We start from the raw sequence: 111,281 nt of genomic DNA on the forward strand, positions 1-111,281 counted from the left end.
CTCACCCCTGTAATCCCAGCATTTTGGGAGGTCAAGGTGGGCAGGTCACCTGAGGTCAGGAGTTCGAGACCAGCCTGCCAACATGGCGAAACCCCATCTCTACTGAAAAATACAAAAATTAGCTGGGCGTGGTGACGGGCACTTGTAATCTCAGCTGCTCAGGCGGCTGAGGCAGGGAGAATCGCTTGAACCCGGGACTCAGAGGTTGCAGTGAGCTGAGATCGTGCCACTGCACTCCAGCCTGGGCAACAGAGTGAGACTCCGTCTTAAAAAAAAAAAAAAGAAAAGAAAAGAAAAAGAAATAGGACACTGGGACTTTAGCCCGTACATTCCCAGAGAACCATGGTGCCTCCCCCGTTCCTCCTGGGAGGATGCCCCACCCCATCCTGCCTTGTCTTATCCACGGTGCCTCCCCAGATCTGCTCCTGCCATCCAGCCCCCACAGGCACCCCCTGCTTGGCCAGCTTGCTTCACACCTTTTTTTTTTTTTCTGGTAGAGATGGGCTCTTGCTCTGTTGCCCAGGCTGGTCTCAAGCTCCTGGCCTCAAGAGATCCTCCTGCCTCAGCCTCCCAAAGTGCTGGGATTACAGGTGTGAGCTACCACACTGGCCCCTGCCTCATACTTTTAATTAACATAAGTCTCTCTCTCTTCAGACCATTTAGCCCCCATTTTGGTTGGAAAATATCAGTGAGGTGAGGCTTGGGTAACAAAAATGTCAAGCCTCTGAGAGGAGTCCAGGGTATAAAAACAGGCGTGGGCCTGTTTCCAAAACCCTGACCATCCTCATGTCTGTCCCTCTTTCCTGCTGCTGAGGGTGGGAGGAGCCTGGAGCAGAGTGTGACAAGATGTCATCAGGCTCTGGAGTCCAGGAGACTTTCTGAGATTCTCTAGTTTGACTCATCCACAGATGACAAAAGTAAGGCTTAAAGAAAAGAGATTTCATGACCAAAGTCACATGACCAATGTATGTGTGGGTGAGCATGTAGCGGCCAGGGTGGTGGAAGAATAGATAGAAATCCCTGGGCTGGGCGAGGTGGCTCATGCCTGTAATCCCAGCACTTTGGGAGACCGAGGCGGGTGGATCACCTGAGGTCAGGAGTTTGGGAGCAGCCTGGCCAACATGGCAAAACCCCGTCTCTACTAAAAATACAAAAATTAGCCGGGCGTGGTGCCGCACGCCTATGATCCCAACTACTCAGGAGGCTGAGGCAGGAGAATCGCTTGAACCCGGTGCAGTGAGCCAAGATCGTGCCATTCCACTCCAGCCTGGGCAACAGAGCAAGACTCTGTCTCAAAATAAATAAATTAAATAAATAAATGAATGAAAAGACAGTCTCCGTCAGACTGCCCCATCCTGGTGGTTTTGAGCCCTGGTGGAAGGAGCTGGAGATGGAGAGTCCGGGGGAAACCACCTTTGCAAAGAAAGAGATCTAACTTAACTGACTCCACCTTGCTTCTAACCTCCAAGCTGTCTTTGTTTATTCCTGGGCGTAGGCTGAACTAACTTTGGGAGAAACTTAGTTTGTAGTTTATAGTTTAAACAAAGACAGTAACAGCCCTTTCCCAAAGCAGACCTTCTTGCCTGGGGACTAGACTAACACTAGCCATAGGATTAGAAATTATGGTTTAGGAGTCATGCAGCTGGAGGCTACAAGATTCTGACCCTCCCTAAACTGCTCCTAACATCAGTGCTTGAGATATTTTGCAGACCCTGCACTTGATGGATCAGCTGGCACCACCCAGATCAATAAACTGGCTCATCTGATCTTGTGGCCCCCACCCAGAACTGACTCTGCAAGAAGACAGCTCTGACTCCTGATGATTTCATCTCTGACCAATCTGCACTCCCAGATCCCAGCACTTTGGGAGGACCAGACAGGCAGATCACAAGGTCAGGATGAGAGGTGACAGCGTGCTGGCAGCCCTCACTCACTCTGGGCGCCTCCTCGGCTTCCACGCCGACTCTCCCCGCGCTTGAGGAGCCCTTCAGCCCACCGCTGCACTGTGGGAGCCCCTCTCTGGGCTGGCCGAGGCGGGAGCCCGCTCCCTCTGCTTGCCAGAGGTGTGGAGGGAGAGGCGCGGAAGGGAACTGGAGCTGCGGGCCACGCTCGCGGGCCAGCATGAGTTCCGGGTGGGCGTGGGCTCGGTGGGCCCCGCACTCAGAGAGGCCGGCTGGCGCCATTGGCCCCAGGCAGTGAGGGGCTTAGCACCCAGGCCAGCAGCTGCAGAGGGTGTGCCAGGTCCCCCAGCAGTGCCGGCCCACAGGTGCACTTGAATTCTCACAGGCCTCAGCTGCCTCCCCGTGGGGCAGGGCTGGGAACTTGCAGCCCGCCATGCCCCAGCGTCCCCCTGCCTGGGCGTCCCCCTGCCTGGGCTCCTGCGCCGCCCCCTGGTCTGCGGGGCCTGGTCCCATCAACCGCCCAAGGGCTGAGGAGTGCAGGCACAGGACTGGTGGGCAGCTCCACCTGCAGCCCATGTGCGAGGTCCACTAGGTGAAGCCAGCTGGGCTCTTGAGTCTAGTGGGCACTTGGAAAACCTTTATGTCTAGCTAAGGGATTGTAAATACACCAATCAACACTCTGTGTCTAGCTCAAGGTTTGTAAACACACCAATCAGCACCCTGTCAAAACGGACCAATCAGCTCTCTATAAAACAGACCAGTCGGCTCTCTGTAAAATGGGCCAATCAGCAGGATGTGGGTGGGGCCAGATAAGGCAATAAAAGCAGGCTGCCAGCGCCAGCAGTGGCAACTCGAGGTACCCTTCCTTATAGGAAGGTTTGTTCTTTTCATCTTTCCAATACATCTTGCTGCTGCTTATTGTGGGTCTGCACTGCCTTTATGAGCTGTAACACCGTGAAGGTCTGCAGCTTGAGGCCAGAGGCTAGCGAGACCACGAACCCACCAGAAGGAAGAAACTCGGAACACGTCGGAACATCAGAAGGAACAAACTCCAACATGCCACCTTTAAGAACTGAAACACTCACCGTGAGGGTCTGCAGCTTCATTCTTGAAGTCAGTGAGACCAAGAACCCACCAATTCTGGACACAAGGAGATCGAGACCTTCCTGGCTAACACGGTGAAACCCCATCTCTACTAAAAATACAACAAATTTATTAGGCGTGTTGGCGGATGCCTGTAGTCCCAGCTAGTCCCAGCTACTCGGGAGGCTGAGGCAGGAGAATGGCATGAACCTGGGAGGCGGAGCTTGCAGTGAGCCGAGATTGCACCACTGCCCTCAAGCCTGGGCGACAGAGCAAGACTCCATCTCAAAAACAAAACAAAACAAAACAAAAACAAACAAAAAAACCCTCTGTTTCCCGAATGCTCAGGGAGACTGATTTGAGTAATAATAAAACTCCTGGCTGGGCACAGTGGCTCACGCCTGTAATCTCAGCAATTTGGGAGGCCAAGGCGGGTGGATCACCTGAGGTTGGGAGTTTGAGACCAGCCTGACCAACATGGAGAAAACACTATCTCTACTAAAAATACAAAATTAGCCAGGTGTGGTGGCACATGCCTGTAATCCCAGCTACTCAGGATGCTGAGGCAGGAGAATCACTTAAACCCTGGAGGTGGAGGTTGCAGTGAGCCGAGGTGGCACCATTGTACTCCAGCCTGGGCAAAAAGAGCAAAACTGTCAAAAAACAAAAAACAACAAACTCTGGTCTCCTGCACAGCTGGCTCTGTGTGAATTACTCTTTCTCTATTGCAATTCCGCTGTCTTGATGAATCGGCTATGTGTAGGCAGCGGGCAAGGTGAACCCTTTGGCAGTTACACGGGGAAGCTAAGGCTCAGGACACTGGTAGAAACCTGAGGAGGCTAGAGTTTTACCAGATTACAAGCCTTAAAATCAAACCTGAACTTAGTGCCAGCGAACAACACGCTTAAAAATAACTAAGATGCTCTTTCTGGCTGTTCTAGAGGTCAATATAGAAAAATGATAGTAACTTTGATGTTATTTTATGTTATGTATTTCTTTTTTTCTTTTGAGACGGAGTCTGTCTCTGTTGCCCAGGCTGGAGTGCGGTGACGCAATCTTGGCTCACTGCAACCTCCGCCTCCCGGGTTCAAGATATTCTTCTGCTTCAGCCATCCAAGTAGCTGGGATTACAGGTGTGTACCACCGTGCCTGGCAGTTATGTGTATTTCCCTACAATCAAACAACGATTTATTGTAAAAAAAAAAAAATCAAAATAAAACCTGAAAACTTTTAATGTTTTTATGTTCTCTTTTAATCAATCTTTTTAAACAAACTTTTAGAAGAGTTAACATTATTAAAAACTGGAAAGATCAGACATGGTTTTTTCTTACTAAGATATCACTGGCTGTTTTGATTCTTTCATCACGTACAAGTTTAGGCCCTACACAATGGTTCATGCCTGTAATCCCAGCACTTTGGGAGGCCAAGACAGGTGGATCACCTGAGGTCAGGAGTTTGAGGCCAGCCTGACCAACATGGTGAAACCCCGTCTGTACTAAAAATACCAAAAAAGGCCGGGTGAGGTGACTCACCTGTAATTCCAGCACTTTGGGAGGCCAAAGCAGGCGGATCACGAGGTCAGGAGTTCGACACCAACCTGGCCAACATGGTGAAACCCTGTATCTACTAGAAATACAAAAATTAGCCAGGTTTGGTGGCAGGTGCCTGTAGTCCCAGCTACTTGAGAGGCTGAGGCAGGAGAATCGCTTGAACCCAGGAAGTGGAGGTTGTAGTGGGCCGGGATCATGCCACTGCACTCCAGCCTGGGTGACAGGGCAAGACTCTGTCTGGGGAAAAAAAAAAAATTAGCCGGGCATGGTGACACATGCCTGTAATCCCAGCTACTCAGGAGGCTGAGGCAGGAGAATCGCTTGAACCCAGGAGGAAGAGGTTGCAGTAAGCTGTGATCATGCCACTGCACTCCAGCCTGGGCAACAGAGCGAGACTCTGTCTCAAAAAAAAAAAAAAAAAGTTTAAGGCCAGGCAAGGTGGCTCATGTTTGTAATCCCACAATTTTGGGAGGCTGAAGCAGGAGGATTGCTTGAGGGCAAGAGTTTGAGACCAGCCTGGGTAACATAGCAAGACTCCCATTTCTACAAAAAATCAAAAAATTAGCCAGGCATGATGGCATGTGCTTGTAGTCTTAGTTACTTGGGAGGCTGAGAGGGGAGGATCACTTGAGCTCAGGAGTTCAAGGCTGCAGTGAGCTATGAGTGTACAACTACACTCCAGCCTGGGAAACAAAGCAAGACTGTCTCAACAACAAAAAAAGACCAAGTATATTTAGTCATTCTATAAAATTTAAGAAGCCAGCCAAAACCATTTATGTTCAGCAATTTGTTTCAGTTATTTCTTCTTACTTGGAAATAATACACACATCTAATGAATAATAGTTAATTTAATAGAACATAATAGAAGATTTAAAATTACATGAAAAATTTATTTATAATAAATTATCCATTACATACTTTATTTTTAACAGTTTCCCTAGATTATTTATGAAAACCAAGATATTAGGCAAGGATAGTCATTATTTCAAGTTACTTCCCTGTTAATCATTTTTATAGCCTGTGATAATCAGGTATTCACCTAAGTAAGAAGCTTAAACATATGAGTAATTTCTTGATAACTCAGGAGATACAGATTTTTTTTTTTTTTTTTGAGGTGGAATCTCGCTCTGTCTCCTAGGCTGGAGTGCAGTAGTGTAGTCTCGGCTCACTGCAACCTCCGCCTCCAGGTTCAAGCGATTCTCCTGCCTCAGCCCCCCGAGTAGCTGGGAGTACAGGCTCCTGCCACCACACCTGGCTAATTTTTGTATTTTTAGTAGAGACGGGGGTTTCACTATGTTGTCCAGGCTGGTCTCGAACTCCTGACCTCAGGTGATCCACCCACGTCGGCCTCCCAGAGTGCTGCGATTACTAAACCACCATGCCCGGCCGATATAGATGTTTTTACTAAATGAAAAATATTAAATTAGTATTACTTATCAAAAATTACACAGGCTGGGCGTGGTGGCTCAGATCTGTAATCATAATAATCACACTTTTTCTTTTTCTTTTTTCTTTTTTTTTTTGAGACGGAGTCTTGCCCTGTTGCCCAGGCTGGAGGGCAATGGCACAATCTCGGCTCACTGCAACCTCTGCCTCCCAGGTTCAAGTAATTCTCCTGCATCAGCCTCCCAAGTGGCTGGGATTACAGGCATGCACCACCACGCCCGGCTTTTTTTTTTAATCTTTAGACGGAGTTTCACCATGTTGGCTGGGCTGGTCTCAAACTCCTGACCTCATGATCCATCCGCCTCAGCCTCTCAAAGTGCTGATATTACAGGCGTGAGCTACTGTGCCTAGCAACACTTTTTCTTTTTCTTTTTTTTTTTTTTTTTTTTTTTTGAGACGGAGTCTCGCTCTGTCGCCCAGGCTGGAGTGCAGTGGCGCGATCTCAGCTCACTGCAACCTCCGCCTCCCAGGTTCAAGCAATTCTCCTGCCTCAGCCTCCCGAGTAGCTAGGATTACAGGCGTGTGCCACCACGCCTGGCTAATTTTTGTATTTTTAGTAGAGATGGGGTTTCACTCTGTTGGTCTCAAACTCCTGACCTGGTGATCCACCCCCTTCAGCCTCCCAAAGTGCTGGGATTACAGGCATGAGCCACCATGCACTGCATCACTTTTTCTTTTAATTAATTTTAAAAAATTTGTTTTTAGACAGAGTCTCACTCTGTCGCCCAGGCTGGAGGGCAGTGGCTTGATCTCAGTTTACTGCAACCTCCACCTCCTGGGTTCAAATGATTCTCCTGCCTCAGCCTCCTGAGTAGCTGGGATTACAGGTGCGCACCACCATGCCTGGCTATTTTTTTTTTTTTTTTGAGACAGAGTCTTGCTCTGTTGCCCAGGCTGGAGTGCAATGGCATGATCTCAGTTCACTACAACCTCTGCCTTCCAGGTTCAAGCGATTCTCCTGCTTCAGCCTCCCAAGTAGCTGGGATTACAGGTGCCTGCCACCATGCCCAGCTAATTTTTGTATTTTTGGTAGAGATGGGGTTTTGCCATGTTGGTCAGGCTGCTCTCCAACTCCTGACCTCAGGTGATCTGCCCGCCTCGGCCTCCCAAAGTGCTGGGATTACAGGTGTGAGCCACCGCACCCGGCCATTTTAATTTAAATAGAGATGGGGTCTTGCTGTGTTCCCCAGGCTGGTCTCAAACTCCTGGCCTGGAGCAGACCTCCCACCTCGGTGTCCTGAAGTTCTGGGATTATAGGCATAAGCCACCATACCTAGCCTAATCTAAACACTTTGGGAGGCAGGAGGATTGCTTGAAGATAGTAGTTCAAGACCAGCCTGGGCAACCCAGTGAGACTCCATCTCTACCAAAAAATAAAAAAAATTAGCTGGGCATGGTTCCATGTGCCTGTAGTCCTAGCTACTCAAGAGGCTGAGGCAGAGGATCACTTGAGCCCAGGAGTTCGAGGTTACAGTGAGTTATATCATGCTACCTGGACAGCAGAGCAAGACCCTGTCTCTAACAACAACAAAAAATTATACAAACACAGATCATTTTGTTTAAAACTGGATTTATAGTCTTATAACCCTTGTGTCAGACCCTGACACCTTAAAACATCTAGTAGAGATAAATATAAAACTGTCTGGCCAGTAAACCCAAGCAAAAATGTATGCTGATAATTCTGAAGACATTTCTATTTTTATTTTACCAATACTTTTTTTCTTTGTCTTTTTTTTTTTTGAAAGAGAGTTTTCCTTGGTCACGCCGGCTGGAGTGCAGTGGCATGATCTCAGCTCACTGCAACCTCTGCGTCTTGGGTTCAAACAATTCTCCTGCCTCAGCCTCCCAAGTAGCTGGGATTACAGGCACTTGCCTCCACACCCAGCTACCTTTTTTGTATTTTTAGTAGAGACAAGGTTTCCTCATGTTGGCCAGGCTGATCTCAAACTCCTGACCTCAGGTGATCCACCCACCTCACCCTTCCAAAGTGCTGGGATTACAGGTGTGAGCCACCAAGCCTAGCCTATTTTACCAATAGTTTTTAAACCAGCTTATTTATTAAAGATTAAAGATTTACGGCAGGGCGCGGTGGCTCATGCCTGTAATCCCAGCACTTTGGGAGGCCAAGGTGGGCGGATCACGAGGTCAGGAGATCGAGATCATCCTGGATCATAGTGAAACTCCATCTCTACTAAAAAAAATACAAAAAAGTAGCCAAGCGTGGTGGCCCACGTGTGCCTGTAATCCCAGCTACTCGGGAGGCTGAGGCAGAATTGCTTGAGCCTGGGAGACGGAGGTTGCTGTGAGCTGAGATCATGCCACTGCACTTCAGCCTGGCTGACAGAGCGAGACTCTACCTCAAAAAAAAAAAAAAAGAAAGAAAGAAAAAAAATTTTTTTTTCAGTTTCGGCTGATTGAGGTGGCTGGTGCCTGTAACCCCAGCACTTTGGGAGGCCGGTGTGGGAGGATTGCTTAAACCCATGAGCTCAAGACCAGACTGGGCAACAAAGTGAGACCTCATCTGTACAAAAAATGAGAAAATTACCTGGGCATAGTGGTGCATGCCTGTAGTCCCAGCTCAGGATTCAACTGGGGAGGTCGAGGCAGGAAAACTGCTTGAGCTCAGGAGGTTGAGCTGTGTTTGTGCCAGTGCACTCCAGCCTGGGCATGAGAGTGAGACTGTCTCAAAAAACTGTTTTTTATCAGTTTCAAATGAGTTTAGGGTTAAATTTTCAATTGTTTACATTTTAGCCAGGATTGGCTAAATTGTATAAGAAATACAAAATATCTAAGTGCCCTGGAACTAGTAACACATCTATGTTTTGTTTGCTGATCTGGTTTGATTTGCAAATGTGGGCAGGAAAGAACTTTAGCAGGTGTTTTTTTAATTTTGTTTTTGTTTTTGCCTTTTGGCCTCTGTGTGACAGAAAAAGCAACATTTTTATGCTGGACAGAGATACCTTACATTATTGCTCTGAGCTCAAGGTTTCAACTTCTTTGATCTAAGAGAGTCTAACTTTTATAGACCTTTTTTTGGTGTTTTATTTTATTTTATTTTATTTTGAGACGGAGTCTTGCTCTGTTGCACAGGGTGGAGTGCAGTGGCGTGATCTTGGCTCGCTGCAACCTCCACTTCCCAGGTTCAAGAGATTCTCCTGCTTCAGCCTCCCGAGTAATTGGGACAACAGGCACGTGCCACTGCGCCTGGCTAATTTTTTACATTTTTAGTAGAGACGGGGTTTCACCATATTGGCCAGGCTGGTCTCGAACTCTTGACCTCGTGATCCGCCCGCCTCAGCCTCCCAAAGTGCTGGGATTACAGGCGTGAGGCATCGCGCCTGGCCTTATAAACATTTGTCTAGTTATTTTTCTTTCTTCCTTTCTCGCTTTCTTTCTTCTTCTTTTTTTTTTTTTTGAGATGGAGTCTTGCTCTGTCACCCAGGCCAGGGTGCGTTGGCATGATCTTGGCTCACTGCAACCTCCACCTCCTGGGTTCAAGCAATTCTCTCATCTCTGCCTCCTGAGTAGCTGGGACTATAGACATGCACCACCACACCTGGCTAATTTTTGTATTTTTAGTAGAGACGGGGTTTCGCCATGTTGGGCAGGCTGGTCTCCAACTCCTGACCTCAAGTGATCCGCCTGCCTTGGCCTCGCAAAGTGCTGGCATTACAGGCGTGAGCCACCACACCTAGCCTTTTTCTTTAGATTATTACTTTTTCAATTAAGTGTTTCATCACTCTAAGCAATTGTTAGGCAAACCTAATTTTATGTTTTTACAACATGGCTAGCTGTCACGCCCGTAATCCCAGCACTTTGGGAGGTCAAGGTGGGCAGATCATGAGGTCAGGAGATCGAGACCATCCTGGCCAACATGGTGAAACCCCATCTCTACTAAAACTACAAAAATTATCTGGGTGTGGTGGCAGGTGCCTATAATCCCAGCTACTCGAGAAGCTGAGACCTGAGAATCGCTTGAACCAGGGAGGCGGAGGTTGCTGTGAGCCGAGATCACACCACTGCACTACAGCCTGGTGGCAGAACGAGACTCTCTCCCAAAAAAAAAAAAAAAGAAAAGAAAAGAAAAAGAAAAGGGCTAACTGGTCTGAATATTGTGCACCTGTTAGTACTAGCTACTCCAGAGTCTGAGGCAGCAGGATTGCTGTAGCCCAGGAGTTTGAGGTCACAGTGAGCTACAATCATGCCACTGTACTCCAGCCTGTGCAACATAGCAAGATACTGTCTTTAAAAAAAAAGTTGTCTAGGTTGTTGGTTACCATGGAGTTGTAATTTGAAAGCCCTTTAAGACTTTTGTTTAATCTTGACTTGAATGCCATAAGCAGTAAGTGTTATCTCAACACCAGGGGAAAAGTTAGCAGATTCAAAGCAGGCAGAAAAAAAAAAAGGAGAGAAAGAGAACTTAGAAGGCTCTCCATGCTAACTCTATAGTTGTAGGTTTTATGAATAATGACCATTTGAGCTCTGAATTTTCTTTGATGTAATTTTGCTCATCAGTTTTAAAATGTGCACAAGAATGAGCCATAATATGTAGCTGGCTGGAGTCCTAGAAATCCTTGCATTGGCCAGGTGTGGTGGCTTAAGCCTGTAATCCCAGCACTTTGGGAAGCCGAGGCGGGTGGATCACCTGAGGTCAGGAGTTCGAGAGCAGCCTGGCCAACATGGCGAAGCCCTGTCTTTACTAAAAATACAAAATTAGCCGGGTGTGGTGGTGCATGCCTGTTATCCCAGCTACTCTGAAGGCTGAGGCAGGAGAATCACTTGAACCTGGGAGGCGGAGGTTGCGGTGAGCCAAGGTGGCACTATTACACTCCAGCCTGGGCAACAAGAGTGAAACTCTGTCTCAAAAAAAAAACCAAAACAACAACAACAACAACAACAACAAAAACCAGAAATCCTGGTACGCCTTCATGTTTGAGAATCCCATTCCATTTCTTTATCTTTTTTTTTTTTTTTTGAGACAGTGTCTTGCTCTGTCGCCCAGGCTGGAGTGCAGTGGTGCGATCTCGGCCCACTGCAACCTCTGCCTCCAGGGTTCAAGTGATTCTTCTACCTCAGCATCACGAGTAGTTGGGATTACAGGTGCCTGCCACCATGCCCAGCTAAATTATTATTTTTTTTTTTTGGTATTTTTTAGTAGAGATGGGGTTTCACCATGTTGGCCAGGCTGGTCTCGAGCTCCTGGCCTCATATGATCCACCTGCCTTGGCCTCCCAAAGGGCTGGGATCACAAGTGTGAGCCACCACGCCGTCCCCATTCCATTTCTTATTCATCACTTGAGAGCAAAGACAACCCTATACGTGCTGTAATTTATGGGATATTAGGAGTTTAGTCTGGTGTTTTAGACAGCAGGAACCACCCTAGTGGCTTATGTTAGCCATCCTCCACCCACTGGTTGGAATGTTTATTTTTGCTCTTGGGAGATTTTTAGAAATAAGCAAGAGAAAAGAGTCAAACCAAATCCAAAGAAACCAAGATAAGAGTGTTCACAAAAATTTTAATCCAAACTGGCCACGCAGACCAAAGGTTGCAGTGAGCCGAGATTGTGTCATTGCACTCCAGCCTGGGCAAAAAGAGCGAAACTCCATTAAAAAAAAAAAAAAAGAGGGAGGCTCAGCCTGAGAGAAGACTCAGCAGGGCAGAACAGGCCTGTTGTGGAAGCAGAGAGCTCACAGCCTTCAGTGAGTGCTGCATGCCAGTTCTAAGAATCATCGATTCTTGGGAGGCTGAGGCAGGCAGATCACCTGAGGTTAGGAGTTTGAGACCAGCCTGGCCAATGTGGTGAAACCCTGTCTCTACTAAAAACGCAAAAATTAGCTGGACATGGTGGTGGGCGCCTGTAATGCCAGCTACTCAGGAGGCTGAGGTAGGAGAATTGCTTGATCCTGGGAGACGGAGGTTGCAGAGAGCTGAGATCGTACCACTGCACTCCAGCCTGGGTGACAGAGCGAGACTCCATCTCAAAAAAAAAAAAAAAAAATCATCAGTTCCTTCTAATAGTGATTTTTTCAGGTACCATTTCTATATATAGATATACCATGTGTATCTACCTAATAACAGAGGGTCTTTAAAAGAAAATGATGTTTATTTGGGAATAGTGCAATGGGAACACATATGCTATAGCAAACAATGTGTGTATTCAGGGAGGTAAAGGAACAAAGATCAACAACAATGCCAGGCACAGTGGCTCACGCCTGTAATCCCAGCACTTTGGGCGGCTGTGGTGGGAGGATCACTTGAGGCCAGGAGTTTGAGACCAGCCTGGGCAACATAGTGAGACCCCATCTTTAAAAAAAAAAATTTTTTTTTTTAAATTACCCGAGTGTGGTGGTGTGCACCTATGGTCCCAGCTACTCAGGAGGCTGAGCTAGGAGGATCCCTTGAGCCCAGGAGTTTGAGGCTACAGTGAGCTATAATCATGCCATTGTACTCCAGCCTGGGTGACAACATGAGACCCCAAAAGGAGAAAGAGAGTGAGAGAGGAAGGAAGGAAGGAAGGAAGGAAGAAAGAAAGAAGAAAGGCAGAGAAAGAATATTAGCTGGGCATGGTGGCATGTACCTGTAGTCCCACCTACTCAGGAGGCTGAAATGGGAGGATTGCTTGAGCCCAGGAGTTGAAGACCAGCCTGGACAACATAGCAAGACCCTATCTCTACTATATATATATATATATATATTTTTTTTTTTTTTTTTTTCCCGAGATGGAGTCTTGCTTGCCCAGGCTGGAGTGCAGTGGCATGATCTCGGCTCACTGCAACCTCTGCCTCCCGGGTTTAAGCAATTCTCCTGCCTCGGCCTCCTGAGTAGCTGGGATTACAGGTGTGAGCCACCACGCCCAGCTAATGTTTGTATTTTTAGTAGAGACCGGGTTTCACCATGTTGGCCAGGCTGGTCTCGAACTCCTGACCTCATGATCCCCCTGCCTCGGCCTCCCAAAATGCTGGGATTACGGGCGTGAGCCACCTCACCTGGCCTTTTTTTTTGAGATGGAGTCTTGCTCTGTCCCCAGGCTGGAGTACAGTGGTGCGATCTCAGCTCACTGCAACCTCTGCCTCATGGGTTCAAGTGATTCTCCTGCCTCAGCCTCCCAAATAGCTGGGATTATAGGCCCCCCCACCACGCCCAGCTAATTTTTGTATTTTTAGTAGAGACAGGGTTTCACCATGTTGTCCAGGATGGTCCTGATGTCTTGACCTCATGATCCACCTGCCTTGGCCTCCCAAAGTGTGAGATTACAGGAGTGAGCCACTGCGCCCAGCCAAAATATTGTTTTAAATTAGCCAGATGTGGTGGCACACACCTATATTCCCAGCTACTTTGGAGGCTGAGGTGGGAGGATCACTTGAGCCCAGGAGTTTGAGGCTGCAGGGAGCTATGATTGCACCAGTGTATTCCAGCCTGGGCAACAGAGCAAGACCCTGTCTCAAAAAAAAAAAACAAAATAGTTATGCTCCTTGGAGTTGTGTCCTTGGCACGCTTGGTTCCTGAGTCTATATGGCGGGTTTTTGTTTGTTTGTTTGTTTTTGAGATGGAGTCTCACTCTGTTGCTGAGGCTGGAGTGCAGTGGCTCCGTGTTGGCTCACTGAAACCTCCGTCTCCCGGGTTCAAGCAATTCTCCTGCCTCAGCCTCCTGAGTAGCTGGGATTACAGGCGCCTACCAGCACACCCGATTAGTTTTTATATTTTTAGTAGAGATGGGGTTTCACCATGTTAGCCAGGCTGGTCTTGAACTCCTGACCTCAGGTGATCCACCCAACTCAGCCCCCCAAAGTGCTGGGATTACAGGCATGAGCCACCGCGCCAGGCCTACATGGTGGTTTTAAAACATGTTTGCAAAATGTTTAACATTCCTCCTATTGAAAATATTAAGTCTAATTCCCCTCCTCTTGAATATGGGCTGGCCTTAGTGACTGAATCCTCACAAGTAGAATGCATCAGGAGTGTCACACTATGACTTCCAAGGCTAGGTTGAAAATATAAAAGGGGTAAAGCTCTCTTTCCTCTGTCTCTCTATTTCTTTCTCTTTCTCTCTATCCCCACCCTTTTCCCTCTCCTCCCTCTACTCACCTTTGGAACCCAGCCGCTATCGAGCCCAACACACACGCAGGTGCCCTGGTTAAAGTCCTAGCTAGGGTCCCAAGTGACAGCCAGCATCAACTATAACATGTAAAGGAGCCAGTCTTCAGATGATTCCAGCCTCAGCCTTCAGGCCACTCAGCTGGTGCCAAATAGAGTAGGGATGAGCTGTCCCCACGGAGACCTGCCCAGGGCAAATTGTGAGAAAGATAAGTATTGCTATCTGAGGTCATTAAGTTTGGGGGTGGTTTATGGCATAAAAATTGGTAATTGGAGCACTCGACTTCAAGGGTTCTCACCAGGTGTGTGAGGGTGAGGGTGGCCCTGTGGAGTGAGTGGCCTGTGGGGGCTGGTCATATTTCATCCCTAGGCTCTCCCGACCTGGCTCTGCCAGATTCTTACACGGATGAGGGCCTGGACTGGGGAGGAGGAGGGGGAGTGCAGCAGCAGCAAGGGCATGGAATTGGCTGAGAAATTCCACAGGAGGCCAGGTGCAGTGGCTTACACCTGTAATTCTAGCACTTTGGGAGGCTGAGGCAGGTGGATCTGAGGTCAGGAGTTTGAGACCAGCCTGGCCAACATGGCCAAACCCCGTTTCTACTAAAAATACAAAAATAATTAGGCGTGGTGGTGGGTGCCTATAATCCCAGCTACTCGGGAGGCTGAGGCAGGAGAACTGCTTGAACCCGGGGGGCGGAGATTGCAGTAAACCAAGATTGCACCACTGAACTCCAGCCTGGGTGGAAAGAGAAACTCCGTCTCATAAAAAAAAAAAAAAAAAAGAGGCCGGGCATGGTGGCTCATGTCTGTAATCCCAGCACTTTGGGAGGCCAAGTCGGGTAGATCACTTGAGGTCAGGAGTTCAAGACTAGGCTGGCCAACATGGTGAAACCCCCGTCTCTAATAAAAATACAAAAATTACCCGGACGTGGTGGTGCTGGCCTGTAATCCCAGCTGCTCTGTAGACTGAGGCAGGAGAAGCGCTTGAACCCGGGAAGCGGAGGTTGCAGTGAGCCGAGATAGCACCACCGCACTCCAGGCCAGCGGACAGAGCCAGACTCTGTCTCAAAAATTAAAAAAAGAAACTAGGAAACTGGCAGGAGCTGTCTCCAGGTCCCAAAAGGATAAAGTGAAAAACCCGGCAGGCCAGCAGATGGCCAAAAAAGCCATCCCTAGCTGCCCTCATTGCTCATTAGGGTAAGACACTCTCATCAGCACCATGACAGTTTACAAATGCCATGGCAATGACCCAGAGACTATTGCTGTTTCCATACAATGACCCAGAAATTACCACCCCTTTCCTAGAAAGTTCTGAATAACTTGCCTCTTGATTTGCATTAACCCACCCCTTAATTTGCATGTGATTGAAAGTGGATATAAATACAGTTGCCACCAACCCACAAGCCTGGTTCTGGCACCCTGCCTATGAGTTAGCCTTGCTCAGCAAGGAGCAGCTCCAGTTCGATAAAAGATTGCTAAAGATTGGCCAGGCGCGGTGGCTCACGCCTGTAATCCCAGCACTTTGGGAGGCCGAGGCGGGCGAATCACGAGGTCAGGGGATCAAGACCATCCTGGCTAACATGGTGAAACTCCATCTCTACTAAAAATACAAAAAAAAATTAGCCAGGCATGGTGGCCGGCAACTGTAGTCCCAGCTACTCGGGAGGCTGAGGCAGGAGAATGGCGTGAACCCGGGAGGCAGAGCTTGCAGTGAGCCGAGATTGCACCACTGCACTCCAGCCTGGGTGACAGAGCGAGACTCCATCTCAAAAAAAAAAAAAAAAAAAAAACAGATTGCTGAAGATTTCACCCCTGAATTCTTTTCTGGGCAAAGCCAAGGACCCTCTTGGGCTAAGCCCCGGTTTTAGGGCTTGCTTGCCTGTCCCTGCATTTATTCCAGAAAGTTCTGTTGGACATTGTTGATGGGTAGGACCTTGGGCACTATCCAGAGTGTGGTCTTAGAATCAGCATCATCAAGGCCAGGCGCACTGGCTCATGCCTGTAATCACAACACTTTGGGAGGCCGGGTGGATTACCTGAGGTCAGAAGTTCGAGACCAGCCTGGCCAATATGATAAAACCCCGTCTCTATTAAAAATACAAAAAAATTAGCCAGACGTGGTAGCGGGCACCTGTAATCCCAGCCATTTGGGAGGCTAAGGCAGGAGAATCGCTTGAACTTGGGAAACAGAGGTTGCAGTGAGCTGAGATGGCACCATTGCATTCTGGCCTGGGCGGCAAGAGCGAAACTCTGTGTCACACACACGTACACAAAAAAAGGAATCAGCAGCATCAGGATCTCCTACCCCCTGCCCCTGGCAATTACCCATCTGCTTTCTGTCCCTGTGGCTGTATCTATTCTAGACGTTTCACATGAGTGGAATCCTGCCCCGTCATCCTTTGTGCCTGGCTGGGTTCCGGTGGCCTGATGCTTCATGGTTCACCCATGCGACTGCACGGCTCCTTGTCCATGGCATGGATAGACTGCATTTTGTTTATTCATTAGTTGATGGATATGTGGGTTGTTTCCACTTTTTCACTGTTACAAGTAATGCTGCTATGAAAATTGATGTCCCAGTTTTTGTATGGACATATATTTTCAGTTTATCTTGGGTATATACCCAGGAGTAGAATGCTGGGTCATATGGTAAATCTATGTTTAACTTTTTGAGGAACTGTGGGTGGCCCAATTTACAACTGTTAAGTTCATCCACTTCTTACTTTCTCCACGGAACTCACACTTACAGCAGTGATAGCTTTCACACCTCCCTCGTCCGCACTGTTAAACACTACCACAAATCAGGCTACTGGGAAAAGCCTGGAGGCCACCAGCCTCCTGCAAGAAAAGCACCAGCAGGCTGGGCACAGTGGCTCACGCAGTGGCTCATCCCAGCACTTTGGGAGGCGGAGGCACGCGGATCACCTGAGGTCAGGGGTTTGACATCAGCCTGGCCAACATGGCAAAACCCTGTCTCTACTAAAAATACAAAAATTAGCCGGGCGGGTGGTGGGCACCTGTAATCCCAGCTACTCAGGAGGCTGAGGCAGGAGAATCACTTGAACCTGGGAGATGGAGGTTGCAGTGAGCCAAGATCACGTCACTGCACCCCAGCCTGGGTGACAGAGCAAGACTCCCTCTCTCTAAAAAAAAAAGGAAAAAGGAAAAGCACCAACACAGGTGACGCAGGTCCTCCAGGAGACCATATCTGGTTCTCTTCCTGCCACACGCATGCCACTCATGCCGCTGAAGCCAAAACACCTCCTCCTATGTGACCAGAATTCTGGGTCATTTTATGATTTCTTTCTTTTTTTAAATTAAAATTAAAAAATTTTTTTAGACACACGATCTCCCTATGTTGCCCAGGCTGGTCTCAAACTCCTGGGCTCAAGCAATCATCCTGCCTCAGCCTCCCAAAGTGCTGGGATTACAGGCTTAAGCCACCAAACTAGACCTTTTTTTGTTTTTATTTTTTAGGGACAAGGTCTTGCCCTGCTACCCAAACCAGAGTGCAGTGGTACGATCTCGGCTCACTGCAGCCATAACCTCCTAGGCTTAAGTGATCCTTCCACCTCAGCCTCCCAAAGTGCTGGGATTACAGGCGTGAGCCACCACAGTAGACCTCCTTTTTGTTTTATTTTTTAGGGACAAGGTCTTGCTCTGTCACCCAGGCCAGAGTGCAGTGGCATGATCTCAACTCACTGCAGCCTCAACCTCCTAGGCTCAAGTGATCCTCCCACCTCAGCCTCCCAAAGTGCTGGGATTACAGATGTGAGCCACCATGCTTGGCCCCATGAGACATTTAAATCTTCAAGAAGAGGGTCCAGGGCTTCCTGTTGTTCTTCCCATCACCCTCGCCCCTCTGCAGGGGGTCCTAACGCAGCTAAGAGTTCCAGCCTTCTTCAGGGGCTTCTTGATGTCAGCACGGAACAAAGTCAGAGCTGAGCTCAGGAGAGTTCCATCACTCGCCCAGACTGGCCAGGTCTCTTCTGTCCTTGGCTGTCAAGATTCCAAACTTGAGAAGTGAGAAAAACAATGGGAATGAGTTAGAAAGGTCCCAAGTGCCACCTTTCTGAAGGAATTCCAGGGTGGAACAAGCTGGGTTTTGCAGCCAGTTAGCCCTAAGATTAAATCTGAGCTTCTCTGTTTAATAGCTGTGAGACTCTTAGCAACTACTTAATTTGGGTCTGAATTTCTATTTTTCACTAATTCCCAGCGTGAATGGCTGTCAGGGGGATAATAGTTTATTTATTTTTATTTAATTTAATTAATTAATTTATTTTTGAGACAGTCTCCCTTTGTTGCCCAGGCTGGAGTGCAGTAGTGCAATCTCAGCTCACTACAACCTCCGCCTCCTTGGTTCAAGCGATTCTCCTACCTCAGCCTCCCAAGTAGCTGGAATAACAGGTGTGTGCTACCACGCCCGGCTAACTTTTGTATTTTTAGTAGAGATGGGGTTTCACCATGTTGGCCAGGCTGGTCTCAAACTCCTGACCTCAAGTGATCCGACTGCCTTGGCCTCCCAAAGTGCTGGGATTACAGGCGTGAGTCATTGCACCCGGCCTGGATAATACTAGTTTAGATAAACCACTTCATAAAATGGGTATGCAATGCTTTGTTTCCTCTCACCTTGACCCAGCATTGCTTGTCATCTCTGAAAGACCACAAAGAGACCTGCCCCTCCACTTCAGGGACCCACTTGAAACCTGGTCACCATCCAGGCTTGCTCTGCCTTGGCCATCAGGTTCCCTGGGCACCAAGCCTCTCTTTTCTCCCGCTGCACCTGCCAGCCCATCTGACAGCACTGGATCCTGCACCCTGGAGTCCGTTTGGACTCACCTGCCCTGACCTTACTTGGCTTCCTCTGTGATGTTGACTTTATTGACCGCTTTTGCCAGCCTGGTCTGTCGGCCACACCCTACCCATAAATCTTCTACCTTGGATCTATACAACTGCCTCCCTTTTGTCCTGTCCCCAGGGTAGTGAGCCCTCCAGGGCCTGCAGCCCCAGCTGTCCTGATCCTTTTCTCCTGAAGCAAAGGAAGATGTGTTCATAGTCTACCCACTGCTGATCTTTCTCCTCTGTCCAAACATCTCCAGTCCTGTGCTACTGCCCTGGACATAATCGTTTATTTTGTTTTTTTGTTCTTTTTTTTTTTTTTTTTTTTTTTGACACAGAGTCTCACTCAGTAGCTCAGGCTGGAGTGCAGTGGCGTGATCTTGGCTCACTGCAACCTCCACTTCCCGGGTTCATGTGATTCTCTTGCCTCAGCCTCCCGAGTAGCTGGAATTACAGGCACGCACCACCTCACCTGGCTAATTTTTGTATTTTTAGTACAGATGGAGTTTCACCATGTTGGCCAGGCTGGTCTCAAACTCCTGACCTTTGGTGATCCACCCACCTTGGCCTCCCAAAGTGCTGGGATTACAGGCATGAGCCACCGCGCCCGGCCTGCCCCGGCCATATTAGATTCTGAGTCTTCTATGTCCCTGACAACTGGCTAAGCACATTTTAATATGTCTTGTATTTTTTTTTTTTTTGAGCGGAGTCTTGCTCTATTGTCCAGGCTGGAGTGAGTGGTACAGTGGCGGCTCATAGCAACCTCTGCCTCCCGGGTTCAAGCGATTCTCCCTGCCTCAGCCTCCCGAGTAGCTGGGATTACAGGCTCCTGCCACCATGCCCGACTAATTTTTGTATGTTTAGTAGATAAGGGGTTTCACTATGTTGGTCAGGCTAGTCTTGAACTCCTGACCTCAGGTGATTTGCCCGCCTCGGCCTCCCAAAGTGCTGGGATTACAAGTGTGAGCCACCACGCCTGGCCCTAACCTGATGTTTTTATCAGCATCTGTAAGATAAGACTTCAGGAACTGGTAGATTCTGCAGGAGTAACATGGGGTGCCCATAGAGAAGGGGCCCTCTTATGACCACAGCATTTATCATAACCTGTGTAATGGGCATATTCAGTGGGTGAATATTCCTGTCACCACAAAGCCAGTTGCACATGACTTGTATACAAAGCATATCAGCTGCTTCACCAGGGGTGCTCCAATTGGTGTTTATAGGGGAAGTTGGGCAGTTCCCTTCTGAGGGTAAACATATTTTTTTTTGTTTTTTTTTGTTTTTTTTGGAGACAGGGTCTCACATTGTCACCCAGGCTGGAGTACAGTGGTGCGATCACAGCTCACTGCAGCCTCAACCTCCCAGGCTCAAGCGATCTTCCCTCCTCAGCCTCCTAAGTAGCTGGGACTACAGGGGCTCACCACCATGCTCAGCTAATTTTTTTATTTCTTGTTGAGATGGGATTTCACCATGTTGCCCAGGCTGGTCTTGAACTCCTAAGCTCAAGTGATCCACCCATCTCAGCCTCTTAAAATGCTAGGATTACAGGCGTGAGCCACTGTACCTGGCCAACACACTTAGCAGTGGCTTTTATCCACTCCACCAGGCTATGAGCATGCTGGCCCTTCATGAATATTCATAGGTCCTCTTATAACCTGTTGAATACGTACACCTTGTCAACCCATTCAGCATAAATTCCTGTCTCATCTTTCTCTCCCTCAAAATGATCTATGCCAGAGGCTACACTTCCCAGCTTGTCAAGATGGCCACCCTACCACCGCAACCCCTGATAGGAAATAATGTCTCCTCTCCAAATTTGTAGATATCTGTGTTTGTTTGTTTGTTTGTTTTTCCTGAGATGGAGTCTCAACTCTGTCCCCCAGACTAGAGTGCAGTGGCAAAATCTTGGCTCACTGCAACCTCCGCCTCCCAGGTGCAAGCCATTCTCCTGCCTCAGCCTCCCGAGTAGCTGGGACTACAGGCATGCGCCACCATGCGCAGCTAATTTTTGTATTTTTGGTAGAGACAGGGTTTCACCATGTTGGCAGGCTGGTCTCAAATTCCTGACCTCAAGTGATCTGCCTGCCTTGGCCTCCTGAAGTGCTGGGATTACAGGCATGAGCCACCATGCCCTGCCAGATCTCCAGATTTTAAGTTGATGCCTTAGAATATCACATTGTCGTATGTTCTAGACAGTGATCACTCTTCTGAGGAGGAAAACTAATAAAGGGAACAAAGGGCAAATAAATTAAACAAAGGTCAAAACCAAAGCATTGCAGTTGCAAAGCAATTCAGTAGGAGATGTGGAAATTGTGAAGCAGAAACTCCAAAGTTAAACAAAGTTACCATGTAAATTACACCACAATAAAAACAAACAAACAAACAAAAAACAGAAAGTTAAAACCAGGAGCTTCAGTTGTCCAAATCAACGGACACAAAATTCTTCTTCCAGTCTTATGATGCATTTGACAAGATCTCCAGTATCTACTCAAGTTAACCCATGAAATATAGCTAATGGTAGATGAGTAAGATAAAGGCTGTCCAGATCTTTATCTGAAAGAGGCCGAAAAGAAAGACCAGAGTATTTCGTGAAAATCTGAGGGGAGAATAAAAATTTCACTCACTACCTACCACGTGCCAGGCCTGTACCAGGGGGTTGAAAAAAATTGGTGGGTCTTATTATCTCCAATTTACAGATGAAAAAACTGAAGCTCCAGGCCGGGCACGGTGGCTCATGCCCGTAATCCCAGCACTTTGGGAGGCCGAGGCAGGTGGTTCACGAGATTAGGAGTTGGAGACCAGCCTGGCCAATATGGTGAAACCTCGTCTCTACTAAAAATACAAAAATTAGCCAGATGTGGTGGCACTTGCCTGTAGTCCCAGCTACTCGGGAGGCTGAGGCAGAAGAATAGCTTGAACCAGGGAGGCGGGGGTTGCAGTGAGCCGAGATCACGCCACTGCCCTCCAGCCTGGGCAACAGAGTGAGACTCCATCTCAAAAAACAAAAAACAAAAAAAAAAACTGAAGCTCAGTGGGTTACATGGTAGGTAAAGGCTGGAGCCAGGTGTTAAACCCATGTATCTGTTAAAATAAAAACTTAAGACAAATTAAATTTAAGAGAGTTTAATTGAGCAAAGAACAATTCACAAATCAGGCAGCTTCCTGAACCAGCATAGGTTCAGAGAAACTCTGGGGCTGCCATATGGTTGGATAATAATTATAGACGGAAAAAGGAAAGTGACATACAGAAAATGGAGATGAGGTACAGAAATAGCCAGATTGGTTAAGGTGTGGCACTTGCCTTATTTGAACATGGTTTGAACAGTTGGCCACTTGTGATTGGCCAAAACTCTGTGGTTGGTATAAGAGAAGGTTATAGTCTATTTACATGTCCAGTTAGGCCACTAGGTGAGGAGAAACCTTTAGGCCTAAATTAAAATATGTAAGGAGGCAGCTTTAGACTAAACTTAATTTAACAATTCTCTTGGCCATGTGCGGTGGCTCATGCCTGTAATCTCAGCACTTTGGAGGGCCAAGGCAGGCGGATCACCTGAGGTTAGGAGTTCGAGACCAGCCTGGCCAACATGGTGAAACCCCATCTGTACTAAAAATACAAAATTTAGCTGGGTATTGTGGCAGGCGCCTATAATCCCAGCTACTTGGGAGGCTGAGGCACGAGAATGGATTGAACCCAGGAGGTGGAGGTTGCAGTGAGCCAAGATTGTGCCGCTGCACTCCATCCTGGGCGACAGAGCTAAGCTCAGTCTCAAAAACACAAAAGAAAACAAAGAAAACCAATTATCTCTTTTTGGCCAACTTTCAATTTTGAGAGATTGATAAAAAACTTTAGGCATTGATGTCACTCTGTCACCACCGTGAATGGACTTTTTTGGTCTAAAATCCCACTAGGAAACATAGCAGTGGGTTTTGTAAGGTGGGAATAAGGAAATAGAGCAATAGGGAAAAACCTCGTTATTCCAGGTTACTTTTTTGGGATGGCTTGGAGCAGAGGGGAGTTTCTTATTATGCTGGAATTTGTTTTCAGGAGGAAAAACCTGGTCTGTTTTGGGGTCTCTCTGCTTTCTCTGAAGTTTGAGTTTGATTATGTAGCATTTAGCATGGGTGACTCCATTTTGGTTTGGTCTTTTGGGGTCTAGTTCAGGAGCTCAGGCCAGAAAAACAGCCTCCCATAACATTACTTAACATCTCTTTATAACATTCTGTCCACAAATGCTTGGTACGTGGCTATAGGTTTCTGGCTTAAAAAATGATTAACAATGTACCCTTACCTACCCTGAATCTGAGCCCCTGCAGCCTCTCTCATACTACTGTGACCACCCAAGCTGCCCTGAGGTTTCCCAACCAAGATGGCTCACATCCGTATTCCCAGCACTTGGGAGGCTGACGTGGGAGGATCACTTGAGCCCAGGAGTTCAAGACCAGCCTGAGCAACACAGTGAGACTTCATCTCTACAAAAAGTAAAAATGCAAAAATTTGCTGGGGGTGGTCCCAGATACTTGGGAGGCTGAGGTGGAAGGATCAATAGAGCCCAGGAGGTTGAGGCTACAGTGAGCTGTAATAGTGGCACTGCACTCCAGCCTGAGGTACAGAGTGAGACCCTGTCTCAAAAAAGAAAAAAATAAATAAAAGTGAATAAGAAAGCAAAGAAAACCCAATACAAACCCTGTAAGAAGAGAGACAGAGAGAGGTGAGGAAAGACAAAGGAGGAACGGTTCGTAGAAGTCTCGTTGTAGCCTGGGCCCAAGGTGCTGTATTCATTGGATCACCATCCACGGATGCTTACTCTGTACCAGGTGTGATGCCAGATGCTGGGAATTTGGAGATGACTGAATCATGGCCCCTGCCTGAGAATGAGCTCTCAGTTTAGTGGAGAAGGCTTATATGTAAACATATAAATTATAGTGCAGGGTAATTAGAACCATAATAGAGTAATGTAGGAAACACACGGAAGCCAAAGAAAGGAATGATGAATTCTATTTGAAGAGGAGGAGCTGGGAGGAGAAGAGAGCTGAGGCCTTCCTGTGAGAAGGGTGGGTGCTGGTGCAGGCTGGTGGTGGTCCCCTCTGAATAACCTTGAGGTTGCCACGTGGGCAGAAGGAGGAGAGCATTTTAGGCAGCTGGAGTGTGCATGGGCAGAGTTGAAGATTAGCAATTGCAGGCCACTGTGGGCGGAGAGCAGGACTCCCCTTGGCAACCTGGTGAAGTCACTTCTGCCCATTACACTTTATTCATTGGAACAACTAAGAGTGAACAGAAAAGCAGCGCTCATGCCGTCAGACCCTTCTTCCAAATGAAAACATGCACCAAGGCCCAGTGTATAAATAGGAAGCAGATAATGTTTTTTTCTTAACAGGAAACAGATCTCCCACTGTTTGGAAATATATTTTGAAACTTTTTTTTTTTTGAGACGGAGTTTCACTCTTGTCACCCAGGCTGGAGTACGATGGCGCGATCTTAGCTCACTGCAAACTCCACCTTCTGGGTTCAAGCGATTCTCCTGCCTCAGCCTCCCAAGTAGCTGGGATTATAGGTGCCTGCCACCATGTCTGGCTAATTTTTGTATTTTTAGTAGAGACAGGGTTTCACCATGTTTGCCAGGCTGGTCTCAAACTCTTGACCTCAGGTGATCTGCCAGCCTCAGCCTCCCAAAGTGGTGGGATTACAGGCGTGAGCCACTGCAACTGGCCAAAACATTTTTATTATTTTATTTATTTATTTATTTATGTATTTATGTATTTATTTATTTGAGACACTGGTCTTACTCTGTTGCCCAGGCTGGAGTGCAATGGCATGATCATAACTCTCTACAGCCTCAAACTCCTGGGCTCAAGCAATCCTCCGACCTCAGTCCTCCAAGTACTGAGACTTCAGGTGTGCACCACTATGCCCAGCTAATTTTTTTTTTTTGAGATGGAGTCTCGCTCTGTGGCCCAGGCTGGAGTGCAATGGTGTGATCTCTGCTCACTGCAGCCTCTGCCTCCCGGGTTCAAGCCATTCTTCTGCCTCATCCTCCCAAGTAGCTGCAGCAGATTACAGGCGTCCACCACCATGTCCGGATAATTTTTGTATTTTTAGTAGAGACAAGGTTTCACCATGTTGGTCACGCTGGTCTCGAACTTCTGACCTCAATGATCTGCCTGCCTTGGCCTCCCAAAGTGCTGGGATTATAGGTATGAGCCACAGTGCTCAGCCCTCAAATAATTTTTTTAAATTAGTTTTTTAGTTTTTGTGGGGATTGGAGTGGGGGGTCTTGCTATGATGACCAGGCTGGTCTCAAACTCCTGGCCTCAAGCTATCGTCCTGCCTTGGCCTCCCAAATTGCTAGGATTAAAGGCATGAGCCACAGGTGTCGGAAACCTTCTGGATGGGGGTGGAGAGGCAGATCCCCACCATAGGTCTGAAATTGCATCAAAACTTTGAAAAGAGGTCAAAGCTGCTTCACCTGAGAGAGGGAGGAGCTTTCAGGGGAATTCTAGACGGGAGGGGAGAAGGTCACACCACATCTGCCATGCCTGTCTCCACTCTTACCCTGCCCAAGTCCCTCCTCCACTTTATCAAAATCAGGAGAGAGCAATCCTTCTAAAATGCAAATATGAGCATGTACCCCTCTGTTCAAAACCCTTCTATGGCTCCCCTCACTGTGAGAAAAGAAGCCAAACTCCTCCAGGCCGGGCGCGGTGGCTCACACACCTGTAATCCCAGCACTTTGGGAGGCCGAGGCAGGCGGATCACGAGGTCAGGAGTTCAAGACCATCCTGCCAACATGGCGAAACCCCGTCTCTACTAAAAATACAAAAATTAGCTGTGCATGGTGGCGCATGCCTGTAATCTCACCTACTTGGGAGGCTGTGGCAGGAGAATCGCTTGAACCAGGGAGTCAGAGGTTGCAGTGAGCTGAGATTGCATCACTGCACTCCAGCCTGGTGACAGAGTGAGACTCCATCTCCAAAAAAAAAAAAGCCAAACTCCTGACCACACCTCTCAGGCTCTGCACACTCTGCCCACTGGCTGCTGCCCAGGCCTCACAGGTCGGCTTCCCTCATTTCCCTCCAGCCACCCTCCTCTCTTCATTATTTCCAAATTCATCACACTTTCAGCTCGTTATCTATGGCAGATAACCTCATTATGGCAGAAAATAAGACTGAAGCATGTGACCAAACATAGACAGACTTTTTCACAAGATAGTCAGTCTCTTGGGCTTATTCAAATTCCAAAGAGAATCATTTACAAGTTAATTCCTATCTTTCGGGTCCATTCATTTCTCCTTTTAAAATATTTTTTTTGTTGTTGTTGTTTATTTATGTATTTATTTTGAGACGGAGTCTCGCTCTGTCACCCAGGCTGGAGTGCAATGGCATGATCATAACTCTCTGCAGCCTCAAACTCCTGGGCTCAAGCAATCCTCTGACCTCAGTCCTCCAAGCACTGAGACTGCAGGTGTGCACCACTATGCCCAGCTAATTTTTTTTTTTTTTTTTGAGACGGAGTCTCACTCTGTGGCCCAGGCTGGACTGCAATGGTGTGATCTCTGCTCACTGCAGCCTCTGCCTCCCAGGTTCAAGCGATTCTCCTGCCTCAGCCTCCCGAGTAGCTGGGATTACAGGCACCCGCTACCGTGCCCAGCTAATTTTTGTGTGTGTGTTTTTAGTAGAGATGGGGTTTCACCATTAGCCAGGATGGCCTTGATCTCTTGACCTCATGATCCGCCTGCCTCGGCCTCCCAAAGTGTTGGGATTACGGGCGTGAGCCACTGCGCCCGGCTATTTTTTTGAAACGGAGTTCTGCTTTTGTTGCCCAGGCTGGAGTGCAATGGTGCAATCTCGGCTCACCGCAACCTCCACCTCCCTGGTTCAAGCGATTCTCCTGCCTCAGCCTCCCAAGTAGCTGGGATTACATGCATGTGCCACAACACCTGGCTGATTTTTGTATTTTTTAGTAGAGACGGGGTTTCACCATGTTGGTCAGGCTGATCTCAAACTTCTGACCTCAAGTGATCCATCCGCCTCGGGCTCCCAAAGTGCTGGGATTACAGGTGTGTGAGCCACTGCACCTGGCCCCATTCATTTCCCCACAAAATCACATACTACCTCTCAACATTGCTGCACCCCCATTTCCCCTCCCCTGTGAAGAAGGCAGCTACATAAGCATCTGGACCACGTTGGGTTATTAGGTCATCGTTCTCCTGTGGTTTCCTTATGCTTGTATATGTGACATAAATTTTGTACACCTTTTTCTCCTATTAATTTGCCAGCTGTCAGTTCCTTTTTAGGGAGCCTTTATAGGGCTAGAGAGCAGAAAGGAAGCTTTCCCTTGGCCCTACAGCTCCTTGAGGTCGGCTGTTGACTCTTTTCTTCATTGCTGTCTCTTCAGCATCTAGAATGGTGCCTCCAATGTAGAGATGCTTGATAAACGTGTTGAGCCGGGCACAGTGGCTCACGCCTGTAATCCTAGTACTTTGGGAGGCTGAGGGTGGATCAAGAGGTCAGGAGTTAGAAACAAGTCTGGCCAACATGGTGAAACCCTGTCTCTACTAAAAATACAAAAATTAGCAAGGCGTGGTGGTGGATGCCTGTAATCCCAGCTACTTGGGAGGCTGAGGCAGGAGAATCGCCTGAACCTGGGAGGTGGAAGTTGCAGTGAGCCAAGAAAGGGCAGCAGAGCAAGACCCCATCTTGGAAAAAAAAAACAAAAACAAGCAAACAAAAAACAAAGACAAACAAAAAAACATGTGTTGAGTTGCTTTCTGTTGAGTAGCAGAAAGCTCTGGAAGGGCTTTGGACATTCACGCGTGCAGGCCCGGGAACGGGATGAGGTTTAAGGCAACTTCATCTAGAGTTTAAAAGGGGCAGGTAGGCCCACAGCTGGCACGTGGGTTAAATGTAAAGTGGCTCAAACAGGATCTGATAAGGCAGAAGCAGAGATGGGGGCCTGGTGTCTCACTGCCTTCACGTTCTTCCTTCTGCCTCAGTCCCCACATGAGAGTGCACCCTAGAGGTGCCAGCATTAGCGATAGGGCAGCTTTCCTTGTTTCTGGGGTGGACAGAAAATGGGCCTTGAGACCCCTCCCATCATAGGAAAGCATCTCTTGCACTCTGGAGACTGAGGACTTGCTATAGTGGAACAAGAAGTAGTCTTCGGCAATGGAGGAGATGCTGGATCTCCATACAGGCAGGATGGGTGCAACGGAGTGGAGCTGTGGCAAATGTGGGTGCCTCTGTCCTGAGGGTCCTGGATGTGTCATGCCTGGGAACATGAGGGCGTTCTTCCAAGGTGCCCATCTCGAGCTCTCTGAGCTGCCATCTTTGACTGCCTGTGTTTGGTCACAGACTAGGGGTGGTCTGTCCCTAAACAGAAGAAGACAAGCAAGGATTAGAGAGGAGAAAGAGCTAGAGAGAGAGCTTGGGAGAGATGTAGGGACAAGGAAAGAAGAGGCAGAAGGAAAAAGGCATGGAGGGAAGGAATATAAAAAAAAAACCCTTAGGCCAGGCATGGTGGCTCACGCCTGTAATTCCCGCACTTCGGGAGGCCAAGGTGGGTGGATCACCTGAGGTCATTTCAAGACCAGCCTGGCCAACATGGTGAAACCCCATCTTTACTAAAAATACAAAAATTAGCCAGGCATGGTGGTGGGTGCCTGTAATTCTAGCTACTCAGGAGGCTGAAGCAGGAGAATCGCTTGAACCCTGGAGGCAGAGGTTGCAGTAAGCTGAGATCAGGCCACTGCACTCCAGGCTGGGTGACAGAGCGAGAATCTGTCTCAAAAAAAAAAAGAAAAAAGAAAAAAAGGCCGGGTGTGGTGGCTCACGCCTATAATCCTAGCACTTTGGGGGGCTGAGGAAGGTGGATCACAAGGTCAGGAGATTGAGACCATCCTGGCCAACATGGTGAAACCCCATCTCTAGTAAAATAGAAAAAATTATCTGGGTGTGGTGGTGCGCACCTGTAGTCCCAGCTACTCAGGAGGCTGAGGCAGGGGAATTGCTTGAACCCTGGAGGCAGAGGTTGAAGTGAGTCAAGATCGCGCCACTGCACTCCAGCCTGGCAACAGAGCAAGACTCCATCTAAAAAAAAAGAAAGAAAGAAAGAAAGAAAAATCCTCCCCAGAGCAGGGAAAGATGAAGACATAAAGGGAAGGAGAGTCACCAGGAAAGAGAGAGGGAGAGAGACACAAAACAAAATGGCTGGAATGAGGTGAAAGTTATAGTAGCAGGATGTGCTGACACTGACCTTGGAGAAAAAGAGAGGGGAAGGGAGGAGTGAACGTGGAATCTTTGGCTGCTGTTCTGTTTCACTCCCAGAACTCACCACCCTGGATTCCCCCCATTTCCAGATCCTCAGGCGGGACTGCCTTTGCTATCTGGGATGAGTCATTGGCCCCAGATGGTAAACCTGTGAGGGGTGGGGTGCTCTGAATGCCTGACTAGTTATTTATAATTGAGAGCACTTATTCCAGCCCCTTCTGGTCCTCCATCCTTCCCTCTTCTTGGACCTCCTGATTCAGAGAGGTCAGAGGGCCAGTCCAGGAGGGGTCAGGCACTAGGTCCCTGGAGTCAGTCTTAGGGATTTTAGGCAGAGAGGAATCAGTCCTGAAAATGAAGGGCATACAGAGAAAAAAAAAACTATGACATCACCCCTGGGGGTGTTACAGACCTAAGAAAGAAGCAATGGCCCTGGGCGGCCTACAGCCCCAGGAAGATTCAGCCATGGTACCCAGGAGACTTGAGGGCCCAAAGCCCAGAATTACCCCCAGAGGAACACCTGTAGACCTTCGGATCCTTAGCTTTGCACTTCCCATTGGACTGACTCTGTTTCCTGCGGGGCAATAGGCACGTGTTCACTGTGCACCTGCAGCCCCAGTCATCCTTCTCAGAGAGAAATGGTTTGGGAAGTGTTTGGCATATTGAGGATAAATAGATGAGTGGATAGAAAAAAAAATGCAGGCCAGGCGCAGTGGCTCACGCCTGTAATCCCAGCACTTTGGGAGGCCAAGGTGGGCGGATCACGAGGTCAAGAGATCGAGACCATCCTGGCAAACATGGCGAAACCCTGTCTCTACTAAAATTACAAAAATTAGCTGGGCGTGGTGGCGCATGCCTGTAATCCCAGCTACTCGGGAGGCTGAGGCAGGAGAATCGCTTGAACCCGGGAGGCAGAGATTATAGTGAGCCGAGATCGCGCCACTGCCCACCAGCCTGAGGGATAGAGCAAGACTGTGTCTCCAAAAAGAAGAAAGAAAAAAAGCAATTACAGCAAAATATTAACCATAGTAGAATCTATACAGTGGTTATATAAGTGTCCACTATACAATTCTTTTTTTTTTTTTTCCTTTTTTTGAGACGTGATGTTTCGATCATGGCTCACTGCAACTTTGACCTCCTCAGCTCAAGTGATCCTCTTGCCTCAGCCTCCTGACTAGCTGGGATCACAGGTGTGCACCACCATGCCTGGCTAATTGTTTTATTTTTTGTAGAGACGAGATCTCCCTATGTTGCCCATGTTGGTCCTGAACTCCTGAGCTTAAGCAGTCCTCCTGCTTTGACCTCTCAAAGTGTCGGGATTACAGGCATGAGCCACTGCACCCAGTCTTGCTATACGATTCTTTTTTTTTTTTTTTTTTTTTGAGATGGAGTCTCACTCTGTCGCCCAGGCTAGAGTGCAGTGGAGTGATCTCAGCTCACTGCAACCTCTGCCCCTCAGGTTCAAGTGATTCTCCTGCCTCAGTCTCCTGACTAGCTGGGATCACAGGCACCTGCCATCACACCCAGCTACTTTTTGTATTTTTAGTACAGATGGGGTTTCGCCATGTTGGCCAAGCTGGTCTCAAACTCCTGACCTCAGGTGATCCAGCTGCCTCAGCTTCCCAAAGTGTTGGATTATGGGTGTGAGTCACTGCGCCCAGCCACTGTACAATTCTTTAAACTTTTATATGTGTTTGGATTTTTCATAATATTAGAAAAGGGAAAGAAAAAAATGCCTGGCAAATAGTCAGCACTCGTAAGTATAAGATTTTGGGAATATATTCCCTTCTGGGAGAATCCACATTTCGAATGCCTGGGAAGGGCTCTGTTTGTCCTGACAGATGGCAGATTTCAGGTGAGAGCACCTACTAAGCCTAGAGGTGATAAGCTACTTTGCCCACCTAGAGCTGCTGGTGGTGACCTTAAGTTTACTATGTTTCTCCTGGTATACGGCACTTGGCCCAGAGTGGACTCCAGCTTGCCACCTGTCACCCAGGCTGGAGTGCAGTGGCGTGATCTTGTCTCACTGCAGCCTCAACGTCCTGGGCTCAGGCGATCTTCCCTACCTCCCTCCTGATTAGTTGAGGCTACAGGTGCTCGTCACCATGCCCGGCTAATTTTTGTTTTTGTTTTTTGTTTTGGTAGAGATGGGGTCTCACACTCTTGCCCAGGCTGAGCTAGAACTCCTGGCCTCAAGCAATCTGCCTCTGCCTCCCAAAGCATTGTAATGACAGGTGTGAGTCACCATGCCCAGCCAGGAACTCAGAGAATCTTACCCTATGCTGTAGTATCTGTTGACTATGGGGGAGAGGCAGGATAAGGTGTTCCAGACCCTGCCTGACACCTGATCCGAAGAGGTTGCTCATGTTTGCTCAGGAGGTGAGGTTCACACAGTAAAGGGCAGGAGGAGGGCTTGGACCTGGTATAAAACATCTGGAAGTTTCCAGGGGGCTGCTTTGCATCTGAACTGTCAGGTGAGGGGTGACAGAGATGCCTGAATCTGAGTTGGGGGGGAATTCAAATCTGAGCTGGCAAAGAGGATGCCTGGAAGGAATGGCAGGAAAGACTTGAGTTAATTGGCGCTTCTGGGTCTGCAGTAATCTTAGGTGCAAAGCTGTCTAGGTCTCTGCTGAAGGACTGGGGACACCTGGGATGTTCAGGAGAATAGAAATGGCCAGATGTGTGTTAGTGGAGAAAAGAATAGTGACACATAGACCAGGCACCTGAGGTCTAATATCTTGAGCTGGTCCCGACTCCTTCTGCAACTTCTCTGTCTGTCCTAGTTCCACCAGCACTGCTTGGATACTGGTGCTGGCACAGTTCCGTCACCAACTTTGCTCCCCAGGTAACATAGAGGCACCTCTAAAATGCTTCTTTCCTTGAGACCAGGTGGATGCCAGGGATTTAAACCACGCTCCAGGTGCCCCATAAGCCAGGCCAATTCACCACAGATGGTGAGGCTTTCTTTGCTCAGCCTCTGGGCTCAGTAAACTCAGCCATCTCTTTGCTTGGGAGAGGTCCTCTACTCCCTCCCTAGAAAACTCGTTTCCTGGCTATGGCCATACCAACCCAAATGTACCTGGGCTTGGCTGATTTCAGAAAACTTTTCTGCTTTGTGCCAGGATGGAATAAGGCTTAATCCAGATAGTTAGAGTTCATCTTCAGGCCTGAGAGAAAAAGAGGAGGGCTTGGCTACAGCCAGACCAGGGAGAGCTGGAGGGGTCAGGGACATAGAAGGTAGCATCAGGGAGGAACAGGACTACAGGCTATGGACAGCCCTTTCTAAGCTCAAGACTGGGTCTGCTAGGTCTAAGTTGAAGGACGAAGAAGGCTTGGTCTGAGCTGCAGGTCAGGAGTGCCTGGGTCAATCAAGTCAACAAGGAAGAAGGTGAATCTTCATTTGCTCTTTTCTTCCCACTCCAGCCCCAGAATGTTGACAGTCACTCTCCTAGCCCTTCTCTGTGCCTCAGCCTCTGGCAATGCCAGTAAGTGAGATACCAGGAGCCTGGTAATGGGGACTTGGGAAGGCAGCCTTGGGCACTGCTGTTGGCCAAGGCTTTTGGAGGTTGGCTTGGGGTGGGGAGCTGAGTTGTCGGAGGAACAGGGGTGGTGCAGAGAAACTGAACTCCTGGAAGATTTCTCCCTCCAACTCCTGCTTGCCCCTCCAGTTCAGGCCAGGTCTTCCTCCTATAGTGGAGAGTATGGAGGTGGTGGTGGAAAGCGATTCTCTCATTCTGGCAACCAGTTGGACGGCCCCATCACCGCCCTCCGGGTCCGAGTCAACACATACTACATTGTAGGGTAAGATTCTTTGAATTCCTGGCTGGGCGCGGTGGCTCACATCTGTCATTACAATGCTTTGGGAGGCAGAGGCAGATCGCTTGAGGCCAGGAGTTCTAGCTCAGCCTGGGCAAGATGCCAGGGATGCCAGGGATTTAAACCATGCTCCAGGTACCAAGACCCCATCTCTACCGAAGAAAAACAAAAAAATTAGCCAGGCATGGTGGTGAGTACCTGTAGCCTCAACTACTCAGGAGGGAGAGGCGGGAGGATTGCCTGAGCCCAGGATGTTGAGGCTGCAGTGAGCCAAGATCATGCCACTGCACTCCAGCCTGGGTGACAGAGTCTCTTTGTTGGCAAAATGAGTTGAAGTTCCCTGTAGGATCTTCCAGGGTTCACCCAGGCTTCACAGTCTGTAGGACTAGCCAGAGACCTCTCATCCCTATCATCACCTTTCTTTCTCCTTCCTTCCTCCCCTCTTCCTCAGTCTTCAGGTGCGCTATGGCAAGGTGTGGAGCGACTATGTGGGTGGCCGCAACGGAGACCTGGAGGAGATCTTTCTGCACCCTGGGGAATCAGTGATCCAGGTTTCTGGGAAGTACAAGTGGTACCTGAAGAAGCTGGTATTTGTGACAGACAAGGGCCGCTATCTGTCTTTTGGGAAAGATAGTGGCACAAGTTTCAATGCCGTCCCCTTGCACCCCAACACCGTGCTCCGCTTCATCAGTGGCCGGTCTGGTTCTCTCATCGATGCCATTGGCCTGCACTGGGATGTTTACCCCAGTAGCTGCAGCAGATGCTGAGCCTCCTCTCCTTGGCAGGGGCACTGTGATGAGGAGTAAGAACTCCCTTATCACTAACCCCCATCCAAATGGCTCAATAAAAAAATATGGTTAAGGCTAGTCTGTGTGGGGGCATCTGTGGCTGGGATATCTGCCTCCTGACTTAGCCGGGGATGTGCAAATCTCACTTCTGGCTGGCTTTGGACATCTGTCTGGAAGAGTGGGAAGATGAGGGAGAGGTGTGTAAGAATCCTGGGCTTTGTGCTATAATTTATCAAGAGGAGATGAGATTCTGGCTTGCATCAACGCTCTTCAAGGACAGCTCCTTGGAACATTGATCCAAACTGGAGTCATGGGTCTGAGGGGAAGGCCTAGTTGTGGCTTACACCAAAACCCCAGATGTCCCACTCTCCAGCTCTCCTCACCCCTGGTCCTCCCCTTGAGAAAGTGCTGAACTCACTTGCTGTCTGTGGGTGGCCAGGACCATTAGCCTTTGTTCTTTCCCAGAACCCACCTAACTCCTGAAACTTAGCTGAAGTCTGTGCCCGAGGACCCTGCCCTGTTACCAGGCCCAGTTCCTCCTCACCTCTACCCATGAGCCCCGGTGTCCTGCTAAGCCCTCTCAGATCTGGGATTCCTCCTTCCTCAGGAAGCCACCACCTTCTCAGCAGTGGAAACCCTGCCCACACTATGCTCTTAGGCTTTAGCCATCAGAAGGTTACAGTGGACTGCGGGAGGCTGACACTAGGCTGAACTCATTAAGGAATGAATGGGAGGTGAGAAAACACAGGCAGCAAGAATCGAGTGTTTCAAGAAGTTTGGCTCTGGTTTGCCAGAAATAGGCAAGTCAGTTTTCGGGGGTGTAAGGAAAAAGGGTTTTGTGTCTTTTTAAAATCCTAGACAGGAGAGTCACGAGCATGTTCACATGATAGAGGAAGAAAGAGAAAGAGGCTGGAGATTCTGAAAAGAGATCACTGGCGAGGTCTCAAAAGAGATGGAAGAGGATGGTTATGTAGTTGGGGAAAGAAATTTTAAGAAGGGAAGAAAATTAAAATGAGTGAAGGTATACGTTAGTTTTGTGAAAGTTATCAATATCTGGCTGGGCACAGTGGCTCACACCTGTAATCCCAGCACTTTGGGAGGCCAAGGCAGGCAGATCATTTGAGGTCAGGAGTTGGAGACGAGCCTCCAACATGGTAAAACCCTGTCTCAACTAAAAATACAAAAATTAGCCAAGTGTGGTGGCAGGCACCTGTAATCCCAGCTACTTGGGAGGCTGAGGCATGAGAATCACTTGAATGCTGGAGGCAGAGGTTACAATGAGTTGAGACAGCACAACTGCACCCCAGCCTGGATGACAGAGTGAGACTCCATCTAAAAAAAAAAGGAATGTTATCAGTATCAAAATGGAGTAACATATGTCACATCCTAACAAAATGGAACCAACCTGACACCTAAATTAAGCATTGCACCTGATAACACCATGGAGGACTGGGTGGAGAATCAGCAAACAATGGCAGGGAGAGGCAGTCTGTGGACCAAGGTCAGGTGAAAGGATCACCCATCATGTTGGGCATCAGATCAGGCAGGTTCACACACTACCTGAGGAAGCTGGTCTTTGTGACAGACAAGAGCTGCTCTGCCTCTTGGGAAACACAGGCACCAGTTTTAGTGCCATCCTCTTGCACCCAAATGCTGTCCTTTAACTCATCAGTTACAGTGCTGGATCCCTCATCACTGCCAATACGGGGCTAGCAATATGTCTGCCCCAGTGAATGCAGCCGCTGCGGAGCCCCAGCCTCCTCTCTGGCAGGGGCCCTGTGGTGGGGAATGAGGACTTCTCTATCATTAACCTCCATGCAGTTGGCTCAAGAAAAGGATATGGTAGTTGGGCAAGGGGGCTCACACCTGTAATCCCAGCACACTTGTAATCCCAGGAGGGTCGCTTGAGCCCAGGAGTTTAAGGCCAGCCCGGGCAACATAGCAACCTGTTTGTAGGCAAAATGAGGAGTTGAAGTTCCCCGTAGGATCTTCTAGGGCTCAACCAGCCTTCATGTGCAGTGGGACTGGCAAGAAATCTGTCATCCCTGTTACCACTTTGAAGGTCTCAGTGTGTATGCAGGTCCTGAAAAGTTCAAGTCCCACCTGAAACGCAACACAGCATCATGCTCTGATTCATCAGTGATTCCCTAATCAATGCCATTGGCTTGCATTGGGACTATCTATCCCAGCCTATCCAGTGACTTCAGCAGCTGCAGAGCCCCAGCCTCTTCTTTGGCAGGGGCACTGTGGTGAGGAGGGAGGATTCCCTTATCACAAATCTCCATCCAATTGGTTCTATAAACAGATATGGTGGCCCAACTGTTGTGGGAAGTCAGGGAACCCGAACGGAGGGACTGGCTGGAGCCACAGCTGAGGAACATAAATTGTGAAGATTTCATGGACATTTACCAGTTCCCAAAATTAATACTTTTATACTTTCTTATGCCTGTCTTTACTGCAATCACTAAACATAAATTGTGAAGATTTCATGAACATTTATCAGTTCCCAAATAATACTCTTATAATTTCTTATGCCTGTCTTTATTTTAATCTCAATCCTGTTATCTTCATAAGCTGAGAATGTACGTCACCTCAGGACCCTGTGATGATTGCATTAACTAACAAATTGATTGTAAAACATGTGTGTTTGAACAATATGAAATCTGATTGTAAACGTGTGTTTGAACAATATGAAATCAGTGCACCTTAAAAAAGAGCAGAATAACAGTGATTTTAGGGAACAAGTGCAGAGGTTACAATGAGTTGAGATAGTGCGACTGCACTCCAGCCTGGATGACAGAGCGAGATTTCATCTAAAAAAAAAAAAAGAATGTTATCAGTATCAAAATGGAGTCACATATGTCATATCCTAACAAAATGGAACAAAAAGGGAAGATAACCATAAGGTCTGACTGCCTGCGGGGTCAGGCAAAAAGAGCCATATTTTTCTTCTTGCAGAGAGCCTATAAATGGACGTGTGAGTAGGAGAGATATCGCTAAATTCTTTTCCTAGCAAGGAATATTAAATATTAAGACCCTAGGAAAAGAATTGCATTCCTTGGAGGAGGTTTACAAATGGCCACTCTGGGAGTGTCTGTCTTATGCTGTTGAGATAAGGACTGAAATATGCCCCGGTCTCCTGCAGTACCCTCAGGCTTACTAGGATTGGGAAATTCCAACCTGGTAAATTTTGGTCAGACCGGTTCTCTGCTCTCAAACCCTGTCTTCTGTTAAGATGTTTATCAAGACAATACATGCACAGCTGAACATAGGCCCTCATCAGTAATTCTAATTTTGCCCTTTGTCTTGTGATCTTTGCTTTGCCCTTTGCCTTGTGATCTTTACTGGCCTCAGAAGCATGTGATCTCTGTGACCTACTCCCTGTTCGTACACCCCCTCCCCTTTTGAAATCCTTAATAAAAACTTGCTGGTTTTGCGGCTCAGGTGGGGCATTATGGACCTACCGATATGTGATGTCACCCCCACCAGCCCAGCTGTAAAATTCCTATCTTTGTACTCTTTCTTTTTATTTCTCAGACCGGCCAACACGTAGGGAAAATAGAAAGAACCTACGCTGAAATATTGGGGGCTGGTTCTTCTGATACCCAACACCATGGCTCACAGCTGTAATTCCAACACTTCCAGAGGCCAAGGCAGGAGGATCATTTGAACCTTGGAGTTTGAGGTTGCCATGAGCTATGATTGTACCAGTGCACTCCGACCTGGGTGACACAGTGAGACCTTGTCTCTAATAAAAAGAAAAAAATGCCATTTTAAAAGTGTACACTTTCATGGTTTTTAGTATATTCACTGTATTGTACAACCATTACCACTACCTCATTCCAGAACACTTCCACCACCCCCAAAAGAAAGCAGTTACATCTGTTCACTGTAGTGCCAATTACTCAACCCCTTGTCATCCCCTGGCAACCACCACTCAGGTGTACTTCCTATGTCTGTGGGTTTGCTATTGTAATTTGAAAGTTCATTGATGTTACTTTAATTTGGTTTCATTTTGAATACAGTAAATATGGATCAAAACCCATATATACGGAGCATCTTTAGAGGCCTCGTTTTTTTTTTTTTTTTTTTTTTTTTTTTTTTGAGATGGAGTCTTGCACTGTTGCCCAGGCTGGAGTGCAGTGGCGTGATCTCGGCTCACTGCAACATCCACCTCCCAGAATCAAGCGATTCTCCTGCCCCAGCCTCCCGAGTAGCTGGGAATACAGGCGCCTGCCACCACACCCGGCTAATTTTTTTATTTTTAGTAGAGAGGGGTTTTCACTATGTTGGCCAGGCTGGTCTTGAACGCCTGACCTCGTGATGCACCTGCCTCGGCCTCCCAAAGTGCTGGGATTACAGGCGTGAGCCACCACGCCCAGGCTAGAGGCCTCATTTTATAAGACTAACGGGATCCCAAGGTTAAACGTTTGAGAAACACTGATCTAAGATTTGTGTTTTGTTTTGTTTTGTTGTTCAATCAAGTGGAACATAATGTCTAAACCAGGGCCCTACCTACCTGGAACTCAAAGGTGGAATGACCTTCCCTGGCCAAGCTTCCAGAAGGGACAGGGAGCTACTTAACAGACTGCTGGACCCTTAACGACTGGAAACCGGAACCGTGGGTGACAGAACCGACCAGACGTGACAGCCCTTTGGCTGGGGCTGCAGTCCCACGATCCACACAACGACTCTGGCTCCGCAGACGCGCCAACCACCCACGGAGGCAAGAAACTGCCGAGAGTGAAGGGAAAGGGAGCCCAGTGCTGGGCGGCACTCAGCAGCTCCCCCAGCGGCCACTGTCGTCAACGTCTCCGCGTCGGGGTTTGTACCGCAGCTCGCGTCCAGTCGTCAATGGCTGCGAGGCCCATGCGCGCTCCAGCGTCCTGACCAGGGGAACGTTTTCCTTAGGGACCCGGAGGCGAGCGCTGGAGGGAGGGATGGTTGCTAACGCAACTCTCTGCAGGGCAGACCCACCAGCACCCGCACGCAAACTACGGGCTGGAGCAGTCTAACAGAAACTCTCTCAAAGTCGCTCACGGGTTGCCATTCTAGGTAAGATTTGTGAATAAAACTAATTCTTTAAAAGCCTGAGTTTTTCTTTAGTTGACAGTTTTAATTAACATACTCTTTTCTTTCCTCTTCTGCAGACCCAGCCTCACCATTCCAATGAAGACATCAATTAACCCATGCACAGCCGCTACAAACGGGGAGCTCATTGCCTGCAGGGAAGGACCCTCTACAGAGAGCTACCTGGGGGCTGGGAAGCAGGACCCCAGGCTGAGTCCTGCCTTTTGGTAGTGCCCCGCCCCGGCCAATGCGGCTGTTATATCAAAGTACATAAAAGTGAAGGCAAAGGGTGTCCACGTGGGATAGACTGGCATAGCTTCCTGGCCACCCATGGTGCTCCATTATCTCTTCGAGGACCCCTTCTCCACGAGACCCTCCAGGTCTGGTCCTCTATCATCCAGCCCCCATTCTCTTCTCCATCACTGCTGCTGTGTCCCAGATGACCTTAATTTAATCTTCACATATTTGAAGGACAGAATCATCGGCCTCACCCACTAATTATTATTATTATTTTATTTTATTATTATTATTTTTTGAGACGGAGTCTCGTTCTGTCACCCAGGCTGGAGTGCATCACTGCAAGCTCCGCCTCCCAGGTTCACGCCATTCTCCTGTCTCAGCCTCCCGAGTAGCTGGGACTACAGGCGTCCGCCACCACGCCTGGCTAATTTGTTGTATTTTTAGTAGAGACGGGGTTTCACCATGTTAGCCAGGATGGTCTCGATCTCCTGACCTCGTGATCTGCCCGCCTCGGCCTCCCAAAGTGCTGGGATTACAGGCATGAGCCACCGCGCCAGGCCTAGACCCACTAATTATTTTTTATGGCACAAACTCTATGTTTTACTTTTGCCCAGGCTGGAATGCAATAGCGGCATGATCTCCGCTCACCACAACCTAGCCTCCTGGGCTCAAGTGATCCTCCCACCTCAACTTCCCAAGTAGTTGGGAGTACAGGCATGCGCCACCACACTTGGCTAACTTTAAAATGTTTTGTAGAGAAGGGTCTCACTAGGTTGCCCAGACTGGTCTTGGACTCCTAGACCCAAGCTATCCTCCCACCTTAGCCTCCCAAAGTGCTGGGATTACAGGAATGAGCCACTACATCTGACCTCCTTTGCTTCTTTTAAAGACATAGTTTGGAATTTTTTTTTTTTTTTTTTTTTGAGACAGAGTCTCACTCTGTCGCCCAGGCTGGAGTGCAGTGGCGCCATCTCGGCTCACTGCAAGCTCTGCCTCTTGGGTTCACGCCATCCTCCTGCCTCAGCCTCCCGAGTAGCTGGGACTACAGGCGCCCGCCCCACACCTGGCTAATTTTTTGTATTTTTAGTAGAGACGGGGTTTCACCGTGTTAGCCAGGATGGTCTCGATCTCCTGACCTTGTGATCCGCCCATCTCGGCCTCCCAAAGTGCTGGGATTACAGGCGTGAGCCATCGTGAGCAGCCTTTTTTTGAGGAGTCTCCAACTGTCACCCAGGCTGGAGTGCAGTGGTGCCATCTCGGCTCACTGCAAGCTCTGCCTCCCGAGTTAACGCCATTCTCCTGCCTCAGCCTTCCGAGTAGCTGGAACTACAGGCACCCGCCACCACGCCCAGCTAATTTTTTGTATTTTTAGTAGAGACGGGGTTTCACCGTGTTAGTCAGGATGGCCTCGATCTCCTGACCTCATGATCTGCCTGCCTCAGCCTCCCAAAGTGCTGAGATTACAGGCGTGAGCCACTGCACCCGGCCTGGAAGTTATTTTTTAAAAATCAATTGTTTCTTTCTCTGTCACCCCAGCAGGAGTGCACAGGCATGACCTCAGCTCACTGCAACCTCCACTTCCTGGGTTCAAGCGATCCTCCTGCCTCAGTCTCCCAAGTAGCTGGGACTATAGGCACATGCCACCACATCTGGCTAATTTTTTTTCTTTCAGATGGAGTCTTGCTCTGTCCCTCAGGCTGGAGTGCAGTGGTGCAATCTCAGCTCACTGCAACCTCCAACTCCTGTGTTCAAGTGATTCTCCTGCCTCAGCCTCCTGAATAGCTGGGATTACAGGTGTGTGCCACCACGCCGGGGTAATTTTTGTGTTTTTAGTAGAGACAGGGTTTCCCCATGTTGGCCAGGCTAGTGTCAAACTCCTGACTTCAGGTTATCTGCCCGCCTCAGCCTCCCAAAGTGTTGAGATTACAGGCGTGAGCCACCACGCCTGGCCAAACCACCCTAATTTCTACCAGCCAGATGCAGATACTTAACCCTAGGAGGTATTTCAACCATTATTCCCTTTTAATATCTGAGGAAATGGAGGCACAAAGAGGCTAAATCTCTGGTCTGGGCAGCCTGGCACCAAGGCCCTGTACCTAAACGGTTTATTCAAACATAGAAGCCCTATCTCCTTGATCTATGCTCTTTTCACTATTTCTGGCAGGTTTCTTACCAAATATCTGGAGTTGGCAACAAATGTGAAAACTGAACAGCCTTTTCTGACAGGCAAGGAAGACCAAACTGCCAATTGCCAATGTCAGATGTTCTCAAAGTATGGTCCAGAGACTTCTGGGAGTCCCTGAGACACTTTCAGTGGGTCTACAAGTTCAAAACTATTTTCATAATAAAACTAAGATACCAATTGACTTCTCTTGCATTGTTTCTCAAGTATATAGTGGAGTATTCAAAATACTATATTATATGTGACATCACAACAGCATGAATGCAGAAGCAGATATGAGAATCTAGTTTTTTTGTGTGTCTTTGAGACAAGGTCTCCCTCTGTCACTGAGGCCAGAGTGCAGTGGCACCATCACGGCTCACTGCAGCCTCAAACTCCTGGGCTTAAGCAATCCTCCCACCTCAGCCTCCCAAGTAGCTGGGAATATAGGTGTGTGCCACCATGCCTGGCTAATTTTATTTTTTAAGAGATGGAGGTAGGCCGGGCACAGTGGCTCACACCTGTAATCCCAGCACTTTGGGAGGCCGAGGCGGGTGGATCACGAGGTCAGGATATCAAGACCATCCTGGCTAACACAGTGAAACCCCGTTTCTACTAAAAATACAAAAAATTAGCCGGGCTTGGTGGCAGGTGCCTGTAGTCCCAGCTACTCGGGAGGCTGAGGCAGAAGAGTGGCGTGAACCCGGGAGGTGGAGCTTGCAGTGAGCCGAGATGGCGCCACTGCACTCCAGCCTGGGCCACAGAGAGAGACTCCGTTTCAAAAAAAAAAAAAAAGGAGATGGAGGTCTAGGCAGGGCTTGGTAGCTCACGTCTGTAATCCCAGCACTTTGGGAGGCCGACGCGGATGGATCACCTGAGGTCATGAGTTCAAGACCAGCCTGACCAACATGGAGAAACCCCGTCTCTACTAAAAACACAAAATCAGCCATGCACGGTGGTGCATGCCTGTAATCCCAGCTACTCGGGAGGCTGAGGCAGGAGAATTGCTTGAACCCGGGAGGCGGAGGTTATGGTGAGCCGAGATTGTGCCACTGCACTCCAGCCTGAGCAACAGAGAGAGACTGTCTCAAAAAAAAAAAAAAAAAAAAAAGTGCACACCTCTCTGGTTTTTAGTATGTTTATTACGTTACGTAGCCATCATCACTACTTCATTCCAAAATATTTAATATTTCCATCACCCCCAAAAGAAACTCGTTATATCTATTGCTGTAGTGCCAGTTCCTCAGCCCCTCACCATCCCCTGGCAACCACTACTTAGATGTACTTTTTATGTCTACGGGTTTGTTACTGTCATTTTTAAATTCATTAATGTCAACTTTAATTCAGTTTCACTTCATACACAGTATATACGACCAGGCCTGGTGGTTCACACCTGTAATCCCAGCACTTTGGGAGGCCAAGGCGGGTGGATCACTTGAGGTCAGGAGTTTGAGACCAGCCTGGCCAACATGGTGAAACCCTGTCTCCACAAAAATACAAAAATTAGCTGAGCGTGGTGGTGCACACCTGTAATCCCAGCTACTCGGGAGGCTGAGGCAGGAGAATCACTTGAACCCAAGAGGCAGAGGTTGGAGTGAACCGAGATTGAGCCACTGCACTCTAGCCTGGGAGATGGAAGTGAAACCCCGTCTCGAAAACAAAAAAAACAAAAACCCTCATATACACAAAACATCTTTGGAGGCCTCATTTTTAAAAACTGTAGTGGGATCCCAAGGCAAAACGTTTCAGAAACACTGATCTAAGATTCGTGTTTTTTGTTTTCAGACGGAGTCTCACTCTGGCGCCGTGGCTGGAGTGCGGTGGCACCATCTCGGCTCATTGCAACCTACACCTCCCGGATTCAAGCGATTCTCCTGCCTCAGCCTCCCGAGTAGCTGGGACTACAGGCGTGCCACCATCCCCGGCTAATTTTTGTGTTTTTAGTAGAGACGGGGTTTCGCCATGTTGGCCAGGCTGGTCTCGAGCTCCTCACCTCAGGTGAGCCTCCCGCCTCAGCCTCCCAAAGTGCTGGGATTACAGGACTGAGCCACCGCGCCCGGCCTGTGTTTTGTTTTGTTGTTCAACAGGGTGGAACATAATGTCTAAACCTGGGCCCTACCTACCTGGTGCTCAAAAGTGGAATGACCGTCCCTAGCCAACCCTTCAGAAAGGACAGAGAGCTACTCAACGGACCGCTGTACCCTTAAGGACTGGGAACCGGAACCGTGGATGAGTGGGACTGAATCACAGACTAAGCGTTTTCCACGCTTCGCCGACGTGCTGAGTGCCAAGTTATAAAGACAGGAACATCCAAGCTGCTCTCCTGGGCTGACACGGACGCAAGGGGACCTACAGTGGCCTTGGGCCCAGCAGGCAGCGAGTGCAACGTGACTGCCCAGAGTCCAGCCCCTGGGGCCCAGATCTACAGAACCGACCAGACGTGATAGCCTTTTGGCTGGGGCTGCAGTCCCACGATCCACACAACGACCCTGGCTCCGCAGACGCGCCAACCACCCACGGAGGCAAGAAACTGCAGAAAGTAAAGGGAAAGGGAGCCCAGTGCCGGGCGGCGCTGAGCAGCTCCCCCAGCGGCCACCGTCGCCAACATCCCTGCGTAGGGGTTTGTATCTCACCGCGCTTCCAGACATCAACGGCTGCGCGGCCCACGCGCGCGCATGCGTCCTGACCAGGGGAACCTTTTCTTGGGGACCCGGAGGCGAGCGCTGGAAGGCGGGATAGTGGCGACCCACACGCAGGCGCTTCCGGCGGCGCGTAGTCGTGATTGGTGGAACCTGGGAGAGGGGGCGGGGCACCGGGGAATTCGAATGGGAGAGGCGGGCCCAAGGAGGGAGTGGAATGGCCGCGGGCGGCTCGACGCAGCAGAGGCGACGCGAGATGGCGGCAGCTTCAGCGGCGGCGATCTCAGGTACTTGAGCCCGGCCTGGGCAAGGCGGGCACCGACGTCTGGAGCTTAGTGGGAGTCATGTGTCGGAGTGTGGTCCAGGCTCTGCGGGTTGTCGCGGAGAGGCGGCCATGGCGCAGGGGCGGGGAGAGGGGGACGGTGAGTGTGGGGTCGCGAACCGGTCGCCCCGCCTGGCTCCTGCCTTCTCCCTGTTTCCTGCTCTCCCCTTGGGTTAGTAGACTCGGGTCTCCGGTCCAGGCTCTTGGCTTGAACCCCGCGCACTTTTCCTTTGTGAGCTTCGGTTTCTTCGTCTGTGAAACGGGGGTCATGGCCTCATCCCTGGAGATCACCTGAATAAGCAAGAGAAGAGTGGCGGACGCTCTAGCCACGAGGACGAGAAGGGAGCCGGAGGCGTGTTTTGGGAAGGGTTCTGTGTGGGACATGGTGTTTGGGTGCAGAGACATCCCTGAGAGATGCAGGAGGACGGGCTGAGGAACAGACCCGGCTGCTGCTGGGTTTGAGTTGGCAGCGTAAGATGCTCTGCGATTACAGGAAAACGAAATAAAAGACTAAAATTTCCTTTCACTCTAGCATGGAAGTGAATGCTATTTTAGGGTTGGAAAGGCTGTTAGGACACCCAAAATCTTGTATGTGAGTATTTGTTTACATGTGCCTCTCTAACCCGGAGACTTAATCCTGGTTAGTGATGATGGTGGGCGCCATAGTAATTCATTGGAGCCCTCGTTAGCCTCGTGGGGAAACAGACATTTAGGAGAATGCCTAACACATGTAGAGCTCTTGCTATGTGCCAGGCACAGTTGTAGGCATTTTATGGTGGTGAACCATTTATTGTCCACACAATGCTATCAGGTTGTTACTATTACTGTCTTTGTTTTACACAGGAAACTGAGGTTAGTTTGTTCATAGTTAACACAACTAGTAAATATTGGAGCTTGAATTCGCTCTCAAGGAGTCTGAGTGTAGAACCTCTGCTCTTAACCATTATGCCCAAGTACATGTTATCCCTGCTGGCTGAGCACAGTCTCCCCTTACCCTTCGAAGATGCACTGTGTCCGGTGCATGGTAGATATGAAAATGCCTGAATGAATAATGTCCCTTCCTCGAGGAATTTACAGTCTGTTTCAATAGAGTGTCACATACGCAGATGTAATATGAAACACAATGAGAGATGTGTATAAACTGAGTGTGTGGAATCTGAAGTAAGCCCTTGAGTATTCTGGGAGGACTTCATTAAGGGAGTGAATGATACTTGAGATGGGTTTCAAAGGTTGGATAGGAGTTTGCCAGGCCTTGACTAAGAAGACAAGAACAGCAAGTGTTTTCTTATTTATGATGTAAAAGAGGCCAAAGATGCTCTCTTAGCTCAATTTCCTCATCAATAAAAGGGATAAGAGTGAATGAAAGGAATTGTGAAAGAAGGGAAAATTAATAATTGCTAGCCTGGTCCAAGCTCAAGGTTGCTTTTATCATGAAAGGGCTAGACTCTTGTGCAGTAAATAATTGTTTACATGTGGTCCTCCCCTCTTCCCTCCTACCCTGGACTGTGAGCTCTGGGGCAGGAATGGCCGTGAGCCACTTTCATGATGGAAATGAACAAGCCAGTGATTAGTAGTTTATTCACTAAATCTTAATTTTTTTCAGCAAATACTTCTTGAGGGCCTACTCTGCGCCAGGTGTTGGGGTTAGAAAGGTGAGCAGGATAAAACTTGTTCTCACAGTTGGCAGTCAGGTGGAGAAAGTGACAAACATGCAATAGTGAGGTGTGACAAATGCTTATGGAGGGGCTAACAAGAGCTGTGGTTGCACCTGATGAAGCCTTAGTGTCTATCAGGAAAGGGTTTTTGGTTTTGTTTTTTAAGAGGAGTTAAAATGTGTTTACCTCAGTCACTCCAGGGTGGGGTGGGGAGCAATGCAGATATTCTAGGGAAAGAGATTAACGTGGACAAAAATCCAAAGGTGCAAGAGAACTTGGAGTTTTGTAGGAAGTGAAGGAAATTCATCATGACTGGTAACTTACACTGCAAGGAAGGAAACAGAGGGAATGACTAGAGGGCAGGGAGACACCTTGCTACCACCAGCAAGGAAGGCTGTAAAGACCATGACCTTGGGCAGAGGTAGTGCAGTGGGAGTGGAGAGAAGTGGACTTGTTCAAGAGAGATTTAAAGAGATAGACTTGACAGATGTTAATGATGAACTGATGTGGGAGGTAAGAGACGCTGGAGTTAGACTCCCACTTTTGGGGTTGGTGCCATTCATTTACATCAGAGATCAAAGGAGGAGGCTGCAGAGAGATGGGGAAGGAGGGTTCAGTTTAGGACAGGTGGAGTTTAAGAGGAGCCGTCGGCCGGGCTCATGCCTGTAATCCCAGCATTTTGGGAGACCAAGGTGGGTGGATCACGAGGTCAAGAGATCGAGACCATCTTGGCCAACATGGTGAAACCCTGTCTCTAAAATTAATCAAAAATTAGCTGGGCGTGGTGGCGTGCACCTGTAGTCCCAGCTATTCGGGAGGCTGAGGCAGGAGAATCGCTTGAACCTGGGAGGCGGAGATTGCAGTGAGCCAAGAGCGCCACTGCGCTCCAGCCTGGTGACAGAGTGAGATTCTGTCTCAAAAAAAAGGAGCCGTCAGGGCAGCCGTTCAGAACGTGGGTCTGCAGTTGAGAGCTCTTGTGCAGAACGTGCAATAGGACTTATCAGCTGTAAGATGTTACTGAAGCCAAGAGGGCGGGTAACCTGCCTATGAAATGAATCTGAGTGGTCTCAGCTCGGGGCAACTTTGTCCCTCACAGGACATTTGGAGATGTCTGGAGAGATTTTTAGTTGTTACAACTTGAGGGTGAGGGTGGAGAGTGCTACTGGCATCTAGTAAGCATATGCTAACAGTCTAAATGCACAGGACAGCCCCACAACGGAATTAGCGAGCCCGAAATGTCAGTAGTGCTGAAGTTGAGAAATGCTGGTCTAGAGAAAGGATAGACGGATCCTAGGATGAGGAGTGAACAGAAAACTAGGTAAGACAACCAGGAAGGTGGGGGGCATGGAAATGAAGGGAAAAGTGTGTTTCCCAAGAGTGTCGCATACTTCTGGGAGGTCCAACAGGATTGAGGCTGAGTATGCCTACTGGATCTAGCACTAGGGAAGTCATGGGTGACCCTGCTGAATAGTGAGGGCAGAAGCAAGTTGCAGGGATGGAGGAGTGGGTAGCAAGAGAAAGGGTGTAATAATAACAGCTAAGGACTGAGCAGTTGCTGCCAGGCACTGTGCTAAACATTGTATGTACATTATTACTTTGAATCCTCACATTCTTATGAGATGCAAAGATGAAGGGGCTAAGGAGGCTGAGGAGGGTTCATATAAAGCACTTTGGAGTTAGATCTTCATTTGAAGCTGTCACTCACTAGCTGTTGACCCTGGGTCAGTCAGCTAACCCCTCTATACTGAGGTTTCCTCATCTGGAAAATGGGAGACGGACATTAAAAAGCACTTACTGGCCTTTCACCAAATACCAGATAATGTTCTAAGCACTTTTACATGAATCACCTTAATTACTCTCCTAACAACCTAACAAGGAGGTATTTTTATTCCCATATTGCAGGTAAGGAAATTGAGGCACTGGGATGGAAAATAATTTCCCTAGGTTACTTAGCTAGCTATAAATGGCAGAGCTGGGATTTCAACCCAGGCCATTTTACCTTGAATAATGAACCTACCTACTATGTGCTAGTCACTGTGCTGCCACTTTATCTGGCACTTATTTCAATTATCTTTTTTTTTTCTGAGACACAGTCTTGCTCTGTCACCCAGGCTGGAGTGCAGTGGCGCAATCTCTGCTCACTGCAACCTCCACTTCCCGCATTCAAGCAATTCTTGTGCCTCAGCCTCCCAAGTAGCTGGGATTACAGGCGTCCACCACCATACCTGGCTAATTTTTGTATTTTTAGTAGAGGCAGGGTTTCACCACCAGGCTGGTCTCGAACTCCTGACCTCAGGTGATCCGCCCACCTTGGCCTCCCAAAGCGCTGGGATTACAGGCATGAACCACTGCGCCCGGCCAAATTCTCAAAAAGCCCAAGGCCCACCCCCAACCTTATTTTACAGACAAGGAAACCAAGGTCCAAGGTCACAAGCTAATAAATGTCAGAGCTGGAATTGAAGTCCAGTTCTGTCTGACCAGAGTCTACACTCTACCTCATTACTGACTTCCTCTTCCCCTTAGATTGATCACTGCGCTTCCTTAAGTGCTTCTACATCTGCCATCTTTCTGTTCTCCCAAAACATCCTGTGAAAGCAGGCAGAGGAAGGTCCTGCACATATTTTTGACAAGTCAGTGCACCTCAATTTTCTATCTGCACACATGCATCTGCAGGTTTTTACCTGCTTGCTCCTGACTTTCAGAATTGCCATGAGGAACAAATGAGAACAAGATGTCCAAGCGCTTTGCTACCATAACGTGAGAAATGGTATTCGTAGCCCCATTTATCAGATGATGGAATGGAGTTTCAGTTTTTGAAACAGCCCATCTGCTTATGGGTATGCCTTACTTAGGTGTAAGATTCTTTGTAGGGGTCATCTGTCTGCCTTTTTGTCTTGCTGTTTCTGTGTTGGCTACATATACCAGCCAGCCTTTTGCCTTCTGCGAGGCCTATGGCTCCTAGCAACCAGCTGCTACCACCAGCAAGGAAGGGAAAGAGCTGCCAGGAGCTTTCCCAGTTGGTACATAATAAGGAAGCAATACAGCATCCTATTAAAAGCAGATTTTTAGAGGGGAAGAGATCTAGGTTTGAATTCCACTATGAGCTACAGTATGTTATCCTCCAACGTAAAATACAGTAATACTCTCCTTAGATATTTTCAGCTCATTTAACCCCCACAAAAATAGAGGGCTTTTCTTTTTTTAAGTTTTATCTTCATTGTGTTTTCTGATGATAAAAATAATTCAGTTGCCAATTCTAAAACAAAACAAAACAAAAAAAACTTAATCATCTGAAGCAAATTCAGGGTTAAGTTTACATGAGAGAAGAATTGCATGTCGGTGGTTTTTGCAGAACCCACATAATTCCCCATCAAGAGAAGATCATCATTAACAGTTTGCAGGGGTGGGTGGGTCTGTGAGTATACATATGTCTCAATACATATTAGAAACCCCAGTTAAGAAATGGAGGTACAGGCTGGGCGGAGTGGCTCACACCTGTAATCCTAGCACTTTGGGAGGCCAAGGCAGGCAGATCACTTGAGGTCAGGAATTTGAGACCAGCCTGGCCAACATGGTGAAACCCTGTTTCTACTGAAGATACAAAAACTAGCCAGGAGTGGTGTTGGGGACCTGTAATCCCAGCTACTCGAGAGGCTGAGGTGGGAGGATCGCTTGAACCTGGGAGGTGGAGGTTGCAGTGAGCTGAGATCATGCCACTGCACTCCAGCCTGGGTGACAGAGCAAGACTGTCTCAAAACACACACACACACACACACACACACACACACACACACACACACACACAGAGAAAATTCTGGCAGTTCGCTGTCTGGTTTAGGTTTCGGTCAGATGTCAACCCTTTTAATCCTTAGAACAACCCTGTGAGGTGCTGGTCTACTTCACCCTTGGCAATTCAAAACATGTCCTGGGCCAGGCATGGTGGCTTCTGCCTATAATTCCAGCACTTTGGGAGGCTGAGGTAGGAGGATCGCTGGAGCCCAGGAGTTGAAGACAAGCCTGGGTAACCTAGTGAGACTCCATCCCTCTCTCTCTCTTTTTTTTTTTAAGTGCCCAGCATCACCTGGGAGCTTGTTAGAAATGCAAAATCTCGGGCATCACCCCAGGGAGACGGAGACCGAATCCACGTTTTCACAAGATCCTCCAGGTTATTTGTGTATACATTACAGTCTGAGAAGCCTGCTATACACCTGCTGCACTTGCTTGTAGAGCAGGGAAGGCACTGAGGCCAAGCTTAGGGGTGTCCACAACATGACCAGGGCAGAATGAGCTTCTCCAACATGAGCTGTGGCCCCCAGCCCGCCCAGCAAAGTTGGTCCCTGCTTCTTCTGCTACCACCATACTTCATATCTAAAAGTGATCTTCTCTCCTCCAGGAGCTGGTCGCTGTCGGCTAAGCAAGATTGGAGCTACTCGTCGTCCACCTCCAGCTCGCGTAAGGGTGGCTGTGCGACTGCGGCCATTTGTGGATGGAACAGCTGGAGCAAGTGATCCCCCCTGTGTGCGGGGCATGGACAGCTGCTCTCTAGAGATTGCTAACTGGAGGAACCACCAGGAGACTCTCAAATACCAGTAAGGTTCAGGCCACTCCTCTTCCCTCATGCCATCACCTCCCTCTCCTAGGCCTGCCCACGCTCCCCAGAGAGTTTCTCCGACCTGCCTCCCCAGGATCCTTGCTCCCTCCTTACCACCGCTTTGTTCCCTGAGGCTTCACTGTTCACTTAGGAAATGTTGACAGGTGCCCCCATGATGGGCCCTCTCTGCGATACTGTAGGGAGAGATGAGAGGTTGAATCAAACATACATTACTGTGCACAGAGAGGGAGGAGCAATGAGGGTGAGCAGGTGAGCCACAAGTAGAGGCTGGGGGACATATGAGGAGGGTTGGGGGAACACAGACCTGCCAGCCAGCCTACCCAAGCTGCAGCTGGGTAGTGTCAGAGAAGACCACCCAGATTTGGGGACAGAACTCAGAAGGGCAGCTACTTTATAATCCTACTGGGGATTTAAAGTTCAAACTCCTTGGCCTGTTTTTCTAGGCGGGGGCTGGCAAACCATGGCCTGCAGGTCAAATCTGATCAGGAGTAAGATTTTCAGTAAATAAAATTTTATTGTTTATTTACATATTGTCTATAGCTGCTTTCTGACTACAGTGGCAGAGTTGAATAGTTGTAAAAGGAACACATGGCCCACAAAGCCTAAAATATGTACAATCTGCCTTTTTACAGAAGTTTGCTAGCTCCCATACTAGGCCGTTAACAATTTGGGCTTCAGTTTCTTTCCAGCCTCATTTCCTCAATATATATTAAACTCCCTGCTGTGGCCTAAGCTGCAGCTTCTCCACCAGAATGCAGTGGATAGGTGATTGGTATGTGGAGTCTAGTTCAGTCATAAGCAGCATCCTCTATTTTCCCCATTATGGTGTAAAATACAATGTTCTACACATGTAGCCATTTGAAAAAGATTGGGAAGCCTTGCTTTTTTGCTATTCTTGATTCTCAGAATTTCTTTCTTTGGTCAAAACCTTCCTTGAGCAGAATCAGTTACTCCTTTGAGAGTGTGTTCTTATCTTCATTTCCTAAATCACAGCAAAGTGTGGATATCTATCCTACCAGACTGCAAAACTCCAAGAGCAGGGATATCAGATCCATCTCTGTATTCCTAACACCAATAGAGAGATGAGGACGGAGTAGGTGTTAGGTGGATGCTTTTTAAGGTCTTTGTACAAGAAAGGGGATAGAGACGTTCTCTTAAATCCAAGGTCCAGATGAGAGTAGAATCCCTTACCCACCCCCACCCCACTCCACCCCTTACACACACGCTAATTTCTTTCTTTCTTCCTGCAGGTTTGATGCCTTCTATGGGGAGAGGAGTACTCAGCAGGACATCTATGCAGGTTCAGTGCAGCCCATCCTAAGGCACTTGCTGGAAGGGCAGAATGCCAGCGTGCTTGCCTATGGACCCACAGGAGCTGGTGAGGGAGCCAGAAAAGAAACAGCTATGGGTCAGAAAGGGCTGGGGAAACGGAGAGGAAAACCTCACAGTTTTCTCCACTCTCTTCCCAGGGAAGACGCACACAATGCTGGGCAGCCCAGAGCAACCTGGGGTGATCCCGCGGGCTCTCATGGACCTCCTGCAGCTCACAAGGGAGGAGGGTGCCGAGGGCCGGCCATGGGCCCTTTCTGTCACCATGTCTTACCTAGAGATCTACCAGGAGAAGGTGAGGCCCCGTGCTGGTTGGGAGAGGAGCAACAAAGGGTCAAAGTAAGACCTGGTTCTAGAATATGAAGCTCTCCTGTAGCAGGGAGGTAAGGTGAGACCTAGAAAGACAGAGACTGGGGTAGCAGATGGTACAACTCCGAGAATAGAACAGAGAAAGGAAACTGATCCCCAGGAAGAAACAGCCTCTCTATGGAGAATTGCCCTTCCCCTTCACTGCTTACACAGGTATTAGACCTCCTGGACCCTGCTTCGGGAGACCTGGTAATCCGAGAAGACTGCCGGGGGAACATCCTGATTCCGGGTCTCACCCAGAAGCCCATCACTAGCTTTGCTGATTTTGAGCGGCACTTCCTGCCAGCCAGTCGAAATCGGACTGTAGGAGCCACCCGGCTCAACCAGCGCTCCTCCCGCAGTCACGCTGTGCTCCTGGTCAAGGTGAGGCCGCAGACAGGGGCGAGGACCTGGGAAGCCCAGGAGCCTGAGCTAAGCACGAGACCTTTGTTCTTACCCCCAGGTGGACCAGCGGGAACGTTTGGCCCCATTTCGCCAGCGAGAGGGAAAACTCTACCTGATTGACTTGGCTGGGTCAGAGGACAACCGGCGCACAGGCAACAAGGGCCTTCGGCTAAAAGAGAGTGGAGCCATCAACACCTCCCTGTTTGTCCTGGGCAAAGTGGTAGATGCGCTGAATCAGGGCCTCCCTCGTGTACCTTATCGGGACAGCAAGCTCACTCGCCTATTGCAGGTCAGGCCCACCTGTCTCAGGGAAGAAGGGGCTGCAGAAGGAGGTTCTCAGGCCTGCTGTGGGGTGGGGAATAGCAGTTGAGGCATAGGAAGGCTGGGCTTCTGACCCACCCACTGCCTGGTCTCACCCTCAGGACTCTCTGGGTGGCTCAGCCCACAGTATCCTTATTGCCAACATTGCCCCTGAGAGACGCTTCTACCTAGACACAGTCTCCGCACTCAACTTTGCTGCCAGGTCCAAGGAGGTGATCAATCGGCCTTTTACCAATGAGAGCCTGCAGCCTCATGGTGAGAACTGGGGGAGGCAGGAGTGGAAACGCTGGGTCTGGAAATTAGGGAGTTTGTTGAAACCACCAAGCATCAGCACAGAGGCTGACCACCCCCAATCCCTCTCTCCACCCCATCCTCCAATCGTCTAGTCTTGGGACCTGTTAAGCTGTCTCAGAAAGAATTGCTTGGTCCACCAGAGGCAAAGAGAGCCCGAGGCCCTGAGGAAGAGGAGATCGGGAGCCCTGAGCCCATGGCAGCTCCAGCCTCTGCCTCCCAGAAACTCAGGTGAGCAGTGGGGCCTTGGGTGTATCCCCTTCCTGATGTGTGGCTTAGCAGCAGAGCTGCAATGCCCGTCAGATCCTTGAGCAGAGAGCTGTGATCTTGTTCCTCTCCCATTAAATTCACCCTAGGCCGGATGCGGTGGCTCACTCCTGTAACCCCAGCACTTTGGGAGACTGAGGTTGGGTGGATCACCTGAGGTCAGGAGTTCGAGACCAGCCTGGCCAACATGGTGAAACCTCATCTCTACTAAAAAATACAAAAAGTAGCCGGATGTGGTGGCGTGTGCCTGTAATCCCAGCTACTCGGGAGGCTGAGGCAGGAGAATCCCTTGAACCCAGGAAGCAGAGGTTGCAGTGAGCTGAGATTGCGGCCATTGCACTCCAGCCTGGGTGACACAGCAAGACTCCGTCTCAAAGTAAATAAGTGAATTCACCCCCGGCTAGGCACGGTGGCTCACGCCTGTAATCCCAGCACTTTGAGAGGCCAAGGCGGGTGGATCACCTGAGGTCAGGAGTTCAAGACCAGCCTGGCCAACATGGTGAAACCCCATCTCTACTAAAAATACAAAAATTAGCCAGGCATGGTAGTGGGCACCTGTAATCCCAGCTACTCAGGAGGCTGAGGCAGGAAGAATTGCTTGAATCTGGGAGGTGGAGGTTGCAGTGAGCCAAGATCATGCCACTACACTCCAGCCTAGGTGACAGAGCAAGACTGCATCTCAATAAGTAAATAAATAAGTAAATAAATTCCCCCCAAATTCTACTCCATTGAATCACTAAAGTCTAAGATTAATCTCTCCTCAGTGCTGCTGCCTTGGGGACCTAAGGAGGCCTCCTCCTGGGGATCCTTTCCATTTTCCAACCCCTTTAGCCTTCAGCAAAACTTCTCACTTTGGGACAGCTGTTTCAAGGATGAGCATTTTTGCTTCTGGTTCAAGGAGTGATCTGGATCAGATCTTTCAGATCCATGAGAGCAAAGCAAAGGAGACTTGGAAGAGCTGTCCTGCTGAGACCATCTGGTCTGTGTGTCAGTGCCCAGCTTCTCCATGACTCTCCGGGGAGCCAGCTGCTGTCCTAACTGCTTCTACCCTCAATCCAGATAAAGCCTCTAAACTAAGTCCTTTGTGTCACCTCCTGCCCCAACTCCGATCACCCCACCTCATGGCCCAGTATGTACTAATCCTCAGGTCATCTCTGTTCAGGGGTCTTGCTTTCTGTGTCTGGCCACTTAGCCCTTGCACTATTCCCTCCACCCCCCAGGAGCCAGTTGCAGTTTTAACTTTGCCCTGTTTCTACCCCTAGCCCAAATAAAGCCTGTGAACTACTAAACAGAGGTGACCTGAGGTGGCCAAGGGTTAGTGCCCACTCTGTCCCAGGGGGCTACTGTAGTTAAGGAAGATGCCACACACAAGAAGATGCTTGTGCACTCATGACCCCATCTCTCAGTCTTGTTTTTCCCAAACCATCTGTCAGCACTCCCCACTGCTGTGTGCACCCAGAAATGTGCACAGGTAAGCTGTCAGACAGGCACTCTGAGTAAGGGGAAGCTCAGAGTTGGGCACATCAAACCCAGCAGACCCAGAGCTTGGGGGCCTCACAGGAGAGGAAGTCAGATGGGAACATCAGTATGTGATACCAAGTGGAGAATTCAGAATCAGGAAGGAGTAGCTGCTGCTGCTGCTGCTGTGAGAGCCAGGAAGGAAGAGATGACTTCTAGTGTTTGCCCACATATGTTCTGATCCTGTTTTTCCAAGGCACTAGCATGGAAAGCACAGGAGTGTCCCTGTTCTCCAGGAGCCAGTTCACAGCATAGGAAGGGAGCTGCATTGTTAAGCTTGGCGTCATGGGAAAGGTGGCATCAAACTGACCTGGAAAGATTATTGATACAGATGTGAGGAGGTGTGGGGCAAGATTCCAGGCAAAATAAATGAATGTTAGACGTTGCTGACTGGGCGCAGTGGCTCACACCTGTAATCCCAGCACTTTGGGAGGCCAAGGTGGGTGGATCACTTGAGCCCAGGAGTTCAAGACCAGCCTGGGCAACATAGTAAGACCCCATCTCTACAAAAAATAAAAAAATTAGCTGGGCATGGTGGCATGCACCTGTGGACCCAGCTACTCAGGAGGCTGAGGCAGGGGGATTGCTTAAGCCCCAGGAGGCCAAGGCTATAGTGAGCTGTGATCTCAACACTGCACTCCAGCCTGGGTGACAGAGCAAGACCCTGTCTCAAAAAAAAAAAAAAAAAGAATGTTAAGCCTTACCATGCTCAGAGTCAGTCAGGACTCTGCTTGAACAGGCCTTCCCAGCTGCCCACAGCAGGGAAGCTTGGCAGCTGAGGTCTTCGGTGGATTTCAAAGCCCTGCTAAAGATGGCATCCTCTGTGATGTTTTCCGCAACTGCTCCTCCAAATGGACAGGCACTGCCCTGGCTGTCACCTTATTATGGTCTCTTGATTTCCTCAGTAGACAGTGCCTCCAGGGCAGGGCAGTGTCTTAGGTCTCTCATACCTGGCACTCAAGTGTTCGCCTGATTTCCTGGCATCCCTGAGCAGTCACTTCACCTGATGAAGACACTGCACCCAGAGAAACTGGATGCCTAGCAAGTTAACATTAGGTTCTGGAGCTACAGGATATACCAAGTTAAGGTGTGGTGAGGGGAGTCCTGCTGCTGTAGGTGGTGATGAGGGAGGAGGTAGGTGGGGAGCAACTTCTTTTTCTGCTCAGCCCCCTACAGAAGCTAAGCAGCATGGACCCGGCCATGCTGGAGCGCCTCCTGAGCTTGGACCGTCTGCTTGCCTCCCAGGGGAGCCAGGGGGCCCCTCTGTTGAGTACCCCAAAGCGAGAGCGGATGGTGCTAATGAAGACAGTGGAAGAGAAGGACCTAGAGATTGAGGTACGTGTTTTAGGGATGTGGGAGCTGGGATTCCTGTTGGCCTTGACAAGCAATCCTTGGATCTTCAGACAGGGAAGGACACTCAGGCTGGACTAGAGTCCAGTTTTCTCCCAATACCGGAAGTTCTCCAGCTTCTGCTTGAATGTCCTTAACATGGCTGAACTTTGACAGACAATTGAGACCAGATGTGAGGGTGAGAAGAAAAAGTTCAAAGTAAAAGCAACAAATGTTAAACATTACATTTCCTAAAGCCCAGCTCAATTAATTGAGGACTGTGCTTGAAAAGCCTTTCCCTTCAATACTTGCAGAGGCTTGTTCCACCTCTGGGTAGCCCCCTAATCACAGAAAGCCCTTAATTATGTTAGGCTCCACCTGTCTCCTGGTAACCTCCCACTGGTCCTAGCCCTGCCCTCTGGGGGCTCAGAGCCTTGCATACTCACCCTGGTAACCCACTGCCCTTCAGGCTGCCCTGGAGTTGGGTCTGGATCACATCTCCCTGATCCTTTCCAACAGAGGCTTAAGACGAAGCAAAAAGAACTGGAGGCCAAGATGTTGGCCCAGAAGGCTGAGGAAAAGGAGAATCATTGTCCCACAATGCTCCGGCCCCTTTCACATCGCACAGTCACAGGGGCAAAGCCCCTGAAAAAGGCTGTGGTGATGCCCCTACAGCTAAGTAAGTTTGACTCCAGGGGCTAGGGGGGCCAAGGCAGCTGAGATCCTATAAGGGAGGAAGTGTTAGGAGCAGCTGTCTCCATGTCATTCATATTCTCCCACCACATACCAGTCCCAGGGAGGGGTGAGGAGGCTCTGAGGCAGTGCTGGGGGTGCTCTGCCCTTGGGTGTTTAGTACAGTGGGATGGACAAACGAGTAGAGGATTGAAGATAATGCAAGACTGACTGAAATTCCTTTAAATGCGGGTATAAAAAAGGTCATGTGGAAACACAACAGGTTAACTCTGGATGGAGGGGAGCTGGGGAATCAGAAATGGAAGAACCGAAGGGCTACCAGGGAGGGTGAAAAGTACCCTTTGCCCTGACTCCAATTCTCAATTCCTACTTTCAGTTCAGGAGCAGGCAGCATCCCCAAATGCTGAGATCCACATCCTGAAGAATAAAGGCCGGAAGAGAAAGGTGAAAGTAGCTGGGGGCTTAGGCTACACCTGGAGCCCAGAAGTAAGGGGGAGTAGGCTCTAGGGGGAGGAGCGTTGGCCTTGGGGTAAAACGAACTGGATGATGGCCGCCAGCTAGTAACAGACCTCAACTTGCTTACCCCTGGAATGTGGTGATGGTTGGTTCCTTGCAGGGCATTTAGGGTGGAAGGCAGTGATGTGGATGTACCTCGCAGAGCGGATGTTCCACTGTGTAGCCTGGCTTCTACCCTCTACAAGCTTAAGAGGGAAAACTTAGGGAACTATGACCTAAGCAGTCAAGCATGAAACCACACATATGCACATACCCAGAATCGAACACCACTAGAACTACCCAAAAACTGAGATGGTTGGGGGAGGTATGATTTATTCATATTACTTTCTCCCATGTACTTTTTGAAAGACAGCTTATTCTTTCCCTTTTAGAGATGAGGGACCAGATTTAAGAGCTCATTTTGTGCTTTACATTCATTAACTCACTTGATCTCCACAGCAACTCCATGAGAAGGGTGCTAATATTACCACTGGGTACTGAGCAGTACCTCTCTTTCACTAGTTGCATAATGAGAATTAACCCAGAGAGTGACCTGAGGGCGGGATTTTGGACACACTTGACAAGAGAGGAAGAGGCTGGAGCGCAGGAGGTAGCTGGTGCTGGGCTCCTAGTTTTGGCAGAGGAGCCCAAAGCACTTGGCTGCCCTGCGTGTCACTCATCTCCCTTTGCCTCCCAGCTGGAGTCCCTGGATGCCCTAGAGCCTGAGGAGAAGGCTGAGGACTGCTGGGAGCTACAGATCAGCCCGGAGCTACTGGCTCATGGGCGCCAAAAAATACTGGATCTGCTGAACGAAGGCTCAGCCCGAGATCTCCGCAGTCTTCAGCGCATTGGCCCGAAGAAGGCCCAGCTAATCGTGGGCTGGCGGGAGCTCCACGGCCCCTTCAGCCAGGTAGCAGCCCACTGGACTGGGGGAGGGCGGGGGCAGGGGAGACCGGGTACCCCCGAGACTGTCCCCTATCGATCCTGTCCCGCCAGGTGGAGGACCTGGAACGCGTGGAGGGCATAACGGGAAAACAGATGGAGTCCTTCCTGAAGGTGAAGTCACGGCCCTGCCCCTCCTCTGCCTGTCCTGCGCCCCGCACCCCTCTCTAACGTCGCTGTCTCCCTCCCTCCTGTGTTGCAGGCAAACATCCTGGGTCTCGCCGCCGGCCAGCGCTGTGGCGCCTCCTGACCGTCGTCTCCTCACTCCGCCTTTTCAAAGTTTTGTATAACCCCGTGTTGTGTAAATACAGTTTTTGTTCCGGTGCTTCCGCCTGATTTTTGGGGCTGCGGGGGCGGGACCGGGGTGTGACCGCCTCGGGGTGGGCCGCGAGCAAGGCAGGCGACTCCACTGGGCGCCATCTTCGGGGAACGACTCAGCGCAGGATTGTAAATAAACCGCTGGAGTGGGGCGGGGAGGACGGTGGCCTGCAGGACGCAAAAAGCGGAAGCCGAAGCATGAGGCCTGCGACCGTTAGGCGGGCGCGCGCTCAGGGATTAGCCCCGCCCCGTCCGTGCCCCCGGCGCGCGCTCCCCCATTCTCCCGCTCAGCAACGACGGCGGCCTTGTGCGCGTGCGCGCGAAATAACGGCCGCTGGCGGAGGGAGGGGGGGTGGAATCGTTGGCGGGGGAAAGAGGAGAGAAGCCGCCCTGTCTCCCGCGCGCCCACCACCTGCGCCATCGTCAGCCAATCAGCAGCCGTCTCAGGGGTCTCGCGCTCGGGGCGACTCGGGCTGCTGGGTGGCTCCCCCGTCCCTCCTCCTGCCAGAGTCCCTCTCGCGCCTGCCCCTCCCGCTGGCCACGCGCGCGCTCGCGCTAGCGCTCGCGCCCGCTCCAGCCTCTTGTGTGTCCTCGCGCCCCCCGCCCGCCCTCCCCGCGCGTAGTGTGCTCCGCTTCCCCCACCCTCCACCTCCCCCCTCCTGCCCGCCCCGCGCGCCTCCTCCCCGGGTTCCCCCTCCCCCACCGCCGCCTCCTCCTCCTCCCGCCCCAGGGTGAGCGCGAGCCACCTCCCTCCCTCCCTCCGCCATGGATCCCAGCAACTGGAGCAGCTTCATCTTCCAGGTAACAACCCCCTCCCCCCGTCCCCACCCCCCTGCCCACACCCCCTCCTGCCCGCCCTCCCTCCCGTCCCACCCCCCCTCCGCGCGCCCGGTGCGCGCGCAGCTGTCCCCCTCCCTCCCTCGCGCCCTCCCCCGCCCTCCCCGAGGCGCCGGCTGGGCGCGCGCGCGGCGGGGGCCGAGGCTGCTCCCTCGCTCCCCCCACCCCGCCCCGCCAGGCTCCAACAGCCGCCGCCGCCGCCGCCGCCGCCGCCGCCGCCCGGGCCCCCGCCCCCGGCCCCGGCCCCGCGGGGCCTCCCGCCCCCACCCAGGGGGCGTCGCCGCCGCCGTCGCCGCGGCGCTCCGCGGCCCGCGAGGCGCCCTCCTTCCCTCCCGCCGGCCGGGGTGCGCGGGCGGCGGGGCGGCCCGCGGGCCATGCGTTCGGCGCGGCCCAGCCCGGCCGGCCGGGGGCGGCGCCCCGAGCCCGGGCCCCGCGCGGCCCGCGCCCCCGGCCCCCGCTGAGCCCCGGGGGCCCCGCTGCGGCCGAGGCCATGTTCCCGGTGTTTCCTTGCACGCTGCTGGCCCCCCCCTTCCCCGTGCTGGGCCTGGATTCCCGGGGGGTGGGCGGCCTCATGAACTCCTTCCCGCCACCTCAGGGTCACGCCCAGAACCCCCTGCAGGTCGGGGCTGAGCTCCAGTCCCGCTTCTTTGCCTCCCAGGGCTGCGCCCAGAGTCCATTCCAGGTGAGTAGGGCCGGCCGCGGCGGCCCGGGCTTGGGGGGGACGCCCGCCCGCACCCGCGGCCCACTCGGCGCCTTGTCTCCGCAGGCCGCGCCGGCGCCCCCGCCCACGCCCCAGGCCCCGGCGGCCGAGCCCCTCCAGGTGGACTTGCTCCCGGTGCTCGCCGCCGCCCAGGAGTCCGCCGCGGCTGCTGCGGCCGCTGCCGCCGCTGCTGCCGCCGTCGCTGCCGCGCCCCCGGCCCCTGCCGCCGCCTCCACGGTGGACACAGCGGCCCTGAAGCAGCCTCCGGCGCCCCCTCCGCCACCCCCGCCAGTGTCGGCGCCCGCGGCCGAGGCCGCGCCCCCCGCCTCCGCCGCCACTATCGCCGCGGCGGCGGCCACCGCCGTCGTAGCCCCAACCTCGACGGTCGCCGTGGCCCCGGTCGCGTCTGCCTTGGAGAAGAAGACAAAGAGCAAGGGGCCCTATATCTGCGCTCTGTGCGCCAAGGAGTTCAAGAACGGCTACAATCTCCGGAGGCACGAAGCCATCCACACGGGAGCCAAGGCCGGCCGGGTCCCCTCGGGTGCTATGAAGATGCCCACCATGGTGCCCCTGAGCCTCCTGAGCGTGCCCCAGCTGAGCGGAGCCGGCGGGGGAGGGGGAGAGGCGGGTGCCGGCGGCGGCGCTGCCGCAGTGGCCGCCGGTGGCGTGGTGACCACGACCGCCTCGGGGAAGCGCATCCGGAAGAACCACGCCTGCGAGATGTGTGGCAAGGCCTTCCGCGACGTCTACCACCTGAACCGACACAAGCTGTCGCACTCGGACGAGAAGCCCTACCAGTGCCCGGTGTGCCAGCAGCGCTTCAAGCGCAAGGACCGCATGAGCTACCACGTGCGCTCACATGACGGCGCTGTGCACAAGCCCTACAACTGCTCCCACTGTGGCAAGAGCTTCTCCCGGTGTGCACGGGGCCTCGGCCGCCCGCTAGGCCGTGGGGAGGGAGGGACGCGACGGAGGTGGCCTGGCCGTGGCTGGCGGGGAGGGAGGCGGCTGCTGAGGCTGGGGAAGGGGAGCCACTCCCAGGGCGGAGGGAGGAAGCCTCTCCTGGTTACCAGGGAGCAAGGGGTGGTCCTTTGTCGAGGAGGTGGGCCTTGGGGTTGACGGAAGCTTCGCGTGGGAGGAGGCGGCGGCGGCGGCAGCGGCTGCTGGGCTCCAGGGGAGGGATTTCCTGCTGAAGTGGCGCTGTGACGGCCTGGGCTCCGGGAGGAGGCGCAGGGATCCTCGGAAAGGCCCGTGGTGCAGTTTGGTGGATTTGGGGCGCACCACCTCCGCCCTAACCCCAACCCCAACGTGTCCCCAGGCCGGATCACCTCAACAGTCACGTCAGACAAGTGCACTCAACAGAACGGCCCTTCAAATGTGAGGTAGGAAGCCCGCCTCCTCCTGTCCTGGTTTTCATGATTTTGATCCTCATGGTAGCTGTCTGAGTCAGTCTCTCAGACTCCCTTTTTCTCTCTCTTCTTTTTGCCTTTTTGCTCCATTTTCTCATCCCTTCTTCAAGGCCTCATCATGTCACTCCCATTTCCTACAGATCAAAGATCCCCAAGGCTCTGATTCCTTTAATCTCTTGCTCCCCCCTCCCCAGCCCACCAAGCTTTAACTCTCCTGTGACACCCCCCCACGCCCCTCCCCCCTCCTCAGAAATGTGAGGCAGCTTTCGCCACGAAGGATCGGCTGCGGGCGCACACAGTACGACACGAGGAGAAAGTGCCATGTCACGTGTGTGGCAAGATGCTGAGCTCGGCTTATATTTCGGACCACATGAAGGTGCACAGCCAGGGTCCTCACCATGTCTGTGAGCTCTGCAACAAAGGTACATGCCGAGGGCTGCCGGGAGGGCCAGGGGCAGAGGGTGGGCGCCTGGCCAGACGCCTTGCCACGGATACGGGTTAAGGGTGCTGTAGCCAAGAGCTCGTGGCGTCTAGATTCCTACAAGAGGTCAAGGGAGCAGCGGGGGGACACCTGAATGAGCATCATTAGACTCTAAGAAGTCCTGGTTGGAAGAGATGATCTGCCAGAGAGGTTGAACCTCCTGGTCATGTGTGGGGAAAGCAGGAGTGGAACTTGGCTGCTCTGGGGAAGGAGTAGTCAAGAAAGCCAGTTCCAGGGGTCACAAGGCAAGGTTTCCGCTGCGCAGCCACAAGGTCTTGTCTCCAGCTCCTGGGGCAGGTGGAGTACACGGGCCGGGCTTTACCAGCACGCACCCTGCACGGGTAGCAGAGAAAGCTGCCTTCAGTCAGACTCACCGGTTAACTGGGTTGAGACCGCGGGGCACTGGAGGGAAGGGGACACAGCCGTCTCTGCTGAGGGTCAACCCTGCAAGTGGCTAGGAGTCAGTGTCTCGTCATCCTGGGAGAGGTCTCCCGGCCATGGAGAGTGAGTTCTGTAGGTACCAAGGCACCACACAAGCCAGGCCCCAGGCTCAGGGAGGGGCTGTGTCTACCAGCCCCAGCAGAGCAGTTGGCCCCAGGCTACCAAGGATACCGTGGGAGGAGGACAGGGCCATCTGAGGAGGGCATCCCCTGCCTAGGAGATCAGCCCCGTCTCTGGGGTCTCCGCCTGGCTGACCCCCGCCCCATCCCAATCCACCCCCCAATAGGCTTCACCACGGCAGCATACCTGCGCATCCACGCGGTGAAGGACCACGGGCTCCAGGCCCCGCGGGCTGACCGCATCCTGTGCAAGCTGTGCAGCGTGCACTGCAAGACCCCTGCCCAGCTGGCCGGCCACATGCAGACCCATCTGGGGGGGGCCGCCCCCCCTGTCCCGGGAGACGCCCCCCAGCCACAGCCCACCTGCTGAGGGGGACCCCCGCACCCACCAGGCAAGGCGTGGGGCATGGCTGGGGGGCGGGATGGGGGGTGTGGGGGACAACGGGGCTCAAAGGGCCCAATAGGGGATCTCAGGAAGGCGAGGGATGCCCATGTACCACTCAGGCTAGGGAGACTTCTGGGCACAGGGAAGATTCTTGAGAACTGCTCTGTCTGGGTGAGGATGCAGGCTGAGGCCTCTGGGGACCAGATAGGAAGTGAGCAACGGCTGTGTCCCAGGGGAAGCAGGCTGGGAAGGTGCGGGGTGAGGGCAAGGCTCTTGCCATTCAGATCGCGCTGTGATCCGTGGTGTTTCTCCTGTGCAGGTACTGGTGAGGTTTGTCCAATGGCGGCGGCGGCGGCAGCGGCGGCGGCAGCAGCAGTAGCAGCCCCTCCCACAGCTGTGGGCTCCCTCTCGGGGGCGGAGGGGGTGCCTGTGAGCTCTCAGCCACTTCCCTCCCAACCCTGGTGAGCTCCAAGTTGGTTGCGGGGGAGAGGGGAGAATGGAGTAGAGTCCCTTGGTACAAGCTCCTCTCCCCCCTCTTTTCCCACCAACTCCTATTTCCCCACCAACCAAGGAGCCTCCAGAAGGAAAGGAGGAAGAAATGTTTTCTTAGGGGAATTCGCTAGGTTTTAACGATTTGTTTCTCCTGCTCCTCTCTTCTATCAGACCTGACCCCAAACAAACCTGTCCCCTCGGTTGTGTTGAAGTCCCCTGGACAGTGGGCAGGGGTGGCAGAGGACATGAGCAGCCACTGCCCGTACCCCCTCTCCTCTCTGTAAGCCCATGCCCTGTCTTCCCAGGGATTTGTGAGCCTCTTCCCTCGACGGTCCTCTTCTCTCCTTCCAGTCCTCTCCCCCTGCTGTCTGCAGCCCCTCCCCGGGGAGTTGGTGCTTTCTTTTCCTTTTTTTTTTTTTTCCAGGGGGAGGGAGGAGAGGAAGGAGGGGGATCAGAGCTGTCCCAAAGAGGGAAAGCGGTGAGGTTTGAGGAGGGGCAGAAGCAGGGCCAGCAAAGGTTGTACCTTCATAAGGTGGTATGGGGGTTTGGGGTCAGGCCCTGAACATCGTCCTACTTGAGAATCTGTCAGGGGAAAAAGTCAAGGGGAGCAGGAGGAAGAGCCAGGAGGGCCAGAGGCAGAGAAGAGATGGAGTCTTAGGGGCCAGGGTGAGCGAGGGGTCCAGGGCCTAGAGGTGCTTCCTGGGGGCGGGGGAATGCAGCCAGTGTCCCCCTCCCCTCTTCCACCCCAGCTCCAGCCCTGGTCTTGTCTTTTCATCCCTCTTCCCCACGACAGAAGAAGTTGTGGCCCTGGCCATGTCATCGTGTTCCTGTGTCCCCTGCATGTACCCCACCCTCCACCCCTTCCTTTTGCGCGGACCCCATTACAATAAATTTTAAATAAAATCCTGTTTCTGGCTCTGGATTGAATGAATTGCCCTCACTAATAACTGCCCCCAACCCCAAGGGTTTCTTCTCGGCCTGGTGTCCGTCAATCCAGCCTTGCTCTGCCCTGTGAGGCTGTGAGGTTCTGGCTCCGCCCTCCCCAGGGGCAGCCTTACTGGCGGCAGCACAGATACAGGGCGGGGCCAAGGCTGTGGCTGTGGAGAGCAAGTTTCAGGTCTCCGGGGAATTCCCAACCCGGACAGGCCCAGAATAGCCCCTGGAGGTTTGAAGAGGCCCCGTCAGAAACCCAAACAGAGCTGCCAGACGGGAATGCCGCCCTCCCCCGTCCACACTCATGGCCGCTGCTCAGCCCCCAGCCGCATCCCTCCCCACGCGCGTCACGGTCCTGAGGCCATGGTGGGTGGATGCGGCTGCGGAAAGGCTGGGGAGTCCGAGCCCTAGGACTGGGAGCAGCGAGGTAGAGAATGAAAGCTGCACCTGTCCCTCATCCTGGGCATGGGCCACTCCGTGTTTACATGGGCTCCTCTGCCCAGCTCCTCCTGCCCCTTGGAATTCCCTTTCCTGTCCCCGCTCCGTCCTTTCCAGGGCCCCTTTTTTGAGCCTTCCAGCGCCAGTTTCTGCCGCTCCTTTCTGCAGGCTCCATTCTCTCCAAACCCCACCCTGCTCCTCCTCTGCAGCCTCCCCGCGTCTTGCCCCGTCTTCCTTGCCCTCCTCCTGCTCGTAGGGACGCCTCCACCCGGTCCTGCCTGTCTCACTGGTCCCGTCTCCTCGCAGAACCCTCTCCGTTTTCCCCAAATCCCCGTCTCTTCCAGGAATCCCGGTGACCGTTGGCGGGAGGGGCCGGGGACTTAAGAAGAAGGCGTCCCTCCTGGAGGCGCGCGTGGGAAGGGGCAGGGAGGGGGCGCGAGTGGTCCCCGGGCCGGTTGCCTGGGTAACGCGTGGCTCCCTTGGGCTGGCGGGAGGGGCTGGAGGCTCGCGAGGGGCGGGGGCGGCGACGGCGGCGGAGCGTAGGGGAGGGGACCGGAGAGGAGGGGATGAGCACACGGGAGGGGAGAGGAGGGAGACCCGCCGCCTCCCTCCCTCCCTCCCTAGCTGACTTGCTCCCTCCCGGGCTGCGGCTGCTGCAAAAGCCAGCAGCGGCAGCGGGAGCTGTCCGGAGGCCGGCGTCGAGGTGAGACCCGGGCAGACTGAGGCTGCGGGTAGGAGTGGACCGACCGACGGCTGACGCCGGGCGGACTGCACGGGAATGCGGGTGTCTGGAGGGCTGGTGGTGGTGCTGGGCGGGCTGAACCATCGGGAGGAGGCGCCAGCCCACCGAAGGCGAGGGAAGCCCCGGGAAAGGGGCTGACAGGGGATCGAAGGAGATAACCAGGTCCCCCAGAAAGGGGCGGGAGCGTCCTCGCCCTAAACGCGCAGCAAGAAAACCCGCACCGCCTGGGAGCCCAGGGAGGAGGGGAGGATGCAGAGGGAGTGGAATGCGAATGTCGGGTCCTCTGCCCAGTCGGCCTGTCGGAGTGCTATTTGCACAGCTCGTTGGTTTTGGGGTGCTGAGATCTGAGAGTCTGGATCTTGTTGGATGGACCCAGGGAGAGACCCTGGAGAAGGTCCTGTTTACAAAAGGGTTAATCTTCCCCAGGGCTCTCCAAGCAGAAGACTTTGAGTAGAGCACTCCTCCCCCAGGGATGTCCCACCCTAAGGCAAAGGAAACCCCAACTTTTTTTTCTCTCCCTAGAGGCAGTGCAAGGCTGGCCCTGAGACAGGAATGTGGCCCAATTGGGCCTGCAGTGCTGAGCGCCCTCTTCCCTCCTCACCCCAAGCCTATCTCCTCCTCTTCCAGGGTTTGCCGCTGTCTCTGCTATTCCATCCTCCCCATAGGGGCTCTCTCCCCTCTCCCATCTCAAGATGGCAGCCAGCAGCTCTGAGATCTCTGAGATGAAGGGGGTTGAGGAGAGTCCCGAGGTTCCAGGCGAAGGGCCTGGCCATTCTGAAGCTGAAACTGGCCCTCCCCACGTCCTAGCAGGGGTACCAGACCAGCCAGAGGCCCCGCAGCCAGGCCCAAACACCACTGCGGCCCCTGTGGACTCAGGGCCCAAGGCTGGGCTGGCTCCAGAAACCACAGAGACCCCGGCTGGGACCTCAGAAACAGCCCAGGCCACAGACCTCAGCTTAAGCCCAGGAGGGGAATCAAAGGCCAACTGCAGCCCCGAAGACCCATGCCAAGAAACAGTGTCCAAACCAGAAGTGAGCAAAGAGGCCACTGCAGACCAGGGGTCCAGGCTGGAGTCTGCAGCCCCACCTGAACCAGCCCCAGAGCCTGCTCCCCAACCAGACCCCCGGCCAGATCCCCAGCCTACCCCCAAGCCAGCCCTTCAACCAGAGCTCCCTACCCAGGAGGACCCCACCCCTGAGATTCTGTCTGAGAGTGTAGGGGAAAAGCAAGAGAATGGGGCAGTGGTGCCCCTGCAGGCTGGCGATGGGGAAGAGGGCCCAGCCCCTGAGCCTCACTCACCACCCTCAAAAAAATCCCCCCCAGCCAATGGGGCCCCCCCCCGAGTGCTGCAGCAGCTGGTTGAGGAGGATCGAATGAGAAGGGCACACAGTGGGCATCCAGGATCTCCCCGAGGTAGCCTGAGCCGCCACCCCAGCTCCCAGCTGGCAGGTCCTGGGGTGGAGGGGGGTGAAGGCACCCAGAAACCTCGGGACTACATCATCCTTGCCATCCTGTCCTGCTTCTGCCCCATGTGGCCTGTCAACATCGTGGCCTTCGCTTATGCTGTCATGGTGAGCCCCATGGGACCCTAGCCCAGGCCTGCTGTGGCTCCCAGCTTCCCGCCAGCGCTGCAATAGAGCCCCTGGAGTAATCATGCCTTCCTTCCCCTCTCCTCTCTGCATGGATCCCACCTCCCCAATTCCAGGGCCTTTGTTCGCCTCTCCCTAGGACCTAACCCTCTGAGCCACCATTGCCCTGCCCCTTTGGGTGGGAGGGATATGGAAACACGTGTCACACAGCCTCGCTGACCTGTGCCCTCCTCCCCCTGCCCCTCCACTCCTCCTTCCTCCCTTACCCGCCATCTATGGGGCTGGCCTCTCTCTCTTCTGGATGACTTTTCCACCTGATCCCTTCTGGGCTGGCTTCTCCTGACCCCGGCCATGTGCCTCCACCCCTCGCCCTAACCCCAGTCCCGGAACAGCCTGCAGCAGGGGGACGTGGACGGGGCCCAGCGTCTGGGCCGGGTAGCCAAGCTCTTAAGCATCGTGGCGCTGGTGGGGGGAGTCCTCATCATCATCGCCTCCTGCGTCATCAACTTAGGCGGTGAGTGGGGGCTTGGGACAGGCAGGGGAGGAATGGAAGGGTTGGCAAGGGCAGCTTTACTAACCCCTGCCCCTGCTCTCTCCTGTCTGTCCTCCTTACCTCTCCTTTGTCTCTCCTTGTCTCCCCCTCCCCCCGTCTGTCCTTCCCTCTCCTCTCCCACAGTGTATAAGTGAGGGGCTCTGCCCCGCATCCCAAGACTTTTCTTCCTGTTGGGAGCTGCCTTGGGCCCATCCCTCCCCTGGGGGGAGCCCAACTGATGGCCCTGGCCCCCACCCCTAAGGACCAAGGGAGCCTGAGCGGCCTTGTTTACAGCTTCTGTCCTGCTCCTGCATCTTGCCAGGCTCCTCTGCCAACTGTAGGCCTGCCTCATCCCTGCACTGGTTCCAACCTCCCTGCACTAATGCCTGCATCCCCTCCGGCCTCTTGGCCCCCTATCCCTGCACTTCTGGAAACCTCCCTGCACTCTGGAAACCTCCCTGAACACCTCCCCAACTCTGCGCTCTCAGCCTCCCTGCATCTCTCCTGGCCTCCCTGCACTTCTTCCAGCCCCCCAAATTCTCTGGACCTCCACCCTGGCCTCCTCCTCCCAACTTTCATTGTCTTGGCATCTCTCAACCCTCAGTCCTCTCTTCCTTCCCTTCTTTATCATCTCCCCTTTCCTCTCCACGTCCCGCCCCCTTCCTCTTCCTGCCTCCTCATCTCCCTTAAGCATCCTCTTCTCCAACCTCCCGTCACCGTTTACTCTGCAAAATTGACAGCACTTAGACGAGGCTTGGGGGCGGGGAGCAGTGTTGGGAGAGGGCTCCCCAACCCCGGGCTCGGACTGTTCTCTGCTGGGACCACCCAGGGTCGGACACCCAAGGGTGCCTGGCAGGTCGCAGAGTTGGCAAGCCGGGCCTCGTATGGGGACTCGGGTGAGGGCGGCGAGTACTGGTTCCGAACGCACGCAGGGGAGAAGGGAGGGACGCGGCGCTGACCCTTCCAGGTCAGCTGGAGTTGACCCGCCCACCTGGGCTTTTCAACCCCAGTCCGCGAGTTTCTTTCTTGAAGGTGTGGGGGCTAGATTCATTCACGTGCTTCGTAACGAAATAATCCAAAAAATAGGACCAAAGCGCCCACTGGCAGGAGCGAGGGCGGGGCGGCGCGCTCTATAATTATTTTCTAAGATGATGGGGGAGGTCTGTTGCACGCGACAGCCCGCTGAGGAGGCGGGGACCGAGCTACAACGCGGTTCGGATTTGGCGGGGGTTTTTTTCCTAAAAAAAAAAAAAAAAAAAAAAAAGTCTGGGGGAAGAAAAAAACTAAAATTCTTAAAAAAAAAAAAAAGGCTATTATCAAACTGATTTCTCCCTTTTTGTATGCCGGATGCTGCATGAGTCTGAAACACCAATAAACGGAGACTGCATGAGACTCGCCTCCAATCTCGGTTGGTTCCTGCGTTCGTCCCGCCGGCCCGGCGGTGCTGCCTTTCTGGCAGAACCTTACTGGGTGGTATACGCATGCGACTTCCCGGTGGCCATCTTTACTGTGGGGTGAAGCCTGTGCGCTTACTCGCGCATGTGCAAGCCTTCCCTCGCTTTCCTCTTCCAAGTAGCCTTGCCTAGAGCGGAGCCTCCCGCGCCATTTCTGTGCGCCTGCGTAGCGTGACCCTGCGCAGCCTGGGAGGCGGGTCTTAGCTCCAGGTGCGTACGGCATCTGACTTGACGTGGCCCACAGCTGAAAGGTCTAGGGAGAGGGCGCCGCGTCCAGGTGTGGAGAGGGGCGGCGTGGAAGCGAGAAGAGTGGCCCGTCCCTCTCTTCCCCCTTTCCCTCTTTCGGAAAGTGGTTTCTGCGGGGCCCGGGAGCCTCGGAGTACCGAACCTCGATCTCCGGGGCGGGGTCCTTGGTGGGGACTGAGCGCCCCCTCCCGAGGACGGGCGGTCTGGCCGCGGAGTCTCCTGCGGGAGCGTGATTGGCTGGAAACGGTCCCGAACCCCCAGGGGAGCCCGAACCCTGGGGGACCCTGGCTTCGGACTCCAGCATCTGTCGTCACAGGGTCCCTGCCCTAGTGGCCTATGTCCCTTGCTCGGGGCCATGGAGACACTGCGGCCAGTACGGCGGCGCCTCTGTCTGAAGAAGGGGAAGTGACCTCCGGCCTCCAGGCTCTGGCCGTGGAGGATACCGGAGGCCCCTCTGCCTCGGCCGGTAAGGCCGAGGACGAGGGGGAAGGAGGCCGAGAGGAGACCGAGCGTGAGGGGTCCGGGGGCGAGGAGGCGCAGGGAGAAGTCCCCAGCGCGGGGGGAGAAGAGCCTGCCGAGGAGGACTCCGAGGACTGGTGCGTGCCCTGCAGCGACGAGGAGGTGGAGCTGCCTGTGGATGGGCAGCCCTGGATGCCCCCGCCCTCCGAAATCCAGCGGCTCTATGAACTGCTGGCTGCCCACGGTACTCTGGAGCTGCAAGCCGAGATCCTGCCCCGCCGGCCTCCCACGCCGGAGGCCCAGAGCGAAGAGGAGAGATCCGATGAGGAGCCGGAGGCCAAAGAAGAGGAAGAGGAAAAGTAAAGGCACACCCTTACACCTTGTCCCGGGGCTGCTCCCCTGATGGCGGGAGGAAATAGAGAGGGGAAAATGTGGGACCCTGGAACCTTTGAAAGTGGAGGGAGGGAAGCCAGCGGGGGAGGAGGAACGGGCAGGGGAGAAGCACACGTGTGGGTGGGAGGGAGGACCGCCCTCACCCTTAACTATGTTCACCTGTCCCAGACCACACATGCCCACGGAATTTGATTTTGATGATGAGCCAGTGACACCAAAGGACTCCCTGATTGACCGGAGACGCACCCCAGGTACAAACGAAGAGGAAACAGTTGGGGGAGGTGAAGGGCCTCGGCTCAGTTACCCAAGATCGGCTCCCCTAGAGGTCTTTGCTTGCTGCCTCAGCTGCCACACAACTTATAGCTGCAGGAGAGAGTATTCACCCAGTAGCACCATCTTTATGACTTAGATTACTACCTTGTCTTCCTTTTTTTTTTTTTTTTTTTTTTTTGAGATGGAGTCTTGCCCTTGTCCCCCAGGCTGGAGTGCAATGGCACAATCTCGACTCACTGCAACCTCCGCCTCCTGGGTTCAAGCAATTCTCCTGCCTCAGCCTCCCAAGTAGCTGGGATTACAGACGCATGCCACCACTCCGGGCCAATTTTTGTATTTTTAGTAGAGACAGGCTTTCACCATGTTGGCCAGGCTGGTCTTGAATTCCTGACCTTGTGATCCGCCCACCTCAGCCTCCCAAAGTGCTAGGATTACAGGCATGAGCCAATGCGCCTGGCCCCTTGTCTTCCTTTAAGAGACAATTATAATACAAAAAATTAGCCGGGCATAGTGGCGGGCACCTGTAGTCCCAGCTACTCAGGAGGCTGAGGCAGGAGAATCGCTTGAGCCTGGGAGGTGGAGGTTGCAGTGACCTGAGATCACACCACTGCACTCCAGCCTGGGCGAGAGAGTGAGACTCCGTCTCAAAAAACACAATTACAGATAATTCTTTTTTTAAAAAAACAACTAGTCATTGATTCTGGAAAATTACAGATAATTCTATCATGTTTCCCATTCCCAGAAGTCCAAGTCCTGGCCTTTCAATATTATCTAGATCTGCATCCCTCTACTACCATGTACATTCTCTAATCACACCACTGGCCCCATTTCCCAACCCACATGCCTTCCTAGAATTTACTCTCAGAGTCATGCCTTTCCTTTTTTCTTTTTTTTGAGGGGTGGAGAGACAGAGTCTTGCTGTGTTGCCCAGACTGGTTGGTCTTGAACTCTTGAGCTCAAGTGATCCACCCGCCTCGGTTCCCAAAGTGCTGAGATTACAGGCATGAGCCACTGCACCCAACCTAGAGCCATTCTTGATTTCTCTCTCTTTTACCTGAACATTCACACCAGCAGCAAGTCTTGGTAGCTATAAGATGTACATTTCCAAGTACCTCTGCTAGTCTCCACTTTCAATACCACATCCCCATCCAAGCCACTGTCTTTCTTGCCTGGATAGTTGTAGTAGCTCCTAACTGGGCTCTCTGCTTCCAGTTTCTGCAATTCAGATGAACCTTTTAAAATATAAATCATATCACTTTTTTTTTCTTTGAGACGAAGTCTTTCTCTTGCTCAGGCTGGAGTGCAGTGGCATGATCTTGGCTCACTGCAATCTCCACCTCCTGGGTTGAAGCGATTCTCCTACCTCAGTCTCCTGAGTAGCTGGGATTACAAGGACACGTCACCACGCCTAGCTAATTTTTGTATTTTCTAGTAGAGAGGGGGTTTCGCCATGTTGGCCAGGCTGGTCTTGAACTCCTGACCTAAAGCTTCCCAAAGTGCCTGCCTCAGCTTCCCAAAGTGCTGGAATTACAGGCGTGAGCTGCTGCGCCCAGCCATAAATCGTGTCACTTTTCCACTTAAAATTTTCCAAGGGATTCCATCTTGCCAGGGAAGAGCATGTCAAAGGAGAATCCAAGCGCTTTTCCCGCCACCTCCAGTTCTCTGCACTCTTTTTTTTGTTTTTGTTTTTGTTTTTGGCAAGTAGGGGAGACAGAGTGTAGCTGTGTCACCGAGGCTGGAGTGCAGTAGCGCTATCTTGGCTCATTGCAACCTCCACCTCCCGGGTTCAAGCGATTCTCCTGCCTCAGCCTCCCAAGTAGCTGGGATTACAGGCGCCCGCCACCACGCCCAGCTAATTTTTTGTGTTGGCCAGGCTGGTCTCAAACTCCTGACCTCGTGATTTGCCCACCTCAGCCTCCCAAAGTGCTGGCATTACAAGCGTGAACCACCATGCCCGTCCTGCACTCTTCTTTGAACAGAACTCTGTTCTTGTCCTGGGGCCTCTACCCTTGCCATTCCCCTGCCCAGTATGTTCCTCCCTGTTCTTCACATTACCTGTGCCTTCCTGTCAATCAAGATCTTTGCTTCTCACCCTCTCTGAGGTCCAACCCTGAACCTCAGGTCCTCCAAGACAGAGGCCTGGGGACCTGCATGTTTAACCAGCTCCCCAAGTGATGAGTGAGGTCCAGGCAGGTATGATGCACACCACCTCCATCCCTTCCATGTATCTTACCTTCCTCTTCTCCAGGAAGCTCAGCCCGGAGCCAGAAACGGGAGGCCCGCCTGGACAAGGTGCTGTCGGACATGAAGAGACACAAGAAGCTGGAGGAGCAGATCCTTCGTACCGGGAGGGACCTCTTCAGCCTGGACTCGGAGGACCCCAGCCCCGCCAGCCCCCCACTCCGATCCTCCGGGAGTAGTCTCTTCCCTCGGCAGCGGAAATACTGACTCCCACTGCTCCTGCCTCTAGGGTGCAGTGTCTGTACCTGCTGGAGCCTGGGCCCTCCTTTCCCAGCCCAGACACTGAGAAACTTGGGAAGAAGAGAGAAACCTCAAGCTCCTAAACAGCACGTTGCGGGAAAGAGGAAGAGAGAGTGTGAGTGTGTGTGTGTGTTTTTTCTATTGAACACCTGTAGAGTGTGTGTATGTGTTTTCTATTGAACACCTATAGAGAGAGTGTGTGTGTGTTTTCTATTGAACATCTATATAGAGAGAGTGTGTGAGTGTGTGTTTTCTATTGAACACCTATTCAGAGACCTGGACTGAATTTTCTGAGTCTGAAATAAAAGATGCAGAGCTATCATCTCTTAAAAGGAGGGGCTGTAGCTGTAGCTCAACAGTTAGGCCCCACTTGAAGGGAGAGGCAGAATTGTACTCACCCAGATTGGAAAATGAAAGCCAGATGGGTAGAGGTGCCCTCAGTTAGCACCTGTCCCATCTTGGGCCCTCCAACCCCTCCCAGTCCCACTCCAGTGCAGCCAGCTGGCTCCAAGGTAGAAACCCATGAGCACTCAGGGAGCAGTGTGCCTTCAGCTGCAGCAGAAGCAGCCCGGAGGATAAAATGAGAACCAGCTGCACGGGCCCTTTAACTCCCAAGCCCCACCCCTGGGCTTGGCCTGCCTTGCCCTGCCGGGAAGTGATCCCCAAGGCAGGGTGAGAGTTCCCCATCTGAGGCGTTTGTTGCAGCTACCTGCACTTCTAGATGTGAGTACATTGTACTGGCCCCCCAAACCCCAAATCAGGGGCAGATCTTTGTATCCCTTGAGGCTCTCTTTAGTCCTGTCTTTGCTTTGAAGGGCCTTGCTTCTGCTGGGGCAGGGAAAACATGTCTGAATCAGAGTGGGGAAGGAGGATGGGTGGTGGCTTTGCTTTTGGAGGTTTCACTTTCCAATAGTTGGAGTCTTCTGGGTTTTGAAGTAAAGGCAGATTAACACCAACACCGGTCCCCCACCCCCCTGCAACTCTTAGGCCTCTCTCTGACTTCAGGGTCCCACCTGGGAAATCAGGTGGGGAATCTTAACAGGGTCATTCAGACCCCATCTTAGCCCTAGATCGGTGCTTGCTCTACTCACCTGCACTGTCCTGGGGATCTGGGCTCTGGCCTGTCACCTTGAGCTCCAAGAATGTGACCTGTACCCATTCAGGCCCCTTAACTCTGACAGATGAGGGTTTCTTACTGCTCCATGCAGGGCTGGGCCAGCTGTTGGTCTCAGTCGATCATTCAGGAAGTCATTAGAGTGATTTCCAGAAGGCGTAGAATTTAGTGACCAAGGTTCTTTCCTTTTTGGGAGGAGAAAGTGAAAACTAGGATGCTCAGCTGGACCCACCAGCCTGAGATTCTGGGGATTTTAGAGCTGTCCTTTGGGAGCCAGGCACTTGGGGGTGGAGGTGATAGCGAGGCTGATGGCCACTGTGTTCTCAGCTCTCTGCCTGGGTAGCCCCTGGGTGATGGGGGAGAGGCCAGCTGTCACGTGGGGTATCAGGTGGCTCTGCCAGAAACTCCCTTGGCACACAGAGCACTGGGTCGGCCCTCGGGTGTGGCTGTTTGGGCAGGACAGCCCTCTGTATGTAGCCTTGAGCAGGTAGGGGGGCCACCTTGAGTGGGTGGCCCAGAGACAGCCTCAGGGCTCCAAGGTAACGGGGTGCTCAGGTTATCTTGGGTGCTGCCCTCCCAGGTTCTGGGGGAGCAGAGGCTGGGCGCTGGCCCAACTTACAGGAAACACCTTTGAACTGCCATTGGCACCATCTGGGCAGTACACAGCCCCACCCAGGTCCTCTAGTTCTTGTTCTCGGCTTAGAATCTTTGTGTTTCTGCCTGAGAAGCCACTGCCTCCTAGTTTGTGGTCTCTACAGTTATAGCCAGGTTGGACTTCCGGCTCCGTCCTTTGATAACTGTGTGCTCTTGGGCAAATTTCTTAACTTGCAGGTTCTTGTGAGGATAACATGAGTTAATTGAGGGCACTTAACACTACCTGGCACAGATTAAGCTCATCTGAAGTGGGAGCTGTTACTTAGGGGCGTTTGCCTAGAACACAGGGTCCAGAGGCTCTCTCCCGGAAACTTAGACCCAGTGAGTCAGAAGTGAGGCCTGCAAAAAGCAGCAGGAGTGGGGTTAAGAATTCCAGCCTAGGGCTGGATGCGGTGGCTCAGGCCTGTAATCCCAGTACTTTGGGAGGCCCGAGTGGGAGGATGGCTTGAGGCCAGGAGTTCCAGACCAGCCTGAGCAACATAGCGAGACCCTGTCTCTGTTTGTGTGTGTGTGGTTGGGGTTTTTTTTTTTTTTTTTTTTTTTTAAAGAATTATAGCTCAGTCCTATGATTAGGCAAGTTGAGAAAATATTGATGAAGATCAGGGGTTCTGAAGCCTGGTTCCTGGGGTCGCTTCTGATCTAGGCGGTTCTTGCCTCTGGTGACTGGTGTTAATTGGCAGGAGTAGGGAGGACAAGTGGAAGTCTAGGCTGGCTGAGCTGTTCTGTCTCCCCCTCACCTCCCAAAGGCCACCAGGCTGCTCCCCTTCCCACAAAGTGGCCCAGTTAGACTGGAGCTCAGTTACAATTTCCTTGGGAAGAAAAGTTCCTAAAACTGTGCTGCTTTAAAAAAAAAAAAAAAGTAATTTATGAGACACATTCTCAATTTCCATTAATCATCTCCTAAAGGGGGTAAACCAGGAAGCCGCTGGGTGAAAACAGGCTGTTGGCAATTCCTGAGTCATGTGACCCATTCTCTAAAGACTAGAATATTTAACTTAAATCAGTGAGAAACTCTGTGAAGTTGTGTCCTTGTTTATACCAAACTTCATGTGCCTTTTCCTGAACCTGAAGCTGTGGGAAGGTCTGGGGGCAGGGCCGCGTCGCCGACCTTACGTCCAACCTCAGGACTGCCTGGAGCAAGAGCCCTGGGGTTGGGGACAAAGGAGGCTGCCTGGACCTGGGTAAGGGAAGGGGCTGGAGGAGAATGAGTGCAATTCCCTGCCCTTCACAGCCTGCAATCGGAGCTGTGTTTTTGTTTTTGAGACAGAGTCTCGCTCTGTCCCCCAGGCCAGAGTACAATGGCGCAATCTCGACTCACTGCAACCTCTGCATCCCTGGTTCAAGCAATTCTCCTGCCTCAGCCTCCCGAGTAGCTGAGACTACAGTTGCCTGCCACCATGTACGGCTAATTTTTGTATTTTTAGTAGAGACGAAGTTTCACCATGTTGGCCAGGCTGGTCTCGAACTCCTGAGCTCAGGCAGTCCGCCTGCCTTGGCCTCCCAAAGTGCTGGGATTACAGCCACTGCGCCCGGCCTGAAACTGATCTTTATCCTCCTCCCAGTTCCTACTGTGCACCAGAGACCCTCCAGTCTCTAATACCTTTGACTTGAAGAGCACTCCTTTTTTTTTTCCTTTTCTTTTCTTTTTTTTTTTTTTTGAGATGGCCTCACTCTTGCCCAGGCTAGAGCGCACTCGTGTGCTCCATTTACGGCTCACTGCAGCCTTGACCTCCCAGGCACAGGCGATCCTCCCACCTCAGCCTCCAAAGTAGCAGGGACCACAGGTGTGAACCACCACACCTAGCTAATATTTTTTATGGTTTTTATAGAGACAGGGTCTCCCTATGTTGCCCAGGCTGGTCTTGAACTCCTGGCCTCAAGTGATCCTCCCATCTTGGTCTCCCAAAGTGCTGGGATTACAGGTGGGAGCCACCAAGCCTAGTTAACAGTCACTTTTATTCTCACTTCACTGGAGAGGAAGGCTCAGAGGCTAGTAAGTGGCCCAGGAGCATGCTGGCAGTGATAAAACCTGCTGGAGTGACATTTTCCCACTGGCTCTCAATCCTGGATATATATTAAGAGTCAGAGGCCAGGTGCGGTGGCTCACGCCTGTAATCCCAGCACTTTGGGAGGCCGAGGCAGGCGGATCACGAGGTTAGGAGATCGAGACCATCCTGGCTAACACAGTGAAACCGCATCTCTACTAAAAATACAAAAAAATTAGCTAGGCGTGGTGGCGGGTGCCTGTAATCCCAGCTGAGGCAGGAGAATGGCATGAACCCGGGAGGCGGAGCTGCAGTGAGCCGAGATCGCGCCACTGCACTCCAGCCTGGGTGACAGAGCGAGACTCGTCTCAAAAAAAAAAAAAAAAAAATGAGGGAGAACTTTTTACAATAGCAATGGGTGAACCTCACCCAGACCAATTAAATAGAATCACCGGAGATGGGTGGCTTTTAAAAAAGGTCTCCAGAAGGCCTGGTGCGGCAGATCACACCTGTTATCCTAGCCCTTTGGGAGGCCGAGGTGGGTGGATCACTTGAGGTCGGGAGTTCGAGACCAGCCTGACCAACATGGCGAAACCCTGTCTACTAAAAACAAAATTATCTGGGTGTGGTGGCGGACATCTGTAATCCCAGCTACTTGGGAGGCTGAGGCAGGAGAATTGCTTGAACTCGGGAGGCAGAGGTTGCAGTGAGCCGAGATGGCTACACTCCAGTCTGGGCAACAAGCGCGAAACTCCATCTCAAAAAAAAAAAAACAGATTTCCAGATGACCAGTGTGCAGCCCGAGCCGAGAGTCTGCTTTAGACCAGAGCTGCTCAGACTGTAATGTGCATGCAAGTCATTGAGGGTCGAGTTAAAATGCCAGTAGATTCAGTGGCTCTGGGGTGGGGCCCCAGGCTGTGTTGCTATCAAGCCTCCAGGTGGTACCACTCTACTCACTGCAGACCCCGTAGGCAGTGTGGTCACTTGGTCAATTGCCATTTAAGACTCACTAGGGGCCAGGTGTGGTGGTTCACGCCTGTAATCCTAGCACTTTGGGAGGCTGAGGCAGGCAGATTGCCTGAGCTCAGGAGTTTGAGACCACCCTGGGGTGAAACCCCATCTCTACTAAAATACAAAAAATTAGCCAGGCTTGGTGGCATGTGCCTGTAATTCCAGCTACTCGGGAGGCTGAGGCACGAGAATTGCTTGAACCTGGGAGGTAGGTGGACGTTGCAGTGAGCTGAGATTGTGCCACTTCACTCCAGCCTGGGCTACAGTCTCCAAAAAAAAAAAAAAAAAAAAAAGAGAGATTCAGTATATCAGCTACTCACAGTTGACCCTGAAGATCTCTGGGAAGTAGTGACTCATGACTCGTTAAGTTTTGCTGTAGCAGAAGTTTACTTTTGAGCCAAGAGTCTGATCCGGTCTCCCTCTTTTTTTTTTTTTTCTTTCTTTAAAGAGATGGGGCCTTGCTATGTTGCCCAAGCTGGTCTTGAACTCCTGGCCTCAGGCCATCCTCCCACCTTCGGCCTCCCAAAGTGTTGGGATTACAGGTGTGAGCCACCTCTCTCAGGCAAGAGCCCCTCTTTTAACTAGACAATGAACCTGGTTTCTGCTTTGGACAGGCTATTTAGTTCCTGCTTATTTACCCTCATGGTGGGAGAGACCCTGGTGGGATTTGGGGTGAAAGCTGGCTGTGGTTCTTGCAGGAGCCTCATGACACCTGAGGGAGGTGTGATCAGGCAAGACTGGGCTTCTACACTGAGAGCCGACTAGGGCAGGTCTCAGAAGCAGAGACTGAAGGAAGTTGGGTGGATGAGTGGATCTGGGGAGCAGGGGCCAAGCCTGAGGGCTGGGCAGAGCCTTCCAAAGGTCAACACAATCCTTGCTATTGTCTTTTGAGGGCCCTGATCTATTTTAAGTAAAATGCTCTAACTGCGCATGTCATCTGGAAGGAAACCACAAAAAACTCAATCTGAGACTTGTCACCAATGTGCTGCCTGAGTCAAAGGGTTTCCCTGGCTCACCTCCATAGATGGCGAGGGTAGAAGGCAAGACCTGTCGTGGGTGGTCTAGGCAGAAGGCCCAGGTTTAGGGCATGGCAGGTGGGTGGTCAGGGAGGTGAGGTGGGGTCCTGGTGCTGATGCAGGGGCAGTTGCCGAGGGCTTGGCCTCAGAACAAGGCAGGAGTCCAGCCATGAGGATGACTCTTGCTGAGTCACTGAGCTGGGCGAGGCATTCAGACCCCCTGACTGGGCCCAGCTGGGGCGGCAGATGGTGGAGAGGCCTCAGCTGTGGGGGGTGTTGGGGAGATTATCCATTGATGAACCAAATGGAGGCTGTTCCCAGAGCCTGCTTCCAACCTTGCACGGCCTTCTAGAGTTCAAATCTTTCCTGGGGGGGCCTCAGAGCCCTGTCCATACCTCCGCTCACAGCCCCAGCCCTTCCTCTTCTCCCATCTGGTTTCCTGGCCAGGTTTCGGCCCTGCGGAGAACCCTCCAAGGGAGCAGTGGAAAAAGCTTCACTTGGCAGTAAAGCCCCTACTTGCTGTTCCATCCCTGCAGCTGGGGTGAAATAAGCCACTGACCAGTAAACAACTGAGGCTTAAACCAGCATGCCAGGTCAGGTGGGGAGCCCCCAGCACTGGTTATATTCCCTAGATTCCTCACTGGATAGGAAAGTTGGGCCTCAGGCACTCTTCCCTCCTCTGCAGTCAAACAGTGCAGATGAAGAGCCAGGCTCTGTTCCCAGTGCTTTATGTGCTAACTCGGTTGATGATGTTATCCATTCTCATTTTGTAGATGAGGAAACAGGCACGGGGTGGTCAAGGGACTTGTTCAAATCACTGATCCCATAACGGTGAGAGCCAAGATCCAGGCATCCTGGCTGGGTGCGGTGGCTCCACCTGTAGTCCCAGTGCTTTGGGAAGCTGAGGCTGGATGACTACTTAAGACCAGGATTTTGAGACCAGCCTGGACAACAAAGACCTTATGCCTACAAAAAATTAAAAATTAGCTAGGTGTGGCGGTACGTATCTACAGTCCCAGCTACTCGGGAGGCTGAGATGGGAGGATCCCTTGAGCTGAGGAGTTCAAGGCTACAGTGAGCTGTGATCATTGCACTCCAGCCTGGGCAACAAAGTAAGACCTTATCTCAAAAAAAAAAAAAAAAAAAGACCGGGCGTGGTGGCTCACGCCTGTAATCCCAGCACTTTGGGAGGCCGAGGCGGGTGGATCACAAGGTCAAGAGATCAAGACCATCCTGGTCAACATGGTGAAACCCCGTCTCTACTAAAAAAAAAATACAAAAAGTTAGCTGGGCATGGTGGCAGGCGCTCGTAGTCCCAGCTACTTGGGAGGCTGAGGCAGGAGAATCATTTGAACTGGGGAGGCGGAGGTTGCGGTGAGCCAAGATTGCACCACTGCACTCCAGCCTGGCGACAGAGTGAGAGTCCGTCTAAAAAAAAAAAAAAAAAAATCCAGATCTAGGCAGTCCCAGCCCTCTGGACTCTAGGAAGTCGTCTTTCCAGAACAGAGCCCCGTATTGTGGAGCAACTGGGGGGTGGAATCAAAGGTGAGCAGGACAGGGCTATAGGAAGAAAAGACAAGGTCCCCATAAGAGTGGCGAGAGGAACAGAGCCAGGACATCGGAAAGCAAGCCCCTGTGTTCCCAAACCGCAGAAGAGGGAGCTCTGATGTTAGACAAGCCACCCTCCTACAAGCGAAGGGAAAGTAACTTTGAGCAAAAATGAGCAACAGAAAATGAGATCAAGGTCAGATCTCATACAAAGTTGCAAGATGAAAGAATGAGCAGCAGAATAACCTCCCTGTGATGTGGAAAGTGTGCCAGGAAAACAGACCCAAATTGTAACCTCTTTCAGAATGAGGCAAGGCAGTGAGGAAACTATGTGAAAACACGAAAGCAGCCGATCAGAGTTGTAAGCCCAGGCAGTCTGGGTTGGAATGGGTGCCCCGAGCCACAGGACCATGATGCCTCTCTAGAAAGACAGGACCAGGCATTCCACCAGGGTTCTAGTCCCAACAGCACCACTAACTTGCTTGTGGCCCTAAAGGATTCATTGTCCCTCTCTGGGTCTCAACTATTTAGAGCTCTACTGTCCAGTATGGGATCAACCAGCCATATTTGGCAATTTAAATTAAAATTAGCTGGGTACGGTAGCGCACACCTGTAATCTCAGCACTTTAGGAGGCTGAAGCGGGAGGATTGCTTGAGCCCAGGAGTTCGAGACCAGCCTAGGCAACATAGCAGGACCTTGTCTCTGCAAAAAAAATGAAAAAATTAGCTAGGCGTGGTGGCACATGCCTGTAATCCCAGCTACTCGGGAGGCTGAGGTGGGAGGATCACTTGAGCCTGGAGGTTGAGGCTACAGTGAGTCATGATTGTGCCACTGCATTCCTGCCTGGGCAACAGAACAAGACCTTGTCTCAAAAAATAATTTAAAAATTTAGTTCCTCAGATGCATTAGCCACATTTTATTTTATTTTTTTCCAAGACAGAGTCTTGCTCTGTCGCCCAGGGCTGTAGTGCAATGGCGAGATCTTGGCTCACTGCAACCTCTGCCTCCCAGGTTCAGGCAATTCTCCTGCCTCAGCCTCCCAAATAGCTGGGATTACAGGCACGTGCCACCATGCCCAGCTAATTTTTGTATTTTTAGTAGAGACAGGGTTTCTGCATGTTGGCCAGGCTGGTCTCAAACTCCTGACCTTGTGATCTGCCGACCTCAGCCTCCCAAAGTGCTGAGATTACAGGTGTGAGCCAGCATGACCGGCCATTAGCCACATTTTAAGTGTTCAGGAGCCACATGTGGATGCGGCTAGTCCAAAGACAGCACAGATTTAGAATATTCTCATCATTGTAGAAAGCTCTATTGGACGCTGCTGAGTAAAAGGATTGTTTTGGTTTGGTTTGGTTTTGAGATTGGAGTCTCACTCTGTTGCCCAGGCTGGAGTGCAATGGCACGGTCTCTGCTCACTGCAACCTCTGCCTCCCAGGTTCAAGCAATCCTCCTGTCTCAGCCCCCCTAGTAGCTGGGATTATAGGTACCCGCCACCACAACTGGCTAATTTTTGTATTTTTAGTAGAGACGGGGTTTCGCCATGTTGGCCAGGCTGGTCTCAAACTCCTGACCTCAGATGATCCACCTGCCTCGGCCTCCCAAAGTGCTGGGATTACAGGCGTGAGCCACCACGCCTGGCCAAGTTAAAGGGTTTTTAAACAAGAGCCGGGCAGTGCAATGGCATAGCTGTAAGGCAGCAGGGGGTGGTGGGGACTGTGGTAGGTGGGAAAGCTTGTGTTCCATCTAAATGGGGCAGCTGCTGCTTGACTGTAGGCTGTATTGCTGGTCTTCTAATTCTTCAAGTGAAGCAGGAATTGGGATTTTGTGAAGACTCACAATTTCTAAACAAAAAGTTGAAGTTTTACAGATCGTGGGGCTCAAGTATAACTCCTCTTGGGCTGTATCCAGCCTTGATTCTGTAATCTGTGGCTCCTGCCTGTTTTTCCTCGGCCAGGCCACTCCCTTCTTCCCCTCACTTATATTTTTCACCTGGGGTTGGAGGCTGGGTAGATGGTGGAATTGATGAGGAACCACTTTTTTTTTTTTTTTTTTTTTTTGAGATGGAGTCTCACTCTGCCTCTCATAATGCTGGGATTACAGGCATGAGCCACTGCACCTGTCCTGGCCAGACATTTTTGAGGCCACCACCAGACAAAAGAGGCTCCTCATCGGCCAGGTGTGATGGCTCACCTATAATCTCAGCACTTTGGGAGGCAGAGGCAAGAGGATTGCTTGAGGCCAGGAATTCGAGACCAGCCTAGGCAACATAAAGAGACCTCATCTCTCCAAAAAAAAAAAAAAAAAAAAAAAAAAATTAGCTAGACGTGGTGGCATGCACCTGTAGTCTCAGCTACCCAGGAGGCTGAGGCATGGCTTTTGTGAGCTATGATTGCACCACTGCACTCCAGCCTGGGTGACAGAGTAAGACTCCGTCTCAAAAAAAAAAAAAAAAAAAAAAAAGTCTGACCTGAGTCTCTTAAGGATGAGGCTCTGGAGCACCTAATAAACTTGGTCCCATTTGTGTGACTCAAAGGGACATGTCCAAAGTCCAAAGTGCTGGGGGCAGGGGTGGGGCTTAGGTAGGGCATGTGACATTCCTGAACAGGCCAAGCACTGGGTGAAACTACTCAGGATTCAGAAGCAGGTGGGATGGGTGGGTGGAACATGATAATCATCCCCCTTCTCCTTCCTTTCCACCCTACCCTTGCTCACAACTGCAGGAGCTGAGGATGGGAGAGAACTGGGGAGGAGGGGGCCAGAGTGATTTGCAGTGTTACTAATGCAGCTGATTCTATGGAAGGCTCAGTTCCATCTGGGATCCCTTTATGAGCAGTGGACTAGGTCTTCACATTCAGCCCAGGATTACTAAAGCATAGGAAAGAGGGGGGGAACATAGACACAGCTCATGTAAACATTCCTTTTGTTTGTTTATGGCCGAATCCTAGCGACTGGATTACCTGAGGCATACAGATATTCTTTGGCTCTGGGCTGACATTTGAATACAGCTGGGGCCTCAGGATTCTCTGAAATAAAGGGCTTCCTCCCTCTGGAGGAGCCAGGCAGCTCCTCAGAGCAGCTGCCCATTGCATGCTGGACAAGGCCATGTCACCACCTCCATGGCTCCCCAGTTTCCCAGCTTGCTGTATCTCTCCACCTTAAGAGACTGGGAGCACCTTGATCTGAAGCTCTTTGCAGTGCTGGTGGCAGTGTAGGGGGAAGTAGTTGATGGGAGTGAGGGAAAGGAATTGGCAAGGAACCCTGGGCCTGTGTGGCTCACTGCATCAAGCAGTTCTTGGCAAAGGTAAGGTCAGGATGGGCTGTGTCGTCTTGGGTGGGGTGAGGACAGGGAGCAGTGGGCATGCAGATGCAGACAGGGAAGGGTGCAGTGGCCTGGCTGGAGGAGGTAGGGCCGTATCCCACCCAGAGTCTGTCTCCAGATTCATGCCTGCCCCACCCCAGGCTCCCCAGGTTCATCCTGTGTCCTCTCCCCCACCTACCAGTCATCTTCTTGTGAGCCCTGGGCTTAGGAGTCACCATGGCAACTGAAGAGTTCATCATCCGCATCCCCCCATACCACTATATCCATGTGCTGGACCAGAACAGCAACGTGTCCCGTGTGGAGGTCGGGCCAAAGACCTACATCCGGCAGGACAATGAGAGGTGGGTGTGGGGGCTGGGCTGTGGGAGATCCTTGGGGATGTGGGGGCCTGTTTGGCTGGCATGATGGTCCTTATCCTCCTCCCTGTTCCCAAGCAGGAGTGGCCCTCGCTTGGGCGATAGAGAGGTTTCTCTCTCATTTGGTGTCCTCTTTGGTAGTGGAGACCTGGTCCCAGGTCCTCACACCTCTTCTCATCTTCCTGCAGGGTACTGTTTGCCCCCATGCGCATGGTGACCGTCCCCCCACGTCACTACTGCACAGTGGCCAACCCTGTGTCTCGGGATGCCCAGGGCTTGGTGCTGTTTGATGTCACAGGGCAAGTTCGGCTTCGCCACGCTGACCTCGAGATCCGGCTGGCCCAGGACCCCTTCCCCCTGTACCCAGGGGAGGTGCTGGAAAAGGTACCTGGTTTCCTCACTCCCTATGCCCCACCCTACCTGTCCTCCACCTGCCTTGGGCTCTATACTGCTGCCTTCTTCTTCTTTTTTTCTTTTCTTTTTTGAGGCAGAGTTTCACTCTTGTCGCCCAGGCTGGAGTGCAGTGGCATAATCTCGGCTCACTGGAAGCTCCACCCGGGTTCAAGTGATTCTCCTGCCTCAGCTTCCTCAGTAGCTGGGATTACAGGCACCCGCCACCACACCCAGCTAATTTTTGTATTTTTAGTAGTGACAGGGTTTCACCATGTTGGCCAGTCTGATCTCAAACTCCCGACCCCAGGTGATCCACCTGCCTCGGCCTCCCAAAGTGCTGGGATTACAGGCATGAGCCACTGTTCCCGGCCTGTACCGAGTTCTAAAGGGAAAACAAACAAGGGCAGTGGGAGGGGTGGGGAGGGACACTTGCTGGCTCTCACCAAGGGTGGAATTGACTCACTGTACCTCCACTCACCTCCAGCCACCCCCATCCTCCACACTTGCCCCAAACACACCTGCCTCTTTTCTGAGAACTGTTGGCCCATCTCACCTTCCCAGGCTCCAGAGCCTACCAGAAGTGCCCAGCCAGTCTGGCATTAAATGACATGTGCCAAGGTTAAGCAGTTCATTCACCCAGTGCCAGACACTGGTGGGCAGTGCCAAAGCAGCAGTAACAAGCCCAGGCCCCAGGCTGTGCCTGTTCTAGGAGAAGCCATCACAGGCCTGAACCTATAGCCAGGCTCTTGTCCCCGTTGGCATCAGGCCTGGGCCTGAGCAGGTGGGTGTCCCACCTTCATTCCTTTACCTGTTCTTCCACCTTTACCTTCTGGCCATTTAATGGTTTTGGGTTTTTTGTTTGTTTGTTTGTTTGTTTTTAATAGAGACGGGGTTTCACCGTGTTAGCCAGGATGGTCTTGATCTCCTGACCTCATGATCCGCCTGCCTCGGCCTCCCAAAGTGCTGGGATTACAGGCATGAGCCACCGTGTCCAGCGCCATTTAATGGTTTTCTTACTGACTTTACTAACCAGTGCTGCTTGATCCTGAAAGCATAATAGCAGGACATGGGGAACTTTTAGAGACATTCATGTCCACTTAGGTGCAGACAGTTTGGGGGAAGAAGTGTGTGTGTAGAGAGAAAATGAAGAATGATTAAGACAATAACCCTTAAGGAATCCAAGTGAAAAGTATATAGGGATTCTTGTACCTTTTTTTTTTTTTTTTTTTTTTTTTTGAGATGGAGTCTCACTCTGTTGCTCAGGCTGGAGTACAGTGGCATAATCTCGGCTAACTGGAAGCTCTGCCTCCCAGGTTCACGCAATTCTCCTGCCTCAGCCTCCCGAGTAGCTGGGACTACAGGTGCCCACCACCACACCCGGCTAATTTTTTGTGTTTTTAGTAGAGATGGGGTTTCACCGTGTTAGCCAGGGTGGTCTCGATCTCCTGGCCTCATGATCCACCTGCCTTGGTCTCCCAAAGTGCTGGGATTACAGGCGTGAGCCACCGCGCCTGGCCTTTTTTTTTTTTTTTCTGGATCTCCCCCTGTTGCCTAGACGAGAGTGCAGTGGGGTGATCATAGCTCACTGCAGCCTCAACCTCCTGGGCTCAAACGATCCTTCCACCTCATTCTCCCAAAATGCTGGGATTGCAGGTGTGAGCCACCAAGCCCTGCCTAAGCTTTCATTTTAAATATGTTCAGCCAGGCACAGTGGCTCACGCCTGTAATCCCAGCACTTTGGGAGGCCAAGGTCGGCAGATCACTTGAGGTCAGGAGTTTGAGACCAGGCTGGCCAACATGGCGAAAACCCATCTCTACTAAACATACAACAATTAGCCAGGCGTGGTGGCATGCGCCTGTAATCCCAGCTACTTGGGAGGCTGAGGCATGAGAATCACTTGAACCTGGGAGGCGGAGGTTGCAGTGAGCTGAGATTGCGCCACTGCACTCCAGCCTGGGTGACAGAGCAAGACTCTGTCTCAAAAAAAAAAAAAAAAAAAATTAGCTGGGGGTGGTGACACACCTGTAATCCCAGCCACTCAGGAGGCTGAGACAGAAGGATCACATGAGCCTGGGAGATTGAGGCTGTTGTGAGCCATGGTTGTACCACTGCAGTCCAGCCTGGATGACATAGGAAGACCCCATCTCCAAAAATAAAAAAAAGCCAGCTCTTCCTTTGAGCCCCAGTTTCAGTTCAAAGGGCCTTCTCTAACTTCTCCTTCATCTGAACTCCTGAGACAGGGTCTTGCTCTGCTGCCCAGGCTGAAGTGCAGTGGTGCAGTCATAGCTCACTGAAGCCTTAACCTCCTGGGCTCAAGTGATCCTCCCACCTCAGCCTCCCGAGTAGCTGGGACTACAGGTGTGCGCCGCCACCATGCCTGGCTACACTTTTTTTTTTTTTTTTTAGAGATGGGGTCTTGCTATGTTGCCCAGGCTGGTTCTTGAATGTCTGAGGTCAAGCAATCCTCCTACCTCAGTCTCCCAAAGTTCTGGGATGACAGATGTGAGCCACTGTGCCTGGCCTCCACCCCAGTCTTATTTCAGGACATACAGAGATGGATGTTGTGGACCCGCCTCCAGAGCATCAGGCTTGGCCCTGGGGTCACAGCACTGATGGTTCTGTGTCCCCACCTTCTTCCCCACTAGGACATCACACCCCTGCAGGTGGTTCTGCCCAACACTGCCCTCCATCTAAAGGCGCTGCTTGATTTTGAGGATAAAGATGGAGACAAGGTGGTGGCAGGAGATGAGTGGCTTTTCGAGGGACCTGGTGAGTTCTGTCTCCATAGGGCTCCCTGCCTTCCTGTCATAGCCCTGATACCTTCTGACCATCACCTTCCCTCCCCAGGCACGTACATCCCCCGGAAGGAAGTGGAGGTCGTGGAGATCATTCAGGCCACCATCATCAGGCAGAACCAGGCTCTGCGGCTCAGGGCCCGCAAGGAGTGCTGGGACCGGGACGGCAAGGAGAGGGTGACAGGTGGGGTTACCAAGGGGCGATGATGGTGGGTGGGCAGGAGGGGTCCCCACTGCAGGGGAAGCAGGGGAAGGTTGAGGAAAGCCTCCTGTAGCCCCAGAGAGGCGCTTTCCTGGTATCTTTTGAAAGCTGTTGAGGGCCACCCGCTGCTCTTCCTTCCCCACCCCCGCTTCATGCTGTTTCCACTTGGGCTGGAAAATGTGACCATGACCAGGCGGATGTGGCTTTTCCTTCCCCCACCTTCACCATGAGCGGTGGGCAGTGGCCATGACTTACCTGATTCTGGATCAACAAAGAAGATGTTCAAATACAATTGACAAATGTAGGCCAGTAGGTACAGTGGCTCACACCTGTCATCCCAGCACTTTGCCAAGGTGGGTGAATCGTCTGAGCCCAGGAGCTTAAGACCAGCCTGAGCAACACAGTGAGACCCCATCTCTACAGAGAATTTAAAAATTAGCCTGGCCTTGGACACACACCTGTGGTCCCAGCTACTCAGAAGGCTGAAGGGGGAGAATTTCTTGAGCCCAGGGAGGTGGAGGCTGCAGTGAGCTGTGATTGCACCACTGCACTCCATCCTGGGCAACAGAGGTACTACCCCGAGGTGCTGCCATTCCCACTTTTTTTTTTTTTTTTGAGACGGAGTCTTGCTCTCTTGCTGTTGCCCAGGTTGGAGTGCAGTGGCGCGATCTCGGCTCACTGCAAGCTCCGCCTCCTGGGTTCACACCATTCTTCTGCCTCAGCCTCCTGAGTAGCTGGGACTACAGGCGCCCACCACCACGCCCAGCTAATTTTTTTTTTTTTGTATTTTTTTTTTTTTTTTTAGTAGAGACAGGGTTTCACTGTGTTAGCCAGGGTGGTCTTGATCTCCTGACCTCGTGATCCACCAGGTTCGGCCTCCCAAAGTGCTGGGATTACAGGCATGAACCACCGCACCCGGCCATTCCCACTTTCTATATATCAAAACTGGGATGCAGAATGCAGGTTGCTTGCCCTGGGGTGTGGCCAGGCAGGGCGAGGCTGGGACCTGCATCCAGGCACTCTGGCTTCTCCAATAAACCAAAGGACATCCACAACTCTAACAGAGGCAGTTCTGCTGCCTGTTTTAGCAGAAGGACAAAAGTTGGTCTTTGGAGCTTAGAGAAGGCAGAACAGGCTGTTGGCATAGCAGCAACTTGGGCATCTTAGGAGGCCAAGGTGGGCGGATCACTTGAGGCCAGGAGTTCCAGACTAGCTTGGGCAACATGATGAAACACCATCTCTACAAAAAATACAAATATTAGCCGGGTGTGGTGGCACGTGCCTGTAATCCCAGCTACTCGGGAGGCTGAGGCATGAGAATCACTTGAATCCAGGAGGCTGAGGTTGCAGTGAGCTGAGATCACAGCCTGGGCAACAGAGGGAGACTCCGTCTCAAAAAAAAAGAAAAAAAAAAGAAAAAGCTTTTAAAATTCAACTGGGGTGGGGGTTTGGCCTCAAAAGAATGAATAAGAGGACCGCAGTCAGGACCTTGAGCCTGGGGTCAGTGCCATCTTTTTGCCTATGAAATCTGTCAATCCCCTGTGTCTAAGCTGTGGGGAGGGGTAGGTGGGGAGCAGGCTGGGGGGCCCGTGTCCCTTACCCTCCACTCTTGGCCCAGGGGAAGAATGGCTGGTCACCACAGTAGGGGCGTACCTCCCAGCGGTGTTTGAGGAGGTTCTGGATTTGGTGGACGCCGTCATCCTTACGGAAAAGGTTGGTGCTCTGGGGGCTGTGGTTTAAGGGACCTGGGGCTAGGGAACCCTCCAAGTGGCAGAGAATGGTGGTAGAATGGCATGAGAGTAAAAGAGAAGCAATAATTTTAGGGTCACTTAAAAAAATTCAGAGATCAGATTGCCTGAGTATTCTGGATCATCTGAAGGGTTAAATAGTCTTTCTGGGGCTGGGCGCAATGACTCACATCTGTAATCTCAGCAATTTGGAAGGCTGAGGCAGGAGGATCACTTGAGGCCAGGAGTCTGAGACCAGCCTGGGCAACACAGTGAGAACTCATCGCTACAAAAAATTTAAAAATTAGCTGGGTGTAGTGGAGCATGCCTGTAATTCCAGTTACTCCAGAGGCGCTGAGGCAGGAGAATCGCTTGAACCCCAGAGGTAGAGGTTACAGTGAGCCATGATCATGCCACTGTGCTCCAGCCTGGGCAACAGAGCGAAACCCTGTCTCAAAAAAAAAAAAAAAAAAACAAAGCCGGCTGGGTGCAGTGGCTCATGCCTGTAATCCTAGCATTTTGGGAGGCTGAGGCAGGAGGATCACCTGAGATCAGGAGTTCAAGACAAACCTGGCCAACATGGCGAAACCCCATCTCTACTAAAAATACAAAAATTAGCTGGGCATGGTGTCACCCACCTGTAATCCCAGGTGTGCTCAGGAGGCTGAGGCAGGAGAATCGCTTGAACCTAGGAGGCGGAAGTTGCAGTGAGCTGAGATCGCACCTTTGTACTCTAGCCTGGGCAACAAGAGTGAGACTCCGATTAAAAAAAAAAAAAAAATCCCTGGATTGGTAGAAATTGTCTCTGAGATCTGGGAGCATTGGGAGCATTTGGTGGCCAATGGGGCTCGCAGATCCCCTGAAGTTGGAGGCAGGTCACTCAAATACCCAACACGTTGCTCTGCAGACAGCCCTGCACCTCCGGGCTCGGCGGAACTTCCGGGACTTCAGGGGAGTGTCCCGCCGCACTGGGGAGGAGTGGCTGGTGACAGTGCAGGACACAGAGGCCCACGTGCCAGATGTCCACGAGGAGGTGCTGGGGGTTGTGCCCATCACCACCCTGGGCCCCCACAACTACTGCGTGATTCTCGACCCTGTCGGACCGGATGGCAAGAATCAGCTGGGGCAGAAGCGCGTGGTCAAGGTGAGGTCCCTACACCCCCACAGGACTGCCCTGGGAGATGTATGCCTTCTTGTGGCATGAGGCCCTCTGCCTTCTCTCCTCCAGATGCACGTTCTAGGAACACCTTCTGTGCCTTTGCATGCTTAGTTCTTACACGCCTGAGACACTGGCCCATTTGATTCCTGGCAGCCTCTGACTTACCCCTCAGACCTGAAGTTAATTCCCCTTCTGGGAAGGCCTCCTGGCTACCCGCTGCCTGAGACTCTGAAACTCTCTCTGATACAGTCATGCGCCACTTAACGATGGGGATACATTCTGAGAAATAGTCCTTAGATGATTTTGTCTTTGTGCAAAAGAGTGCACTTATGCAAACCTAGATGGCACCTAGTCTAGATGGCGTAGCCTGCCCCTAGGCTGCCAACCTGTGCAGCATGTGACTGTCCTGAATACTGCAGGCAGCTGAACACAATGGCAAGTACTTGTGTATCTAGCCATAGAAAAGGTAAGGTAAAAATACAATATAAAAGCTTCGTTATAGGCCAGCACAGTGGCTCATACGTGTAATCCCAGCACTTTGGGAGGCCGAGGCAGGTGGATCACTTGAGGTCAGGAGTTCGAGACTAGCCTGGCCAACATGGGGAAACCCTGTCTCTACTAAAAATACAAAAATTAGCCGGGTGTGGTGGCACGCACCTGTAATTCCAGTTACTCGGGAGGCTGAGGCACGAGAATCACTTGAACCCTGGAGATCAAGCCTGCGGTGAGCCGAGATCGTGCCACTGCACTCTAGCCTGGGCGACAGAGTGAGACTATCTCAAAAAAAAAAAAAAAAATCTCCATTATAATCTTACGGGACCACCATGTGCAGTCTGTAATGGACTGAACTATCATGCAGTGACTATATTTCACATCCTTAATATCCTGGTGTTCACTTTGCTTTGTCATCTTTTGTAAAATAAACCTCTTGGTTTACCCTCTCCCACCCCCTACCTCATCCCCTCTCTGAACTATATGTGGGAATACCAGCAGTTGCCAAACTCATTCTGTAAAGGGGGCTGGATGGTAGATACTCCAGGCTCCGTGAGTCATTGTTTCTGTGGAAGTTCTTCAACTCTGCTGTTATGTCAGGAAAGCAGCTTGGGCACTACGTAAACAAGTGAGTACTGCCATGCTCCTGGAATAGTTTATCTGCAAAAACAGGAGGCAGAAAAAGTAGAAATAGGGCCAGGCATGGTGGCTTACACCTGTAATCCCAGCACTTTACGAGTCCAAAGCGGGTGGATCGCTTGAGGTCAGGAGTTGGAAACCATCCTGGCCAACATGGCAAAACCCTTTCTCTACTAAAAATACAAAAAAATTAGCTGGGCATGGTGTCAGGCACCTGTAATCCCAGCTTCTCTGGAGGCTGAGGCAGGAGAATTGCTTGAACCCGGGAGGCGGAGGTTGCAGTGAGCCGAGATCACACCACTGCACTCCAGCCTGGGTGACAGAGCAAGACTGTCTCAAAAAAAAAAAAAAAAAAAAAAGAGTAGAAATAACCCAAATGTACATATATAATGAATGGATAAAAAATTGTAGCATATCCATACAATGGAATATCATTCAGCCATAAGAAAGAAATGGCAGCCCTGGCGCAACAGCTCATGACTATAATCCCAGTGCTTTGGGAGGCCGAGGCAGGAGGATTGCTTGAAGCCAGGAGTTTGAGACCAGCCTGGGTAACATAGTGAGACCCCATTTTTACAAAAACTTTTAAAAATTGACCAGGCATGGTGGCACACCTGTAGTCCCAGCTATTTGGGAGGCTAAAGTGGGAAAATCGCTTGATCCCAGGAAGTGGAGTGTATAGTGAGCTATGATTGTGCCACTGTACTCCAGCCTGAGGCAGTAGAGTGAGATCCTGTCTCTAGGAAAAACAAAAAATAATGACATACGTGCTACAACATGGATAAAATTGAAAATGTTATGCTAAGTGAAAGAAGCCAGCTGGACGCAGTGGCTCACGCCTGTAATCCTAACACTTTAGGAGGCTGAGGCGGGCACATCACCTGAGGTCAGGAGTTCAAGACCAGCCTGGCCAACATGGTGAAACCCCGTCTCTGTTAAAATACAAAAATTAGCTAGCATGATGGCAGGTGCCTGTAATCCCAGCTACTGCTCGGGAGGCTGAGACAGGAGAATCTCTTGAACCTGGAAGACAGTAGTTGCAGTGAGCTGAGATCCCACCACTGCACTCCAGCCTGGGCTGCTGAGCCGAGACTCCATCTCAAAAAAAAAAAAAAAAAGAAAAAGAAAAAAGCCAGACATCAAAGACCACGTATTGCATGATTCCATTTATGTGAAATGTCCAGAATAGGTAAACACATAAAGAAAATAGACTAGTGGTGGGTGGGGTAGGTGGGGAGTGGCAGTAACTTCTAGGTACAGGGTTTCTTTTCAGGGTGATGACGAAAATACTCTAGACTTAACATAGTAGTGATGGTTGGACAACTTTGAGTATACTAAAACAACTGAATTGTGAATTGTATACTCTAGATGGGAAAATTTCATATGTGGATTATATCTCAAAATTTTTTTAAGAAACGGGTGCTGGGCGTGGTGGCTCACATCTATAATCCCAGCACTTTGGAAAGCTGAGGTGGGTAGATCGCTTGAGTCTAGGACTTTGAGACCAGCTTAGGCAGCATGGCAACACCCCATCATCTACGAAGCACACAAAAATTAGCCGGGTGTGGTGATGCGCATCTGTAGTCCCAGCTCCTTGGGAGGCTGAGGTGGGAGGATTGCTTGAGCCTGGAAGGTTGAGGCTGCAGAGAGCTGAGATCATGCCACTGCACTATCCAGCCTGGGCAAGAGAGGAAGACTGTCTCAAAAAAAAAAAAAAAAAAAAGGCAGAATCCAGATTTGGCCTGAAAACCAGAGTTTGTCAAGCCCTAGGTTACACCATCTCTAGAAAACAAAGCCTGGGAGAAAGAAGAAAAAACAGGTTGATTTTTAATGGTTTAGCTTGCATGGATCCAGGTCCTGACAGTTATGGAATCTTTCAAGGACACATTTGACCAGATGAGATTTGGCAGGCGTTTGTGTAGAGCCTCACAGTCCAGACAGTGCCTCACCGTATTATGATGTGGGGGTGGGGGCGGGCTTCTGGTGCTCTTGTCCTCCACACAGGCCTGAGACAGCACAGCACTGGGGAGGTACCATTGGAAGCACCCGCAACCCTAAAGGCACTGACCCTAACCTCACATCTCCCCACTAGGGAGAGAAGTCTTTTTTCCTCCAGCCAGGAGAGCAGCTGGAACAAGGCATCCAGGATGTGTATGTGCTGTCGGAGCAGCAGGGGCTGCTGCTGAGGGCCCTGCAGCCCCTGGAGGAGGGGGAGGATGAGGAGAAGGTCTCACACCAGGCTGGGGACCACTGGCTCATCCGCGGACCCCTGGAGTATGTGCCATCTGCCAAAGTGGAGGTGGTGGAGGAGCGTCAGGCCATCCCTCTGGACGAGAACGAGGGCATCTATGTGCAGGATGTCAAGACCGGAAAGGTAATGGCTGGGAGTGAGTGGCAGTGCTGCCACGTGGCCTTGGCCTTGGTGGCGGCTTCCTCTGGGTGTGTGGAAGAGGTGGGCAGGGACTTCAGCAGCATGGAGAGCCATATCAGGTGGGCTGTCTGGTTGGGGGAGGGCACTACGTGGAGTGTTTGCCATCCTTCTGCCTTAAATATCTCATTTGAAATGTTAGAACCAACCGGGTGCGGTAGCTCACATCTGTAATCTCAGCACTTTGGGAGGCCGAGGCGGGCGGATCACCTGAGGTCAGGAGTTCGAGACTAGCCTGGCCAACATGGGAAACCCTGTCTCTACTAAAAGTACAAACATTAGTCAGGCGTGGTGGTGGTCTGAGTAGTCCCAGATACTTGGGAGGCTGAGACAGGAGAATTGCTTGAACTGAGAAGCGGAGGTTGCAGTGAGCCGAGATCACACCACTGCACTTCAGCCAGGGTGACAGAGTGAGACTCCATGTCAAAAAAAAATATTAGCATGTCCACTGAGAGGACAAGTGGGGGTTTAGGACAGGGACCCTTTCCCACAGCAGACCTGGTTCCCAGCATAAAGGTCTGATGGGGTGGCCAGGGAACAGGAAGGACCTCCTCCCTCATGCCCATATCCCGGTGGAATCTTTCATTTTTTTCTGCTTCACCTAAAACCTCGACCTTGATTTGACCTCGGGCCACATCTCCAACCTTCTCTAAGAATCCAAGCTGGAAGTCCAGCTTGGAATCCGAGGGAGCATCCGTGTACACAGCCTACTTCACCATCCCCGAGGTGCCCTCCAAACTGCCCCATGAAGGAAGATTCTAGAAATAACATTGAGCACCTTCTCTATGCCAAGAGCTGTTTGAGCTAGACATGTGAAGATGTCATTCACCCCAGACCCTGCAAGGTAGCCACCGTCAAGTCCACTTGACACATGAGGAAACTGAAGCCCAAGGGGTGAGGTAGTTAGCCCACGATGACAGGGCCAGCAGATGGCAAACCCGGGGTGGAGCCTGGCCTCCCCGTAGAGAAGGTGTTTAACCTCGTGGCGCGCCTTCCCTGGATGGGCTCTGCTTCGGGACAGCTGGGCGGATCTTCCTCCCTTCCACCCTTACGGGCAGCTTCCCTCCCTGTCCTCGTCCCAAGGTGCGCGCTGTGATTGGAAGCACCTACATGCTGACCCAGGACGAAGTCCTGTGGGAGAAGGAGCTGCCTCCCGGGGTGGAGGAGCTGCTGAACAAGGGGCAGGACCCTCTGGCAGACAGGGGTGAGAAGGACACAGCTAAGAGCCTCCAGCCCTTGGCGCCCCGGAACAAGACCCGTGTGGTCAGCTACCGCGTGCCCCACAACGCTGCGGTGCAGGTGTACGACTACCGAGAGAAGCGAGCCCGGTGAGTGCTGGCAGCGCAGGGTGTAGGGGGTGGCTCTCCATGGGTCTGGCTCTGACCCTCGGCTGTCTCTGCAGCGTGGTCTTCGGGCCTGAGCTGGTGTCGCTGGGTCCTGAGGAGCAGTTCACAGTGTTGTCCCTCTCAGCTGGGCGGCCCAAGCGTCCCCATGCCCGCCGTGCGCTCTGCCTGCTGCTGGGGCCTGACTTCTTCACAGACGTCATCACCATCGAAACGGCGGATCATGCCAGGCTGCAACTGCAGCTGGCCTACAACTGGTAAAAACGGGGACAGGGATGGGGGTGCATTCCTGGAATCCCAGCACTTTGGGAGGCTGAGGTGGGAGGATCACTTGAGCCTAGGAGGTCCAGGCTGCAGTGAGCCATGATGGCCCCACTATACTCCAGCCTGGGTGACAGAGCAAGACCCTGTTTCTTTGTTTTTTGTTTTTTTAGTTTTTTGGTTTTTTGGGTTTTTTTGAGACCGATTTTCACTCTTGTTGCCCAGGCTGGAGTGCAATGGCGCGATCTTGGCTCACTGCAACCCCCACCTCCCGGATTCAAGCGATTCTCCTGCCTCAACCTCCCAAGTGGCTAGGATTACAGGCATGTGCCACCATGCCCAGCTAGTTTTGTATTTTTAGTAGAGATGGGGTTTCTCCATGTTGGTCAGGCTGGTCTCGAACTCCTGACCTCAGGTGATCCGCCTGCCTCGGCTTCCCAAAGTGCTGGGATTACAGGCATGAGCCACTGCACCCGGTCAACCCTGTTTCAAAACAAAAAAAACAAACTGGGTGGCAAGCAGTGGGTGAGGGTTCCTGCTGGGTGCAGCCTAGGAACCCCAAGAAAAGGAGGGTCCTGCTCAAGTGCTGATGCTGGGCTCCTCATGAAGGCAGGACACCTCATTCAGTGCTGAGGTCAAGAGGGAACCCAGGAGTTCACGCAAATCCAGGGAAGGCATGGGCTCACCTCCTGGGGTCAGGACTCAGGGATCCAGTAGCAGGACACTACCCCAACTAAGCTCCCAGTGCGCGTGCAGCCAAATGCGTAACTGTCGGGCTGTTAAAAGATGCATGGGACACAGCTGGCGGGAGTGGGCAGTGCGAGGGGGCGGTGAGAACTCAAGCTCGGAAACTGACTGCCCTGGCCTGCGCCCCCGCCCTGCTGTTTGCAGCCTGTGGACCTGGGCAAGGGACAGGGTGCTTTCCTCAGTTTCCCCATCTGTAACATGAGGAAGACAGCATTTTCTCCTTCACAAGGCCATTGAAAAGATGCAATGAGTGTTAGAACAGTGCCTCTATTGGTCAGAGCTCAATAGCAGCTATTAGGATTGGGTGAGATAAGTCATGTACAGAAACAGTGTTCATGACTGGGTACTGTGGCTCACACCTGTGATCCCAGCACTTTGGGAGGCTGTGGCAGGAGGATTGCTTGAGGCCAGGAGTTTGAGACCAGGCTGGGTAACATAACAAGACTCTGTTTCAAAAAAAAAAAAATTTATAAACTAGCTGGGCATGGTGGTACATGTCTATAGACCCAACTACTTGGAAGGCTGAGGTGGGAAAATTGCCTGAGCCCAGGAATTTGAGGCTGCAGCGAGCTATGATTGTGCCACCGCACTCCAGCCTGGACAACAGAGACCCACAGAGACCCTGTCTCGGAGGAAGGGAGGAAGGGAGGAAGGGAGGAAGGGAGGAAGGGAGGAAGGGAGGAAGGGAGGAAGGGAGGAAGGGAGGAAGGGAGGAAGGGAGGAAGGGAGGGAGGGAGGGAGGGAGGGAGGGAGGGTCAGGTGTGGTGGCTCATGCCTGTAATCACGGCACTTTGGGAGACTGAGGCAGGCAGATCACTTGAGGTCAGGAGTTTGAGACCAGCCTGGCCAACATGGTGAATCCCTGCCTCTACTAAAAATACAAAAATTAGCCAGGCCTGGTTGTGGGCACCTGTAGTCCCAGCTTGTAGTCCCAGCTACTCAAGAGGCTGAGGCAGGAGAATCTCTTGAATCCGGGAGGCGGAGGTTGCAGTGAACCCAGATTGCGCCACTGCACTCCAGCCTGGGCGACGGAGCAAGACTGTCTCCAAAAAGAATATTCAATACTCCCAAGCATGTCCCTCACCTCTTAGCTGAGAGCAGCCAGTGCCCTGATGGCGGCAGACAGCTGCCGACATATTCCCAGGGCTGCCGACATATTCCCAGGCACTACAACATCATAGTTAAGAGCACAGGCCCCAGAAGCAGCTGCCTGGTTCAGCTTTCTGGCTTGTCACATGTTATATGGCAAGTCTTGGGCCAGCCACTTGACTTCCCTGGACCTCTACTTCCTCATCTGTAAAATGGGGGTGGTGATCATTGCCATCTCATAGGGTGGCTGAGTGGGATTAAAGGAGAACATGTGTTAAGTTTTTAGGACCTTACCAGGCATACATTAGCATTCTCTATTGTGAGAGACCCTGCCTGGCCACACAGGATGGGTGTTGAAGTTCTTCTCGGAGAGAGTTGCTGGCTGGGCGTGATCACACATGTAGTCCCAGCACTTTGGGAGGCTGAGGTTGGGGGGTTGCCTGAGCCCAGGAGTTCAAGACCAGCCTGGGCAACATGGCAAGACCTTGTCTCTTCTAAAGAGAGATTCCTGGGTGAAAGCAGCTTCCCCATTCTGGGCCTGTTTGTTCACAGGCACTTTGAGGTGAATGACCGGAAGGACCCCCAAGAGACGGCCAAGCTCTTTTCAGTGCCAGACTTTGTAGGTGATGCCTGCAAAGCCATCGCATCCCGGGTGCGGGGGGCCGTGGCCTCTGTCACTTTCGATGACTTCCATAAGAACTCAGCCCGCATCATTCGCACTGCTGTCTTTGGCTTTGAGACCTCGGAAGCGAAGGGCCCCGATGGCATGGCCCTGCCCAGGCCCCGGGACCAGGCTGTCTTCCCCCAAAACGGGCTGGTGGTCAGCAGTGTGGACGTGCAGTCGGTGGAGCCTGTGGATCAGAGGACCCGGGACGCCCTGCAACGCAGCGTCCAGCTGGCCATCGAGATCACCACCAACTCCCAGGAAGCGGCGGCCAAGTAAGTGAGGCTGGGAGCTCGGCTGCCTATAATGCCCATGGCAGGCCACTGCCGGGAACTGGATAACCTGGCATCCCTTGTGGACTGCCTGCTGCCATCCCTACCCTCAAAGATCTATTCCCTACCCAATAGATCAGGTGACCCACTTAAAATGTGAATCAGGCTGGGCGCGGTGGCTCATGCCCGTAATCCCAGCACTGTGAGAGGCTGAGGCAGGAAGATCACTTGAAGCCAGGAGTTTGAGGCTGCAGTGAGCCATGATTGCGCCACTGCACTCCAGCCTGGGCAACAGGCCTGGGAGACTGACCCTGTCTCAAAAGAAAAAAAAAAAAAAAGCACGTATCAGATGCGGTTCCTGCAGCCTCCCACCTTGCATGTGATAAAACCTAAACTCCTTCCTGCAGCTCCAGCCGGCCTCCCCCGATTTGCCTTCTAGCCTCCCCCTTCCATGCTCCTCGTCCCTGGAACATGTTCCAGCTGACATGTTCCAGCCCCACTGGCTTCCTCTGCTCCTTCAATGCACAGCTTGGACCCACCTGAAGGCCTTTTGCAATGGCTGTTCCTGCTGCCCAGAAAGCTTTCCCCCCGCCCCTGAGCTCCCTTCCAGGCAGGCTTCTCCTTCTGGCTTCAGCCCAAAGATCCCCTCCTTGGGGAACACTTTTCTTTCTCTCACAGCTGAATAGCACCCTCTTTGCCTGGTCTCTCCCACACTTGTCACTGTCTGAAATCCTCCTTGTATACTTGTTCTTTTCCCACTCAAGTGGCGTGAAAGTAGGGGGCCGCAGTCACGCCTGCATTTGTCCGGCCTAGAGTGACACTGGCTTGTGGCGCGTATACCATTCTGGGTTGAGTTGCGTATTGGGTGCCTTCTAGGGGCTGGGGTCTGTCCTGGGCACCGGTTTGGTTGGTGGTCGCTGCCCTTGGCGCTCCTGTTCCTGCTCTGGCCCCATGCCAGCCTCTCACCTGCGCTCCGTCTCCTCCAGGCATGAGGCTCAGAGACTGGAGCAGGAAGCCCGCGGCCGGCTTGAGCGGCAGAAGATCCTGGACCAGTCAGAAGCCGAGAAAGCTCGCAAGGAACTCTTGGAGCTGGAAGCTCTGAGGTGGGTTGAGAACTAGAGGAGGAGACTGGCAGGGGCCAAGGGTCTTAGGACAGCAGCTGGTGTGGGCAGCAGGCCTGGGTGGGGTGTCGATGAGACAGTGCACGGCTACATCATAAGTCAAGGCCGTGGGGGGACTGGGCTGTCTCCCGGGTCTTACCTGACTCTGCCTTCTCCCCAGCATGGCCGTGGAGAGCACCGGGACTGCCAAGGCGGAGGCCGAGTCCCGTGCAGAGGCAGCCCGGATTGAGGGAGAAGGGTCCGTGCTGCAGGCCAAGCTAAAGGCACAGGCCTTGGCCATCGAAACGGTGAGTGGGGGGAGGCATTAAGAAGAGGGTGGCCTTGAGTCCTGGAAAAGGCCCATTCCCTACAGTCCCTGAGACTGTATAGGACACCAGGTCCCCCAACATAAAGCCCTATCCAAGTACTTTGCATTTGCAAAGTCCTTTGCCTTGTAGGATTCATTGACTCCATTGCTGGAAGGTAAGGATTAGAACACCCATTTTGCAGCTGGGCGCTCATGCACTGGCCACCTTGGCACAAGTGCTGTGTATGCTTCACAGGCATGATCTTATTTAATGCTTGAAATCCCATTAAGAGGCCGGGTGCAGTGGCTCCCGCCTGTAATCCTAGCACTTTGGGAGGCTGAGGCGGGTGGATCACCTGAGGTCAGGAGTTCAAGACCAGCTTGGCCAACAGGGTGAAACCCCATCTCTACTGAAAATACAAAAAATTAGCTGGGTGTGGTGGCATGTGTCTGTAACCCCAACTACTTGGTAGGCTGAGGCAGGAGAATTGCTTGAACCCAGGAGGTGTGGAGGCTGCGGTGAGCTGAGGTTGTGCCACTACACTCCAGCCTGGGCAACAAGAGTGAAACTCCATCTCAAAAATAAAGTAAATAAAAATAAATGTAAAAAGAGGCCTAGTGTGGTGCCTCAGGTCTCTAACCCCAGCACTTTGGAAAGCTGAGATGGGAGGATCATTTGAGGTCAGTTCGAGACCAGTTCAAGACCAGCCTGGGCAACATAGCAAGACCTCATCTCTACAAAAACAAAATTTTTTAATTGACTGGGTGTGGTGGCACATGCCTGTAGTCCCAGCTACCCAGGAGGCTGAGGCAGGAGGATCCTTTGAGCCAGGAGTTCAAGGCTGCAGTGAGTCCTGATCTGCATTCCAGCCTGGGTCAAAAAATAAAGAATGATTGATTTTTCCCCTTCCAGGAGGCTGAGCTCCAGAGGGTCCAGAAGGTCCGAGAGCTGGAACTGGTCTATGCCCGGGCCCAGCTGGAGCTGGAGGTGAGCAAGGCTCAGCAGCTGGCTGAGGTGGAGGTGAAGAAGTTCAAGCAGATGACAGAGGCCATAGGCCCCAGCACCATCAGGGACCTTGCTGTGGCTGGGCCTGAGATGCAGGTGAGAGTTGGGGAAGGTGTGTTGGTTTCAGGACCAACCTTGAAACCAGGAAGGCAGAGCCAAGGTGGAAAACACAACATCTGGAAAGATTGTGGGGAAGGGAGGGGTGAGTGACCTGTCCCTGCATCGTGGGTCATTCACACAGTGTCATGCTGCATCAACGTCAGGCACTGTACTAGACCCAGCAGTGAGCCAGAGCTCCGGAGGAGACAGGAAATGGATGGGACGCCAGTCTGACAGGCATTTCCAAGGCAGTCAAGCAGGGTGGTCAGATGCAGGGGAGGTGACCCTTCAAACCAGCTGACTTAAGGAGGGTCACTCTGAAGTGGCCAGGGTTTGACGCCCATCTCAACTTCCTCCTGTTCTCACCCTCCAGGTAAAACTGCTCCAGTCCCTGGGCCTGAAATCAACCCTCATCACCGATGGCTCCACTCCCATCAACCTCTTCAACACAGCCTTTGGGCTGCTGGGGATGGGGCCCGAGGGTCAGCCCCTGGGCAGAAGGGTGGCCAGTGGGCCCAGCCCCGGGGAGGGGATATCCCCCCAGTCTGCTCAGGCCCCTCAAGCTCCTGGAGACAACCACGTGGTGCCTGTACTGCGCTAACTCCTGATTAATACAATGGAAGTTTCTGGGCATTTACAATTTCAACACTTTTCTCTTGTCTGACATTGGTTGGGGTTACCAGGGAGCTTAATGGTGGGGAGGGGAGGTGCCCCTGGCATCTTTTTTTTTTTTCGAGCTGGAGTCTTGCTCTGTCACCCAGGCTGGAGTGCAGTGGCGTGATCTCTGCTCACTGTAACCTCCACCTCCCAGGTTCAAGTGATTCTCCTGCCTCAGCCTCCTGAGTAGCTGGGATTACAGGCACGTGCCACCACGCCCAGCTAATTTTTGTATTTTTTAGTAGAGATGGGGTTTCACCATGTTGGCCAGGCTGGTCTCGAACTCCCAACCTCAGGTGATCTACCTGCCTCGGCCTCCCAAAGTGCTGGGATTACAGGTGTGAGCCACTGCGCCCGGTCAACATCTTTAGATAGTTACAGGAGACTGTTCTCCTCCATAAAGGGGAGAGGACCCCGAGGCAGGGGAAGGATGAGCTAGAAGTCACCCAGTAGGAATATGGCCCCAAAGCCTTGTGCACTGGGCTTCCTAGAGCCCAGATAGGGGTGATGATGCCATGGGTGGGGGCATGGGGCCCACAATGGCAACATCTCACCACTGGTTCTCCAGGAGCCCAGCTGCCTGGTAGCTCTCAGCTGTTGCAGATGCAGCCCAGCTTCCCATCCGGGAGGCGCCCTCCAGCACCACCTGCTGGAGCACCCACAGCACCAGCAGACGTGTCAGGCTTGCACCCGGTGCTGTGCGCTTGTCCCTTCCCAGGTGGGGGTGTCAGGTTGGGGAGGAGGACCCTGCCTAGGGCAGTAGGAATTGGGCATCTCCTTGAGCTTCCAGTCTGGGCTGTTTGGGAGCACTGAAGGAGGAGTGCCCTTATCCCACCTTCCCCACAACCAGTAAGGGGTCCTCATTTGAGAGAAGGATCCAGGTGCAGTCGGCCTGGGTGCACCAGCCCTTTGGGGCCAGGAACAGTTGTAGGTGCCAGGCCTGCCCCGTCTCTGCCGAGGAAGTAAAAAGATCCCAGGGGCCGAGTGCAAGAGCTTAGGCCTGTAACCCCAGCACCTTGGGAGGCCAAGGCACAAGGATCACTTGAGACTAGGAGTTCGAGACCAGCCTGGGCAACATAGCAAGACCCCCATCTCTACCAAAAAAAAAAAAAAAAAAAAAAAGCAAAAGCCAGATGTTATGGCATGCATCCGTGTTCCCAGCTACTCGGGGGGCTAAGGTGAGAGGATTGCCTGAGCCCAGAAGTTGGAAGCAGCAGTGAGCTATGATCATACCACTGCAGTCCAGCCTGGGTGACAGAGGGAGACCCTGTCTCTATAAAAAAAACAAAACAAACAAAAAAAACCCTTAAAACCTCCCTAACGCCCTCATTTTCACCTTCGTGTAATATTTAGTGGAAAAAGCCCGATCCCCCCTTAAACCACCTCCCTCCCTCTCTGCCCTGCCCCTGACCGTTGCTGGAGGAGGAACACCCCACGGAGCTGACAGATCTTATTTTAAACTCATGGGAACAAATTTTGAGGGAGGTGCAGCTTCTCTGACTGTGCTGCTCTGTCTTGTGTGCGATCCGTTTTGAAACAACCATTCACACCACCTCTCCTCTCAGCCTCCTACACCCCTGCCCACTTTCTCTCACCTCTTTGAGAAAATAGAAGCAAATTGGGTAGGAAGGCCCTTCCCAGCAACAAACCTAACAAACTGCTGGCATCTAGACTCTGTCCTCCCTCCTCTTCCCACCCTGGGCTCCTCCCCTTGGGCTCTAGGAGAGAGGGCTGCATTCCTTCACTGATTGCCGTCCTCTCCTGTGCTGTCAATTTTTTTTTCTTTTTTTTTTTTTTTTTCTTGAGACTGAGTCTCGCTCTGTCACCCAGGTTGGAGTGCAGTGGCGTGATCTCAGCTCACTGCAACCTCTGCCTCCTGGATTCAAGTGATTCTCCTGCCTCAGCCTCCCGAGTTGCTGGGACTACAGTCATGCACCACCATGCCCTGCTAATTTTTGTATTTTTAGTAGACATGGGGTTTTGCCATCTTGTCCAGACTGATCATGAACCCCTGACCTCATGATCTGCCTGCCTTGGCCCCCCAAAGGGCTGGGATAACAGGTGTGAGCCACTGTACCCAGCTGATATGCTATCAATTTCTTCTTCTCTCCTGCATCATCATCATCAGGATATAGACATGTCTACTCTGTCCATATAAAACAACTCCCTTAACCCTATGAGCCCCTCTAACTTCCACCTCTCCTTTTTCCATCACAGCCAAATTTTTCCAGAGTTCTCTGTGGTCTCACTTTCCATTCCTCATCTCTCATTATCTCTTCAAACCACTCCAGATAGGGCCAAACGTGGTGGTTCACGCCTGTAATCCCAGCACTTTGGGAGGCCGAGGTGGGTAGATCACCTGAGGTCGGGAGTTCAAGACCAGCCTGGCCGACATGGTGAAACCCTGTCTCTACTAAAAATACAAAAGTGAGCCAGGTGTGGTGGTGGGTGCCTGTAATCCCAGCTACTCGGCAGGCTGACGGAGGAGAATCGCTTGAACCTGGGAGGCAGAGGTTGTAGTGAGCGAGATTGCGCCATTGTACTCCAGCCTGGGCAACAAAAGCAAAACTCCGACTCAAAACAAACAAAAAAACACCCCAGTTTGCTTCTGTCTCTGCCCCTTACTTTATGGAAACTGCTTTATTCGGCATCACCAGTAATGTCCCGTTGCTAAATCCAGTAGTTGATCGGTCACTTGGCACAGTTGGCCATTCCTCCCATGCTGGGCTTTCCTGACATCACCTGTTCTAGTTTTCTTTCTCACTTCTCTCAGTAGGTTCCCTAAGGCCCGCTTCTCATGCCGACATTCTTGTCCAATCGCATGACCTCAGATGGTCTCTATACCACTGACCTCAGCATCCATTACTCCAGCTCCGACCTCACCCAAGAGCTCTGGACTCATTTCCAATCCATGCCTTGATGTCTCCACGTGGACCTCAATTGGTGATCAGGCTTTGGCTCTTGCCAATGAAATACAAGGGGAAATGACATCACATGCCTGTTCTTCCCTTTTCCATATAAATGGGTGACCAGCAATGTTCCAAGTGGAGGCTGCTCCAACCGCCTGGGTCCCAGGGAGAAAATGGCATGAGGTGCAGCCACAGCTGACCTGCAACAGACATGTGGCAGGAGTGAGAAATGTTTGCTGTATTAAGCAACTGAGATTTGGGGGGTTTTGTTACCACAGCATAACCTAGCCTATCCTGACTACTTTGTGTGCCTCACAGGATTGTAAGATCTCATAGGTCATAGGGGAAACTCCTCTAAATTGTATGCAAGGGGCCAGGTGCAGTGGCTCACGCCTGTTATCCCAGCACTTTGGGAGGCCGAGGTGGGTGGATCACCTGAGGTTGGGAGTTCAAGACCAGCCTGGCCAACATGGTGAAACCCCGTCTTTACTAAAAATACAAACAAAAAAAAAAAACTAGGCGTGGTGGCACACATCTGTAATTCCAGCTACTCAGGAGGCTGAGGCAGGAGAATCGTTTGAACCCCGGAGGTGGAGGCTGCAGTCTGCCGAGATCGTGCTACTGCACTCCAGCCTGGGAGAGGGCAAAACTCCATCTTAAAAAAAAAAAAAAATTATATGCACGAAGAGGGGCCCAGCACAGGCCATAGAGTGGGGAAGATAGGACTTGCTGGAAATACAGTGAGCTTCTGTCTCAAAAAAAAAAAAAAAAAAAAAAAATTAATTTTTTTTAACTTTACATTTTTAAAATTTTAATTATTAGGTTTAACCTCAAATTTTTTTTTTTTTTTTTTTTGAGACAGGGTCTTGCTCTGGCTTGGTGGTTAAATATTTTGAATTTCATCCCTGGGGCTTAGGGTTGCCCCAAGCAACCTGTTTACTGAAAGAAGCCTGAAATATACATTGAATTTTTTTTTCTTTTTAGACAGAGTCTCGCTTTGTCGCCCAGGCTGGAGTGCAGTGGCATGATCTCGGCTCACTGCAACCTCTGCTTCCCAGGTTCGAGCAATTCTCCTACCTCAGCCTCCTGAGTAGCGAGAATTACAGGCGTGCGCCACCACGCCTGGCTAATTTTTGTATTTTTTGAGACAGAGTTTTGCTACTGTTGCCCAGGCTGGAGTGCAATGGCACGATCCCGGCTCACTGCAACCTCTGCTTCCTGGGTTCAAGCGATTCTCCTGCCTCAGCCTCCCAGGTGGCTGGTATTACAGGTGCCTGCCACCACACCCAGGTAATTTTTGTATTTTTAGTAGAGATGAGGTTTCACCATGTTGGCCAGGCTGGTCTTGAACCCCTGACCTCAGGTGATCTGCCCGCCTTGGCCTCCCAAAGTGCTGGGGTTACAGGCATGAGCCACAGCGCCTGGCCCTAGTTTTTTATATCTTAAAAATTAGGCCTATGTCTAATCCAAAAAAAGTGTTTTTAGATTAAATTAGCTAGGCGTGGTGGCATGTGCCTGTAGTCCCAGCTACTCAGGAGGCTGAAGTAGGAGGATCACTTGAGCTCAGGAATTTGAGGCTGCAGTGAGCTATGACGGCATCACTGTACTCCAGCCTGGGCAACAGAGTGAGACCCTGTCTCAAAAACATACATAGAGAACAGTGTGATCTCTGAAGAAGTTCAACACAGCCTGTTTTTCCTCTAGCACTAGAACAAATGGCTTTTCTTTGGTTGAATACCAAAGTAATTGATGTGTTGAAGGACCCCTTTTATAAGAAAAATCTGTGTCTTTCAACAGCGAACACATTCAGCATGGTAAGATGCTGTTTACCGAATCAGTTTCCTCTTCCACTTACGCCCACAACTAATCTGTGTCCCAGCTTCCCTTGTCCTTAGACACTGCCGTGTGACCGAGTTGTAGCCAATGGAATGGAAGTGGAAGTAATAAGTGCTAATTTCCTGTCTTTCCATAAAAACTTGGCTCCCGCAACCTCCATACACATCATCTGCCTACATGATGCAAACAAGCCGGGCAGTCCCAGGAGCCACGTGTTGAAAATGGCAGAATCACAGAACAGGAGATGCCCGAATTCCTGAATCACCACTTGCAGGAGAGCTGTCTCCCAGTCGGCAGCATCTGATTAAGATTTAATATGAGTTAGAAATAAAATAATGTTCTTTCTTTCTTTTTTTTTTTTTTTTTTTGAGACAGAGTCTTGCTCTGCCTCCAGGCTGGAGTGCAGTGGCACGGTCTCGGCTCACTGCAACTTCCGCCTCCTGGTTCAAGTGATTCTCCTGCCTCAGCCTCCCGAGTAGCTGGGACTACAGGCGTGCACCACCACACCCAGTTAATTTTTGTATTTTTTGTAGAAATGAGGTTTCACCATGTTGGCCAGGCTGGTCTCGAACTCCTGACTTCAGGTGATCCCCCACCTTGGCCTCCCAAAATGCTGGGATTATAGGTGTGAGCCACCACGCCTGGCCAACTCTTTAACTCTTTTGTAGCAATGGGGACTTGCTATGTTACCCAGGCTAGTCTCAAGCTCCTGACCTCAAGTAATCCTCCTGTTTCAGCCTCCCAAAGTGCTGGGATTACAGGCATGTGCCACCACAACCAGTCTAGAAATAAACTATCATGTTTGAGGCACTACACATCTTGAAGTTTGTTACAGTAGTTAGGGTTATTTTTAATCACAGAAGGAAAGCCTTGAAGACTGAGACTGCCTAGAGGAACAGCAAATGTACAGGTACTGATCTCCTGCCCTCCGAGGCGCAGTCATTGAGTGGAACAAACAAATGAAACTTCTTACACAGTGGCGTGGTGATCATTCATTTATTCTGAAGGCATATAGCTGAATTCCAGAAGGCTATTACTGCACATATAACATGACTCCACTATGTTCCCTAGATCAAATATAGATACTCCAGGGCCCAGGTCAGCTCAGCCTTTCCCCACTCCCCACCTCCAGATCAAGGGCTCTGCAGGTTCTTCCTGAGCCCAGGCCAGCCACTGGACATGGCACGCGGCACCAGACTGACTGCGAGCCACGTCCCTGTAGGCCAAGGGGACTTAGAAGCCCTCCTGTGAGTCTTCAGTGCTACCCTACAAGCCTCAGGATGCTCGGGTGCAGATTCTTTTAGACTGCCCGTGCTCACACTCTCCTCCCCAACTCTCTTTTTTAAGATCACATATGGCCGGGTGCAATGGCTCACGCCTACAATCCCACCACTTTAGGAGGCCGAGGTGGGTGGATTACCTGAAGTCAGGAGTTCGAGACCAGCCTGGCCAACATGGAGAAACCCCATCTCTACTAAAAATACTAAATTAGCCGGGTGCGGTGGCGGGTGCCTGTAATCCCAGCTACTCAGGAGGCTGAGGAAGGAGAATTGCTTGAACCCCAGGGGCAGAGATTGTAGTGAGCCGAGATTGCACCACTTTACTCCAGCCTGGGCTAAAGAGCGAAACTTCTGTCTCAAAAAAAAAAAAAAAAAAAATCACATATGGCCAGGCATGGTGGTTCATGCCTGTAATTGCAGCACTTTGGGAGGTTGAGGTGGGAGGATCACTTGAGCCCAGGAATTCAAGACCAACCTGGGCAACATAAGGATACCCCATCTCTACAAAAAAATACAAAAATAGTGTACTGGGGGTGGTGGTGCCGCCTGTAGTCCCAGCTACTCAAGAGGCTGAGGCTGGAGGATCACTTGAGCCCAGGAGGCGGATGTTGTGATGAGCCGAGATGGAGCTACTGCACTGCAACCTGGGTGACAGAGTGAGACCTTGTCTCAAAACAAAACAACTCAATGTAGCTGGATTTACACAGTCAGCCTTCTGATGTCACTGTAAATGGTTAGAGCCTAGGAGCCAGCCAGGGACATGGGAGTCAGGCAGGTCAAGGGCTCTGTCCTCTGGGGCTGGAGAGAGAGGACCCACCAGGCTGGAGGAAGAGCCAACAGGAAGGAGAAAGGGCTGCAGGGCAGGCACAGGGACAGCCCCTGACCCAGTCTCCTACCTTGACTGCAGCAGGCCAGGTAGTGGGGTGCCCACAGCTGGAAACGTACCTCAGTTTTTTGTTTTTTGTTCTTTTGAGACGGAGACTCATCTGTCGCCAGGCTGGAGTGCAGTAGCACAATCTTGGTTCACTGCAACCTCTGCCTCCCGGGTTCAGGCGATTTTCCTGTCTCAGCCTCCCGAGTAGCTGGAACTACAGTAGGCGCGTGCCACCACACCCAGGTAATTTTTAGTAGAGACAGGGTTTCACCGTGTTAGCCAGGATGGTCTCTATCTCCTGACCTCGTGATCTGCCCACCTTGGCCTCCCAAAGTGCTGGGATTACAGGCATGAGCCACCACACCCACCGCACCTCAGTTTTGTGCACCAATAGCTTCTTCAAGCACAGGTCTGTCCCTGCCACTGTCCTGCTTTAAGCCCCTCAACGTTCATCCTATACGTGTCCCCCAAAAAGTGCGAGATGATTTACCACAGCACCATTCACAGTGGCAGGACCAGGTTAAACTGAATTTTTTTTTTTTTTTTTTTTTTTTGAGACAGAGTCTCACTCTGTCACCTAGGCTGGAGTGCAGTGGTGCGATCTCAGCTCACTGCAACCTCTGCCTCCCGGGTTCAAGCGATCCTCCTGCCTCAGCCTCCCGAGTAGCTGGGATTACAGGCGCCTGCCACCACGCCTGGCGTTCTATGCAACCATTCAGAAGCCCGCTGGTGTGAAAGTACTGCGTACAATTAAGTGTTCAGGTACAGGCTCTGGAACCAGACTGGCCAGGCTGCCACCTCTCGGGGCCTGTTTCCTCTCTGGGGAATGAGAACAGTAACAGGGCTGTCGTATTGTGTGCAACTGTACAATTGTGAGATAAGATAATGCACGCAAATAGCACTTAGAGCAGGGTAGCTTGTGTTAGCAGAACAGCACATACATAAAATGAATGTTAAGATATGGAAATGGGCTAGACACAGTGGCTCACACCTGTAATTCTAGCGCTTTGAGAAGCCAAAGCAGGAGGATCACTTGAGGCCAGGAGTTTGAGACCAACCTGTGCAACACAGTGATACCCCCATCTCTACAGAAAAAAATAAAAATTAGCCGGGCATGGTGGTGCATGCCTGTAGTCCCAGCTGTTCAGCAGGCTGAGGCAGGAGGACTGCTTGAGCCTGAGAGGTCGAGGCTGCAGTGAGCTATGATCATGCCACTGCACTCCAGCCCAGGTGACAGAGAGAGACCCTGTCTCCACAGTAAAATTTTAAAAAGTCCTCTGGGCTCCTAGGCCGCCCCAGCTGGCTTCTGCGTCGCCTCTCACCAGCTCTCCCAGCCCCCAACCCCCACTCCCCCAACCTCCCTGGAGCGCTTGGTGCTCCAGGCCCTGTGACCTAGATCTGTTTCTTTTTTTTTCCCCACCTTGACTGGAGCAGGCCAGGTTGGCAGGGATGGTGGGGGTGCCTGATGCGCTTGAAACACACCTGCTTTGTTCACAATTTTTTTTTTTTTTTTTTTTTTTTAGACGGAGTCTCGCTCTGTCGCTGGGCTAGAGTACCATGGCATGATCTTGGCTTACTGCAACCTCCACCTCCTGGGTTCAAGCAATTCTCCCACCTCAGCTTCCTGCGTAGCTGGGACTACAGGCGTGCACCACCACACCTGGCTGATTTTTATATTTTTTGTACAGATGGGGTTTCACCATGTTGGCCAGGCTAGTCTTTAACTCCTGACCTCAAATGATCCACCCCCTTGGGCCCCCAAAGTTCTGGGATTACAGGTGTGAGCCACTGTGTCCGGCCTAGATCTGTTCCAATTTCTGATGTCACTGTAAATGGTTAGAACCAAGGAGCCCAGGAGCCAGTCAGGGATGTGGGACCCAGGCCGACCAAGGGCTCCGTGCTCTGGGGCTGGAGAGTGCTCAGAGGACCCACCATGCCGGAAGAAGAGCTGACAGGAAGGAGAAAGAGGTGCAGAGCCCAGGGGCCTCTCTGGCCTCCCTATGCCATTCCCTCAGCTAAGAACCAATCTCCTCTGTACTAACCCTTTCCTCTCCAATCCCTACCAGCCTTCTACATGGGATACCCAGCCCCTTCACCAAACCCTAAATCAGGTCCTAGGTGTCTTCTACTCCCACCCCCAACGAGCACTTTCCTATGTTATTGTAGAGGAAGCCAGCTGCCCAGTACCCAGTGAATCCCCTGGGCCTAGCACAGGAGTTGAGGCTCAGTACATGTCTGGTAAATTTCTGCTCTCCTGGACACGGGGGCCTCTTGGGCCACTTGGCTAAGCTATCATGCAGATAGAATGAGTAACATCTGCAAAGAACCCGCAGCACAGATTCTGGCATACGGTACAGTAGTTTAAAAACCACAGATGGCAGGGGATAGATGCCCAGAACAGTGCCTAGTATATGATAGGAGCCCATAAAAAGAGGGAACAGTGTTTCTCAACATTACTGGAAGAATTCCCCGGCATTCAAGTTGCAGGTTTCTGAGCCCATCCCTAGAGCTTCTAACTCTGAAGGTTGGCTGCAGGGTCCAAGAAGTTGCATTTATTTTATTTTTTGAGACATCTTGTTTTGTCTTCCAGGCCGGAGTACAGTAGCATGATCATGGCTCACTGCAGCCTTGACTTCCCAGGCTCATTCAATCCTTTCACTGCAGCCTCCCCAGTAGCTGGGACTAAGGCACACACCACCACACTTGGCTAATTTTCGTATTTTTTTTTTTTTGTAGAGACGGGGTCCTGCCATGTGACCCAGGCTGGTCTTGAACTCCTGGGCTCAAGTGATCTTCCCACCTCAGCCTCCCAAAGTGCTGGGATTACAGGCCAGGCGTGAGCCTCCAAGATGGGCCAAAGTTG

At 51.8% G+C, this 111,281-nt stretch overlaps 7 protein-coding genes and 1 long non-coding RNA gene across 17 annotated transcripts in view; 6 read left to right on the forward strand and 2 right to left on the reverse strand.

Moving 5' to 3' along the window:
- The window catches only part of C18H16orf54 (chromosome 18 C16orf54 homolog), a 4,644-nt gene extending 3,946 nt beyond the window's left edge, over positions 1–698 (reverse strand). Inside the window, exon 1 of the mRNA XM_003809379.5 lies at positions 1–698. This exon is cut by the window's left edge and continues 374 nt beyond it. The gene's annotated coding sequence lies outside the window, so the exon portion shown is untranslated.
- A 30,897-nt stretch (positions 699–31,595) lies between these two features.
- ZG16 (zymogen granule protein 16) lies at positions 31,596–36,307 on the forward strand. The gene is made up of 4 exons (XM_003809378.6): positions 31,596–31,645; positions 32,595–32,656; positions 32,840–32,972; positions 33,439–36,307. Exons 2-4 carry the CDS (start codon positions 32,602–32,604, stop codon positions 33,752–33,754), a joined length of 504 nt encoding a protein of 167 aa, XP_003809426.1. The 5' UTR covers positions 31,596–31,645; positions 32,595–32,601; the 3' UTR covers positions 33,755–36,307.
- Positions 36,308–43,418: 7,111 nt separating this feature from the next.
- On the forward strand, positions 43,419–58,737 carry KIF22 (kinesin family member 22). Its single transcript, XM_003809369.6, has 14 exons — positions 43,419–44,172; positions 50,256–50,451; positions 51,725–51,852; positions 51,944–52,098; positions 52,326–52,535; positions 52,615–52,845; positions 52,979–53,132; positions 53,264–53,399; positions 56,120–56,288; positions 56,802–56,961; positions 57,352–57,419; positions 58,168–58,380; positions 58,467–58,526; positions 58,615–58,737. The coding sequence occupies exons 1-14, from the start codon at positions 44,103–44,105 to the stop codon at positions 58,660–58,662; spliced, it is 1,998 nt and encodes a 665-aa protein (XP_003809417.3). The 5' UTR covers positions 43,419–44,102; the 3' UTR covers positions 58,663–58,737.
- A 346-nt stretch (positions 58,738–59,083) lies between these two features.
- Positions 59,084–64,502, forward strand: MAZ (MYC associated zinc finger protein). Of its 6 annotated transcripts, none has more exons than XM_063597414.1 (6): positions 59,084–59,531; positions 60,163–60,249; positions 60,334–61,184; positions 61,586–61,649; positions 61,927–62,098; positions 62,885–64,502. In XM_063597414.1, the coding sequence occupies exons 1-6, from the start codon at positions 59,496–59,498 to the stop codon at positions 63,085–63,087; spliced, it is 1,413 nt and encodes a 470-aa protein (XP_063453484.1). In that variant the 5' UTR covers positions 59,084–59,495; the 3' UTR covers positions 63,088–64,502. The 6 variants fall into 6 exon arrangements, 5 of the variants coding, with proteins under 5 accessions (XP_063453484.1, XP_054955757.2, XP_034808071.3 ...); XM_055099782.2 differs by having other exon boundaries at positions 59,089–59,531; positions 63,422–64,502; XM_034952180.4 differs by lacking the exon at positions 59,084–59,531 and having other exon boundaries at positions 59,894–60,249; positions 63,422–64,502.
- Positions 62,004–62,923, reverse strand: LOC134729276 (uncharacterized). The gene is made up of 2 exons (XR_010110215.1): positions 62,532–62,923; positions 62,004–62,214 (listed from the first exon to the last, which is right to left on the reverse strand). It is a non-coding gene; the product is annotated as an uncharacterized LOC134729276 (long non-coding RNA).
- A 1,026-nt stretch (positions 64,503–65,528) lies between the features above and the next one.
- PRRT2 (proline rich transmembrane protein 2) lies at positions 65,529–69,220 on the forward strand. 3 transcript variants are annotated; one of them, XM_008961598.4, is made up of 4 exons: positions 65,529–65,668; positions 66,335–67,278; positions 67,678–67,810; positions 67,973–69,220. In XM_008961598.4, the coding sequence occupies exons 2-4, from the start codon at positions 66,400–66,402 to the stop codon at positions 67,981–67,983; spliced, it is 1,023 nt and encodes a 340-aa protein (XP_008959846.2). In that variant the 5' UTR covers positions 65,529–65,668; positions 66,335–66,399; the 3' UTR covers positions 67,984–69,220. The 3 variants fall into 3 exon arrangements, with proteins under 3 accessions (XP_008959846.2, XP_034808073.1, XP_034808074.1); XM_034952182.3 differs by having other exon boundaries at positions 67,678–69,220; XM_034952183.3 differs by having other exon boundaries at positions 65,557–65,696; positions 67,678–69,220.
- Positions 69,221–69,831: 611 nt separating this feature from the next.
- On the forward strand, positions 69,832–73,466 carry PAGR1 (PAXIP1 associated glutamate rich protein 1). The gene is made up of 3 exons (XM_003809373.5): positions 69,832–70,346; positions 70,549–70,631; positions 72,902–73,466. The coding sequence occupies exons 1-3, from the start codon at positions 69,865–69,867 to the stop codon at positions 73,099–73,101; spliced, it is 765 nt and encodes a 254-aa protein (XP_003809421.2). The 5' UTR covers positions 69,832–69,864; the 3' UTR covers positions 73,102–73,466.
- Positions 73,113–101,508, forward strand: MVP (major vault protein). Of its 3 annotated transcripts, none has more exons than XM_063597409.1 (15): positions 73,113–73,249; positions 83,964–84,123; positions 84,327–84,522; positions 87,178–87,301; positions 87,380–87,511; positions 89,148–89,242; positions 90,164–90,400; positions 93,639–93,920; positions 95,058–95,302; positions 95,377–95,574; positions 97,967–98,353; positions 99,337–99,453; positions 99,632–99,758; positions 100,671–100,859; positions 101,236–101,508. In XM_063597409.1, exons 2-15 carry the CDS (start codon positions 83,999–84,001, stop codon positions 101,461–101,463), a joined length of 2,682 nt encoding a protein of 893 aa, XP_063453479.1. In that variant the 5' UTR covers positions 73,113–73,249; positions 83,964–83,998; the 3' UTR covers positions 101,464–101,508. The 3 variants fall into 3 exon arrangements, with proteins under 3 accessions (XP_063453479.1, XP_063453478.1, XP_003809415.1); XM_063597408.1 differs by lacking the exon at positions 73,113–73,249 and adding an exon at positions 73,609–73,857 and having other exon boundaries at positions 83,923–84,123; XM_003809367.5 differs by lacking the exon at positions 73,113–73,249 and adding an exon at positions 73,609–73,857.
- The last annotated feature ends 9,773 nt before the right edge of the window (positions 101,509–111,281 follow it).

The sequence above is a fragment of the Pan paniscus genome, chromosome 18 (assembly GCF_029289425.2).
Source record: "Pan paniscus chromosome 18, NHGRI_mPanPan1-v2.0_pri, whole genome shotgun sequence".
NCBI classification, from domain to species: Eukaryota; Metazoa; Chordata; class Mammalia; order Primates; family Hominidae; genus Pan; species Pan paniscus.

Bases quoted from the DNA above. Each gene is read 5' to 3' on its own strand.
- KIF22 (XM_003809369.6), top strand. From the start codon at position 44,103: ATGGCCGCGGGCGGCTCGACGCAGCAGAGGCGACGCGAGATGGCGGCA. The intron at 51,853-51,943 runs GTGAGGGAGCCA...CTCTCTTCCCAG, and splicing joins CTATGGACCCACAGGAGCTG to GGAAGACGCACACAATGCTG. The intron at 52,846-52,978 runs GTCAGGCCCACC...TCTCACCCTCAG, and splicing joins AGCTCACTCGCCTATTGCAG to GACTCTCTGGGTGGCTCAGC.
- MVP (XM_063597409.1), top strand. From the start codon at position 83,999: ATGGCAACTGAAGAGTTCATCATCCGCATCCCCCCATACCACTATATC. The intron at 87,512-89,147 runs GTGGGGTTACCA...CTCTTGGCCCAG, and splicing joins CGGCAAGGAGAGGGTGACAG to GGGAAGAATGGCTGGTCACC. The intron at 98,354-99,336 runs GTAAGTGAGGCT...CGTCTCCTCCAG, and splicing joins TCCCAGGAAGCGGCGGCCAA to GCATGAGGCTCAGAGACTGG.
- MAZ (XM_063597413.1), top strand. From the start codon at position 60,058: ATGTTCCCGGTGTTTCCTTGCACGCTGCTGGCCCCCCCCTTCCCCGTG. The intron at 60,250-60,333 runs GTGAGTAGGGCC...TTGTCTCCGCAG, and splicing joins GCGCCCAGAGTCCATTCCAG to GCCGCGCCGGCGCCCCCGCC. The intron at 61,185-61,585 runs GTGTGCACGGGG...ACGTGTCCCCAG, and splicing joins TGTGGCAAGAGCTTCTCCCG to GCCGGATCACCTCAACAGTC.
- PRRT2 (XM_034952182.3), top strand. From the start codon at position 66,400: ATGGCAGCCAGCAGCTCTGAGATCTCTGAGATGAAGGGGGTTGAGGAG. The intron at 67,279-67,677 runs GTGAGCCCCATG...CCCTAACCCCAG, and splicing joins CCTTCGCTTATGCTGTCATG to TCCCGGAACAGCCTGCAGCA.
- PAGR1 (XM_003809373.5), top strand. From the start codon at position 69,865: ATGTCCCTTGCTCGGGGCCATGGAGACACTGCGGCCAGTACGGCGGCG. The intron at 70,347-70,548 runs GTAAAGGCACAC...CACCTGTCCCAG, and splicing joins AAAGAAGAGGAAGAGGAAAA to ACCACACATGCCCACGGAAT. The intron at 70,632-72,901 runs GTACAAACGAAG...CCTCTTCTCCAG, and splicing joins TGACCGGAGACGCACCCCAG to GAAGCTCAGCCCGGAGCCAG.
- ZG16 (XM_003809378.6), top strand. From the start codon at position 32,602: ATGTTGACAGTCACTCTCCTAGCCCTTCTCTGTGCCTCAGCCTCTGGC. The intron at 32,657-32,839 runs GTAAGTGAGATA...TTGCCCCTCCAG, and splicing joins CTCAGCCTCTGGCAATGCCA to TTCAGGCCAGGTCTTCCTCC. The intron at 32,973-33,438 runs GTAAGATTCTTT...CCTCTTCCTCAG, and splicing joins AACACATACTACATTGTAGG to TCTTCAGGTGCGCTATGGCA.